Source organism: Helicoverpa zea, chromosome 27 (genome assembly GCF_022581195.2).
Source record: "Helicoverpa zea isolate HzStark_Cry1AcR chromosome 27, ilHelZeax1.1, whole genome shotgun sequence".
Lineage (NCBI taxonomy): Eukaryota > Metazoa > Arthropoda > Insecta > Lepidoptera > Noctuidae > Helicoverpa > Helicoverpa zea.
In genome coordinates, this window is record NC_061478.1 from 4,453,562 (window position 1) to 4,597,740 (window position 144,179).

Sequence of the window (144,179 nt, forward strand, 5' to 3'; positions counted from 1 at the left end):
TTGACGTAGAATGGTAACAACGACTGCTACAGCTACTGGGGACGCTGGCCGTACGTACCGTCCCAGGCACGGGGGTGTTACATTGCCAACTTCCAGACTCCGGGCTGTTTTATGTAAGTTTCTAAAACACACAGCGGTTTCCACCCGTTTCGGGAATTGAACCCGAGACCTCGTATTTACTGGTGTGCTACATGGAGCGACTGCCGATCAAACCTCTTCCTTCAACCCTGTTACTCGGTCAACCCGATATTGCTAGGTATGACTTGTTGTCAGAATTTTAACCAGTGATCATAGTCATTTCTTAATAAGTATGTGAATGAATCAATTGTAAAAAAATGCGCATAATCTTACATTAAGCACTCATTCGTTGTTACCCAAAAGTATTTAATTTATAAATAAATACGATAGCTAATGAAACAACCCTACTATTTTCCCTAATATTCTATCTAAAATGAAACAGGCATTTCAAAGTTTTCCCCTTTAAAACAAAGATATTACATAAAGAAACTTAAAATTCAAGTCGGTATTGTAACTGTCACCGTTGTCAACGTCAAAATGACATCATGACACTACATTTTGACAGCTCGACGATGTAAATGCCAATTAAAACTACGATAGGAAAGCAATTAACTGTTTTGTTAGTACTTGCGTCATTTTGTTTATTTATTGGTAGGATATTGATTTATGGCCGTTCCCTATATTCTGTCTATGTGTTATTTTGCGTAGTAGAGATAGGAATTTGAGCTTGTACGGGGATTGTGTCAAAATTTTATCTCTAGTAGGTACCTTCTTAAATCCACAGATACTTAAATTGAATAATGGGAACGGCCGTTAGTGGTATGTAAACTGTTTCCTTTTTGATAAGATTAAGACTGGTTGATTGATATGTATAGTTTCAGCGGATTTATTTTTAACCGGCCGTTTTCCCGCATTTACGCCCGCGCCCCTTGGAAACTACTGTTCGAACCGATATAAAACATAGCCTATGTTCCTCTGGAGGAGAACCAAGAAGAAATAATGTTAAAAAGTAGCTTTCCAAGAAGAAATAATGTTAAAAGTAATAAAATAAAAGTAAGTAGTTTCAGAGCCTTTATCCGGGGCTGCGGGATTGTTCGCGCGAGTTACCGCGGCCCTGGTATACAAAGGGCTCCAGAAGGAACATGGCGGGTTTCAGTCAGTAAGAGTCTCACGCTCCCTCACGCTGCACCCACAGCGAGAGGACTCATTTGATGATTTCCTTTAAATAGTATTTGAAGCCCGAGGTATAAGTAGCACTTGAGAACTAACATAAATTTTACTAGCCAAAGGCTACACCTCATCTACTTAAGTTTGTTCTAAGTTACCAAACAACGAATTAGAGTTTCGGAAGGCACATTGAATTGGTGGGTGCCGACTGTCATTTGAACGTCTTTGGCAGTCGTTACGGGTAGCTAGAAAGTCTGATAACCAGTGTTACTGAGAGGTATTGGGTTGCCCGGGAAACTGGGTGAGGATATCAGATATGCACTCGCTCCTTGTAAAACACTGGTACTCAGCTGCATCTGCTTAGACTGGAAGCCGACTCCAACATAGTTGGGAAAAGGCTAGGCAGATGATGAAAAAAACCTAAATAATTGCTACTAATTTAAAAGACGCATTAATTACAAGATTTCGTGACCACATTATAATTAAATGATTTTATTGGCATTTGATTTTAATGTTTCGTTTATAAGCGAGTGACTCATTAAGTCTTTATTAAATTATGGTTTAGGTATCAATAAAGTTATAGAATTAAACTTGTTTTATAGCACCTACTAAGTAAATGTTAGCTAATACCTATCTACCGAGTTGCCCTGGTAACTGGGTCGAGGAGGTCAGATAGGCAGTCGCTCCTTGTAAAACACTGGTACTCAGCTGCATCCCGCTAGACTGGAAGCCGTCCCCAACATCGTTGGAAAATGGCTAGTCAAATGATAACCAACAATTGCTATCTAAAGAATAGAATATGTTAAGAGTTCCGTACATAAACAAAAATAACATTAAAAAAAAATTACCCTGGGGGAGGGATAGACAAATTTTTCTTTAACATTTGTAAAAATATTGTTTGAGAATATTAGCTGTGCCTACAAAAAATAATAATATAAGAAAATTATTTAGAGTAGAGTAGAGAAGTATGCAAGTAGGTACAGCTAATTATAAAATTGGTCAACATTATCAAAGTAACATCAAGAACATTAGTTTTCCATTTGATTACTTTGAATAGAGATAATATGTTAGAACTTGCATGTCTACTTATATCAAAATTGAATTAATATTTTGATTACGTAGGTATGGGTTTGAGTTTGTAAAACTTTTCCTAATTCTTAATTATTATACCTACCTAATTCATTATATCACTGTAGGTACTGCATGACCTTATTTTTACCATTAGTAATAAATACTATTATGAAAACAAAATACATATATCTACACTATTCCTACCTAATACAGAAACTACAATAAACTGAACACATATAAACATACAGGATCATCTAAGTAAAAGAAAATCACTTGGTCCAAACCAGCATCACCTAAAACAAGAACTATAACGATATACAAAACACAACGACAAACAAACAGTCACACTGCACTAACTCAAAAACACTCACGAAAAATTACAAAAAAAAAAGAAAAAACAAAAATAATAATAAAAACCGCACTTAAAAAAACCCTACGGCTTGAATCTCGATTGATAGCCCGTGTGTCTCTGTCTGACCGTGGCCGACTAAGTGGGCGTGGCTTCCATAACAGGTTACCAAAGCACTGAACACCGCCAAAAAATACCCATAAAAAACATATAATAGTACCCTGGCGCCGACGATCGATCTTACTTTGCCAACCCGCGTTCCGTGCACGTACAGTCGAAAAAAATCGCGCCATAACCGCCAGCCAATCAGAACACAGCTCCTCCTTTGTCAAATACCGCCTCGGATTAGGCCACGCCTACATAGCAGAAGTGGCGCCACAATCCCTATACATGTGGCGGTTTGCGGAACTAATTAGAGCGAGATAGAGGTACGCTGGGCTGTTCGTTTCTCGCACAATTTCCCCCAACCGATCATTAAGTGCTTAAATCCAACAGGAGTTGGTTGTGTCGGGTTTCTTCGGAGGGGTACGCTATTAAAATATCCACAAACATTATCTTTAATTGGACAGAATTTTGTGCTTGTGTGCGTCTGCGAGCGTGTTTTTTTTTCGAAGCCAGTGACGATTCGGTTTTTTCGAAACTTGATGACTGTTATCATTTGTGTTTAGTGTGTGGTGATCGCCTGTGATTTTCTATAGTTTAACTCGAAGAATAATATGACTCGTTTAGACTCGATACAGGAACCAGTGTTGTGATTAAAAATGACATCGGTGACGTAATATTGGCGCGGCGAAAATCGAAATCGACTATCGACGAAGTAAAATTGGAAAATGATGCCACGTGCTTCGTAATTGCTGAATCGTAATGCATGGATCGTTAATTGATAGGCAATTATCTTTCTGTCCTGTTCTTTCTAATTGCTGGCAATAATAAATTTGATTGCTACGCCTTACTTCTCTAGTGCTGTACCCGATCTGTTACAAATAAAAAAAAACCTTTCGATTCCAAATTCGAATTCGACCAATCAACGATTTTTCAAAGATCTCGAAGGGAAGGACCAGTGTACGAAAAGACCAGTGTAAAATATAGAAACTAAATAAAATTTTGTGTGACAATATTGTGGTGTTAAAAAAATATTTGTGAAAAAGTGATGCTGTGTGATATCGCGTGATTTCAACAAAAACCGTAAGTCAATTTTCTTTTTACAATTTCTTACATTCTAAGAGCAAAATAAGTCAATAATATCAGTTGCAAGCCAACAAACTTATATTAAAATTTAAAAAAATACATAGGAGCCCAAATAATTTTGGGTGCCAAAAAGTTTCACTCAAAATCACGTCATGTTGAGCCAAAGTTTCAAAATTAAGCGTTATTGCGAAAATTTTCGCACAAGCGATCGTTTTATTGCAAAGTAATTTAGGCCTAATAAGACGCCAATAAGAATTAACTGGTTTTCTAATTATAAAAAATAGTTTTAAAATTCTACTTTTTATGGATTTTTCATATATTTGCTTTGAAGAATTCGGGAGGGTTAAAGCTATGTTCGAGGTCCGCTCCTAGAACCCGCTAGGGGTCCTCATTGCATTAAGCTATTTCGGAAACTTATTTTTTAACTAAAGTTTATTCAGAAATCAATTGCAATCAGTCGAAACACTGTTACAGCCATTTTGGAAAAAAATACTAGAAAAAATTTTGATGAATAATAATTTTATGAAAGAAACACAAATGCGTAGCTTAGGTATTAGGACCAAAAGTTGTATAAACGAAATGATCTTTGAAATATGAACCATAAATTGGTCCTATACTTACCTTAAAATTAATAATTGAGAAAATTCCCGCCATTTTCGGAAAACTCATGCAATGGCTACATTTTAATAAGTATGATAACTATTAATTTTCAATTATAACAATGTATTTGTTAAAAGATAAGCAATAACTCTTAATTATCAAAATCCTTTCTAAAGAGACTCCAGAAGGCGTGGCAGAAAGTTATGTTTCATCTGTACCTTCCTTTATTTTTTCTTCATTCTAAGATAAATCAATCGCATAATATATGTCAGCCTCATGTATCTCTGGCTTTTAACTACTTATTGTTCTTTTATCTTTTTAAAAGGCCATAAAAGTACTTGTCGCCATTAAAAAATTAACTTGACAATTTAAAGACCAATTATGTCAATATAAAGACCAATTTTTATTAAGTTAGATTTCACACGGAATAAGTAGTTGCTTTGGACAGTATAACGTTAACTTTCTATGTAAATACGTATGATAGTTATTTTCCGAAGTTCGAAACGTGTCCAGAGAAGAACTTCCAATAAAAATTGACAAATCAGTTGAACAACTTTGCTAGCTAACAAGCAAACTCTCTATCTCATTTATTTCATTAGTAAAAGTCTAGTGACAGAACAAATCCGATCCTAGTCATCATCATCATCTCAGCCATAGGACGTCCACTGCTGAACATAGGCCTCCCCCTTAAACCTCCACAGATACCTGTTCTGTTGGAGGCGACCTGCATCCAGCGATCCTAGTAAAAAGTATAATTTTCAATGTGGGAAAATAACCTAGAAATGTAAAAAAAGAATTAACAAGAATGTCGAAGGATTATTTCCCAAAGTCAAAGTTCGAAATCTCTCTGTCATAACGCTCACAGATGAATCACAAACTACATTGTTCTCAAACGAGATCCTTTTTTTCTTTTGGTTTTCGAGAAATGCGGCGTCGGCGAATCCCTTTCATCGTAAAGGAACTCCCATTTAACTTCATCCGGATTGATACACTGTTGGGATTGAGTTTTACGATGTTCTGTCGATTATAAATATATCTAACACATTCCTTTTTGTAAAAAAATATGAGGAATCCCGTTTATTCACAAGTTTCTACAACTAGATCTTGGTTTCGGATACTATCAGATACTTAGACATTGAAAATCTGTTATAAGTTTGATAGATTTTATCTGCATGTAACTTGCAAAATACGATCACCAACCTTATGTATGTCAATTTATTTTAATGTCTCATCATATTTTCAAACATAAACTAGTTCTAAAATAATTTTCTTAATTATTTTATATATTGACGACTTTCATAATCACCAAAAAGACTTGAACTAGTAACCTAAGATTCTAAATCGTGTATTCAAACTTTAGTTAGTGATTCTGTCAGTTTGTAAGCTTTCATGTCACCTTTCAAAACATCATGTCTAAGCTTCAGACCTCCCGTTGAGCTACCAGCAGGTATCGTTAACGGAACATATCTCTAACACCTTTTTTCATCATATATTTTTATTAATAGAAAGATTTAAAAAAGTGACATTTATAAAAAAAGCGGCACTTTCTTTAGGCATTTCTTTTGTGAGCTGTCAATGTCAGTTTGCAAAATGACAAAAGAGGATACGCAATTTTTTTTAAAATTTGAATTATTTAGTGCACCAGTCTAGATTTCATAATTGCATTAATAACTTTTAAAGAGCCGATTTGTAAATGTTTCAATGTTATAATTCGATCGAATAACTTCTGACAACTTTTAAGACGTAATCAAAGTTAAAAAACATTGTATCTAACACCTGAGTTACAATATTAACTACAACTTTATCCGCATGAATAACTTTAATAACATTAGCAGGTTAATTCATATCAGCCTGCAAATGTCAATTGTAAATAATTAATTTTGCATTATCTATCTTGAGACTAATATAATAATCTTAGTTTATATGAAACGGTAACAAACAAGGTTATTTATCAATCATCACAGTATGATCATTGTAATTATTTTCAGATTAATAACTCTGGTTTTATGATTTATTTTGCTATATTTTCCTTGTGGTGCATAAAAACTATAGATAAAACGCACGCTCAGTTTTGTAGCAAAAACTTTGAAATACTTTTGAATCGCTGCAGATAACTGGATTTATATCTGGAGTATTGTTCTCTAAAACATTATTTTCTTTCTTGGTGTTCAACTTATCAACCTCATTGGTGTAAATGTGCTTTACCTATGTACCTATGCAGGAGTCTTGTGACGCGGATGAAAGGACCGGGTAACGAACCCTTATTACATAGCTTAGTATTACTCGTCTTTCAAATCTATATGTATTTATTTATCTACCTATCTAGAGGTAGGTACATGATCTTTAATTTTTTTCTCCAAATACTACCTAGGTATCCCGTAAATATCTTTAAGCGTGCAAGTTGTGCGGATGGATGGATATGTTTTAATATTTGTTCCTCTTTCTCGCAAAAACTACCAAATAAATTTTGATGAAACTATGCAGTAACATAGCTTATATATCAGGCTAACATATAGAATACTTTTTATCCGTTTTCAGGAAGTATTTTCCTCAGAACATTGATAAACCGCTGGCAGAAATTATAGTTCGGCCATTCAGAGAATGCGTTCCTGACACGTCGCGATTGAACTGACGACGTAACTTTGCAATGGCGTTGCAGTTACGATAAAAATATTTTTGCTGGTTGTTTACCGTTTTAACAATTGAGGAGCATTAAAACAACATTATTATATCAATAATCAATGAATGTTATAATTCAGTCAGTTCAATCGCGACGTGTCAGGAACGCATTCTCTGAATGGCCGAACTATAGTCTCAACTTAAAGAGAACTTGGTTCAAAAGAGACTGTAGTTTCCACAGTTAACTGAAGCACTCAAACAGTTACATATTACACTGAACTTTGGTTTATAACACTGATTAAACGCGTGGGTGATCTTTAACTTTTAAGGCATTTATTTGATCCTCATAATATTTTATCGTCGCCATACAAGGTTTTAGTGTAATTTGAAACGGTAGGTTATAAATGCGTAGGTTTCTTTATTAGTTCACAATTAAGTAGTTCATTTTGACTATCTATTAGGTAACTACATTGTCTATAAGTAAGTAGATTTTGAAAAAAAATGACTTAAGAAAGTTCATTTTGGTCATATACAAAAATTACATCGCCATAAACAGACTTACGTGTCTAAGTACGCTATTTCTTTTGGGTGTCTTCTTCTTCTTAGCGTTTATCCCGTCTTGTGACGGGGTCCGCTTTCCGTATCTTCTTCTTCCATTTCGCTCTATCCTGGACATTTTCCTCTTCGAGTTCGCAATTTTCATGTCATTCATTACGACACTCAACCACCTCAGTTTTGGCCTGCCTCTGCGCCTTCGACCGGGTATATCGAGATTGAGTGTCGCATTGCTTATGTACTCAAGTGGTCTCCCTTTTACATGTCCGTAGCATCGCAGCCGCTTTTTTTATCTATTTTATTAATACGTTTTGCTCGTATTTCACTATCATATTTACATTGCACTAATCTAAAAATTTGCTTTAATGCCAAATCATCATCTTTAAAATTCTTTTCGTCATCATCAGCATCTATTTCCTCAAAATTTGTATCAATCAAGATGGATCCTTCAATCAATAAATATTAAAATACAGCCGATTTCACGAGTAATAACATGTAGTTTTTTATGACGGCAATTATTGTTAAAAATACCGGTTTTATTCATAAGATCGAGAGGTTCGTTTTAATTAACTATTCTCGGATTTTGACCTGTAGTTCAACTCGGCGTTGATACTCTTTCGTTGCGTACCTATTTGGGATCATACGATGGCTAGTTGTCTATTCTATGGAATTCGTGATTGTGTGATCTATCAAGACAAGGAGATTAAGGCTTATGCATAGGTTTCTTTGCTAGATATTATACTTATTAATATTATATACGAAAGTAACATGTCAAAGTAACTCGGTCTGTCGCGCTGTTACACCAATGCTAATGTATAGGTACGTACTAATTTAAAAGAAGTATCAAGTATGATAAACAAACAGACTAGAGCTAGACAAAGGACATAACCTTCTTTCTACCCGGTTGCAGGATGTGTTTCTCCCGGGACGTGGGTAAAAACGCAGAGATCAGTACACAATACTTCTGCGTCAACATTATATAACTTTATAGGGTGTTTGTCAGACTTTGACTGGATTTAACCCACCTATGTTCATTATGGAGCCCTTTGGGTACCAGAGCCGCGGTAAGGGCTGCCATAAGACTACCTCTATTCTATTATTCTCCTATTTCCTATTTCTATCACTTCGGTCTACGTTTACTTGTTAAACATTTAACAAGCGTGTAAGCTTAGGACCGTTCCCAATACACTACCTACGTATCTGTGGATTCGCCTACTAGTCCTTTACAAGTACTATCAAATTCTTACCTCTACTAAGCAAAACAACAGATAGGATATTCGATCGGGCCGTTAGTACGTAGCTTAGCGTGTCTATTTAGTGCCGACGGGTCGTGACGTCTTACAGCCTTTTATGGACTTCTAACTTCCATTCATTAAAACTAATACGCAAGAATTATAAAGATTTCGTTACAACAGGATTTATGGTAGAATAAAGTGAAGTAGAATAGTAGTCACAACCTTTTGCTAAAGACTGCTCTAGATTATTTTTCTGTAATTCAAAAGAGGGTATTGTGTTTATCAGCCTATTTTATGATGTCTCTATCAAATGGCGCCGCGAAATAGGTGGCAACTATATTTTTGAACCGTTTCGGTTTGAATCCGGGCCGTGGAGTCTGTATGCCCATACTCTACTTAAAGACTTATCTAGAAGTCTGGTTCATGATTCCCGTGACCAGAAGGCTTCTAAACCTTGGAAAAAGGATAAGCATTACCATCCAGCGTGCAAATGCTTACAGTCTTTTCGGCACGATCCCAATTGACAGCGAGAGAAAGCACTTTTTTGACGCTTTCTAGATCTAAGATTTAGGTTTTTTCGTAAATGATTATTTTATAATACTATTGTAAATAAAGTACTTATTAAACTCCTTTACTTATAAATAAATATCGTAACCCGCTTCATATAAAATTCTGTGTCTATCTCTTCGCGTTCACAGTCCAATCAATAATTTACAAGTGACCCTTTTCCTAGTCCCAGTTAATAGTTGTTTTACTATTCACACATTGATTATTATCGTTAATACACGTTTTGAGTTCGTCTATATTATTATTATTACGTACTGTGTGGTTTTCGACACCTGGTAAGTGGTTTTTGGGACTTAAAATCGGTGGTTGTGTGAGAAATTCAGTTTTGTATTTATTATTTAAGGGTTTACTGATAAGTTTGGGAGATAAGTTGTTATAGACACGACTGTGTTTTCATCCTCTGCCTAGCCTTTTCTAAGCTCAGTTGGGGTCGGCTTGCAGTCTTTTAGCTGTGTTTAATCGTATTTGCTAACCTAGGGTTCATATTCTTTTCATAACAACTTCCCAAAAAGTTATATCACTCAGAAAATATTACTGTATCTAAAGAGAATAGAAGAATAGAATAGAATAAACGTTTATTGTCTCCAATATTACAGCTAGGAGTAGTAATACACACAGAACTATAGTACTGGAAGCAAAAGGTTCAAGCGTCAGCTTTATGCTTAGGTCCCCCAAGAGGGTTGCTAAGCGCTGGTTTTCAGCTTGAACCTCTAAAGAGTTCTTCTTTTTATCTATACATGCCCTGTCGTAGGACAGCAAAAAGGCTGATGACAATCAACATTATCTTCTTCCTATCAGTAAACACAAGAACTATTTAGTAGATACTATATACGATACACGACACACAAAAACTCACACTTGAAATGCGATAAACATGGACAAAAAAATCAAGGCAGTCAAAATAAGCTGTAATAAAAAACAAAATTGACATACTTACTATCTGATTCCCATTGATAAACGTCAGTAGCTCCTAAATCAATAGTTTTAGTCGACTTAGTCGATTATTTTGTCGATTATTCGAGTTATCGCGACTAATCGATGTCACTTGATGTCTTATTCGATTGTTGACATGACATGTTGACATTTATGAATATGTTATGGTGACAGTTCTATCGTTTTGTGAGCTATTGTGCGTTTTGGGGGTTAAATTGATCTTTAGATACGTTGTTTTTTTCCTTGGTTGGGTATTGTTTTTGGGTTTTGTAAAATATAGATATTGAAACGCTGAAAAATAGCCCACCTTCTTTTTTTATTTTTAGAAAGCTAAAATATAACAATATACTTAGATATGTATAGTTACCTATATTAACAAACTAGAAAAAGTTAGGTATAAAATTCTTTTATAAATTGTTTTGTAGGATTAAAGGATAGATATCTGACTGAGAACAGTCAGTATTCTAACTCTAACGGTGGAGGTTCTTAGGTGATAAAAAAGTATTGATACACTTGATTATAAGATTAATGCACATAGATATAAACTTTTACTTCTATCTTCTTAGTTATCCAAAAACACATCTAGTTACCAACAAAACAAAAAACAATTCAACATCTAAAATCCTACATATTCCTCACAAAAAAAAACGAAAGAATTCCACCACATACCCGCTACATACACGTTCATAAATCCAAGTATACTCATTAAACCGATGGCGTAACTTCTCTAACACGCAAACATCAAAATCCATCTTGAAAGTCGGCCATTGTAACAAATGAACATGATTCTAACGCCCTGTCAATTCGGCTAGACGTATTACAAAAAAATCGCCATTATAGTACAATTAATGACCTGCCTAACGAATCGTATTAAATTAAAGAATTTAATTGACACACCACAGTAGCTCTTTATATTAGTTTGTAGACGTTTCAATCGATTTTAGTGATGCGCTCCCGTTGTCTATGCGATTGTTAGTCGATTTTTGAATCGATTTAATCAGCTTTTGTTAAAATGAAAGTCTTTTTGTTCGATTGATTGGTTATTTTTTGAATGTATTTGTAGTGAATACGTATTTGGAAGTGTAAGAGATGAGATAATAATTTCGCAGACAAAAGCCAAGCTTGAACAACTGCACATTAGCTTTATTTTAACCGAAATCCTATGTAACAATATCGCTAAATTCAAAACTAGCAGGGAAACAATTGTTCAAATCGAACCGACTCAGACCGACTGCTTCAATTTTATATATTGGTAATACTAATGTAAATATTTCACTAAGTAAACTAAACTTCACAATTCTATTTAATCGACTAACAACATCGACTAGTGTCCCATCCCTAGGTGCGCGGGAGCACCCTATGTAATTACCGCGCTTTCCTTTTAAGGTTAATAAGACAAAATGGCGCGTTTGACAAATGATTTATTAATGTCGTTCGAGCGAATGTTAACTCTTAGGGCTTTTTTAAAGGGAGCCAATGTGCCGGCTTTATTTATTAGTTCGCACCAATTTTCGGAGTTGATGTTTAGAAATTGAAATAGAGTCTATTGATGGGAATATGGTTATGATGGTAATACGTATAGTTGATAAAAGATGCCACATAGATTTCTATGGGCAACTACTCTTTGCTTAAAAATATACCTAATAGACACACATAATGTATTTTTGTAGCTCGACGCTATTATGTTTCTTGTAATTAAAGTTTCTTACAGTTTTAAAGTCACTAAAAAGTAATGAGCTTTGCTCTCGTAAAAATGATAGCAAAAAAAAACATGTATAAAAGTCGATTATAACTGAAAAACATTACCAGATGATGATTGGATTAGATAAAGTTACGCTAAGTTTTAAAACACTTTAAGATTCGGACTAGCGAACAACACTTCAATGTCTATGGTTATTCTGAAACGTTCAGGAAAGACTCTGCTTTGAAAATCTAAAAATACAATATCAAACAACAAATAAAACAGATTATGCAACTAAATTCGGCGATTAATTATTAATTTTCATTCAAAATATTCTGGACTAAATCAAATCTTAATTTGAAAAATTCATGGCAATTAAGCATTTTAAGATAATAAAAGATTTTTTTTTAAATAACGGAACAGGGAATTTATAGTTTGACATTTTCAAATTCGACCTCTAAATAATATGCTGCATTTTGAAAAGGAAATAATTTAGCTGTATCTAATTGGATGGCAGACAAAATTCATTTTTAATCGTGATGCGTTTGATGCATGCTTGAAAAAATTGTGTTTTTACATATATATTTTACAGTTACAAGGTTTATTTTTCCAACCCACTCAAAAGGATTAGAATATTTGTGTATGTTTTAATTTCAGGTTCTTTTAGTATTAAACTGTTGAGGTTCAGGGGCCTGATTCTCCTAAGTTAATAATGTCAAAATCGAATAGAAATTGAATCGCAATATGATCGCAATAGCAGTTTTAACCATATCGGGCATTCTGCTACTAATAAAAGACCAATCGTATTCGATTGACATTTGATTGGTGTGCGATTGGTCTGCTATTTTGGTAATTTTGGTCTATACGGTAGTTTGCTGTACAATAATTTTGCAATCGTAAATCATTTGCAGACAAAATTATTCATTATTGAATGACAGAAAAGGATAAAAACGTTTATTTCAAAGAAAAAATAGCGGAATGCCACATACGCTTCAATCGTAATCGAGTCGGGATCGGATCTCAGTCGAATCGAGTCGAACGTCAATCGTATGTCGCTTAAGTAAAATTAGGAGAATCGGGCCCCAGTAGTTTTGCACGCCAAAAAAGTACAAAAGACAGACAAAATATACTTTTGCATTTATTAGTTATATTAGTAACGATTACTTCTTTTGTCAGTTTCCTTCTGAAAAGTCTGACATCAAAACGAGTGAAGATAAATTTTTAATATTTGCGGTGAGATGTCCCAATGAATTACAACGATAACGAAAAAAAAATTGTTGTCAAATTACAAATGGGGGACAAGCATACGGCTAGTTATGTTTTGGTTATCGTTATAGGTAAATGGTGCAACTCACCCTTCGTATCAAGTACAAGACAGTAGGTACTTACACACTTAAAACTAAATCACCTATCACACAATCCACTGCAAGTGACTTCCCGGCTCACAAAAGCAATCAGGACAGACTAAAAGAAACGCCCGTGTATCTTGCAGTGCCATCTCACGCGAACGCACTCACGCCACCTAGCGGCTACTAGGAAAACGCTGATGTATATCTACCGTTTCTTTGTCATGTACTGATTAAAATCATAGCTGCGTTGCTTGAAAAATTAAGGGTTTTAGTTGTGAAAGGTGGCTCGTGGTTTAGTAGCAGGCATAGGTTGAAATATGAAAGGATGGGTAAGCGCTGTGTGGCTAGTTCTTCCGTGTTTCGGAAGGCACGTTGAATTGGTCATTTGATGATGGCAATCGTTGCTGGTAGTCAGAAGTTAAAAGTTCTTTCAACAGGTCATATCGGGTATCGTTGCTGCGCTGAGGAGGTCAGACAGACATTCGCTCCGTGTTAAACACTGGTACTCAGCAGCATCCAGTTAGATTGAAAGCTCCTAGATAAAAATAAGCCTATTTGCCCTTTCTCAGGCTCCAGTCTGAGTGAGTAACGAGCATTTAAATCAGTTTAGTAGTTTTGACGTGAAAGCGTGACAGATAGAGTTACTTTTCCATTTATAATAATTATTATTTAGCAGGATTTTTTCCTGAAAATCTACAGAAGGAAGGAACCAACGTTCCCAAATCTATTTTCAAGTCAAAACATGACTTTTATTAACTGAGACCTACAGTTAAACATTTCCAGCTTAAATAGAAAACAAAAAAAGGCCAATACAATACAATGTTATCCCTGGATTATGTTACTATGTTCAGACACCTGCGGTACAAAATGTCACTTAACTCGAACATATTACATATGATAAGTACCGATACTATTTAATCCGATTGGACAAATAACTATTACATACAGTTGTCTCTTTGAATTAACTGGTTTAGGGCTGTAGGTAAAAATATTTGAATTTATTTGACGAGCTAGCTTTCGACCAGCGAATTTTTTAACGTATTAAAATAAAGTGTACCTACCTCTACATTGTTTTGATTTATATGCCAAGTTTCACCAGAATCTGTTTAGCCGCTGGCGCAATGAAGTGACAAAAATTAATATATTAAACAGGAAATATGTTTTTTGAAAAAACTTTCATTGTACGAAAGCTACACTCTTCCCGAGTAACATAGGCTAGTATTAGTGCAATATAACGTTGTTATGAGTATGTATTTCTTTGAGAAGGTAGGTACGATAGAAATAAAGTCACGTAAAAGAAATTGGACAAAAAGTATTCTATTCTATTCAATAGTTAGAACAGCAGTAGAACAAAATGTTTGCTAGCTAACTTTACATCGCCGTAACAAAGTCTAAAACTATTATTCATGTTCGCAAATACAATTTCTCATTAATCATTCAATTTACTTACTTGAAAAAAAAGTGGCATAGTTTAAGTGCCTACATTTCAACTACAATGTTACTTGACAATAACAATTATCGACTACACATATCGATAAATTCATCATGGCACATCCCTACCAATACGTCAAACTATGTAAACCAGGTGGCAGAAAAATTTACCCACATCTAACGTCAAAAGACAGTTGACACTATTTAGTACCATGTCATGACAGTATCAAAAGGGTCGTTTTATTTGCAATGAAGTGTAATGTCAGAATGACATGCGCAGTTACATTGTTTAATGTGAATTCTCTTGTTTTACGACTTATATTTTACGTTTGGTTAATTTTATCGCATAATTATGAAGATTCGTAATTTTATTGCTGTAAAAAGCAAGTTCGTAAGTATAGATGAATAAAAAACATATAGTCTTACTCTTAAAATATTGGGCTGCCCGGGTAACTGGGTTGAGGAGGTCAGATAGACAGTCGCTCCTTGTAAAACACTGATACTCAACTGCATGCATCCGGTTAGACTGGAAGCCGACCCCAACATAGTTGGGGAAAGGCTAGGTAGATGATGATGCTGATGAAAAGAATAAAAAATATAAACATAAAGATAACTGGTGTATAAAAATCGTTATGAAACTTCAATGTACCTATCTGTAAATATTTGTTCCTCTTTTACGCAAAAATTACTGGACAATCAAATTATTGAACTCGACAGTAAAATAGCTTTTAAATCAGAATTGCAATATAACATGTTGGTATGTTGTCCTTTATAATGCTTCAAAAAACAGTTCTTTCAGGAAGCAGGCAAAACCGTTACTGAAAATGAATTGTCGTTGTAATAATCGTTAAAAACCGGCCAAGTGCGAGTCGGAATCGCACACGAAGGGTTCCGTACCATTATTTAGAAACTGCGCAAAAAAATTACGTTTGTTGTATAGGAGCCCCCCAAAATATTTATTGTATTCTGGTTTTCAGTATTTGTTGTTATAGCGGCAACAGAAATACATCATCTGTGAAAATTTCAGCTCTCTAACTATCACGGTTCATGAGATACAGCTTGGTGACAGACGGACGGACGGACGAACAGAGGAGCGAAAACAATAGGGTCCCGTTGTACCCTTTGGGTACGGAACCCTAAAAACAACATTTCTATGGCTGTCTTTCAGTACAAAATACGAATCAACAAGGAATTTATTGTCCATTTTGAAAAGGCAAAGAAACATCAGCTTTGCTAATTGTTAAAACTCAATGAACAATAGAAAATAAATCTAAGTTTATTTCAATGAACGCAAAAATAAACGTTATTTTCATAGACAACGCGTAAATGACACTCTGTAATGAATTGACACCATAGACGCTACAGGATATCTTATCTGTGGTTAAGGATCTATTGTTTTTTAATTTTGATTTTATTTATTGTTGTTGCCTCAATTACAAGATTCCTTTTATAACGCATACAAAAGAACGAAGATGGAAAATATCATATTTTTTTTAGAAACTACACCTACTTTTATGTTTAAATATTTTATTTTTATTCATACTATGTTAAACATTTAATTGCTTAAAGGCTAGATTTGTATCTAATCGAGATAACTTTATTAATTCAAATCTTTATTGCCACCAATTACATTCAAAATCACGACAATATCAAAAAACACAATTAATACTTTTCAGTTTTTCCTTTACAAATCCAAGTAAACTATTTTTCTTGTAACAAAAAGTGTCATAGAATTGTAATGACGCTATTTTTTGCTTTAAAAGATTAATTATTATACAACAATGACTTCGCGCCCTTTCTATTGTGGCGGCCATTACGGCTAGCTGTCAATGAGGTTAAGTCCAAAATGGCGGACGCGACACGCGACTCTGTTTACTGATTTGCCGCGCAAATTAACATTATATTATTTATCGTTGGGGTTGGATTTTTATTGGGATTATAAGGGTAGATTTTTTGGAATTCGACCCTAATGTAGTTGGGAAAAGTCTAGGCAGATGATGAGGGGTAGTTTTTGGGGTTCATATTTCATAGAGCAGGATTTCTTATCCTTTTTTATGTAAAGGTGAATGAAGGAGATGAATAGTTAGTGGAAATAGTTTCTTATTCATAATATCCCCGTGTCTTTTTGGTTTTGACAACAATAGTATATTATTGTGGTTTTTAACTTAACCCTCTTCAAGAAGGGTAACAGAGATATCTTTTTAGAGGGCTGTTAACAAAAATACAGTTCGCCTGTCATTTTGTGTAGAGTCTACACTATTTTCTCTTTTCTCGAAGATATCTTTATCTAATCCTCAATCTATTGTAACAACATCAGTATGCAGATATATGCATAGACAGACAGAGTCAAATGATCTAACATGGCTAGCTATGTTTAAATTATATCTAGATTTATGCTAGTTGACATCTCATCCGGGAGGCGTCTGAGACCAGCTTGATAGGCGTTAGAACTAGTTTCGCTGGTATCCTTTCTAATATTCAATCTTAGTATTATCGCTTGAATATAGAAATAGGGAAATAGATACAACTTTTTACGTTGATAATAATTCAGAACTAGATGTTAGAAGTTGTCAAAGTCTTGGTAAGTCGAGTTGATCATAAGGTTTTTACGAAACAACAGAAGATAGATGTACAACGTAAAATCGAAGTTACTTTAGTCGGAAAAAAGACAGCAACGGGACAGATACACACAAATAGTTTTCACGGCCAAAGAGCTATATCTACTGAACTCACGATAAATGTAAAAAATATCATTTAGCATTTAGTTCGTAAGTTTATGAGTTCATAGATAGTATTCGGAATAAATCTTTAGTACGGTAATATTAATAACATCAGCACTTTTCTTTGATTACTTTGTAATATTTCCAATCCAAGCCAGATCTTACCTAATTCTGACGTTATTAAGTCATTTCCCAGTAAACCGTGCATCAAAGTCTGCATTAATAGTTTTTACAAAAGCAATTACAATCGTTTTACCTCAATTGTCTTCTAAAACTATGTTTTTTTCGTTTCCAACTCCGTCATCATCATCGGGTTTGTTTCTGACACTTTTTTGAACAACGTCCGTTCGTGTTCAGTCAAAGTTTTAAAGGTAAAATCTTTGTAATAAAAAGTTAAATGTCGTGTTTCATTTGTCTTCTAGTGATTTGCCTTGAACTGATTGCTATAGCGGATAATGGCCAGCTTTACGTCATACTAGTAAAATATTGCATATCATTTACAAGGAATTGCGATTTGGTCAAAAGTATTAGATTTAGGAGCGAGATAAGTTTGGTTTTAGTCTGATTTATGTATGAATTGGAGTCCTATGACATTAATTTTAACGTCTATTTTTACATGAAGTACGTGTACTGCTTGAAGGCGCCATATTGCTTATGTATTTTAAAGTTATTACCATCTACGTAGCCTAAACCTACTCATAATTCATTGGCCTGATCTACAAACTTGATTCTTAGTACCAGTCCTTCATCATCAGCATAATATCATCCTATTACTGACCACTGCTGAACTTACGCCCCCCCAGTAAGCGTCAACCATCAAGGTCTTGGTCAAGCCTGTATCTGAGCTTGATACAATGAAGTCTGTTCTACGCATATTTATTCTGAATTCATCATTATCCTGCGCGATTTCAAAAGGTGGTATATCTTGACAACTTCTTTCATCATAACTGCGTCAAACAAACGTATCTATTCCAAAATTTTATGTATCCATGTCATAGATATTTTATACTATCCGTCTATCTATACTAATAGGTATATAAAATATTTCTTTTTGTTTCTTTGTTAGTTTGCACCCAAAATTCTCCGAAACTACCGAACCGATTTAAACAATTCATTCACTGTTGGAAAACTACACTCTTCCCCAATAACCTAGGCTATATTTTATCCCAGTACAGGCAGTAGTTCCCACGGGAGGCGAGTGAAACCGCGGGAAGTCAGCTAGTTTCGTACAAAAACAGCATCGCGTGCTATGCACGGTTTACGTTATACGATCAATAATATTAGATTCGTCATGGTTTTTGAAATACCGTTGCAAGAATAAAATTCTTTTTAACTTGTTTTTTTTTCTTATGTGGGTTTGGCTGTAATAGTATGATGGTAAGAGGTCTGTGTCCTAGTTTTTTAATGATGCTGGGTTTAATTGTCGAGGGATAGGTATGTAACGATCTTTGGAAGTTCATCTATAGAATATATGATCTATAGATGGATAGACATCAGTTTACCAGGGCTGTAGTATGACAAGAAGGTAAATAAATCTGCGTAGTTGAGGAAGGATTAGCAAAAAGGGACAAAAAACTGACAGTGGCTGCAAAAACTAACATTAATTAAGCAATCAAACTAATTAATTTGGTAGGTCTTTATTAGCGTATTCTTAAGTGGGATATTAATATCCTTTTCTCGGAGATGGGCAGCAGCATCTTCGAAGCTAATATCTCACACTGCGCTCACCAACACGCATGCCTAGCGCGGTGAGTATGGGCAAAACCCAGAAGTGGACGTTTTTCGGCTGTGACAAATTACTGTATATAGCTATCTACTAGATTAACAGAAGACAATACAAGGTTAAAAAACCACCAGTAATAACCAAGGGGTATTAAGTTGCCCGGGTAACTGGGTTGAGGAGGTCAGATAGGGCAGTTGCTCCTTGTAAAGCATTGTACTCAGCTGCATCCGGTTAGACTGGAAGCCGACCCCAACATAGTTGGGAAAAGGCTCAGAAGAGGGGAAGACAAGGTTAAAAGATTACAATATATTCCCAATCATCTTCAATCGCATTTGATTATTAAAAGAAGAAATGGCCATTTGAAAAAAACTGGACGCATTTCTTCGAATCACAAAGCATATTGATGAATAGCAAAGAAGAATAATAAATCATTACTTACAAAGGAATATCGGAAAACGTACATTTATATACATGGCACACTTTGTATTGTTGTAAACGTGGTATTTGTTTTACGCGTATCAGGAGTGATCGAGCGTATGTTCGCGGAACTAAGGAATGGTTTATACTCATATAATGTGATTAAGAGACGGGAAATGTAAAGGCTGAGCCACTTGAGATTGAGATTTAGAGTAACTACTGTATAAAGTAAAGGTTTTTATTAGTTTGTGTCAAAATCTCTATCCACTATCGAATGATTTTGGTGCGATGCGCTGTGGCAACGTAGAAACCCTTTCAAAAACTCTAATAATTAATCAGTTTAAGAACTGTTCTTAACAACTACAAAACATTGAGGAATTAATTCATGGATCATCATCATACTCCGAGCCTTTTTCCCAACTATGTTGGGGTCGGCTTCCAGTCTAACCGGATTCAGCTGAGTACCAGTGCTTTACAAGAAGCGATTGCCTATCTGACCTCCTCAACCCAGTTACCCGGGCAACCCGATACCCCTTGGTTAGACTGGTGTCAGACTTACTGGCTACTGACTACCCGTAACGACTGCCAAGGATGTTCAATGACAGCCGGGACCTACAGTTTAACGTGCCATCCGAAACACAATCGTTGGTGTCTAAGATATACATGAAGAATTACTTCATGGACAAAAAAAGGAAAAAATCTCGAGGGAAACCTGGACTTTAAAGTCTTGGAATAGCGCGATGATTGACGCTCATTACTTCTCTGTGCGAGAAGAGGCCTGTGTCCAGCAGTGGGACAATAAAAAACTTCTTTAAAAGGCTGATGATATCGAACAACTCAAACTGAATGAAATAAAACACAACAATCAAAGAATGCAAAGCCACCAGCGTAAAACAACCACAATCTTAACATAGAAAAGTCTAGAAAAAGCTTATGATTAATAAAAAAGCCTTAGACTCCCTAGTCTAACCCATCCTTACATAATTACCAGTCTAGGTCAGAGCTGGCGCCAATTTTTTGCAAAGAAACGTATTTCATAAAACCGACGACATTGTTACAAAGGGAATATATTCATTGGTTATTCAATCAATCGTTTCACTTGATTGATAATTTTACAGTACATTGTACGTTCTGCTGTTTTTTTAATGTTCTATTGTTTTATTTTGATACTAGCTGTTTTCTGCGGTTTTGATCGCGTCTTGAGGAAGTTATTTTTGTATTTGCGTGAAAGGACTATATTTTTTTGGTATGTAAGGTATACAAGTGTCAAGTTTAGTGAAAATACATTCGGTCGTTTTTGTGTGAAAGAGAAAAAACATCCGTACATTACAAACTTTAGCGTTAAGCATAAGTATATATTGAAAGAAAGATAGTACTAAGATATGGGAAATCATCAGTGAATAGGCTCTTGTTTTACTACCTCGGGCTGTCTAGAAAATATTAATATCAACGATTTTTTCTTCAAACGCTTTTACTTTTTGCATATATGAAGAGGCAGAGATGACCAAGGAAAAGACGGATGGATTGCCTGAAAGAGGAGATGAATAAGAAGGCAGTGAATGTTAGTATGACGACAGAGAGGAATGGAAGCGTAAAATATATAGCGCCCACACCAAATAACTTGCGAACAGGGCAGGAGGAAGAAGACTTTTATTGACGGTCCTTTTTTGACTTTTGCAATAGCGCATCAAAGGACCAAAATAAATAATTACAAAAAGAGCCTTGTTTCCAAGAACCAATAACAACCAGTTTCCCTCATTTTAATTTTATAAGATACGCTAGAAGTTCGCAGCTGTGTTGCTCTGCGTTGTTTTTTGATTGCCATCCTAGATCTGAAGTATTTTCGACCATGAATATGCATTGACTTGTAAATTTTTATCATGCTTGACAGCTGTTTAAGGATAGAGCAAAATAAAGTTGTCTTTAAAAGTAGCTTGGAAAGTGTTCTGAGGTTTTTTCGAGAATTCCTGACAGTAAATTTATTAATTTTATGAAATGGTACGATATTAATTGTTATGGAATAATTAGGGATTCTTCTTCGTATCCTCCGATATCTGCAAAAATAATTTACTTTACCTTCTAATCCTGTAAAGTACTGTTAATTTGTTGCCAGAGATACAGAAAGTTTATTTGTCTGTACACCCGTTGTATGTCGGAGCTCAGATAAACGCGAGACACAATTGATTTTCTATTGTTTTATAATTAGCGACATACAAACAGTTAAAACAATAACTGAAAGATGGCAAGAATAGGAAGGGAGTGAGTGTCAGTATGACGAGTGACAGGGGAAAATGAAAGAGGATGACATATTGCGCCGAACCCAAATAAAATTTTGAACAGGGAGTTAGTTTTAGTAGGAAGAAGAAGAAGCAGTTAAATGTTAGCCACAAATATTTTATATTTTGATATTATTGATCACATATTTACGAATAACCGATCTTGAAGTTGACAATAATAAAGTTGAACAAACATTGTCAGCCAATAAACTTTGGAATGAAGTAGTTAAAATAAGGCATGTTAATACTGACGATAAACTCTAAGATAGGTTTCATAATTTTAAGGTTATCGCAAAATCATGTGTTTGCGACGAAGCATTAATGAATTATAATTATTTATCCTACGAACAAACAACAATAGGGCACTTAGACAGATATTATCATCTATGATGAAGAATATGATTAGGTATTTTATAAATGTTTGCGTTTTTGCATCTCTCAATTTTGCGTTTGGAGTAAGTCTGATTTAAGATGGATTATCTATTATTGTTGTGATTAAACGCTCCAGGTGGTGTTAAGGTGTCAAAATCACCACCAACTTATAGACTCCAGAATTTTTTGGTGTGGTTGTAACAAATGCACTCTCTCGCTGTGAGTGCATCGTGAGGGAGTGTCAGACTCTTACTGACTAAAACCCACCATGTTCCTTCTGGAGCCCTTTGTGTACCAGGGCCGCAGTATTTCTTCCGAAAAATCTCATAACTTACCTACCTTACCTAATAAATACCTTAAAAATCAAGGAACAAACAAAAGACTATCGCACTTAAAATTTCATTCACAAAAATTCGTACATCGCATTCAAAAAACTATTGGACCGTGAGCGATCCTCTAATGAATACTTAATACACTTTATGGGGACCCATTATTTATGTAGTTTTTCCATGGGTTCCCATGAACTTTTGTGTCGCGGATCAGTGGTTTTACGTGCCCTGTGTAGTTAGTAAGAAAATAATGGCTAGATATATCTGGAACTTGATCGGACAAGGATAAATTGATGAAACGTGTTCAAATTTAATGCAACTTATCTTTTAATGTGGGTTTGAAATCTACGGTTTTTGTGATGGTCTAGATATTTTGTGGTAAAAAAGGAAGAAATAGTCTTTATTTACGGACTAAACTGTCAGCCGATATATCTTCTACTAACTATAAATAGTTGATCCTATAGCTGCCTGATAGTTTCTGTAAAAAGTTCGTGAATCCAGTGAAACTAACTAAGTCTGATGCCTGATCGTTGTAATGTGCGTACTACCATTCATCTCCATACTGATTTATGAGCCCCAACAAACTATCGGCCGACTAAAATTTTGCAGTGTGTGACTCTTGGTGTCCAGATCAAAATCTTCAATTATCAATCATCCGTGACTTTTAGTTACGCTATTGTTATAAATTAATTAATATTCTTATGTATCTAAGAAATCCTTATGTTATCTTTTTAACACGCTTCTAATCTAGGTATATTTATTTTATCATCATATATACAATCTTCAGCCTGTATTTTATATCTATATTCTATGTCATCAGGTCCTAGATTTTATTCATCATATTCCATCTTGTATCCTTTCGATTTATCATTGAAATCATTTTCATCACTTTTAACACAATTTTAATCAATTCAAATGACTTCAAACTTATTCAATCACCACCCTCCGCTCCGTCTCAATATCACCAAAAAATCTTAACAAATTGAATTCTCCAATTCGGCGTGATAAAAATATTTTTCAATAAAACTCTACACCAATTAGTGATGGTTAAACATTGTTATTATTAACTTGAGCAATCAACACAACGGACAAACGAACAAACAAACAAAAAAAAAAAAACAAAACGATTTGACCCGACCTTTGGCGGCGCCGGCGCAGTCACTCGGAAGAAAAGAGATGGACTTATGAAGAATGTTAAGGGTGTGAAAGGGAGAGATGATTAGTGTGTAGGGTTGGTACTAAAGGTGAAATTTAATTTGGAATTTTTGTTTCATGAAGTTGTTTTGTAGTTAGAAGAACTGAGGAAAAGTATGGCATAATGACATTCATGGTTTTTTTTCGAAAGAAAATTGGTTAGAGGGATGTACAAGTAACTATGTTTTTTCTTAAAACATAATGTGCTAGTTCTCATTCATGTGCTAGAGATAGTTTCATAACTGTCATAAAAATTGGTTTGACAGCTTCTTCATCTTTCATAAAAGAGAGCAAAAATACCTGCATAGTTTAAAAAAAATACCAATGAGATTATTTATCATCGTGTTTTTACAATTCGCGGTTATAATTTTGACAATTTGATTTTGATGTATCATGAGATCATTTATGTATTTGAGTTTCTTATTTACTTACTATTTTTTTCTTAAGTATGTTTTTGCCTGTCTCTATCAATATTTCCCTTTTAACTCACAAAACTGACGTTCAAAAACACATTCATTGAATGCCCCCGTCGCAAACTGGTGCACCGCTGCACTTAGCGTCAATCAAATAGAATGCAACGCGGTTAGTTATAATTCTTGCACTTCAAGCCTTTGTGGGTATTACGGCTCATAGTTTTTTTGATGATCTAATGCTGGTTTTTTTTCTTTGGAATACTTTAGAGGTGCGATTTTTTTATTTAGTGGTACACAAATGACAATGGGATTATTAAGTTAGGTATTAAGAGTATGACAGTATTTATATAATAGTTCAAGAGTTCGTTTGAACGCGCTTACCTCAGGAACCACTGGGCCTCCGCTATAGAAACAATCCTTCAGTATCAGATAGATATAGTCCACATAGGTATTTTTACCTTGTCCGCGAAGTAGTTCCCATTAGTAGCGGAAACTAAGTATTTGGACATAAAACTATCACAGAACATAACTATGACATGCTACCAGCTTCAAAACAATACTTTAATAAATTAGAAAACTACTTAATCGAAATTAAATATTGATCAACAAACATACACTACATCTTACATTCAATAAATATACTACAAAACGGAAAAGTCTAGGCAAATTATGAACCAACGAAAACAATTAATATTGAACCCAGCATCGCTGTGGCAACCCTATTAGTAATTAATACGAGTATCTGCCGAAAATGGTTTTTTTCTTCTAACATGGTACCATTTGTTTTAACTAAGCCCGTTGCCAGTTACTCTGGTGAGAAACCTTCATGATACTATGGTCTTTTAGTTTTTTTACGATATCTTTGATGAAATACTCCGTTCTTATTAGGACCACACAATTTGTGTGATAGATAGCGCTATGTTTGACAGATTTAGTATTTTGACGTTTGTGAAATGTCAACTGTCAAACAGTAAGATTGGAATTGAGAAGATCCTCCTTTTTAGGATGTTAGTTAAATTAATTAAGCCGTTCTAATTTTTATTTTTTGTTTTGAATTTTCTATGAAAAATTAGTGACATTTTCATAACAAAAATATTGTTATATAAAAACCTTCCTGTCTCTCTGTCTGTACGAGATTAAACTTAAAAACAGCTGTACGAATTTTATGGAGTTTCCACCCGTAGATAGATACATAGAGAAAAGAGAAAGGTTCGAGTACAGGACAATCTATAAGAAGTTCCTGCAGGTGCAATTGCAACCTTCAGACTTTCGATCAAAGATGCACAAAATCTTCACCAATCAATACAAATACAACGAATACAAATAAAACCTTAGTAAATGAGAACGAATGGTGTTTGTCCCCCACACAATGTCCACTTACTGGTTCAATTGACCGTATCGACTAAATTGTTTTAAAGAAAACCCACAACGTGTTGACCTTACGTGACCCCGTGGGAGAGGGCGGGCTTTTTCGTATATTTTTATTTTTATTATATTTTTTAAGTAAGTATAGAAGTTAGAAGTAGTTTTGGAAGGTAAAGGTTCAGTATTGAAAAGTATTAAAGATGTTTTGGGATATGTTGTTTTTCGGTGCGAAAAAAATAGACTGTAGGTACGGGTAATTACAAAAAAAAAAAAAATTGATACCTATAAGAAAAATCTGCATCCAAAGAAGTATTTGGAGTCATAGTTAAGTTACTTAAGATAAAAAATAAGATTTATTTTTATAATAGTAACAAAATTAAACTTAATAGCGACTTTTCTCAACCTAACCTCACAACTAAATATATTTTCGGTGGTTCATGTTTAGCATATAAAAAGGTATATTTTTGATATTTCATTTTCTCCATAATTCTCTTGTTTTTGTGTACAAGGTTTAGAGTAAAAGTCACATTTACTCAAAGAACCCTAAAACTCACAAACCGTTACGGCTGATCGCTCGCTTCGAAATATGCGCAAGAGGCGATTTGTTGATTGTTTTCATCATGACTGGGTTTTATTACTTTATTTTTAGATTCTACATACATTGCAGTTTGTTTGGGAATGTCCAAAAAGATAATTGAATTAAATGTGTCGCTTTCATTTTGTGGAGAAAGAAAGAAACATGAATTGTATTGTATTATATTTTTCTGGGATCTTCTTCTCGCTACCGAATAAAATGTAGGCTATGATTATATTCTGATGTATAAGCTAAATTACTGCCGAGTCTCATCAAAATCCGTTCAACCGATCGTCCGTGAAGAAGCAACAAATATCCTCTTCTATAATCTTTCGTCTTTTTTATACTAGTGTGATTGTATATTAACTATTTATTTCTTTGTTCCAGGCTAACCCAGCGGCCCCCTACACAAAAAGACCATAAAATCCCTCAAAATTACTCGAATTCAATCCCCCAACAGCAAACCAACCACCCTGAGTTTCACAGATCCGTTTGGGCCTCCCCAGTCTTCGGACGGGGGGGGCCCATCCACTCCCCAGCCGGCCCTGACCACCCAAGACTCCATAGACCACCAACACCATCATTTAGGGGGCTCCCAAACCCCCCATGATATCTCAAACTCGAATAACTCAACGCCAACAAATGTATCTTCGAAGTCTGCTTTCATAGAGTTGCAACAACATGGGTACGGTCCTTTTAAGGGGGGGTATCAGCACCCCCACCATTTTGGGAGCCCAGGGGGTCAGCAGAATCCTCACGAGGCCTCAGGGTTCCCCAGTCCTAGGTCGTTAGGGTATCCTTTTCCTCCGATGCACCAAAATACTTATGGTTATCACTTAGGGTCCTATGCGCCGCAGTGTGCCAGTCCGCCTAAAGATGGTAAGTTATTTTTTGGACCTTTTGTATTTAATTTACATAGAAAACTTTAATTACTTTATCAACGTTTAATTTGTGTCTTAATTTTGAACTAAACGTGTGTATATTACAAAAAATACTGAAGCTCTAATTAGGTTTTTAATTTTAATTACCGACGCACGTAAAAAGGCTTCGGATTAACGGTTTGTAAATGCCAGTGTTAATAAGCCCTTTCTATATTTCTAACAAAATACTCTATCTAAGATTAGTTAAATTACCAAGGAAAAATATAATGACTTTATTAGCTACCAGCTTATCTTACTCCCCCAAAAAATGTGTAAAACCTGAAATTATGGCATCACAAATTCAATTGAGTTGTACCTTCACACCTCTGTCACAAAAGAAAGTATCTTTAACTGAAAATTACCGTAATTTAGTGACATTACAAATTGTGTTATGAAATACCCCTATTTTTACAAGTTCACCCCTATATTAACCACACTAAAAATGTTCTTGATCGTCACATTAGAACAATATAATGTGACATTTCGACGTGTCAAATAAGTTTGGTAAAACTCCTTGGTTGGATGGTAAAAAAAAGAATAAAGAAAATGTCTCTTTGGCTGAATTATTTATGGACACTTCGGTGAACTTCTGAATTTTTTATACGATACGATACGACTACGATTTTGAATAAACTTTTAGTCGGCTGATAGTTTGTTTGGGCTCATAAATCAATATGAAGCTGAATGATAGTAGGTACGTACATTATGAAGATCTGGTATGTAGCCGGTATCATACCGACTGAAAACTTCGATTGGAATCAAGATGTTTTAAAAAAATATATTTTTGCCAACCATGGGGTCAACTGTCGGTCGACTGTTTATTTTAACTGTTACAAATCTATGAAAGAAAGGACAGTTGTGTATTTTTTGCATTTTTATTTCATTCGCAAAACTCAATAAAAGTAATATTCTACATTTTTAAAAATTACTTACTCGATACATACGAGTAGTTTATCGATAAATTCTCCTTCAACCTAACATGTCAATCAAATCGCATAAATTCTAGAATTCGTTATAAAAATCGTGACATTTAAACTGTCATATATTGAACGTCAAAACACTGGTAATTGTAGTACGGAACCGTCTAGTTAATATTTAATAAAGTCCCCTATACCACAGTTTACGTATAGTGATGAACCGCTTGTCATGAGAAATTATATCGATTCTTTTGTTAAACTGTCCGACTTTTTATCGATATCGATAAAATATTTGACTTTGAATTTGCAAAAAAGATTCGTCTTGATCTGTGAACAGAAATAAAGTAATTACTATGCTTGCTTGTATAACCTAATTTAGTCCTTATAGGTAATGTAAATTGGTTTTGTTTTATTCTTTACATTTTTCACTGTGTTTTTCCTTCCCAGATCAACACGGAAATGTCTCTTTTTCACATCTAAACCACTACCTTGGTAAGAGAAACTATCATCACAATCATATTAACATTAAAAACCAGCTATAATATGACACTAGATATGCTATCGATAGTTTGCGAAGTTCCCTGTCATCGCACAGGAATACATTGTACACTGAAACCTCCTTTATCATGAATCAACATATTGCTGAAATTCGAATGACAAATTTATTGTCATTTATTGTCATTGTGTCGCGAAAAACTCAAAAACTACTGCATTTAGTAGTAGTTTTTGAGTTTTTCGCGAACAACGGTATAAACTGATTCAAAGCTAGTATTTTTTTCTATCACTCCTAATTTTGTTTTCTTAATTTAAAGGGTGTAAATAATGTATCGATATGTCACACACATCACTAACTTGAAATAAAATTTTCCGAACGCCACCTAACGGTATAGCGCATAGAACTTTTATGTGTCACTAAGCTCGTGCCCAATAGCAAAGTCAAATTTGAATTTGGAATACGAAAGAATCGATTTTTAAAATGCCTTTTTTCTGCTTTTGACATCTTTTATATAGACGTGAATCAAAAAAAGGTTTTACTGAAAAATGGTTATAAATTATATTCCTATAGTTTTTGCAAATTTTTACCCACAAAGTATATAATTTAAATGGCTGGAATTCAGCAAAACGTTTCGCGGTAAAATATAATTCGATTTTCCATGTCACATGGCATAGATTTAAATCGGTCACACGCAAATTATTTATTAGATATTTCTCAGTAATGTAACAAGTTTCATTTTCATATTAAACCTACCTATTTAGGTATATACCTGAATTTTGTAATATCACGAAATATGTATCGTTTTCTATGGAGATATCAGACACAGGTGCACTTACTATTCCTTCAGTCTCATAGCCCGATGGGACAGACACAGGTGCACTCACTATTCCTTCACTCTCATAGCGCGATGAGACGACAATCCGACACCACCGGAAAGAGGACAATAGAAAGAGAAGTGAGATAACAGTAGTTGTTTACATCATTCTCACCTTGGCTTTTATCATCTATTTACATTGGGGTCGGCTTCCAGTCTAACCGTATGTAGCTGAGTACCAGGTTTTTTAGAGTTGTTGTTGTTTTCAACACTAGTTTTTTAGCTATTTAACTAACTAAGCGTTGCTAATAGTTTTGAAAGACTTTTGTCATAACGCATATTTTGTCAATTTTGTTCGCGAGCGTTAAATAAATTTTAATTAAATAAATACGGTGTTATGTATGCCTAAATAATACACGCTTTCAGCCAAAAGCCATCGGGTTTATCCAAAATCAAGTTTTCAAAAAAATTGTGTCCTGGTCATTTAAATAAAACTACTTTTACGGATTTTATCGCGTTATATTAATATTATTTAATCCGCGATAAAATCCGTAAAAGTAGTTTTATTTAAATGTCTAATATTCGCGTAAGTGTCAGAAATCAATTGTGTCCTGGGTCTGCGCAAATGTATAATGTGCACTATAATGCTTAAAACTCAAAATCATTTATTCAAACTTGGCTGAAAATCAGCACTCTTTGAACGACAAAATTTACAAAAGACAGCCCCCAAAACGTCCGCCCTTCACCACTTCCTATAGGTTTTTGCTGGGAAACTTACACATAGATGAAAATCGGTCTAGACGACATTATTGTTATTGTTTGTCAGACTTTCTGACTTCAGATAGTCGTACTAATTGTAAATGATTTTCATTTTCAGTACGACTTTATAGCGTCAAGCACCTTTGATGTATTGACCCTTGTGGCTATTACTTAGCCACGAGCCCTTTTAGCATTAAATATTAAAATATAATTGCCTACATAATTACTAACACACATGTAATAATTTTAGTTAATCCATTTGATAAGTACAGTTAACTTGACCAGTTATCCTATACCCTAACTGTACTAACCTCCATTTGCAGTTAAAGTTTTATTATTAAAAGGTTAATTCATTTAATCCCTAGAAATGGTAATAAAATCATGATCCCTGTTAAAGACGATGTTATAGCGAAAATATTGTGTTTCGGAAAGCACGATAAACTGTAGGTCCCGGCTGCCATTTGAACATCTTTGGCAGTCGTTACGGGTAGTCAGAAGCCAGTACCTGAGTATGACACCAGTCTAACCAAGGGGTATTGGGTAGCTCGGGTAACTGGGATGAGGAGGTCAGATAGGCAGTCGCTCCTTGTAAAGCACTGGTACTCAGCTGCATCCGGTTAGACTGGAAGCCGACCCCAACATAGTTGGGAAAAGGGCTAGGTAGATGAACATAGATTGATCATCTATGTTCTATCTATATAAGGATACTAGCTTCCGCCAGCGGCTTCGCCCGCGTGGTGTGTTGATAAAAAGTTGCCTATGTGTTAATCCAGGGTATCACCTATCTACATACCAAAGGACAATGCCGGATTTTGTATGGACCCTGTCCCCACCCACCAACAGACTTGAAACTAGTGTCATCGGAAGCGCATCCTTCGATAGATCATGATTATCAAAACGATTTACTCCAAATGTATGGGGTTTTGGAAATACACGACATTTAAGTGTCCTTAATAATCAATTAACTTCAAGTTTGTTAACCAATTACTCGGAGTTGCGTGGACCGATTTTGATTATTTCTGTTTTAATGCAAAGAACGTGTCTCAACGTTAGTCCGATATCATTTTCAACGGGATCTTTTTAGCAACTTTTGAGTTATCACCGGTTACAATGACAATTGGTTTAATGATTTTGTATGGACCTTTACTGACTCCAACAGAGTTGAACCTAGTGTCATCAGAAGCGCCTTTTCTGATACATATTTTTTTACTATTACGGATTTTATCGCGTTATATTAATATTATTTAATCCGCGATAAAATCCGTAAAAGTAGTTTTATTTAAATGTCTAATATTCGCGTAAGTGTGAGAAATCAATTGTGTCCTGGGTCTGCGCAAATGTATAATGTGCACTATAATGCTTAAAACTCAAAATCATTTATTCAAACTTGGCTGAAAATCAGCACTCTTTGAACGACAAAATTTACAAAAGACAGCCCCCAAAACGTCCGCCCTTCACCACTTCCTATAGGTTTTTGCTGGGAAACTTACACATAGATGAAAATCGGTCTAGACGACATTATTGTTATTGTTTGTCAGACTTTCTGACTTCAGATAGTCGTACTAATTGTAAATGATTTTCATTTTCAGTACGACTTTATAGCGTCAAGCACCTTTGATGTATTGACCCTTGTGGCTATTACTTAGCCACGAGCCCTTTTAGCATTAAATATTAAAATATAATTGCCTACATAATTACTAACACACATAAAATGTAATAATTTTAGTTAATCCATTTGATAAGTACAGTTAACTTGACCAGTTATCCTATACCCTAACTGTACTAACCTCCATTTGCAGTTAAAGTTTTATTATTAAAAGGTTAATTCATTTAATCCCTAGAAATGGTAATAAAATCATGATCCCTGTTAAAGACGATGTTATAGCGAAAATATTGTGTTTCGGAAAGCACGATAAACTGTAGGTCCCGGCTGCCATTTGAACATCTTTGGCAGTCGTTACGGGTAGTCAGAAGCCAGTACCTGAGTATGACACCAGTCTAACCAAGGGGTATTGGGTAGCTCGGGTAACTGGGATGAGGAGGTCAGATAGGCAGTCGCTCCTTGTAAAGCACTGGTACTCAGCTGCATCCGGTTAGACTGGAAGCCGACCCCAACATAGTTGGGAAAAGGGCTAGGTAGATGAACATAGATTGATCATCTATGTTCTATCTATATAAGGATACTAGCTTCCGCCAGCGGCTTCGCCCGCGTGGTGTGTTGATAAAAAGTTGCCTATGTGTTAATCCAGGGTATCACCTATCTACATACCAAATTTCAACCAAATTGGTCCCGCCGTTTTTGCGTGATTGAATAACAAACATACATTCTCACAAACTTTCACATTTATAATATAAGTAGGAAAGTAGGATTTGTTATACTATGTGACAGAGCTAACCTTTATAAAATGAGTTCCAATGGCAGCTATCTAAGTGTCTATGGTATTTCACGATATCTTTGTCCTTACAAGGAAATAACTCGGAAATGGCACGCTTTGAAAAAATATCATCCTTTAGTATTGCTATTGAGATTTTTAAAGCTAAAGAGTTTGCTTGTTTTAACGAGCTGATCTCAAAAATACTGGACTGATTTGAAAAATTATTATATTATGCCGAAAATATTTCTATTCTACCTAATGATTTTTCAAAGCCCAAACTTATATACGGAAATTTCAAATTATACAAAACAAAATTACATTGTTAAGATGAAGATATACAAAAAAAAATAGTTTCAAATACCAAAAAAAATACTAAGTATCAGTTTCGCTTTCAAGAATGCCATCCGCGAAAAAAACGGCACGCGATCCATAGACAATGTAGAAAAACGCTTGATAACTTTTTTAGGCGTCAAAAATTTCGTGCAAAGGAAACTATGATTAAATCGATGAGTTCCGACATGCCTTTTCCTTGCGATTTTAATGCCTTATAAGGATGCCACTTTGCTTAAAATTGTATTTTAATTGTCTTTACTATGTTACTCAATAATTTGAGCTGTAATTTGTTATGATAGGATATATTTTTTTCGGTATGATGCGGCTGTTTTTAGTCTGTGACGTCATTGGAAATGCAAACCGTTATGAACCATGAAATGATATAACAGTAAGATTTATTACAACAAGTGGTTTCTTGCGGCTTCCCTCATGTTAAAGTAGAAATACTTCCAGTAACAGAATAAATACCTATGTCCTATTATGACTCGCAAATTATGTGGCTTTCAGTTGGAGCAGAATTTTCTTACTCTTTTATGCAGATCCTGGGATTTCTTCCCTACTTTGGCGTGAAATCATCAAATGACTCCTCCCGCTGTGGGTTGGTAGCGTAAGGAAGTGTCAGACTCTTACTGATTAAAACCCACCATGTTCCTTCTGGAGCCCACAGTGTACCAGGGCTGCGGTAACTCGCGCGAACAACCCCTCAGCCCCAGAGCATACCTAAGAGGCCGCTGGGTAGAAATAACCTTACAAACTTTTCTTTATAAGATTAATAATATCTATTGCTAGATAATTGCAGATTAGTAAGATCTCTGCCAACCCTATGCAAGGTTGATTTTTACACACAACCGCTTCCCAAATACACTAGGAGTTTCTAAACCCTTCCTCGTTCCAAGGTTGCGGCTAGGTTTTCAAAATGGCCTCGAAACGACGGAAACAACTCTACCTGCTCTTTAAATAATGTTATAGATTTGGGCTTGGGCTAATCGATTTTTGATAGACAAGGCTTTATTTGTTTCTCGTGGTTTCACCCGCGTTCCGTGGAAACTACCTCTATTAGGTACCTGTGTAAAATATAGCACATATCACCCTTGTACCCGTGTTAAATATAACCTATGCCACTCGGGGATAGTGTAGCTTGTTAACGGTGAAAAAAAATCACATCGGTACAGTATATTCTGTATCTTGCACCTGATGAATATCAACCTAGTTACCCAGGCAACCCAATACCCGTAGGTAAGACTGATGTCACACTTACTGGCTTCTGACTACCCGTAACGACTGCCAAGGATGTTCAAACTATAGCCGGGATCTTACAAAACACGAAAGAACTCGTCATGACAAAATGGTCACCCATCCACAGATCGACCGCACGATGCGACAAGCGTTGCTTAACTTTATGATATCTCATGATATACGTTATACGTATCACATACCATGACAACTCAAATATATTTGAATAAGTGTTATGACCCGCGTTTCAATTAATCTCCATGTAATAGTAACCTGTAATTAAAAATTGTAACAAACAAACAATGTTACACTATGATTAATAAATTGACACAAATCTACTGGGACCATAAATTTTCATTTTGACCCTCTATTACTCTTTCTATTTATTGAAATAGATGGCACTGTATTTAAATTATCATATTTCTAGCTTCCGATTTCACCCTGTCCCGAAGGAATTAATTCGCGCAACTGAATAAAAAGTAGCCTATAGACTTTCTCGATAAAAGGACTATCTAACAGTGAAATATTTTTCCAAATTGACCGATAAGTTCCTGAGATTGGCATAACACTTATTCTGCTTTATAATATTCGTAATTTAATTTTCATACCAAGGGGTATCATGTTACCCAGTAACTGGGTTGGGGAGGTCAGATAGGCAGTCGCTCCTTGTAAAACACTGGTACTCAGCGAAACAGTTCATAATTGTAAACAGTCGCATATAACGCTGAGGCACATTTAAAGTTAAACCTTATAGCAAGGAGGTAGAGTAGGAATTCTTATGCCTGTGTAGACGGCGATAAATCTTTTTAGCTTGTAACAAGGGGTGATATTATTTAATAGAAGTATGTTTCTGAAGAGGAGAGGAGAGGCCTATGTCCAGCAGTGGACTGCTATAGGCTGATGATGATGATGATGATGTTTCTGAATTATTAATGTGATTGTACACAATAACAGTTAGTAGATTTAAACTAAGAAAATAAAACAGGACTCATTTTTTATTTGTACCCTAAAGGCTCCGAAACTACAGAACTGATATGAAAAATTCTTTCACTGTTGGGGCGCTACACTCTTCCCGAGTAACATAGGCTATATTTGATCCCGGTACGAGCAGTAGTTCCCACGGGACGCGAGTGAAATCACGGAAAAGCGACAAGTCATAAATGGGTCATCATTTATGACTTGTCGCCGTATGCCGACCCCAACATAGTTGGGAAAAAGGCTCGGGAGATGATAAGAATAAGAATAATTTATTTGCCATAAACATGTGTATATAAATCATTCTTATTCTTATCATCTCCCGAACCTTTTTCCCAACTATGTTGGGGTCGGCTTCCAGTCTAACTGGATTCAGCTGAGTACCAGTGTTTTACAAGGAGCGACTGCCTATCTGACCTCCTCAACCCAGTTACCCGGGCAACCCGATTTGCCTTGGTAAGTCATAAATAGGTATGGAAGAAATAGTTTGAATAAAACTGTGTATTTTTTAGTGTTTTTACACAAAAATTATCATAGCTCCAAAATCTCTGAACATACCTCTACATAATTAAAGTACCTATGTTTAATTACATTGTTTAGCTAAATGAAACAATTTGTATGTAGTTACAATTGTTTATAATTAATTGGTGTCGTAAATTTAATTGGGCCTGTAATTGTTTAAGATTCATATCTAACTAGTTGCCCGCGGTTTTGTTTATGTAAAAGAAGAACTATTTCCTGCAGCTGGGTAAAAATTGACCTGTCTTTTATAGGAATTAGACAATATGTGTAAAAATAATCATTTAAATTGGTTCGGTAGTTTAGGCGTGAAAACGCGAAAGATAAGTAGATTTGATTTTGATGCTAAGAATTATTTTGGTCCGTTAATCTAACCTCCAAAATCACACTTCAAATTTCGAATCTTATAAAATATTCGAAATTCAAAATCCAAAAAAAGAATAAAAAGGTACAGTCATGTTAAAAAGCGCTTAACGTAACGTTCGTTCGGTCACTCCCACTGGTACGGCACGAAAGGTGCTCTATTTCATCCTACTAATAATATTTTAAATGTGAAAGTTTGTGAGAATGTATGGATGTATGTTTGTTATTCTTTCACGCAAAAACGGCTGGATCGATTTGGTTGAAATTTGGTATGTAGATAGGTGATACCCTGCATTAACGCATAGGCTACTTTTTATCAACACACCACGCGGGCAAAACCGCGTGCGGAAGCTAGTTAATTTTATTTTATTAAGTGTTAGTTTTCTCGAGCGTTTTTACAACAAAATTAATTTATGGGATAATTGTGCTAATCCGTCACATGAGTAACGTTTAATGTCGATTTAGCGGCCATTTTGTGATTTATTGCATTACTAGCTGGTGCCCGCGACTTCGTCTGCGCAAGTTTAGTACATATTTCGAACAATATGTTTACAAATTGTAGCCTATGTGTTATTCTGATGTATAAGCTATATTATTGTAAAGTTTCATTAAAATCCATTCAGTAGTTTTTGCGTGAAAGAGTAACAAACATCCATGCATCCATATTTGAAGAACAGACAAATTATTACGCTCATTAAATGCGTGTAAGTAGTCTACTACGATTATACTTATGATCATTTACATCTAGTTAGTGAAATAAATATACGAATTGTAGGTAAATACTACAAATGTGCAGGTCTAGTAACTAGTCTACATAAAGGCATATTAAAGAGGATTTTTTTTTATCTGAAACTAGTGAACCGATTTTTAAAATTCTTTCACTGTTCGAAAGCTAAACTATCCCCGAGTAACAGGCTAGATTCTATACGGTTAGATAAATCTTCAATTACTATTACTTAAGTAAAATGTTTTCTTCTTTTCATATTCTTACTCAAAGTCGTTACGGGTAGTCAGAAGCCAGTAAGTCTGACACCAGTCTAACCAAGGGGTATCGGGTTGCCCGGGTAACTGGGTTGAGGAGGTCAGATAGGCAGTCGCTTCTTGTAAAGCACTGGTACTCAGCTGAATCCGGTTAGACTGGAAGCCGACCCCAACATGATTGGGAAAAAGGCTCGGAGGATGATGATATTCTTACTCAAACAATAAAAAATACATTATACATTAATAAAAAGGGTCCAACCCCAGAAAAAAATTCAAAAAGGTGTGTCCCCAAGCCAGCCCATCCCTCGGGGTCTCATCGTGACATCGAACCCGGAACCTTCCTATCAAACAACTGGCCCCAAGACATATACACATAATTGCATACTGACTAGCTTTTAATTATGGCCTTAAAACATCATTTTTATCAACTTTTTGAAAAATTCTTTCGCCTTAAGCGCAGCACGTGTAGTATAATCGCGTGCTCAAGTTATTTCTAATATTATTTATTTAAAGCTATTTTTTTCTTTTTTTTTAAATTTTTTAATTATATTAGTTGTAGTACTCCGGTTGTGTAATATTTAACTGTGTGATGGTGAAAAAATACTACTTATTTTAACTTAGTGGTTTTCCGCGGTTTCACCAGTGTCCTGAGAGAACTACTGCCCGTACCGGGATAAAATATAGAAATGTTATTTGGGAAGAGTGTAGCTTTCCAATGATTCAGTACTTTCGGAGCCTTTGAGTACTTAACAAACAAAAATATGTTTCTTCTTTATTATATTTATTTTAACAACATATTGTTCGATAATTTGACTACTTTATCATTTTAAAAGCTCGTAAAAATAAAGTTAATAATCGTTAATACTGTTCATTAAAACTTATCGCTGAAATCTCAATTACGATTATATTTTAAGAAATATTCTCGATAAATAAGCACATAATTATACCTAAAAATAATGGCCGAACAGAGTATTAAGTCTTAAGTATGTGTTAATTAAGCATTTAAATAATAAAACCTTGTCATGTTCACACTTTAATAAAATATGGATTCTGTGTTAAAATGAGTTTGTTTTGTATTTATTTTATTACTGAAACATATCTATAAATAAGATAACTAGGTATTTCACTTAAATTAACTCATTTATTCATATTTTTATCTTTGTTTAAATACCCAGTTTTCTACAGGTAAAATATGACTTATACATAATAATATTTTTGTATAGGTACTTACGAATTAAAATATATTTTTGTAGGTAGAAAACACTTCGGTTCACAACAGTTCCGAAAACTGTAGATCTAAATAAGATTACTCAGGAAAGAGATCCTAAGCCCAAAGCGTTGGACACACCCCTTGCTCTAACTTTGTAACAAAAATAATACAAAAAAAACTTTCGGTTCTAGTTTGAGCTCGTATTTTGTCCAAAAAACAAGCATTTTGAGACGTTTTTTTGAAAAGTATAAATAGGGCACGTTAAACTGTAGGTCCCGGCTATCATTGAACATCCTGGGCAGTCGTTACAGGGAGTCAGAAGCCAGTAAGTCTGTCAACCGGTCTTGCTGCGGGGTATTGGGTTGGCCGGGTAACTAGGTTGAGGAGGTCACATAGGCAGTCGCTCCTTGTAAAACACTGGTACCTAGGCACTTCGCTGCATCTAGTTAGACTGGAAGCCGACCCCAACATAGTTGGGAAAAGGCTAAACAGATGATGATGATGAGTTTTGTTACTGCCGTTTCGTGTGAATTTTAAGTGTTAATTGAGTTTATATTAACGTAATTTCTCAACAAAAAAAAATAACAACTGAAACAAGTTTATCGAAAACTTGTTCTCGATAATTTTATTTAATAAGTTAATAGGGTACGGTTAAAGTAATTAAAAGTTAATAATTTGATTCCCACAAGACTTCGGTAAAATCAAAATGGAATATCGTATGAAAGGGAAAGGTTAAAGTTTTTTTACTTTTTTACTCAATTCAAACGGCGCGATTTTGTTTTCTCGTTATGGGCGGGACGAAGGTGACGTGATTTTTCTATGAGAAAAACGCCTTATTTGTGTGTTTTAATTTTCCGCACGAATTTTTTTCGATTTTTTTTGTATCATTTAGTCGAAGTTAAGTTGAAGAACTTGGGATATTTAACATTTAAGATCTCCCTTGTTCAATTTGTCTTAATAAATTACTTAGACAGACCTAAACAGTGGATTCACTTAATTTACCCGTAAAATATGGTATTTTAGTACTAAATGACATCTCAGTTACCTACATAAAGAATTTCGCATTAGTTAACTTAAAACCATTAGGTACTAACAAAGAAAGCATTTCACTCCAACAAATCATAATAAACAAAAACCACAACGAAAGTACACTTAAACACAAAATTTTCAAAACGTTTTACAACTGCTATCACAAGCTCGTCTGTTCATACATTTTTTTTCAATTTTTTTCTTATTTTTTTTCTTTTTTTTTCGAATCTGGCAAAGGGTTTTATTGTTTTTTAGCTGGTACGTTTTACGTTGAGTTTTTCGGTAGGCGGGCAATGGGCGGGGTACGAGTGATACGGCGTGCGTGTGGCTCTGGTTTATTTAATTTTTATAAGATACGAGTTAGAATAATGTTATTGCGTGGGTGACATTCGTTTAGTGGGTGAAATTTTGTTCATGGTGAAGATAAAACAGATGTCAAAAGCTAAAAATTACTCCTTTCTTTGCAATAATTAGATAAATATGAGTTAATGACTAACACCTTCAAAGATTGGCTATCAACATACATTATACTCTTCATACCTATGAGAAGAAAAATAAGGACGAACTCTCCAATCCTATCAGCGTGTAACACAGATACATTGTACTTTCAACTCCAAAAATCCACATAATTATAAAAAAAAAACTCAGTAACCACATCACTATTTATCGACACGACATCAGCACATCACTAGTGGCTGGAGGGTGTGTCGCAGCCCGGGGCATCGCATTGTTTCGCCGTTTCGTATGACGGACGCCGACGTACACAGACATACATACATACAACCCGACCATGGGAAGCGAGTTGTAGTTTTTTGATGTACATGTGAAATGTTCATAAATCATTTAATTTATAAGTTAGATTTGGTTGGCGGTTTTGCTTGGGTTTTGGTGGTAATTTTCCTGTACTTGCTAAGTAAACTTATAGTTTTGAATTCATAGATTTAAAGACAAATCAAGTATACACATAATAAAAATTATATAGATTAGTTTTACATAGATTAAACATATATATTTTTTTCAAAATCTTTAATCAATTGATCTATAAAAACCAAGTCCACCAAGTTTTATTTAAGTTAAAAGTAACTGTTTAAAAAAATTGATATTTAAATTAATAGAGTTTTAACTTGTCCATCAATAGTACACTTTTCTATTTTCATACATGGGAAAGTAGCTCTACTTCATTTGTAACGTTTACAAAGCAAGGGCCTGATTTTGATGATCCGATTAAATAAAAAGTATCCTCCATTATAAGGTTTTTTTTCATTTAACATCTTTAGATGTTACATGAAAAAAACTTCAAGTTATGTACTTTAGTACATAACTTGAAGTCCTTTTAATATTAGTCAAAGATCACTCAAAAATTACCTAATTTCACAAAGACAAGTTAGCTTACATCTTTGACAGTAAGCAAACACAAAAGATACGTTATTGAAACACGTTCCTTTTTCAAACTAGTGCATTAAAGTGGAAGTATTAATATCGCTGTTGATTTACGGGTCTCGGCTGCGCAAACAGTTTTGCATATCTAACGTTGATCGCGACTGTACCGAGAGCGTTGCGATTTGTAACTGAATTCTGAATTTGAATGGTTTAGAACTTTCTTTTTTATTTTTAATGTTTGAATTTGGAATCTTTGAAGGACATGGCGGACTAATAAATAAATATTTAGTCAAATTCAATGCTCAATTGAACTGTTAAAACGGTTAATTTCTCTGCAATTTGTATGAAAATGTGAACTATGATGTCACAGATTTTTCACATCGAGCTGTATACTTATTTTGCCGATAATAACAATAAAATACCTAATGAAAATATTTTTTCCATCAAAACGATAAACGAAAGTGTTATTACTTTAAGATGTTCTACCAAATTTATATTATGATAAAGGATTAATTTTTGACCTAGTCTAATACCTAATTGAGGGTTTTTCTGAATAATTGTACTGTATTTAAAATATCAAGTAGCGGTTTTATTACATCTGACAATCCGTCATCTCAAAATTAAAATATTCATTCATTTTGAAGGCTGAAACCAAAATTCCATTACACTTATAATCACAAGCACATCTAAACAAGAAAAAAAAAACGGTCTCGCGTTCGATTTTTAAAAAGCGCACCAAAAGAGCCGCGGACAATTCCAAATTCAAAAATTTTCCACGGCGCGCGTTCGGGTATCGAGTAAAAAAGTTTAAAGTGCGTTCGATATTAATATGCAGTGCTGAGAATCGAGAGTTCTCGTTAGTGTTGCGAGAGGGACGGTTTTAATCGATTTTAATGTTAAAGTTTGATGCGAATACTAAACATTGGGGGATGTAGAGTGAAATAGTGTTGTTTTTCGCGTTGGCTGAGCCTGTGTTAGATAATTAGGTGATGAAAAAAGCCCAAAATATCAAGTGCTAGCCGTTTTCCCCGCAGTTTCACCCGCGTCCCGTATAAACTGCTGCCCGTACCAGTATAAAAATCTTATAGCCTATCTTACGCGGGAAGAGTGTAGCTTTCCAATAGTGAAAGAATTTTTAAAATCGGTCCAGGATTTGAGTTGAACCATTAAAAAAAAATAGAAGATAATCGATACAAAAAGAAATCGATACCTACATAATAATCGATACCTAACTCCCAACCAACTCGATTACAACACTATATTCACCAAAAAGCCGGGGTGTTACTTGCGGCGATGCGATGTAGATACGGACTCAGTAATTACAACTTACCACTGACTATTATCAAGTAGCGAATGCCTTTCATATATTTGACAATTCTAGATCTTTAGGTCACGAAAAATTACAAAACGATTTTTTAAAACAGCATACAATTAATTAGTGTCTAGTACAAGAACCATTATAATCTACATTACTATCAGTAAAACTTAAAACATCAATACAAAAACAATCGATACAAAAATAATCGATACCTAACTTCCAACCAACTCGATTACTACACGACTCGATTACGACATTTCCCAGCACTATATTCACCAAAAAGCCGGGGTGTTACTCGCGGCGATCCGATGTAGATACGGACTCAGTAATTACAACTTACCACTGACTATTATCAAGTAGCGCATGCCTTTCATATATTTTACAAAATGGATGGCCATGTTTCACAGCCTGTCTTGTGTTGAATATTTATATTGTAGATTTATTACCGAGGTATGTGTGCTGATTTATATGAGAGGCCGTATGCTGTTTGAATTTGGAAGTTCTGTGTTCGGTGTTTGAAGTTTTGAACTTATTTTGTTTATAATTTATTTATTGTACTTTAGTGGCCGGTCTCAATATTCTATCTATTGTTGTTTTGCTTACTGAAGATAGGAATTTGACAATTGACTTTTGACACGGGGCTAATGTCAACATTCTATCCTATTATATCTAGCAGAAATCAATAGATAGATAGGATATTGGGAACGTGGTTAGATGGATAGATAGATAAATATGCTTTATTATATAGGTCCATACATTTTTTCATTTTTTATTTTAGTACTAATTGCAGTAGGTACTTTGTTTTGGATGGCACGTTAAACTATAGGTCCCGGCTGTCATTGAACATCATTGGCAGTCGTTACGGCTTGTCAGAAGCCAGAAATTCTGTCTTCCAGTCTAACCAAGAGGTATTGGGATGCCTGGGTAACTGGGTTGAGGATGTCAGATAGGCAATTGCTTGTAAAACACTGGTACTCAGCTACATCCGGTTAGACTGGAAGCGGACCCCAACATAGTTGGGAAAAAGCTAGGCAGACGATGTTTGAGACCAAAGAAATAATTACATCATAGCTGTCGTATGAAACTATCTCCAGTCTTTAGGTATTCGACATTGGCACTCCCTAAATCTTTTTTATCTCCACAAGATTTCATTAATTTAATCAATTTCAACTTACCACTCAATTTCAATTCTTTATGAAATCAACAACACAAACTAACAAGCGTAAATAAATAAGATTTATTAAAATCTTTGTAACAAACGCATGAATTTAATTATATACATATCGGCGCCATTGATTTTAGAGTCTTGATTGAATTTTATTGCCTTCTTCAATAGTTTTCAATTGATGAAGGTATATTAAAATGTTGTAGAGTTTATGAATGCGTTCTATGGTAAGAAAAATAGATAGATATACTTCATTAGGTACACCAATTTTTACATTTTTGATCTTATTCTAGTTAAAGTAGGTGACATAATGGGCGGTCTTATCGCTAAAATAGTTTATAATAAGAAAATGCGTTGTATTTTTTTGTCTATAAGTACTTTTGGTTAGGTAATAACAGAAGACAATCTAGATATGACTTTTATTTAAAAAATCATCAAAAATCAATGAAAATATAAATTTCACAGATACTTAATCAATTGAAACATTATTTTGAGAAGAAGTTCAATTGTTTAATATGTATTATGATCCGAGATGCCATAATATACTTACCGAAAATTGACGGATTCTATCGAAATACAATGGTAAATTTCCGAGATGCAATATACTTACCGAAAATTGACGGATTCTATCGATATACAATGGTAAATTTAGACACTAACCGTCGTACCACAAAAACATTTAAACGCTGTTGAACACTTGTCTAAAAATATGACAGATTATGACGTTGAAATAAGGTCCTTTTTGCAGCCATTTTTTTTGACAAGTATTCAACAGATGTTTAAGTTTTTGCAGTCATAAAATTGTCAACAGTTACATCTCTACAACCACGAATTTCAACCACCATTTCTAACCAAACCATCTTCCCCACAGAAAAATGCGGCCTCTCCGATGACCCAGGGCTCCGCGTGAACGGCAAAGGCAAGAAGATGCGGAAGCCACGCACGATATACTCCAGTCTTCAACTGCAGCAGCTGAACAGAAGGTTCCAGAGGACACAGTACCTTGCACTGCCTGAGAGGGCGGAACTAGCTGCGAGCTTGGGATTGACGCAGACGCAGGTTGGTGGCCATTTTGGATTTAGTTCACCATATTGGATTGCTGTTAGGTTAGGTTACGATAGACTTAAGTCTACAGCTGCAGCAGCTGAACCGAAGGTTCCAGGGAACCTTGCAGTGGTTATAAGGGCGGAAGTAGCTGCGAGTTTGGGATTGACGCAAACGCAGGTTGGTGGCCATTTTGGATTTGGTTACGTCATGTTATAGATGTTAAATGACATACTCTAGATCTGAAATCTAGACATTAAGACCTACAATTTCTAGGTTTTTCTTTTGCTGTACAATCGTTTTCTACGAACATACAGTTTCTTGAAAGCCACTAAAGAAAATCAACCGTGAAAAAATATCCTTTTATTTAAAAAATAGGCAATAAAGCCTCCTTAAAACCCAGTAGCATAGACTTAAATTTTAATCATTGGGATTATCTCGCCACTTCAAAAACCGCGAAAAAAAAAACGTTCTCGATGGTTAAAGAATACTCTAATACACTATTGTTTCGTAAAAAAAAAACACACAATATGTAGACTATTCACAATGAAATTACTACTTAGAAGCAGCAGTGCGTTATCTGTGACAGAAATTAAAAAAAAAACCTCCTTGTCTTTTAATTACATGTTTCGAACATAGTAGATATACTGCTGAGTTAAAATGAATCTTATTTTTAATGTGTTAAGGTTTATTTTTAGATGAAATCAGATTAAGAGATAAAAAAATATAGTGAATGTACACAGTACGTATAATTATAGGTTTGTGACATAATTACTATGGAGTCGACGTGTGGGGATTTTTTTTTCACTTTTATTTTTTTTTTTTTGAGAAAATAAAAATGTTTTTGTTTAAGTATTAGTTAGTTGTTGCAGCCGACTGTTAAAAGTATCGGTTTTGATGGATTTTAATATGAGAAATTTATGAGTGGTGGATAATGTACTTCGGAGAAAAAAGTTGACTTTGACAAACTATACGTACATATGCGTAAACTTGTTTCAAAAAATAACTTGCACGGTTGTATGTCTTTGAATTATGTGTTTTTAATGTTTGTCTACCCCTTCTGATCTGTCCTTTAAGATCAGAAGTGGGATAGATTGAATTTTTTGAAACAAGTTTACGCAAATGTACGTATAGTTTGTCAAAGTCAAAAAAAAAATTATTTTTTGAAACAAGTTTACGCATATATAATTTTCTATGATTCTCACCACTTATACTTAAATAAAAATTGCTATAACACTTTATTCATTGCTTCATTCAAGGCTACAATTTTTCGAAACCTATGTAATGCTTTTAACTAAAGGTAGTATCTGTTTTATAAGAGAAAAGTCTTGAACTGTAACTCTAGAAAAATTTAACAGGTTAGATCAGACTTACAAAAAAAATACAGTAAGTAATTTAATTTATCATTCATTACATCGCAATAAAAAAATAACTACATTACAACCAAACTCTATAGTCTATAGCAATCAAATCCCATCATTATTATAAAAAATATCTCCACCATAGACAAACGCATGCGTTCGGAAACCATATTCCGATTGGTTTCGTTCGGAAATTGATTCGTCATGTGTCACCGTAAGGAATGAGTAATCGCGGTCGGAACTGACTGCGTAGAGTAAGGAATGGGTAGACTCGGCGAGATGACAAGTGAAGGGTTAAAAATAAAACTGTATGGCGGTGGTATATGAAATATGGGTTTTATTAAGTTCACTTATGTCAATCATGTCATTTCATTTCAAAAAGTTGATTTGGTAAATGTGATTTCGATAATTTCGATTTCCATGCAGGGTTACTTTTAGGTTCAATTACTATTATATACTGGTTTATTTAGTATCTAAAAAATCAAGTAACAAGGTTCAAAGGCCAGAACAGACAAATATGCGACAAAACATTCAATCATTCACCACCTAACCGTAATGCATTAGTGAAATAAATAAAATAATGCTTATTTTTTAAATCATCCTAATACATACATAGTATGGTTCGTCAAACCATTATTTTATCTTCTTTAAAAAACATGGATAACCATTACTGACGCATTGAATTCTAAAACAAAATAGTACCTACATATATACAATTCTGTACACTCTATTCGTTCTGTAGTTAACTTGAACGTTATAAAAAGTAAGAGCCAAGTTAATTTTATTATAATTTAATATTTCTCAGTTATTGTCTGTGCACCGCACTTTGATGAACCCCGCGTCAATAGGGTTGCGCTGTTATCGAAACGTATGACTGTCGATAGTTTTTGAGTTGGCTGTCAACAGAACCCTATAAGTTTTCTTGATAGGTAATCTTAACAATCCCGAAAATTTATGTTTTATTTATTTATTTAAACTTTACGCAACATGAGACATGCACAGAGGGGGACCTAATGGGTATAGGCATACAAAGATTGTATAAAATAAAATATTTTCTGTGGTAGCATTCTTCCAAGCTAAAATCAGATGCTTTTTAAGAATGATAGGTACTAATAGTTTAAAATAAAACAGCTTCGATCGTATCATCGAAACTTATGTGCAAGTCTAAAAATCAGCAAAATGAACAACATACTTAATTTCTCTAACATGATATAATATACCTTTTTAACATCAAAAACATAGCTAGTTTTTCAACATGAAAAACCCTTTTTCAACATCGACACTACCGATAGCTCGATACACTTCCAACACCCAACCCTACAACCTATTCGATTCGATTCCACATTAAAACAAAAAAGACGGAATTAAACTCCGTACTATTCCGGTCTTTACAACAAAAACTGTACAATCTAATCTCGGATTGCATTGCTTAGAACATAATTAAGTTTACACCACCCATCTTCAACCTATTTCAAACCTTAAAGCTCACAGTATAAGGTTATATTTCCCACAACTTTACTACTGTGAGTTACGTTTTTGTTCTCCATAATAAATCATAGCATTTGTCTATAGGTGCTGCTGATTTGCTATTGTTTCATAAGCTGAACATTTTTCTTATTAACTGGCAAGATGTTTCTATACAAACTTTGATGATAATTAGTACTGAATTAATTTTTGTGATATGGCAGCACGATATGTGAAGGGAAGTGGTGTGTTGTCATTTTGATGAGAGTATCGATACTTTTGCTAGAGTGTGAGTAAAAAATGCGAGTATTGGTAAACAGATTTAGATGAAATTTTGCCTACATATGCATAGTTCATAAATATTAGTAAGTATAGTTATCGGCACGAATCTTGAGCTCTGACCTACATCTGCGCAGAAGTGATTTATTAGCAAAGAACCAATCCCGAGTGACGGCTATGACGCGATGCACTGCCGGCCAATCACCGCTTTAGCCCGCCCGCGCCTCACTTCATACCACAAAAGGGACCCAATAAATCACTTCTGCGCAGTTGAAGGTCAGAGCTCAAGATTCGTGCCGATAACTATATCTGTAGTTTAGGGTACGAGAGAAGTCCGTTCTAAAGGTTTAGTATGTCGACTACATCTTTTCAGTAGATCTACTAGGTTTTACAACTGCTTCAAAAAAAATATTGCATAACTTTTAACAAGAACTCAAAACCAGTACTATTGAAAAAAAAAACGCGAAGTTTTTAATTGCTCTTATGCAATGGGATTAAGCTTATAAGGTCAGCCTTTTTTATCGATTACATTGTGTTGCCATGTAATGAATGAAAAAAAGGAAAAAAAAAAACTTAATGATTGATTGGTCTTGAGTGCAAGACGTATTTTTTTATGTTTAAATAACGAACAGCTTTAAAGGGTAGATAGAATAGGAGTCTTGTTTTTAATAACTATGTAGTTTTAAAACAAAACTTTATTGCAAGTAGGAACTGAGTTTATTAAGTGGGATTAGGCGTATGTGTACAGTTATTTTCGTAAGAAATCTATAGGTAACTAATGAAAAATTCGCTTTATATTCTATTTGATAAATAGTTACCAATTTAATTTCTCTATCGTGAGCTCCTGTCATGTAAGGACTGTTTATAATATTTCTTGTAGGAACAGTTTTCTAAATTCGTTACCTGTTTGTGGCTATAGGTCATCCTCGAGCAAACAGGCCTAAACATAATGACCAAAATATAGTGCTCAGACGAAGTGTCTTTGCATATGCCTCTACTTTTCTGTTTATTATGAAATAAAACTAAGAGATGACAGTGTCAACATGCAACACAATAATTTGGCTGCAAAAATACAAAAAAAATCCAAGTACATAGAACTCACCGCAAACTATTACCAAACGCAAGTAATATGGGACAGCTTGATTAAAACTTACTCAATACTATGTTTTACTCAATAAACTTACATGCGTACAATATTCTTTGATGAGCGTAACATCGATTCTCATGTCTGAACAGAATCCGATACGGTTACGCTTTATCGTAATTAGACGCATTTATCGACAATTTCGATTTCGATGGCGCTGTACTATACAAGCTGTTGATTTGCATGCGTGCCATAGTCAAGGACGTAATTATACTTATGATTCTCAACCCAAATCAACAAAAAAATTGGTACGAAAATTTTTGATTTTAATTTTTTTTCGGAAATTCGTCAATGTCACTTACCCGTTTTCAAACTCGGCGCGTATGTTACTGGCCTCAAAACCGTGCTGCTCCCTCACACAAACGCGAACACAAAGCATACGCAACGATTATTCATTAATTTCATTCATAAAATTGGATTACTTCTGAAATACTACGACATTACAATGACAAAAATAACAGTGCATATTAGCTATTTCCCGTCTACTGTATTTCCAATCGATTATTTACGTATTTTATGTCCTCCTCCTGAAGTATGGCACAAATGCAAATCAACACCTTGTATAGTGTTTTGATCTGAAAAAAAAAATTGAGGAAGACTTATTTTCTGTTGCTTCAGGTTAGATACTTATTTAATATTCTAATGAAAAATTAAATGAAACTGATTGGAAATTGAATGGTGTTAGGCATATCCAACGAATTTCAAGTAGATATTCAAAACTCAAAATATTTATTTGCATGTTGACTCATATTGACTCATAACTTCCCCCTTAATTCAATTACTGTCCAGAATTTTATTTCATTTAAATAAAACTACTTTTACGGATTTTATCGCGTTATATTAATATTATTTAATCCCGACGTTTCGGATCCTTTACAGCATCCATGGTCACGGGCAGACTAAGGTGTTGGTCGTCTTGATATATTAGTTACAAACAGCTACCCTACATTTTGTTGATTATTATTGACAATCCGATTCACGCAAAACGAGCTCACTGTATCCTTAGGTCGAGCAGTTGTAGGCTTGGATTTTGATTTAATAGTTTCTATGATGGGATTCCAAGCAGGTGGTATGCACCAGCCATCTTCTCTATTGAAATTTGGATGTTTTTTTAATTTCAATATCCTCGCGAATCATCCTAGGTAGGAATCGGTTTTCTCTTGCAAGGACTTGTGGTTTATCAAATCTGATGTAATGCTGGGCCTTGTCTAGTGTGTGTTCACAAACTGCTGACTGTCTGGAACGGCGGTGTTTGACATCGGCGATGTGTTCTTTTACGCGATAAAATCCGTAAAAGTGGTTTTATTTAAATGTCTAATATTCGCGTAAGTGTCAGAAATCAATATTTATTTCATTTCTTCGTTTTGGGATTTAAAACATATTTTTCTAGTTTTTTGTTTACTCTTAGGAATTTTCAACATTTCCCCTAAAACATGGTGAAATGTCGATAGACCTAGCTTAGAGTCCAAGTACGACCCCTTGAGTAATTATTTCTCTTATCGTAAGTACATAAATATAAACTCTACCAACACCATATAGCCACAAATACCAACCACCTTCCACAACACTATTAGATTTCTCCCACACCAGAAAAACCAACAACACAAGGAAATTAAAGAAAATCATTCGCTGTACCGCACCGCACTGACAGTTGAAAAAAAAAACCGATTTGATCATAGCCTGTCAAACGAAATGATGATTGATGTACCTTAATCCAGTGCCGGGTAACTGTGACGAATTCACAAACTGTGTTCCATTGCTGTTATTTCTTGTCTCTGGTTTGTTTGTTGGTTGTTGGTCGGTATGTGCCTAGTGTTCTTTTTTTGAATCTGATGTACTTAATGAAAATGGGAATAATTATTTGAGTGTGTGTGTGTGTGTGTGTGTGTGTGTGTTTGCCGTGTCTATTTGTTTGTAAGTCTGTTGAGTTATGCGTTGGGATTATGGGTTTGGTGAAAAATAAGGAAATTCAAAATCTGAATATCAGTTTGTATTAGGTTTTTGTCAGTCAGCAATAAATGAGAGCAGTGTTTTAAAGATGAAGTTAATCTGCAATAGAGGGTGACATTGAAGACCATTTTCTTCTTTCATGACTTCACAAGTAGCCAGAAATAAGAACTTATATACCTACCACATACATATACAAAAAAGTATTCCTGTATACCTTGGTCACGTCATCGTGCTCGAATGGATGGACCGATTAAACTGAAAATTATATGAGAAGTAGGTTAGACCCAGGAGAAGGACATAGGCTTTTTTGACACCATTCGGATACGGGAGGCAGTTATCTTGAGCTGCGACTAAAACCACGGGAAACCGACTAGCAAAGTATGTCTACATAAGCGAAATGTGTAGTTTTTTCTAAGTATAGAAATGAGTGTGTTTTTCTAATAATGGAACATAATATAATAAATAATTGGCATGACATTTCAGCTAACGGGACTGCCAATCACTAGAGTCCGTTTAAAGTTATTATTTCAAAGGTGTCATCATTATTTAGATATTAGCTATTACGAGATAAAAACATTTCGTTTATAATGTTCTTTTTCAATAAATAATTTTCATCCTGACAAGTCTGAAAACCAGTCTTACCAAGGGGTATTGGGTTGCCCGGGTAACTGGGTTGAGGAGGTCAGATAGGGCAGTCGCTCCTTGTAAAGCACTGGTACTCAGCTGCATCCGGTTAGACTGGAAGCTGACCCCAACCATTTACATCTTCCTAGCCTTTTTCCCAACTATGTGATGTGTGTAATATATTTTTTCTGTTTTTTGTTGCGGGTAAATAAAGTGGATTCTTGAGTTAAAACTTGCCTCCTGTTTTCCTCCTCCAATTTTATTTGGAAACAGGGCAGGAGGCAAGAGGAAGAAGAAGAAGTTGAGTTAAAACTAGGAAATTCAAAAGGTATTTATTTTTAATGCAGATATTTGCCAGTTCGTAGAACAGTCGGATAGATATTTTTTGCACTGGCAATAATTAAAATTTTTATTCTTATGTACTTACCTAATAATACATTAAAAAAATGTTTTATAATCTTCGGCGATTTTGAAAAGGGAATCCCTTGCGTAGGTACGAATTGCAAATTCGAATTTCGAGCGCTCTTTTTCCGCAACATCACTATAGGTACAGCCAGATATCGTAGAACACCGCAGCATTTCAAAAGAATTCTATTTACAAAAATACATAACGTATCTTAGAACCCGCCAAGTCACTATCTCAAACGTTAAGAACGATGACTTACATATTCCGAGTACAACCTCTGATTGGCTGTCAAAGTCCTACCGACGACCAATGGCAGCTCGTCAAATTTCATGACTGTGCGGTTTAAGAACAATTGTTCGAAAAAAGAACGTGCTTCCGTTAAAGTGGCGGGCTTCTGTTTTTTTTTTGTTGTCTATGGAGCCTTTTGTCTGTGGCCGATAGTTTCTTTTGTCTGTGCCGTAATAAATGTGAAGGAGTTTGATTGGTATTGTTTTAAAGTGCAAACGGTATTATTTTTTGTGGAAGCCTTAAAAGTAAATGTTGTACCTACTTTTCATGGGGGTCATAAAAAATGGGCTATAACGTTTTTGAAAAGAGCAAAGTTCTATTTTAAAAATCTTTAGTCTCTCACGGTTTCAAGCTTATTCAAAGCAAATTAATATCTAACACTGAAATAATGATAAATGGGACCTTGTCTTCCTGAAATTGCAAACAAGATCTTCAGCTTTTTAATCTATATTGTAAAGAGTAAACATTTTTTTTGTTTGTTTATACCCTTATGGCCCCAAAACTATTGATCTGAATGAAAAAATCATTCACTGTTGGAAAACTACGCCATTTCCGAGTAACATTCGGCTATTTTATGCGGGTACGGGCAGTAGTTCCTACGAGACGCGGGTAAAACCGCAGGCGGAAGCTAGTATTAGTATAGATTCTCAATGACCATGGCCCGCGTTTTCAAAATGGCGGTTTCCAATGTCCAAGCATCGTATCTTTATTTATAACAATTAAAACAGCATTGGCTTCATTGTGAACAATTGGAGACAATTGGTTAACGATTTTCCAATTAATTTAATTGTTTGTCGTTCTTTTTAAAAAGTTTTACTGCCCTATATTTTAGCTGGGTAATCTACTTTTGACATTTTTCAATGGTCTTAATAGATGAAGATGTTTAGTAGTTTATTTAAGGCAATATAGGTTACTAGCTACATCCGGTTAGACTGGAAGCCGACCCCAACATAGTTGGGAAAAAGGCTCGGAGGATGCAATAGGTTACTAGCTGTACCCTTTGACCTGTAAGAACGCATCCGGATAAAAACCCTATAGCCTTCCTCGACAAATGGGCTATTTATCACTGAAATTGTTTTTCAAATAGGGCCACTGAGATTAATGCTATCAAACCCATCTTTAACCTCTGATTTTGCAGTCGTCAAACCTAGTCACTTTTATCTATATAAAATGACATAAAGATCCCATTTATACTTACGGCTCATCAAAAATCACTTTACCACTTTCTTATAAATCTATAAGAAATAGCAGTGAATCATTTTCACGGTTATAGTATTACGTTAATGTATAACGTCAAAATCTTTGCGTATATATACTGAATATTCGCACCGAGAGCGCAGCCGTGAAATACTAAGGGTAGTATCATACTTGGCAAATGGCTTAGTCCAATGTCCATTTGATTGTGTTATAACTTCAACAAATGTAGGGGGTAGTAGAATTTGATAAAAAAAATATGACAAATTATTTACTTATACCTAAGTGTTGGCTCGTATGTTAAGTAGTTACGTAGAACTACTGATGATTAGAATAGGTCTTTATTTACGTTTGACATACGAGGCAACACTGGGATTCGGTTTCATTCGCGGTAAATAACTTCACAAAGCAGCCCTGAGTTTGGAAGTTGGGGACTGATCATACACCCATGCACAGGAGATCCCGTAAATGTCAGTCCTGCGCCTTATCTCTCTTCAGTCTTGTCGGATTGCCGTCCCATTGGGTTATGAGAATGAAGGAATAGTGAGTGCACCTGTGTGTATGCAAATGCTTGTGTCTAAAAATAAGTATCTAAATATTTGAATGTCTGCAAGCCATAACATCGTGAACAATTCCAATGACTAAACATGAAACAAATTCTTATGTACCTGTACCATTTGTACCACTTGTACCAAGACAAGTGTGTTAGCACCTTAAGAAAACTCGCTATCTATGAGTTTTATCTCTCAGTTTGCATGTCCGTTATCAGAGGAATGTGTATCTGTGGCCGCGAGTTAACTTTCGTTTTTACTTGGAGCTTTATTTCCTGATGTTGGTAGCTCACTTTTGATCTACACATTTTGTTGTTAATATTTTTTGAGTATTGTTATTTTTTTAATGTCCTGTACCTGAAGGGAAAACGGGAAGACACTACTGTCTGTCTATTACCAGGCTGTATCTTACGAACTGTGTTAGATAGACATCCGAAACCCAGGCCCTTGGCCGTTTGTTTTGTGCTGTCAATACTTCAGCACATTTTTCTGAAAAACTATGAATTCAAAATCAAAGTATTAATGTTGCCTACGTCTTAAGATTACGTGTGACGTATTATACCTTGGTAAACTTAAAACAAAACGTATTGCCTCAAGCACTTCTTGTGTAAACATGTTGTAGGTACAGGTGAGCACAGTCTAGTTAGTTTCAAGTTATTTAGTTACAAGTTAATATTAATGTACATAGCTTATTAGCGTATCAGCAGTTCACCCGCTTCCCGCGGGAACCAGTCTGCGCACACGGATAAAAGTAGCCAATAGCCTTTGTCAGTAAATGTATTGTTCAATAGGCTATAAAACACAACGCAACAAAATATTTCAAATCAGTCTAGTAGTTTTTGAGAACGCGCTACATTCAAATAAACAAACCTTAGCCAGACAATGATTACAAAAGGTCTTTATTTACTTAGAATTAGTACCTACCTACCCTAAATACATACATAGGTAGGCCTTATTACTTTATAAGTTTTCAAAATCCATATTTACGTACTTAGATTTGAACCAAACTCTACTTATGATGATGTCCTCCTAGCCGATTATCGGCTACGGCGGCTGTTCTCATGTAAGGAGATTAGCCAACTACGCAGGACATATTATAGTGCACGAGCATTTGCGCAGACACAGGTGCACTCACTATTCCTTAACTCTCATAGCCCGATGGGACGGCAATCCGACACGACCGGAGAGAGATCAGGCGCAGGACCGACATTTACGTGCTCTCCGATGCACGGGTGTATCAATCACCAGCTTCCAGGCTCCGGGCTGCTTTGTGAAAGTCTTCTAAAACCCACAAAGCGATTTCGGCCCGACTCGGGAATCGAACCCGAGACCTCGTGCTCAGCAGCCACACTTGCGACAGCTAGACCAACGAGACAAACTCTACTAAAAACTCTACTTATAACGAGCAGTTAAAACCATCAGTTACCGGTAGTACTAGATCCAGTTAGTCGCCGGTAAATGTTAACGAGTTAGGCAGGTGGCGCCAGTGTATAATAATATATCATAGTCCACTATACTTGTTGAGCTCCCGGTTTTACTTGATGTAAAATCTTTTATTTATAAGTACTACTTCATCCTCCGAGCCTTTTTCCCAACCATGTTGGGGTCGGCTTCCAATCTAACCGGATTCAGCTGAGTACCAGTGCTTTACAAGAAGCGACTGCCTATCTGACCACCTCAACCCAGTTACCCGGGCAACCCGATACCCCTTGGTTAGACTGGTGTCAGACTTACTGGCTTCTGACTACCCGTAACGACCGCCAAGGATGTTCAATGACAGCCGGGACCTACAGTTTAACGTGCCATCCGAAACACAGTCAATGGTGTCTAAGATATACTTAGAAAGTACATACAAACTTAGAAAAGTTGCATTGGTACTTGCCTGACCTAGGATCGAACCCGCGCCCTCATACTTGAGAGGTTGATCCTTTACCCACTAGGCCACCACGACTTTCATTTATAAGTGCTACTATAGGTACTAATGTTATGAGAGGAAACTTTCATTGTAAAGGCTTCGAAATTACTGAATCGATTTGGATTTTTTTTCTCTTGTGAAGCTACACTATACCCGGGTAGGGCTGCCATCCGTCCGGATTGCCCCGGATTTGTCCTCGTTTGGAGGCCGTCCGGGGGCCGTCCGGGCGGGGTTTCAAGAAGTGTCCGGGGAAAACCCGGACACTTTTCATGTAAGGAAGCACCTCATTGAATTTAAGTAAATGTTAATATTAAATGGATTACAAATTAGGTATTATTTTGTTTAAAAAAAATCGTACTCGTTCGGGAAAAAATGCGATTTACGCCAAATGTCCGGGTATTTTTAATATTTGTCCGGGTTTGGCGAAATTCGAGATGGCAGCCCTATACCCGGGTAGCATTAGGCTCTATATTTTATCCACGTATGGGAAGTAATTTCCACGGGATATGGGTGAAACGGTGGAAAACAGCTAGCGTAGCAAATGGAGGCTGCTAATAATGAATTTTTGTAGGATCTTAAAAAATATGGCACATGATTGCAAATAATTTTCTGATTTTCTGTCTCGCTTTCACACCAAAACTACTGAATCGATTTACATCAGAGGTACACAGACAGTCTAAAGCTTCAGAAAGCTTTAACCGAGTGCTGGAAGTAGCTCCCTAATAATCATGAGGAACAGAACTTATTAAATATACTTATTATTCAAGCCACACTTACTGGAATCCTCAGATATCTTCAAAATCCTGAAATACTAGTATTTTAATAATAAATTCTAAGCTCGCTTTCATAATTTCTCGAGATATTAAAACTACCTTTTCTATCTTGTTTATGTTCATAAATTAGTCAAGGTATGTTTTATTCATTTATCACATTAATGGTTGGAAGAAACATGATATCTGAAATTATCTTATATTTTAGTTATCCCGTCAGTTTGTTAATATTTTAAATTTGTGACGAGTTAAATTTAATCTTTGGAAAGGAGAGATAACGTATGAAACACCACACCAAGAAGTTATTCTACTGCTACTCTTTAGGTACTGTTTCACGCAAAAATACTACGATTTTGATTGAACTTGGTCTAATATAGCTAATTGTCATAGTAATAGATTTATTCGGGTTCAAGAATAGTTAAGTATTGCATTGATAATATACCTTCCACATACCTATATTATTAGATACATTGTCCACCAGTCTAACCAAGGGGTATTGGGTTGCCCGGGTAACTGGGTTGAGGAGCTCAGATAGGCAGTCGCTCCTTGTAAAGCACTGTTACTCAGCTAGGTACATCCGGTTAGACTGGAAGCCGACCCCAACATAGTTGGGAAAAAGGCTCGGAGGAGGATGTGTCCATTTTTTACGATTACATACTTTTTTTAGTAAATTTATATTTCAACAGTAGTGGTAAGAAACAGACAAACAGTTATTATAGATTTTGTACTTATAAGTATTATTATTGCGTCAGTCGTCGGCAGCCTCTGATCTCGTAATTACTATCGACGCGAGTTACGTCACATCCTATACTCTATTGAGTGTCTTTTTATTTTGTAAAAGTATATTTTTTTGGTTTGTTTGTGCGGGTACATAGTAAAGAGAAATAATTTGATTTTAAATTGTATTAATTTTGAAATTAAGAAATAAAATTACTTTTATTAGGTCAGAGAATAAAGGCTATTTTTATTTTATTTTTATTTTGAAATAATTTAATTCTTAATATTTTAGTTTTCTACTGTTCTACTTCTACGAATTCTTATTATATAGTTTGTGTAATTCTCATTCGTTTCACCCGCGTGTCAAGGTTACAACTGCATGTACTCAGTTTAAAAGCCCGTAGCCTTGATAAATGGGCTATCTAATACTGAAAAAAATCTTCTAAATCGGTCCAGTAGTTAATAAGATTAGCGCTTGTAGGTAAGTAAAGATTTTGCAAATTACATTACAATCCTAAAGTCATAATTTATCATAAATGTCCAATATTTTTGCAACATCATTTTTATTTCATCGCACTTAAGTCACATATCTTACCAAAGATCAAGAAAAAATGACAGACAGGATCTCTCAACATCCTTTGCTACCTAGTAGGGTCATGGTGGCAGATAAAATGTTACACTGTAGTTTATACAGGCTGTTTTTAGAAGTATACATCAAATTATAGAGGGACATGGATAGTGCCCTTCGGCTATGTTTTCACCAAGGAGTATCTGGGAAAAATATTTTACATAAAGATAATTATCAGGGCTATCAGAGTATCTTTTTTTAATATTTTGTGTAAGCCTTTGTGCATTAAATTTCGGGACATAATGTCGGGACACCTTTTCACATACGGTTGGTTAGCCCCATGGTAAATTATTAATTAACTTGTGTTATGGGTGCTAACACAACTGATAAACTACATATAGCTACATATATACATATTTAAAAATACATATCGCATTAAGCGATAATTACCTCGTTTCAGAAAAAAATATGATAACTACACTAAATAATGAGGAAAGAATAACCATAGATTTTCATCGGTTTAATCTATTTCCTCGGAAAGTCAATCCATATCCCCCATGCTTATTAATATGAGGGATAGAGTTAATTTTGAGGTATAAATAATAACTATTTTCTCGATACTTAAAAAAGAAAACTATTTGTTGTTCATTAGCTTTCGAAGGACAGCCTGTATAATATAGGTATAGCCCAAAACTGTCGCCTGCAAGTTATAGCGGTTATTATCTCAGGGATATTACTTGTCTATCGCTGCTTGATCTGTGATCTGCTCCTATTGGGGCCCAGTGATTTGCACTACTTTAGTATTTTATTTATTAATGGTGGGTACATAACATTCACTAACTGCATTATCCACATATGAGATACAAAGTATATAATAATATTTCTGGTATTTAAATATGTACGCGTATTCCAGGATCTTTGTGGTAGGATTATGAACATGTTGATATAGAGAGTTAATAGAAAAATCTTATTCTCTTTTCTCAGTTTTATTTCCAAGTTTTCTTGTAGTTACTTATCCTTATGATATTTCAAGTTCAAAATAACTAATCAAAGCATACAGAGTTTACTGAACTCCTCAACATAATCATTATACAACCTAAAGGGATAGGCAAAACCACAAAAAAAACAATTCATAAAAAAACAACATTTCGCAGAAATATGAAGCAAGCAAATTGATTACAAAAATAATTAATAAAAACCAAATACCTATCCAAAGAAACGATTTCAAACCATATTCTAGAAGTAGGTATGTACATTAAAAAAACCGATCAAGTGCGAAGGGTTCCGTACTACTACATTATTTATTAAACGGACAAAAAAAACACGTTTGTTGTATGCGAGCCCCCCAAAACATTTCTTAAATTCTAGTTTTCAGTTATAGCGGCAACAAAAATACGTCATCTGTGAAAATTTCAGCTCTCTTACTATCACGGTTCATGAGATACAGCCTGGTTACAGACGGACGGACGGACAGATGAGCGAAAACAATAGGGTCCCGTTTTACTCTTTGGGTAGGCAACCCTAAAAAACTGAGCACTGATTGGTAAAACTTTCAAATTTAGAATAAAAAATATAACGGAAAAGTACCGTCACTGATCAGGAGTGACCTCAAATAAAGAAAAAAAAAAACATGTTCTACCCGCAATTAAAACTTTTTCACGCTAGAGGTATGGAATAATTGATTTTATGACCAATCCTTCGTGTTCCATAGATAATGTTTTACTATGGCTAGTAGGTAAGTTGTGGGTAAAAATACCATACTTTTTTTATTAATCACTAAAATTAAAAACTTTGAAAGCTATATCTGTGTTAGTTCAGTGATTTCCTTTAATCTGCTAGTCGTTTTCCCGCGATTTCACCGTCGTCCCGTGGGAACTACTGCTCGTACCGGGATAAAATATATCCTATGTTACTCGGGAAGAGTGTAGCGCCCCAACAGTGAAAGAATTTTTGAAATCTGTCCAGTAGTGTAGGAACCTTTAGGGTACAAACAAACGTTTCCTCTTTATTTTATTAGTATAGCCTCGTTGGTCGTTGCCTCGTTGGTCTAGCTGTCGCTAGTGCGGCTGCTAAGCACGAGGTCTCGGGTTCGATTCCCGAGTCGGGCCGAAATCGCTTTGTGGGTTTTAGAAGACTTTCACAAAGCAGCCCGGAGCCTGGAAGCTGGTGATTGATACACCCGTGCATCGGAGAGCACGTAAATGTCGGTCCTGCGCCTGATCTCACTCCGGTCGTGTCGGATTGCCGTCCCATCGGGCTATGAGAGTTAAGGAATAGTGAGTGCACCTGTGTCTGCGCAAATGCTTGTGCACTATAATATGTCCTGCGTAGTTGGCTAATCTCCTTACATGAGAACAGCCGCCGTAGCCGATAATCGGCTAGGAGGACATCAGTATAGAAGTATAAATAATCAAATTACATATAGAAAAATAAAGGAAATTATGTGACAAAAACATTTCGTCGATGTTATAAAGTTAATTCTTAGAATTCTTTCAAATAAAATCCCTCGTAAAAAGCCTTGAAAGTCTAATATACTGGTCACAGAAAGAACACACCTTCCTTACATCCCGTCCGACCCGTTCCTATGACTCATTTTCAACATTTATTTTGCATTAACTACCGTAGATACATACTGTTATATGTCTATATAGTGCTATTTCTATTACGATATAGAGGTAAAGGTTTCAAATATGATTTAAATAAAGTTAACTTTACTTGCCTGATAATATGTATCAGAAGCCAGTAAGTTTGACAATCAGTCTTACCAAGGGTATTGGGTTGCCCAGGTAACTGGGTTGAGGGGGTCAGATAGGGCAGTCGCTCCTTGTAAAACACTGGTATTCAGCTACATCCAGTTAGACTGGAAGCCGGCCCCAACATACTTAGTTGGGAAAAGGCTCGGAAGATGATGTTATCTTTAATCGGAAAACAACGGATAGGTTACTGAAATCCTCAGTTAATCATTGACGACAACCGACTAAAAACTTACATTTTCATTTATTCAGTACAAAAATAAACTATTTCAACTTTGTAAAACTAAGAAACTTTGCGTTTTAATTGCTTCGCCTTAATTAGAACTTTGGAACTTTCTAGAACTTTTTAATTACACACGAAAGTAAGGAACTATATTTCTGTGAATTGAAGGAATGTATTTAATTAGTTTTCTTAGTTTTTGGAACTTTGTATAAAATTACACCCTGTAGGACTGTTGAGGCATACGTCTCATGCGCTTATTTTCATACACTGAGTACTTTTCTTATCAAATGTCCTAATCAAATCCTGTTTAAACTACTTGACTAGTATAAAAATTGAGAAACTAACTTTGTCTATCTGTCGGGCTTTAGCGCCAAAACTACTGAACCGATTTAAATTCAACTTAGTAAACAGATAGGTAGGTAGTGCAGCATATCTCAGGCTGTAGAGTAACTACCAGAAACTATGTGGCTATTTTTTTGGGGACCCCGAGATGTGGTTCAAATCGCAGGAAGCAGCTAGCATATTTTTAAAACAGCATTCAAACTAAATGCATCTATTTTACAAGTCGTGTGAAAAGTATACTTACAGACAAAAAACAGCAACAATCTCAAGTGATTCATATCTAAAAGAACAATGTATTAAGCGCCACAGAACCTAAGCTTAATTACTTATTAACTTTTGACCTTTTAAAAGCGTGTGTCCTAATTCATTCATTGTAAACTTGAGGCTTAGTCAAAGCCATACAAATCAGTCAAGGTTAAGCAACGCTTAGCGCGGTCGGTCTGTGGATGGGTGACCATCTTGTCATGATGAGTTCTTCCGTGTAAATTGGTAGATCCCGGCTGTCATTTGAACATCTTTGGCAGTCGTTACGGGTAGTCAGAAACTAGTAAGTGTGACAACCAGTCTTTCCAAGGGGTTGCAAGGGTAACTGGGTTGAGGAGATCAGGTAGGCAGTCGCTCCTTGTAAAACACTGGTACTCAGCTGTATTTGGTCAGATTGGGAGCTTGTTAACATAGTTGGGAAAAGGCTAGGCAGATGATGATTAATTCATTATTTTGTACTAAGTTTCGTGATGAGTTGACCTCAAGTAATTCATAAAAAAGTTGTTCTATTCGTAATTACAAATAGGAAGGTAGTAAGACTAGAAGATAACGTTCAAGGTCGTGTGAGGTGTCTCCCATTGTATGGTAATCTACGGACAGAGGGTGTAGGGTGACCATTTTTGGGTAGTTTGTGGGATAAGTCCTGTTTTGGTCGTTTTAAGCTACAGTGAAATCGACATTTTTGGTGTTAAATGGAAGTAATGAACCTACAAATTAATGCCTTGGTTTCGAAATTTACTTGTAGGCGGTGGTACTTATGCTAAGTATTTTTATTTACCTTTCGTTTGAAGTTTAGTTTACCCAAATTATTTGAAAATATAAAAATAACTATGTAAAGCTCATTGAGTATCTATCTTACCTTTGCATAAAATCTAGGTAGGTATATTAACTTGCTATTTAACTTTGAACTTTGTGTGAACCTCATAAATATCCTAAAAAAAATATTTTTCCTCTTAATTGCCTTAAAAATTGTCCTAAGATTTAAAAATCCATGGTCACTATATTCGTTTCGCCGGCTGGTTTAGTAGGTAGCGGTAGGTAAGACAGATAAAAACAAGCCGCGGCCGTGCCAAGGGAAAACATTGAATACTTGATGCTTTCACGACTTTTATACTTACGCGGGGTGAGCAGAATAACAACCTTTCGTACTTTTTAAGTAAAATAACTACAGCAGTACCTCATCATCATGTTCCGAGCCTTTTTTCCCAACTATGTTGGTGTCGGCTTCCAGTCTAACCGGATTCAGCTGAGTACCAGTGTTTTACAAGAAGCGACTGCCCTATCTGATCCCCTCAACCCAGTTACCCGGGCAACCCAATACCCCTTAAACTATAGCAGTACCTACTTATGACAAAATTTTTAAGTAAACTGGCTATTTCAGTGAACTGTGTTTAGGAAACTATTTCTTGTATCCGGATGTAAAATAGCCTGTGTTACTCGGGGATAGTGTAGCATTTTTATGCGTTCAGTAATTTCGGAGTAAGTATGCAAAAGTAATAATGTTCTCCTTTATAATATTAATATATATAGAATATCCTATTCGAATGGTTCCATCTGCGTTCCCAGAAAACTACTTCCAGTACAAGGATTAAATATAGCCTAGCCACACACTTAAGTGGCTTTCTATTGTTAAAATAATTTTCAAAAATCAGTTCAGTAGACTCATAGATTACTACAAAGTAACAAACTCATAAAACCTCTTTTTAACCGACTTTCAATAAACATGATTCAGAAGCTGCCAAAGTACACAAAACAAGTGAACTCAGGTAAAATGCCACACATGCCACACATCCCGTTAAGGCTATAATAAAATAAAGGTGATATAATCACACAAAATACAACTCAATTGCAACTCTATTTACATAAGATTAAAGCACAATTTTAATTGAGAAAATCGAGATATAGTGAACTTTTTGCGAGTACGGCGAGCGTAGCAAGTTTTCCAATAAAAATGTTAATAAAGTAGTATTTTTTGTTTGCGAAACTTGAAGGTGGTGTTGTACTAAAGGAAATTTATTTATTGGCAACATTCTTAATTGCCAGGTGTGATTCTTCTTGTTAGTTTTAAATGTAAAATTAATTTGCTGTCGGTGTTTTTTTGAAAAATATCGCAGGTGCCATATTAAGTATGTTTATGGGTTACTGTGACTAACTTTATTATTGTTATTTTTTGTACCCAATGTTGACAATTTATTAAGTGTCAGATTGTAAGTTTAAATCATCATTTTATCATCTGCCTAGCCTTTTCCCAACTATGTTGGGGTCGGCTTCCAGTCTAACTAGTTGCAGCTGAGTACCAGTGCTTTACAAGGAGCGATTGCCTATCTGACCTCCTCAACCCAGTTACCCAGGCAACCCAATATCCCTTGGTAAAACTGGTTGTCAGACTTACTGGCTTCTGACTACCCGTAATGACTGCCAAAGATGTCAATGGTCAAATGTTTACCTTTATATTTTAACCTGTCATCTTGTAAACGTAAAAAAAACTTGGAAAAGTCTTATCGTTATAAAAGGCTGATGACATTTCTATAGATAAAAATATATAAATTATAATAGAGAGGCTTCCTTTAGTTAATTTATCAAAGTACCATGTTTTTGTCATGTTTCTACTATCGTGAGTCTAAAGAATTCTTTTAGTAGAGATAATGGAAAAACTTACACATTTATACGGTTTTTAATTGGCTGTCTAAGATTGTAGATATCGGCTTACTAAATAATTTAGACTTGTTGAGTAGTTTAGATAACTATTAGGCCTCTGCCTCGAATTTTGCGGGCAGCGGGGCGGCAGCGGCGGCGCGCGGCGCGGGCGGTCACCGTTTGACTGGAGCTCACCGCTCGTTGCCCGCTCCCGTGCCGCTGTATTCGAGGGCCGATCCATTTGATTATACACGTAAGATCCTGCCGCTCCCGCGCCGCTGCCGCTGCCGCCCCGCTGCCCGTAAAATTCGAGGCCGAAGCCTTATATAGATTAAAACTTGAGGAGTGTGTACTAATGTTATAAATGGGAGAATTTGTATTGTATGTGTATGACTGGATGTTTGTTCATCTTTCACGCAAAAACTACTAGAGGGATTTTGATGAAACTTGACATACATGTAGTTTACAAATTAGAATAAAATAAGGGGCTATTTATCCAGTTGTGGGAAGTAATAATTTCGACGACATTCTTACTTTAGTGAAAAAATGTCGAGATCCATGTTTTGTACCTATAAAAGAAAAATCTGACACTAGATTTTGTTAAGTTACAGCAATTTACGATGTTCAAAAGAAAACTATACTTACTTACATACAACAATAAACGTCAAAAACACCGTACACATTTTGTCCTATATAATTACATTTTCAAATTAAAGAGATGTACTAATTTGCATTTTTACGATTACATCATTTTTACCGACTATAAGGGCATGTCCCACGGAGAGCTGAGCTAAGCGAGGCTAAGCTAAGCAAAGCGATATGCTTCTAATCATCAAAAGTTAAAGCCAAAGTAAAAGTCAAAGTAATGTCTAAAGTAAAAGTAACGGTCACTTTAGCCTTGAAAAAACGAATTTGACCGTTACTTTTACTTTAGACATTACTTTAACTTTAACTTTTGATGAAGAAACTGGCCGTAAGAGGCACACTGCAAACTTTTAGTCGGCCGATAGTTTGCTTGGACTCTTAAATCAGTATGAAGATGAATGGTAGTACGCACATTACAAAGATCAGGTATTTAGCCGGTATCAGACCGACTGAGAACTTTGATAGGAAGCAAGATTTTCCTAAAAAAAAAAAAACAATTGCCGACCATTTTTTATGGGAAATCATCAAATCACCTCCCGCTGTGGGTTAGCAGCGTAAGGGAGTGTCAGACTCTTACTGACTAACACCCACCATGTTCCTTCTGAAGCCCTCTATGTACCAGGACCGCGGTAACTCGCGCGAACAATCCCTCAGCCCCGGCAGGGTTTTGCCACTGTCGGCAACTGTGGGTCAACTGTTTAGTCGGTAGTCTGCGGGTAGTTTAAGTACAAGATTGTGCAATAGTTAAGTACTGTAGGGCCCGTTACTAGCGTATTCAAGGTCAATTTAGAAATCTGTTTATGATGTTATGATCTTGAGAGTAACTTTGGTTTTAATGAGTACTTATGGTAGGTGCTGTAACTTTATGAACGGTATTTAATAAATTGTTAAAATACGCTCTTTTTATGCAGCATAAAAACTTTTTACAAAAAAAATTAACTGACTCCAATAACGTCGACATAATGTCTGCCAATAATATGCTGAAAACTGCATCACAATTGGTTCAGTCAAACTTGAGATAATCACGCACAAACATACATAAATATATGCACACATATACAGGTCAAACTGAGAACCTCCTTTTTCAAAGTCGGGTAAAAAACATTTTTTTTATACATATATTTTCCTCAACTATTTGTTAATGATATTCAAAGATTTGCAATTTCTTTTACCCTAACGTTATATCATTCATCGCCTACTTTTACTTTACCCAACTTAAAATAAGAATGATTTGCATTTAGATACAAAAATAACTTAGTTCACAATCAGACCATTTCCTCAAATTGTTTCTTATCCTCCATCAGACAAACTTATTGACACATCTGTCATAACACTTATTACAACGACTTAAAGTGCTAATTTGCTTAAACGATTACAATTAAATTTTGGTAATTATGCTTTTTAAGTCATACACGAAGTTAAGTATCCCAAGATATATTTAATGGATGTAAATTAATATTAAAGTTAATGTACACGTTTTATAGTTAGACAGCTAAATTAATTGCTAGGGTTAATTAATTTGTTGGTGGAAAAATTAAAGTCTTTATTAACATTTAAATTAAAGAAAATATCTATAAATCAAGATGTAGTTAAAACGAACCATGTTGGGGTCGGCTTCCAGTCTAACCTGATTCAGCTGAGTACCAGTGTTTTACATGGAGCGACTGCCTATCTGACCTCCTCAACCCAGTTACCCGGGCAACTACATACCCCTACGTATAACTGGTGTCAGATTTACTGGCTTCTGACTACCCGTAACGACTGCTAAAGATGTTCAATGACAGCCGGGATCTACAGTTAAACGTACCATCCCAAACACAGTCATTGGTGTTCAAGATATACTCAGAAAGTACATACGAACGACCTGGGATCGAAGCCACACACTCATGCTTGAGAGGTTGGTTCTTTACCCATTAGGCCACCACGACTTTTCCACGTCCATTCCAGTGAAAATAAACCTTTGGTGAAAAATACCCATATTTATCAACATTTCTTCCATTTAAAAATATCTTATAACCTATCCCCGTTCTCTTAACATCTGGTATAACATACCAGGCATATCTTTTAGGACAAACGGATGTCGGCTGGCACAAAAACCGTTTCGCTCTGATGGCTGCCAGTCAAAACATTGTGCCAAAAGTACCAGGGCTTCATAATGGGTGAAGAAGTTTGTTTTCTCCCTTTGTTCGGGGAATATAGGTCGGGTATTAGGGTTATAGGTTTTAGAAGAGATTGGTTTTTGAATTGGCTTATGGTGAATTGTCTACGGCAGTGGGAACTATCAGGTTCACTTGTGTTTTGAAACTATCGAGGAACTCTTTGGAATATACATAAAATTTCAACCATATTGGTGCAGGCGTTAAGGAAGAGTTAAGTGACATACACATGTACAGAATAGGTAGATTTAACACGCATACAAGTAATATTTATGAATGATGTACCTAGTAAGACACAATGTCTTGTACATACTAGGCTCACAGAAAGTGTAAGGAGTTCTACTCTAAATGAATAGACTTCATTTTCGCTCGCAACTCCTTCTGACAGCATTCGCGCAGACACAGGTGCACTCACTATTCCTTCACTCTCATAGCGCGATGGGACGGCAATCCGACACCACCGGAGAGAGATCACAAGCAGGACCGACATTTACGTGCTCTCCGATGCACGGGTGTATCACCAACTTCCAGGCTCCGGGCTGCTTTGTGAAAATTTCTAAAACCTACAAACGATTTAATCAACCCGGGAATCGAACCCGACACCTCATGCTCAGCACCAGCACTTGCTACAGCTAGACAGCTACTAGTTCTATAGTTCAAGGCCTAATAATACAGTTGTCATATAATAATTACGTGAGGTAACTGAGTGTAATATTTTATAGGTTTATCACGGCTGTGAGTCAATCTGCATCGCGTCGCTGGTGGATCTAGATGCATTCATTATACATGGAAAATATCTCGTAGCGTTAGTAAAGAAAATCTTACTGTTACTGTTATAGCCTTTATATCGTCCCACTGCTGGGCTGCGGCCTCCTCTCACACGGAGAAGGATTGAGCGGTAATCACAACGCTTGCTCAATGCGGGTTGGTGATTTCAGACTATATAGTTCAGGTTAAAGAATTCTTAAACTATAGAAACTGAAATAACTTTAATAATAACTAGCCGATTTCCCGCGGTTTCATCCGCGTCGAGTGGGAACTACGGCCTGTACTGGGATAAAATATAGTTTATTTTACTTGGGAAGAGTGTAGCTTTCAAACGTTGGAAGAGTTTATTTTTCAAATCGTACCAGTAGTTTCGGAGCCCTTAAGGCCCTGTAGGTACCCCTACAAACAAACAAATACGAAGAAACAACCCCTAGAACCTTACAAATTTTTCCCAGTAATATTTTTTTACTATAATTATTCTAGCTAGATCCATTTGTAAAAAATATGTGTAAAAATCAAGTAAATATTTGCTAACCCTACAACCTGCCAGTGACTTATCACGTCTATCAATGTGTGTGTGCATATTGAAGCTAAACTGTCACTGTGTGCGTGCTTCCTGTAATTACGCGACTTATAATATACAAGTTTACTTGCCGCATAAATATTTTACATACATATAAATATACATAATATTAAACTAGCTAGAAAGACCTGATCAAACATATGAGAAGTTAAGCTGGTTCTAGTCTTTTGGATGGGTAACCGGGTAACTGGGTTGAGGAGGTCAGATATGCAGCCGCTTCTTGTAAAGCACTGGTACTCAGCTGAATCCCGTTAGACTGGAAGCCGACTCCAACATAGTTGGGAAAAAAGGCTCGGAAGATGATGACAATGATGGATGGTAGCCATATTTCCATCTTCATCCTCAAATTCTTCGTGGCTTTGTAACTAAAACCCACCATGTTTTTTCAAGAGTCGTGGTGGCCTAGTGAGTAGAGAATCTACCTCTCAAGTATGAGTGTCTGGGTTTGATTTTAGGTCAGGCAAGTAGCAATGCAACTTTTCTAAGTTTGTATGTACTTTCTAAGTATATTTTAGACACCAATGACTGTGTTTCGGATGTGACGTAAAACTGTAGGTCCCGGCTGTTTTGATTGAACATCTTTGGCAGTCGTTACGGGTAGTCAGACGTCTGTCAACCAGCCTTACCAAGGGGTATTGGGTTGCCCGGGTAACTGGGTTGAGGAGGTCAGTAGGCAGTCGCTCCTTGTAAAACACTGGTACTCAGCTGCATCTGGTTAGACTGGAAGCCTAGACTCTTATGGCCTTACTACAAAAACTTAAACGTCTGTTGAACAGTTGTCTAAAAAAATGTGGCTCCAAAACGGACCTTACTTCAACGACATAGGTAATGTGTAATTTTTTTAGACAAGTGTTCAACAGATGTTTAAAATTTTACGTGGTACGACGGTTAGTGCCTAGACAGCTAAGTACTAGATATAAAGTTACTTGAATATTTTATGAGTATAAAACCTACTAAGGTATACGTTTGTATGACGTCACTTCCTGCGGTTTTTCCCGCGTTTTACACCTGTATGTTATCTACGGTATATAGTTGATTACTATGTAAGTATCAAAACATAGTAATACTAAGCGTATATTTACATAAAACAAAGCCTGATATATGGAAAGTGAAAAACACAGAAAAAAAAATATTTTTAGAAAAGATCTAGTAGTTTCAGAGATTGTACGTTTTTAAATATCTATTTTTCCAAAAATATTCAACCAACTTCAATAATATACTTTAAAATTTCTCCTAAGTCTGACAAGTACTATGCTGAAAACCGCATCGAAGTCGGTTCAGCCAAACGCCAGATAACGGCGCTCAAATATACATACATACAAACATACGTTCATGTCAAACTGAGAACCTCCTTTTTTCGAAGTCGGCTAAAAAAAAAATCAAAATCGAAAGATTTCCGTTGGACTGATATTTAGAACAAAATGAGCACTCAAAAGAAGGTATGTACTGACAAAAATATGCTCCAAAAAGATTGATAGCCAACAAAGAAACTTAAAATAATTTATAATCAGATTACAAATTCGCAATTAGAAAACCAACCATCAACACACGGTCCAACATTCTTTTAAAACGCCTTTTGCGTAACGTGGTTAAAAAGAGAAAGCAATACATACTAACACAAGTTAGAACGAGACAGAACACGCCGACAACTCAAGGCAATCAACGTTTACTTTATAATCCGTTTTCCAACTACGGCACAGAGACGATTTCGGTGTTCCAATCATAAAAGAACTTCTACACTGTGTCTCGACACGGTAGCTCTGTGTCGACACACCGTACGCCGCCGTTTTCTTGATTTCCAAGTATTTGTTAGTAACTTCTTTTCTTTTATGAACGCCTGGTAGCTGATATGTAGAAATATCCTTTTGTTGAGAAAATTCATTGTCCTTTTTTGATCTACTGACTCAAGTTTAACTTGAAAATATATTTGGATTCTTAATATTTGCCGTTCTTTGTGTAATTTTCTCAGTAAATTGCTCTATTATTTTAAAGAAACTTTTGACTTTGCATAATCAGGACCTCATAATGTCACCAACTTGTCAACTTAGTAAAACCAATATGGCCGACTTGGAATTATTTCAATTTTCTTGTCATAACCAGTATTTTATTTAAATCTGTTTGTAGAGGAAAAATATTAGTCATAGTATGTTACAAACAGTTTAAAAACTATCGAAATTCTTCTTTCAATAATTATTAAGTAATTTTATTTTGACAATTTCATTTCTTTGGCACAGAACATACAAACACAATATAATGTTACCAACTAAAGTTTTCGTAACTAATCCTAGTAATTTAGGTCATATAGCAAGCCTTAAATTCTTGAATATATTAATGTTTAGTTAAATTATTAACAGCTATTAATTCATACGGAAAATCCAGTTAGATTTTACTGTGTAATTGTTAATTAATAAGTCATTATGCAAGGGCGACTAGGTTATGCGTTTATCATTTTAGAAGAACTGGAAACTCGAATAAACCATAAGCTATATTCATAAATTAATAACATTTTAAAGAAGAGGTAGAGTTGCCCGGGTAACTGGGTTGAGGAGGTCAGATAGGCAGTCGCTCCTTGTAAAGCACTGGTACTCAGCTGCATGCGGTTAGACTGGAAGCCGACCCCAACATAGTTGGGAAAAGGCTCGGGAGATGATGAGGAAAGATGAGGTAGATTCAAATTATTATTATTTCCAATACAAAGCTACATTAGTTATGGAGTCATCATCATCCTCCTGCCCCTATTCCAATTTTATTAGCAGTCGGCGCAGCATGTTTTCTCCTTCCATACTCTTCTATCAGCCGTCATCTCTCAAGTAACACTTCTTCCGTCTTATCCAGGTACGGGAAGTCGCAAAACCCTAGTGCAAATTAAAGCCATATATTATTCATAAAAGTCAACAGAAGATAAGCAATCTATCAATTTTCTATAATAGACATAAAAAGACACAGCTGCAATGTTCTCGTAAAAGCTATGCTATTAAAAATATTTTCGCATACGCTCTCGGTACAGGGGCGGTCGTCTTATTATTTATTAATTTTCGCGTCCCATCGAGATACTTACAAACGCGTTCACACCCATAATGGGCGCTTGTCACACCGTAGCGAGCTCCCGAACGGATTAAGAATGCTCGTCGCAACTGTCATTTCAGTTTTTGCAAATTTTTATTATGGACTTGTCATGTTTTTGTTTAATTGATTATTTTTTGTGTTTATGTGATAATATATTAAAGACTAATAAAAGGTCTTTTGGTGAGCAAATTATCAGAGTGTATCTTCTGATAAATCTTCTTCATTAAATAATAAGTAGTAACTAGTAATAGTAATTTCTAAATAATATATTTCTCTTCAGTGACATATTACACTGTGATGTAAAACTTAACTATGAATTTTTAGCGATCAAGTTACAAAGTAAACAGTTGTTTTAAGAAAAACGGACGTCTATGTTGGCAGTAAACATGGGCCTTTGTCTTTTGTTGTTAAGTATAGATACGCTTCGATGTAACAGCAACTCTTAAGATACAACCGTGGGGTGTGGTCACAATATTTATTAAAATCTCTTCATTGCAGAGAAAAAAATACTTTATCGCGACGCCAATGCTTGTTTTATTAACTATTTCTTTGAAATTAAAGTCCTTTGGTATGCTGTTAATTACATAAAAAATATTTATGATTTTTTTGATGAACGAAAATATCTTTCAAAAATCGACTGACTAATCTTACCTTCAAAGAATTTCATATTCATTGTTCCTATTAAGGAGCTTAACCTGAGGTTTTCTGAGGAGTCTGGGGTTTTACCCTCGTCTTAAGGGACCTACTTCCCGCACCTGGATAAAGTAGTCTAGGTACTTGAAATTATGATTCAATTCAGACTTTTCCGTTTTTCATATGTTAAATTAAGTTCTTTAAATAAGTTTTCTTACATGTTATTAGCCATCTCTGCCTACACTCCGCGGTAAACGCGAAAGTGTTACAATATTGCGCGAGCGACCTTTGCTGCACTGGTTGATATTTTGTGCATTCTATATTATGCAGTGGGTTTAACTGCTGTTTAACTTGCTCAGATATCATTCTTTTATTACCTACCTACATCTTTAACAGTCGTTATGGATAGCCAGAAAGTCAGACAACCAGTCTTACCTATAGGTATTGGGGTGTCCTAGTAATTGGGCTGAGGAGGCCAGATAGGCAGTCGCTCCTTGTAAAACACTGGTACTCAGCTGCATCCGGTAAGACTGGAAGCCGACCCCAACATAGTTGGGAAAAGGCTAGGCAGATGAGGAATTTTGCACCTATTTTCAACTTAATTCCCAAAAACGAGATTCTCAATTCGGGAGATTTTTTTGATACACATATCTATATATTTACAAAGATTTAGGTAAGACAAGATATACATTCAGTATTGAACGTAAAAATATACATACATACACTACATAACAGTGTTCAACTGTTGATTTTTTCCTTATATATCAGTTTGATCGAGCAGTTTTTGCTCATATGCGCGTACGCAACAAATGTGCGCGAAGCGTGCAACCAAAGATTTTTTTTTTATTAAAGTTACTCAGCGAAATTTTATTTAATCACTTCATTTTTCGATTTTAATTTTTACGTACCGTTAATTAGTTTTTATGTAATGGCGGTATTTGAATTTTGGGTGTAGGAAAGTAGGTTGAAATTAAAGCAGGTAAAATTGAGATTAGAAAATAGAAATGAGAAAAAAAAAATTTGATAATCGAATGAGTTCGGATTGAAATATGGCTGCATTTTACTATGAAGATTCACGTATCTCTGAATATAATTTGTGTCACCTAAGTTACTGATCAATTAAGACGAGATTTAGCATGGAAATAATTATAAAAAACAGGGAAAGACAGGGTATGTAGTCCTTCTAGTTAAATGTAGGTATAAAGCTAAAAGTAAAACCCACGTCAATAAAAGCCAAAATAATGCTTCCTCATACCAAACACAGCTAAAAAACAAACAAAAATAAAAACATTTTTTATATTTGCAACGAAAAGAGAAAGTGGTACATTTTTGTAGTAACCTACATGTAGGGTAAACATACCTGTTGTCGGCACTGACTCGTTTAATTTGACATTGATCAAAAGTTCGTAAATACGGAAAGGTTTGGCCGGGTAAAGGTAAAAGGTAGAACTTGTTGAGCCTGGTACGTTGGAATTTTTGTTACAAGTACTTGTGATAACAAAATTGTAAATAAATATATTTGGGTAATATTTTTGGCTAAACAAAAAAATATTGTTGAGCTACTGATAATGTTTCTTTCATATGGAATAGATCGTTAGTACTGTGAGTGATTTTTGACGAAAGATAAAATATTTTTCATTTATCTAGAAGCAATTTAGACCCAACAAATATTTTTTTCTTCAGTGAATTTTGCTTCTTCTATTATTTTCCATGTTTTATAACTTTGAGAGCTATTTTTAGATTTATTTACGTCAATGCATCGACTACCTATAATGTTTACTTGAGTTTATTATGAAGGTATTTATTAAGGAAAATCAATCAGGAAAATTCTATAAGATCATATTTTATCTGGTTTATTGCATTTTTATATTAGCCATGTGTAGGAAGATATTGATTTGTGGTTAGTTTATGTATTTCAACAGGCCCCAGTTATTTGTATGATTATGTCGTTTTTTTTTTTAAATGTAGGTACAGTCGTATTTATATTTCACAAAACTTATAAAACTAAATCACTATTGGTATTTTTCTTCATAACTTTTAAAGCTCTTGTTATAATAATTTCTCTAAGTTTTTAGAACTTTCCTACAAGTTTATTTTTTCTCAAATAAACTCCAAAACACCGCTACGCCCGACTATACCCGTCGTATTGAGGGCACAGAGCCCGCCTCCTTCATTCATACCTGACGCAGATATGAACCTTTGCATACAATATGCATGTGCGAGCACAATCTATTTCAAGTCTTGTTGCTAGCATACACTTCTAGGTACGTAAGTATAGCTAGGTTGAACGTGTCATCATCGATGGGTTAGGATTAACGGATTTTGTGGGTGTAATTCCTTCTAGGAATGTAGTTTAGTTCTCAGGCTGGAAAGGTAGAGGCAATTCGGAGAAGATTGGGGAAGAAGGTATGAATTTTATGAAGGAGTAGGTTTAGTCACAGGAGACAGCGAGCCCATAAGTTTCTTTATATATTTGCTAATACAGGGAAGCTGAAGAGCTTGTTTGAACATGCAAATCTCAGGAATATCTAGACTGATTTGAAAAATCATTTTAAAAAGGATATAGTTATACTTTTTGCCTTGGTGCGTGGAGTAGTTCCCACGGGATGTAAGTGGCGGAAGCTAATTCGAAAGTAGGTTAATCTTATGTCAGTAGAATTTGTTATGGTGATTGATAGAAATTGCAATATACTGGCTAGTTCACGTCGAGATGCATGAAAAAGCACGTATAGGATGCGAGTGAAACCACAGGAAACAGCTAGTTAACCCCATGCACCTGACTACATTTGTAATGCAAAAATATTCAGACAAGTCTTGTTTTTGATTGAGCTATTAAAACTAGTGTGTCCGAGTTGACAACTTTAATAGTTTTAATTATTATTCATGTGATAATTATAAGAAATAATACATTGCTTCTTAATATAAAAATATCTACGGAACTTGACGAATACAAAAAAGAGAGTTAAAAATGATATCTCTTTAATGATCATCAATAACCAAATTCCTAAAAAGGAAGAGGTTCTCAATACAGTTGTTTGTGTAATTTCTCATAAACACTACTAATTAAACAAAATAAAAAATACAAGCTATTACAACCTATTTTTAGATTACTTACGGCCAGTTTCTTCATCAAAAGTTAAAGTTAAAGTTATGGCTAAAGTAATGTCTAAAGTAAAAGTAACGGTTAAATTCAATTTTTCTATTAGTTTTGCTGTCACTTTAGCCTTGAAAAAACGAATTTGACCGTTACTTTTACTTTAGCCATAACTTTAACTTTAACTTTTGATGAAGAAACTGGCCGTTAGTTACTTAAATATAGGTACCCATTTGATCACTTTTCATTGCATTAGTTACGTAAACGCAAAAGCAATAAAAAATAACCTTGACTGTGCATTTTACAAGCGAGGTTGTAATTGCAAAAAGTGAAAACATAACTTCATACGAATACAGTTTGAAATCGATTAAGATTTATGTATTTATGTAGGTACTTACATAAAAAAGTTTGGTAGATTAATCATTCTTTGTGGCGAGAAGTTGTTTGAAAACCGATCATTCTTTATTCGATTACTCATATTAAAAGAGGAGGTTTTAGTTACTGGTAATTTGTATTTAAACAATCATTATGAAAAGGAAAGTACTTCCAAGCCATAACCTACATATTTTTCATGTGCATACAACATGGATAAATAGTTATTATGTAAGAGTAATATCTCTCTATAGTTATATCATAATTATTCACTCCTTTAATCACGTTTACCTATAATAATATAAATAAAAATCAGGACCTTATTTGTTCCACGACCAAAGAAAACTAAAGCCTCCGAGTTCCAAGCCATACAAATCTAACTAACTAAACAAAAACAAGAAACGAACTAAAACTACGCCATTCGCGCCCACAAGAAAAACTACGCATTCAAACAACTCTATTCATTCATATTTTCCTCATTTCCTGTCCGTTTGTAATAATTTACGACAGTTCTATTAACCAAGCAAAAACTAGATAGAAAACCTTATAAGAAAACAATGGACAACCATTTTTTCTACAAAAGTATATAAAAATGTGCAGAACCAGTTTTGTAGGGAAAAAAATATAATACATATATCGTTACTAGGAAACCCGCATCGAACACGTGTTCTGTGGTGTGCCGACAACTGTCCCCGTTACCCTACGATACAGTAACGCTAGTCACGTCCGATAATCGGTGACCGATTTTTTGTAGGAGGAAAATAGAACACTGATATAGTTATTGGCACGAATCTTGAGCTCTGACCTTCACCTGCGCAGGAGATTTATTGGGTCCCTTTTGTGGTATGAAGTGAGGCGCGGGGGCGGGCTAAAGCGGTGATTGGCCCGCAGTGCATCGCGTCATAGCCGTTACGGAGGATTGGTTCTTTGCTAATAAATCACTTCTGCGCAGATGTAGGGCAGAGCTCAAGATTCGTGCCGATAACTTTAGCTATAATGCAACGCACATATCTTATAAAATCAGCCAGAAAATCATAGTTAGAATTTTTGTAGGACAGATAAATCGGACCAATTCTTTTAGGACGTTCCGACCAGGACTTTCTGACCGACTCTACAAGATATGTGCGTTGTACGAATGCTATCAGTGTCTTCTATTTTCCTCCTACAAGTAATCGGTCACCGATTTATCGGACGTGAGCGTTCAGCCTAAGGAGGTAGGTAACTATAATTATTTTGATCTTTAACCTATCGTGTTATTGGATACTTTGCGTTATGTATGGGATTAGATTTGACTTGTTTAGCTTCTATCTACTATCCTGGTACTTACATGGTTATGTAATCCGTTACTTTGAGTTTTGATACGGAAAAAATCTTGATTTTTTTATATATTTTTTTTACTGTTACTTGCAGTATTTTTTATAATAACTATTATAACTTTACCTGATGATAAAATCAGTTCAATACTTGCACGGAAAACCTCAAACATTGGGACTGATACTTCAAACAAAAGAAAAAATAAACGAACAATAAAGACGTAAAAAATCATGTGTCAACAAAATGTCAAAGTCACATCTCATCAAAAAACAAAGATAAATTCAAGTCTCAGTCCGAGGCGCGAAACCAAAACATAAATTGTCACATCGAAGAAAAACGTCATTTTTTTGCGAAAAAAAAACTTACATAAAGTCATAAATCGTCGATCAATGGAGACATGCGCGGCTTACAATAATAATATAAGCCAAAGACGCATGTTAAACGACCGATTCAAGTTGACCTCTCATTATTGCTCAGTTTTCTTTAAAAAAAGCGTCTTTTGTTCGCGGCGTGCGGGCTTTAAGAGGTCTTTTTAAATTGGTCGTGTAGTATGTTGGTAGTTTTTTCTACTATAGCTAATAAGGCAGTTATTTTATTACGTAATAAAGTGCACTAAGTCTTGGCAATTGATGTTAAAGGTCTGGCTTATGTAGCGTAAGTTTAATATCATAATTAACTGTGACGCGTATTGTGACCTTCACCCTATTGATTTTTAAAATGTTCGTTATTTTTTCGAACTTGTTCATTTGAAAATGGCGACGTGTCTTTTTAACAATATTTTATAAAAGTTTTACTTTAAAATGACAATTTCAGATACCTTAACTGCTATATTTTAATCGACTTAAAATAATTTAGGTTTTCAGTTCGAACGCGTAATCATAAATGTTTTTATCCACGTAGGCACTTACTTGACCCTTCGTCGTCTTTGAAATGTTATGTACCAAAACTACTGTACTTTAATCGACTTCAGAAAATAAGATTCTTACTTAATTCTATTTTTTAAATCTTAAAAGTCCCTTTATTAAATATTACCGTACAAAACTTTAGCTTACAACATTATGAGCGAACGGTACAAGTTATCGCATAAACCTGGTTCTAGATTCACTTTCCTATAAATAGATGTAGCTTCATACAACGTCATAATAACTATGCACTTTTATACTTACGTAGTAATGGGTTTTTTACGCGGCTAGTAATGACATTATTGCCTTTTAATCAAGTCTGTGTGAGGCCCTGTGCTTTCTCTCTTGTTTTATCGTGAATCAAGATGGTTTTTTTTTAAAGTACTTAACCTACGTAAGATAAGGTCATCCAGGCATAAATTTTGGTTAATTAGTACTTAAATAGTGATAACAAAATCATAAGAAAAGACGTCATGACAGTTCAGAAATGACAGCTGTCAAAACATCATTCAGCCAAACGTCAAATCTGACATCCAACCTAACCTAGCTCCGACGAAACAGGCGCGCAACTCCACATTCGAAATCCGAACGTGCCCGTTCCAAAAATCAAAAGTTCAAATTCGAAACTGGAACAAATCACGGTGACTGTCCGTTGACCGTAAGTAGGAAGTCCCCATTATCGTATAATTCGCTCAAGTGACGTTTGCCTGTTAAAATCAGCCAGTATAACTTGGCCCTCCCCTCTTCTTCATGTAGCTACGAAGTTGGGTGTGCAAGGGGGAAGGTTGGGAGAGGCCAGAGGTCAGGTTAAGATGGTCAGTATATTGGCTCTATTGGTTTACCGGATGCTTGCTCAAGACGTAGCTTATCTACGAGTTGTTGCTTTGTACTATATTTTTGTTGGTAAGTACCTAGTTGCGTGTGTTGCAAGGAGACATGATCGTCACGAGATCGGGTCTGCTAGAAACTCTTCATACTTATTTCATCATCATAATGTCTAGCCTTAGGACAGTGCGTCAATGTCGCGGGATCAGAAAAATAATACCTACTAGATATCTCTTTGTCATATTTTAATCTGAGTGTGCCAAGCAAGGAATATAATGCGTTCAGGTGTTCAATCATAACATAAAGTCTTACTGGAGGGAAAAAGTGAAGGTCGATTCGAAGGAGAGGAAAAAAAACAGTCGTGGTGGCCTAGTGGGCAAAGAACTAACCTCTCGAGTATGAGGGCGCGGGTTCGATTCCAGGTCAGGCAAGTACCAATGCAACTTTTCTAAGTTTGTATGTACTTTCTAAGTATATCTTAGACACCAATGACTGTGTCCAAGATGGCACGTTAAACTGTAGGTCCCGGCTTTCATTGAATATCCTTGGCAGTCGTTACGGGTAGTCAGAAGCCAGTAAGTCTGACACCAGTCTAACCAAGGGGTATCGGGTTGCCCGGGTAACTGGGTTGAGGAGGTCAGATAGGCAGTCGCTTCTTGTAAAGCACTGGTACTCAGCTGAATCCGGTTAGACTGGAAGCCGACCCCAACATAGTTTGGGAAAAGGCTTGGAGGATGATGATTCGAAGGAGTTATCGCGGTCCTGGTATCTACATAAACGGCTTAAGAAGGAACATAATGTTTTTAGTCAGTAAGAGTCTGACACTCCTTCTCGCTGCATCCACAGCGGGAGGGGTCATTTGATGACTTTCTATACAAAAAAACGGTATTTAGAAATAAATAAACAATTATTTTGCCAGCATTCAAACAAAATTCTATATTTCAAAAAAGGAACACAATTCAAACTTCACACGTTCCATTCGAATTCAAAAAGGTTCGAATTACAAACATTACGCCACCATCGACTTCGATAACATAAACCCTTAACTTTTTAATTTGTTTTTTTTTTTTTTTTCTTAATACCTTTGGCTCAAGTCGCGAACAATTATAAGGTCAAATGAACTGGCCTTTAAGACTGACATTTATTTTATAGGGCCCAATAAAAATAATGAAAGTCCTGTTTTAAACCATTTCATGCTTATTTGTTATGATTTTAATATTTTATGAAGTGTTATCACGAACGCAAGATGTGCTAGACTTACTTATTTTTCATTGTCTTTGGCATTAAGGTAATTTAAAGTACATTGTATTTTTAGGACTTTCTATTTGTTTAATGCCAGATTAATGGCAAAAACTATGTCTGCCTCGGTAGTCTAGCCGTCGCAAGCTCGGCCGCTGTGCACAAGGTCTCAGGCTCGATTCCCGGGTCGGACCGAAATAGTTTTGTCGGTTTTAGAAACTTTCATAAAGCAGCCTGGAGCCTGAAATCAGGAGCCACATAAATGTCGGTCGTGCACCTGATCTCTCTCCGGTCGTGTCGGATTCTCGTCCCATCGAGCTGAGAGTGAAGGAATAGTAAGTGCACCTGTGTCTGCGCAAATGCTTGTGCACTATAATATGTTCTGCGCAATAGTTTCTTCACCTTATATGTAGGTTACCTTGACCAATATCCTGTTGTGACCTACCTATAAATCTATTTTATTTTTTCGCGCAAAAGTAACTTTGTTTGTCACTCTTTATCGCTAAAACTACTGCACTTATCTGAATTAAATTTAGTACCTAGATACTCTAAGATCTGAGAAAGGATATAGACTATTTTTTATCTCTGTGCACGAAAGACCTATTCTATTCTATTCGAAGTAGTTTCCTCGTTACGCGGGTAGAACCGCGGTAAAAGGTAGTATCTTAGATATAGAATCTGATTGAATCGTCTCAATAATAATTTTCAATTACGATTGAAACGTTCCCACATAATATTTAAACTACAGCTTTTACTTACAACTTAAAACAAGCCGATTTTCACATTAAAACATTAATTAACCGACGCCGTCAAAGAGGTACCCATTTTTATGAATGTCTTAATCAATTTTCGTAGTAATAAAAGTTATTAGTTAGCTAGTGTTGTGCAATACTCGATTATAAGTATCGATCCAATTAGTAAGTCGATTTGTTTTGGTGTTGCCATAAATCATAATTCTTACTAGCCACCTGCTAGAGTTTGGACTAGGATGTTTGTTTTTGTGGATGCGGCAAGCTTAGTTTTTTTCTGTCGTATCTTTTTATACATAAAATTGTTAATAAACAAATAGTATAGATATATTTATTGCGTTTTTTAACATTTGTGTTGGAGAGCAGGATAAGCTGTAGGTCCTGGCTGTTGTTGAACATCTTTGGCAATCGTTACGGGTGGTCAGAAGCCAGTAAGTCTGACGTACCTTCTTATCTAGTGATATTGGATTGCCCGAGTAACTGGGTTAAGGTGGTCAGATAGGCAGTCGCTGCTTGTAGAACTCTGGTATTCAGCTCCATTCGGCTGGACTGTAAGCCGACCCCAACTTAGTTGGGAAAAAGATGATGTTTTCGTAGACCTCTTGAGTGGTTAATTCTACAGTTACTTACTAAAAATGGTTTGTTTGTGACTAACGGTCAGTTTCTTCATCAAAAATAAAAGTCAATGTAATGTCTAAAGTAAAAGTAACGGTTAAATTAGTTTTTTCAAGGCTAAAGTGACAGCAAAACTAATAGAAAAAAGCGAATTTGGCCGTTACTTTTACTTTAGACATTACTTTGATTTTTACTTTGGATTTTACTTTTGATGAAGAAATTGGCTGTAAGAAGTTTATGAAAGAAAACATACAGTTTTATTCACCTTATAAATACTTATAGTGATGATTCAACACCAATCGCCTGATACTGATGATATCACTATCCTTAACAATTCTATACGCTTGTTTTTTATCTAACTTTATTAAAGAATCGATCTGTGGTTTACCTTGTCGAAAATTCTTAATTATTTTTTAGAAATTTTACTTTGTAATAACCAATTATAATTGTATTTTGGAAGAAGTAAGAATCTCCGTCAATATTGAAGGATAGCATTTTGAAATAATTTGAATGCCAAATTAATTATTGTAAGGTAGAGCTTTTCAGAGTTTAATAGGTAAGTTAGAAAGAATGAAAACAACCGAGAGATACTAGGTTGTCAGGGTTATTGGGTTGATGAAGTCAAATAGGCAGTCGCTCCATGTGGCACACTGATAATCAGCAGCATTCGCTTAGACTGAAAGTTGACCCCAACATAGTTTTGTGAAAAGGCTAGGCAGATGATGGTTACTTTACATAGGTTTTTGCATCGTTTTTATTTTATGCCCAACCTTGATAAAAGATTTTATCTCTCACCACACAGGATTAAAATCTTTATAAGTATGTATGTAGGTATAATATTCGAAAGCAAAAGTAAATGTTTGCTCAATGTTGTGATATTTCGCGGTAAAAGAGTACGGAAACGCAGTGGGAAGTGAAACCTTAATAAAAACGTTGAAAAGGTGACGGCCGAGACCTTGAGCTGTATCGGTAACACTAATTAGATTTGAAAACTGGTGTTTTTATCACTTTTTAACCGACTTTAGAAAAAGGAGGAGGTTCTCAAATTGTCGGTATCTTATAGCACATCTGTCAATAGAGTTTATTAAAAGGATACTTTTATAGAATCTACTAGCCGTTGTCCCGCGGTTTCATACGCGTCCCGTGGGAACTACTGCCCGTACCGGGATAAAATGTAGCCTAGGTTACTCGGGAAGGGTGTGGCTTTCCATATGTGAACGAATTTTTCAAGTCGTTTCAGTAGTTTCGGAGCCTTTAGTGTAGAAACAAACAAATGTTTCCTCTTTATTATATTAGCTTTACACTAAATAAAATTGAATGAAATATTTTGATTAAGTGGTGTCATTTGTTGATGTTTATTTTTACTTTTTCACTTCGATTGGAAAGTTAAAGCCGCGAATAAAAAATCAGTCTTTAAGGAAATTAATATAGTTAATTAATTTCGCTTATCTTGCAGTTAAGTAGTAAAACTGGATTGAGAGAAAAGGTCAGGCTTGATGCAATCTGTGAACTTTTTCTCGAAACTTATTGAGTCAACTTGAACCCTAAGTGAGGACATGTTTATAACTTTATCGTTAACAACTTTTTTTATAGTTTGTTTTTGCGAAATAAACTCATTTTTTACGCGCATATAATACGCACATTCTAGGTATTAAGTATTTTATATATACATTTTCTTTCTATAGGTGAAATCGAATTCTTTTAATTTGCTTCTCAAATAATTTCAAAATAAATCCGTTCCTATGTTTTTTTTAATGTCGTATAAAATTTTATCGTTCCAAAAAAGTATTTTCCTATTTATTTTCAAAATAAGGCTCAATAGAAAACTAAGTAAATACGACCCATTTCCAAAAAAAACAACAACTTCAAATAATTCTGAAAAAAAAAACAAAAAAATAAATACCACATCCATTTCTTCAAACATCCACTTCCAAACATGGCGTTCAAAAGAACAAGTTCACAACTAATTAAGTAACTAATGACGTAACAACAAAAAATATATCATCTATCAATCATTCCAGTTCAAAAATATATGAGGAACGAATGGAACGAATGATAGACAGTTACCGAATAGCGGGCCTTGGGGAAGGGAAGTTTGAATGAGTATAGTTCGGCCATTCAGAGAATGCGTTCCTGACACGTCGCGATTGAACTGACGACGTAACTTTGCAATGGCGTTGCAGTTACGATAAAAATATTTTTGCTGGTTGTTTACCGTTTTAACAATTGAGGAGCATTAAAACAACATTATTATATCAATAATCAATGAATGTTATAATTTTGTGCCAAACTGAGTGTCAAATAACTTGGTAAACAATATTTTTCTAAATCTATACTGCGCTATTACAAGGTTATGTCAGCGGTTTATATTTTGTAGTGCTGTGCTAAAAATAACAGGCAAGTATCGTAATCTGTTCTTATACAGTTATAATATAAAATAATACGTTTTGATTTTCTTTTTAAGAATTGGAAAATAATGGACTATAAGACTTAATTATAACGTTTATGAAATATAAAAATAAAACTATGACCAAACCGCATTTTTATACTTAGATTAAAAATGGTAACCCCAAATGGCGTTATGGGCCGCCATTTTGTGACGCTAAAACAGTCGTCCGTTGTCGTTTCGTGCGCATAGACCACGTTTTTCAAGTGTTTTCGATCTGTTTTTATTTGATTACCCGGCTTTTGTTAGACCGAGATATCAGGATTGATTCTGTTATTGATAATAATATAATTATACATGTAGGCGAAGATGATGATGAAGACACCACCTCCTCAAGCAAATCGGAGTCTGATTAATATTCTGTTCGCACATTCAATTCAATGTACTTGTAACAAAGAATAAATAAAACAATTTTATTATATGAATATTACCTTTTTTTGGTTTCCACTTAAATAACTAAAATATAAAACAAATGATTCCGCCAATTTAAAACGAAAATAATCTTAAAATAATGCGGCGGTTCATTTTGAAGGAACGGTAACGAACTCAGTGTTATGTTGTGCCCATCACTAGTCGTGACTAACTGATAGGTGTCAGGAACGCATTCTCTGAACGGCCGAAGTATAACAACAAATTGTGGATTTTGAAAAGTTTTGGTATTGTTGTGTGTAGTGAAATGGGTAAATAGCATAATAGGTATGCTAAAAAAGCAAGATCAATTTTTTTTTTAAAGACCTTTTGTTTCCGCGTAGCTTGCACAGCCTACACTGCTGATAATATCTCAAACAAAGAAGGAAATTATACCAAAAATGAAACAATAAAAAACAAAAATTTTAAGCCAAAAATCTTTCCTAACGAGGTTTTCATCGCTCAAGAGCCCTAATAACTGAACGAGCTCAAGCGAAACCATTCATTCAAAATTTTGAATAACCTGGGGTCAGCCTTTTGTTATTTTTTTCTTGTAAAAAGTACTGTTTCGCGCTCTTACTATCATCATCTGTTTTGCCTTTTCCCAACTATGTTGGGGTCGGCTTCCAGTGTAACTGGATGCAGCTGAGTACCAGTGTTTTACAAGGAGCGACTGCCTGTCTGACCTCCTCAGCCTAGCTACCCGGGTAATCCAGTACCCCTTGGTAGAACTGGTTGTCAGATTTACTGGCTCATGACTTCCCATAACGTCGGCCAAGGATGTTCAATGACAGCCGGGACCTACAGTTCATCGTGGCTCTCCGAAACATAGTCATTGGTGTCCAAGATATACTTAAAATTACATACAAACTTAGAAACGTCTCATTGGTACTTGCCTAAACTGGAATCGAACACACTCATACTTGAGAGGTTGGTTCTTTACCCACTAGGCTACAATTCACGACGAGCTCAAGCGAGACCATTCATAATTCCAAATTTGAATACCGTGGGGTCAGTCTTTTGTTTTTTTTTAATACCATAGACAGAAAGTACGGTTTCGCGCTTACTAGTGCTGTGGTCATTAACGTTACTAATCGGTTTTTTGTTTAATCATCTTGTCTTTGGTTTAATTAAGACGCGTCCGTTTGATTTATATTGTATGTTTTATAGTTTTGTTATAATTCACTGGTTAATGTGTTATAAAAAATGCTCTACTTAAAAATGTGGGTAACGTTGTTCTTTTGCGAGTATAGGATAACGTTAGAATTCTAAAAGTATTTTCTGAAATACCTAGTCTTAGTACAAGATACTAACGAGATAAAAATGATAAAGAATTTTACAATATCACATACCTAATATTTATATGAGTAAACTTTATTTTCCTCATTACTTAACCATTTCTTTGCACACAAAGTAACCTCTAACCAAATGTTACACAAACAGACAAAAGAAACAATTTTTATTCATACTTTTTCCTTCTGCCGGTAAAATAACAGAACCCAAATCAAAAGATACTTATATGACGAAATTTTACCACTAACAACATTTTCTCAAGTCCTGTATCAATCGATTTTAGACTCTATTGCTATTGAAATAAGGGAGCGCACTCACTTTTTGAAGTGCCAAAATTAAATTGGTATTACGTCAGGAGAAGTTTTTTAAGTAACCGGAAACGTCAAAACGTTAGTTTTTGAATGTTCGCGTGATCCACAGTTCTTAGTTAACTGTAGTGTGTATTTTTTTAGCTTTTTTGTAGCACCAAAAAATAATATTAATCATATAGGTTGTTCTATAAAAAGTTCAGCAAAAAGTTTCTTTGTAACTAGATTGTACTTATTTTAGACGGAATTAAAGATTTCAAAGATAGTAAAGTCAGCTATAAATAACATATTTGACTGGTTTATCTTTAGTTTTATTTAGAAAGAAAATTGACACAACTTAATTAACATTACCACCAAAGAATTTTAACTACTCAAAAGCATAATTAAAAAGCCTATCTTTTAAACTTATCACATTTTTTTCAAAACTGTCAATAAAAAATGTATTTTACGTGCAAAAGGTAACAGTACTAGTGATAATCTCACGATGGTTGTTATATCGCTGTGCAACCAGCGTGGTTACCGAACACTGACGTCATGGTCGCGTGCGTAACCACGGGAAACAACCAAAATAACCAGATCCTCAACGTCCCCATCGACTAAAGCAAATTTAGTCGATTATTTAGTAACTTACGGACCTTACTAGTCCGGATAGCGCGTTCTCTTTTCAAATTTGAATGTATTTTAAATTGCTTTTTTATTGGACTTGAATTTATGGCTGCGAGTCGGTTTCGGCGCCAAAATTTATATTATTTTATCTATGATGTGTGTAATATATTTTGTTGTAATTTGAACATCTTTAGCAGTCGTTACGGGTAGTCAGAAGCCAGTAAGTCTGACAACCAGTCTTACCTAGGGTATTGAATTGCCCATGTAACTGGGTTGAGGAGGTCGGATAGGCAGTCGCTCCTTCTAAAACACTAGTACTCAGCCGCACCCGGTTAGACTGGAAGCCGACCCCAACATAGTTGGGAAAAGGCTAGGAAAATGATGATCTATGATGTATGTAATAATTTTTTTTCTTTCTTGTTACAGGTAAATAATGTGGATTGTTCAGTTAATAGGAGGAAATTCGAAAGGTATTTATGTTGCATGCAGATATTTGCGAGTTCGTAGAAGTTAGTGAGATTTTTTGCACTGGCAATAATTACCATTTTCATTGTTATGTAATAAAACATTATTGCCATACCACAAAAATAAGTATTGCATTCATTATAAGTGCTTAATTATTTCATGAGCGATTTAAATTGAATTTGACAATACAGACTTATAAAGAATTAGATAAGAATGTTAAACCAATAATTTCTAAATTTTACTTTAAACGAAACATTAGTTATAAGTAACTAGGTACGTATTTAGCCTATGTCAGCGGTTTCCAAGGAAACAACTCTCCGCATAAGGATAAAAACACCTTCCATGATAAATGGACTATTTTACACTGACGTAACATTTCTAATAGGTTACAAGTAAGTACTTGCAGAAATAAAAATTATCAAACAAAGCTAAAGCCATAAAATCAAAACACACAGCGAAGCTATTAAAAAATAATACTTAAAACAATTTTCAAAGCACGGATGTCTGTAAGGTCGATTTGAAGATACCGCCATTACTGTATTTGTCGCCCGTGACGGCGGCCATATTGAAAAAGTCACGCTGGGAAAATGTTGGAGAACAATTAAAGTCGTCTTGCATTGAATATTATGGTCTTTCTCTTGAGTGTTTCTTGCAAAACATAATGTATTGAATGTAGTTTTTCTCTACATTATCGCAAAAGTATTAAATACACAGATTTAGATAAATATAAAGTTAATAACTTTGTCATGCACAATCTTCGAAACTACCTACTGAACGGATTGTAGGATAAGCGTGTTAAAAATAATCCCAGAAAATTTGTTTTTGATTAGTGCCATATTTTTAGCAATCAAAAACTATCAAATTATGTATATTGCAAAATATACCAGTCTTACTTAGTTTTGAGCGCTATAGGTACTTAGTAGGTATCTATCTACCTATTGGAAATAGCAAAATCTTCATCTGCCTAGCCTTTTCCCATCTATGTAGAGATCAACTTCCAGTCTAACCGAGTTCATCAGAGTACAAGAGTATTACATAGAGCGACTGCCTATCTGACCCCCTCAACCCATTTACCCGATACACCGGACAACTATTGGAAATTGCAACACGAAGCCTACATTACTTGTACTAGTTAATCTAGATTTTGGTACTCGCGTCAGTAACCGACCTTTTACGTCATACGTCATTCTTGCTTAATATATTAAGATGAATGGATACGTCATGCGCAGGACTTGACATTTTCCACGGAGGAAGGAAAGATGAGCAGAGATGCAATAAGGTAGGTAGGTCAAGCGCCTTCTTTTAGGTCAAATACGTTATGTGTGCGTGATCACTACGAAGTTACTGGTGAATTAACGTGTCGTTAAGGTTTTTTGATACATATGGAACCCACTGTGCGCAAGCCTGACTCGCAATTGGCCGTTTTTTTTTTAAAGTAACGTGTTTTCTGAATTGCAGCGTTCTTTTTTCCTTTTTATGTTCACTGTATTGTTTGTTTTGTGCCATATTTACTTATTTGTTTCTTGCGTCATTCGTGTGTTCGAAATAAATGGATTTTCTTTCTTTCTTTCTTTCTTTGAACAATCAGCTTTTCGCTGTTACTTTGTATATCTTACTAGACCGTGACAGTAACAAAAAAATGTACTGACTATGTAGATTTTGCAAAAGTATCGCACCAAGAAATTTTTAATCTATACTAACACTATGCAGAGTAAAAAATTGAATTTTTGTTTGTTGATAAACTCAAAACTACTGGACCGATTTAAAAAATTATTTCACTGTTAGAAAACTACACTCTTCCCCAACAATATAGGCTATATTTTATCCCAGTACGGGCAGTAGTTTTCACGAGACGCGGGTGAAACCGTATCAAGTTGGAACGAGTATCGAGTCTATGGAGTGAGTTGTTGAACGAAAGTTTTTGCGCTTTCAAATTAACGTTTTATTTTTGTTATTTTTTACAAATACGGACAAGGGCGAGTGTTGTATTTTGCCATTCGTTTGTAGGTCGGTTCACACCTTGCGAACTAATAACATACACTATTAACGCGGTATGGTGACTTAGGAATGTGTTAGAGGCGGCATTTTGATGGTTAGTATTAGTACTTATAATTTATGCTTAAATAAATATAAAAAAGTGATTAAAATGATTCCTAAGTTTGTGATAGTCCAAATAAACGCCACACTAGTTGCGCGGCTCCAAAAAGTTGGTCTCATAGAGAAGATACCTAAATAACATGTGAAAATTAAAACATTACAATATCAATTTAACTTATTTATACTAAACACGAACCCCATTAACATGACAATAAAACAATTTAAAATACCACAAACATCAATAAAGATTTTTTAAACAAAAATATTTGCCAACTGTCGCGCGACCCAAAGCATAATGTAACCAGTTTATTTTTTTATTGGACCATGAACAATTCATAGAGCAATAATTATGTAGATTCAGTAATGTTACAATGGGCTATTTATTCACACTTGTCATTTGCTAAACTAGAACAAACTCGTATATAAGAGGCTGGCACCTTTTTCATCGATATATGTAAATCTATTTAACTGTTTTCATGATTGCAAGCAAAAAATATATTGTTCGAATTCACACTATTTTGTTGTGAACGTTTAGCGTTGCGAATTTATAGATAATAATATTATTTTTAAGCTGGTTCGTGGAAAGGCTAAAAATAATGAAAAGGCTAAAAATAATGGAAAATAATGTTTTGGTTAGAAAAACCAAATAAATCAAGATTCGATTTCTCGGTAAAGATTGCATGGTATTTTCCCAAATAGCGAAGAGCACCAGAAGTAAATTATTAAAATCACTATTTATGTTGACAGTGAAATTAAAATAAACTTTTGCCTTTATTTAAGGTCTTGAGAGATATTTTAAATACTTAATACTTTATGTTACAATGATAAAAACAAATAATTTCCCTAATATCTTAATTCAACTCAATTGAACAAGTTTATACTGCCAAATATACATAAATAAAGCCTTATTAAATGTAAAAAAACATATAAATTTTAGCATTATTATTTAAAATTATACTTGTACAGTTCACAATTAATAATCACAAGTATAATTAGCAAATAATAATGATGTTTTAATAACGAATCGTTTTGATTTACTAACGGTTTACCCGACAAAAACGATCATTGATTACAATAATTATATCATTATGTTTACACGGTAAAGTAAATAAGTTATTTATTATATTATTTATTTCTGCTAATGTTCTTCATTGGGAACCATCTTAATTGAAGTACGTTTTGAACCTTCTGCGTAGGAGTTAATGGGTCATTTTTGCATTGCAGAAATTTTACAAAAAATATACTTTTTTTCATATTTTTTTGAATTATTTATAATGAAAGTATTTTTTAATATATAACATCGTTGGATATTGCAAATTAATAGAGAACTTTATTGAGCGAAAAAAATCGAAAATGCTAAATGTCGAGTCATTCCTAGCTCTATAGCATTTATTTTTACAAGAGCAGGCTGTCGATGCCGCAACATATGTCGATCGGGACTCGAACCGGGGACTCTTCGCTTTATTTATGGCATTTTAATGACTGCCCCATCAACGGTAGCCCTAGTCCTGTTGTCACGGAAGTAACGCTTGACCAATCGTTTGGTTGATTATTTATTTATTTATTGTTGAAGAATCAATAAGAAAATATCTATAGTTAAAGTTTCTAGAACAAAAGATTTGGTCTACCTACCTTTTGCTCTACCTTGTCATAATTAAGGTTCTAACCCCCGCACTGAGAGATATTTAATAATTACTTAAGTCACTCCTTAGTGACAGATTCTCATAGAAATTCTGCACTAAGGAACGGCTTAAGTAACCATTAAATGTCTCTGAGTGTGTCCATAAGACATAGGATAAAAACTATAACTTATGACTCATGTGAACTTGACGCATCCGTATAAAAGGAGCCTAAAGCCTTCTTCGATAAATGGGCTATCCACTGACAAAGTTAGGTCCAGCTTTGCCAGTTTGAGCTTTCAGTGCTGATAATACAAAAATTTTTTGATGTCTAATGGGCCCTTTTTGAAGAATTATAATGAAAACTGTTTTAATCGTGGGAATATTTAGTTTTATCGGGCAGTGGTATCGTAAAATCTAAATACCTAAATGCTACGGTATTCACTATTAAACATAGTGTGACATGCAATTCAGCAGTAATTTAATCATTATATTAACAAAACTTCAGAATAACAACTAGGCACATGGTAGCATCTAAAAATAGTAGCTTTTTACAACAATTTATGGCAACACTTTAACTCCAGTTAAAGATTGCATAATCCACGAGGAATGGCAACACATCGCTAGTTTCTTAAAAAAATAACAGTCGACATTTTAATTCTTTATGTCATGTTCGTTTAATTTTATTTGAAATGTTCTCGAAATAACAATAAAATAGATTTGAACCCACTTTAAGAATAATGGTATCGTGTCCACTCGAAGTTTCGAAAAGCAATGTTTTTTTCTCACTGTACTCGATCAAACTCGTTACAGAACCTTATAAATTGGAATTAAACCATAAAGTTTAAATAGTTGTAAAAATACAGTGTATATTTTATTCGACTTCAATGTTTTTTTGGTCTGGCAACAATTTGTTACTGTCAAACTTTAAGAATTTCACATCTGCGTTTTAATCGGCGAAATTAAAATTGGGTTAAAAAGATTGGCATGCATGAGTTGAGAGTTTAAGATGGCCTGATATTCTTTGTTTTTGTGACATCATTTCAAAATTGTTCTTATTATGTGACACAAATCTTTATAATAAGCAACATTCATCAGTTGCCTATCTCTATATTTGCACTTAAAGATGTCTATCCCGACTCCTTGCTAACACTATAAATGCGAAAGTTAACTATGTCGCCAAAACTACTTTAAGATTAAATAACATTAGGTACACAGATAGTCTATGTAAATCCTTTAAAGGACATGGGCTACTTTTTATCCATGTGCGGGAAATTGGCAAACAGCGTCTCTTCAACGATTTTACCTACAAATAACACACTACTTCTTCAAACACAAATCAAAAGGTTTACCAACGTCAAACCCACCATTTTGAAAAACACAACTGAGGTTCAACAAACAGACATACGTAGCAATTCTATTATAAACCAAAGCTGAACCAAACAATGATTAGACCAACCTTGGTTGCCGGCGGAAAAATAACCTATCCCCTATATTTATAATTCTAGGTAAATTTTTAATGACATACCCACTACAAAAGAAGTAAAAAAAAAATATACATCGTCCATTGACAATTGCGACAGACTATGTGAGCATCAATTATTATTTAAAAATAACAGTTTTGTTCCTACAAAATTTATTTACGCGCCGATGCGCACGAGTCGGTGTTTGTATGTGTGTGTGCTCGTGTTGTTAGTTGTGTGTGTGTGTGTGCGTGCAGATATAGGATGTTCGTGAAGCCGTTGATGATTGATTAATTACTTGTTTTTGTGTGCTTTCTAAAAAATTAGTTTTTTTTTTTTGGTTAGAGGTTGTATTTTGTTGCTTTTTAGAGTTAGGTTACTTAAAGTTAGGTTAGGTAATCGTTGTGACCTGAATGTCAGTTAAAGTCAAGTAGCTATTAGGATTAAGAACATTGAAACATTTCTTAGGCAAAAAATTGAGACTAGTTTTGGTCATTAATGGGATTAAACAGAATAGTCTATCCTATCGCTTGAGCCAAACTTAAGTTTTTTTCCAATACATATGTATAAGCTTTTGCTATTCCTTACTAGCATCAACCAGCGGTTTCACCCGCGTCCCATAGAAACTACTTCATATAAAATAGCCTATAATCTTCCTAAATAAATGAACTATCTAATAATGAAATAATTTTACAAATCCGACCACGGCTGCTAAGCTTCGAACGTTCCCAGAACAGTCCCAGTATTTCGCAAGATTACCGAGCTCACGTTAACAAGTCTCTTCAGCTTTTCAATACCTTTTAGTCTTAATTTATATCAAATACCTTATAATGTTTTAACTTTTTAACCAATATAACTCAAAAATATCGTGATTAAGTCATAAAACGTAAAAACAGCACGCTGTACACGCCGTGTTTATTCACATCAATTACAGAGTCAGCGCGCGGAACGCACGGGGAGAACATTCGGAGGTCAGCCCGACGTCACGTACTAACGTATTAAACAACTATTATTTTATGATAGATTAAGTTTTTACAAATAGATAAATAAAATTTGTCCAGTGCAAAAATATTTTTGTCTATAGGGCCTATTACTAGGGCCAAAGCCTGCAGGGGCTGCGGGATTGTTCGAAAGAGTTACCGCGGCCCTGGTACACAAAGGGCTTAAGGAGGAATGACGGGGGATGACGATGGGGGATCCTGTGTGAAAATTCCAAAACTGACTGTAAAAGTTACAGCTGATATGTCTAACCTTATGCCTTTTGATTAACACATTGTAAGCTGCAGCTATTCCTGAATTTAAAATCCAGGTTTTCCAATATAAAAAAATAATATATTTCATGCACACCTTACAAAAAAATTAAGAACTCAAAAATATATCCAGATCATCATCATTGTTCATAAACAATAAAAAAGTAAATACAATTTTAATTATGTAAAATGCAATTACTATTTTTAATATCGCCTTTAAGCTCATAGCATTAGTACTACTAAAGATTAAGTCAATATTTAGTACGACTAAAAATTCTACAATAATAATTCCGCAGATTTAATTAAAACTTAGCTGTAATATGATTTTACTAACCAATAACCAATAAGCGCCAGAAACTGTAAGTCTGCCAACCATTCCTACCAATGGTTGCCCTGGTAACTGGGTTGAGGAGGTCAGATAGGCAGTCGCTCCTTGTTCTCAACTGCAACCAGTTAGACTGGAAGCCGACCCCAACATAGTTGGGAAAAGGCTCGGGCATGACCAGCACTTTATTATATTCTATGGTAACCAAGTTCGAATTAAGTTCGATTTTGTTGTAATGATGTTAGGTCAGGTTCCCAGTTTTTTTAAGAAATACCCAGGGTAAAAAGCACTCTATAATCGTCTAAAAATCTGACCCATCTCTACCTTTACGCCAAACATCATTTCAACCAATGCAGCAGTTTAGTGAAGAAGCGTACATTAAGCAAGTTACGAAAACTGAACCGAAAAAGTGTCCAGTAATTTTGATTGTTACACAAAATCGGTTAAAAAATTACACGCTTGGTTAATTATGCAAAAATTTGCACTAAATACATTATTTTGACACTATACACAATTATCCGTTTACCAGTTAAAATGGAGATATGAATCTCTTTAAGGTAATAATAGCAATTATATTAAACTTAAACACGCAGTTTGTGATAATTAATTATTTTTATCTAACTTTACTATTGTTTTTTAAATGTGGTATTAAATGGTTGGTGGTAAAATGATTTATGTTTTTAACCATCCTCCGAGCCTTTTCCCAACTATTTTGGGGCCAACTTCCAGTCTAACCGGATGCAGCTGAGTACCAGTGCTTTACAAGGAGCGACTGACTATCTGTTCTCTTCAACCCAGTTACCCGGGCAACCCAATACTCCTTGTTAAGACTGGTGTCAGACTTACTGGCTTCCGACTACTCGTAACGATTGCCAAGCATGTTCAATGACAGCCGGGACCTACAGTTTAACGTGCCATCCGAAACACAGTCATTGGTGTCTAAGATATACTTTAGAAAGTACATACAAACTTAGATAAGTTGCATTGGTACTTTTGATCATGTTAAAAAATGGGTATCTACAAATTGATTCATAGTCCTTTCTTTAATTTAACCTCCAAAAAGTTCACATACATTTGTAATTTTGCAAACATTGCAAAAGTTTATAAATGACACAACGTTTTATAATTCATAATATTGCAATTTAGAATAGCACGCGATGTAACAGACGGTAATTTTAAACTAATTTTGTACTGTTTAATATAAAAACATGAGATTAAATATAAATATAGCAACTTGTGTTAGAGTTTGTATTAAAAATAGTTATTTGGTTTTTCTTGTGATTCATACATGACTAACTTAGCAGTTTTTCGACCACTCGAGTCTTGAGAGATGGAACTACTTCCCGCATATGGATAAATATTATAAATGCTAAAGTTACTATTTCTGTATGTCGCACTTCCACGTCAAAACTACAGAACCGATTTAAATGTAATTTGGTAAACAGTTAGTCCAGAGCCGTAAAAAGTATATAAAATAAATAAATAATAAAAAAATGCATTTTTTCTTTGACCTCATAAAAGTAACATATTTTTCTTAACAAAACTTATAACTAAATACTATATTTACTGTTGACATAATATTGTATTTATCAGAGAAAGGATATCTAGGCTAAATTTTATCCAAGTGTGAGAAGTAGCTACCACAATTAGAATAGCTACTTGTACAATAGATTTAAAACCACTTAGAACTGATATTAGCAAAAATTTACGACCTTACAAAAAAATCTAAACAATAAATAAATTAATTTTACTTAATCAGACGACTGTGTGGTCTTACTCCCAATCACTCATAGTCACAAACTAGTTTACTCACACATACACACACTGTGTACATAAACACACTACTACAGACGTCAGTAAGGTTGCCAACATTTCATCTGCGAAATATAGTCATTTCCAAAGAAAATATATAGGTAGTATTTTATGAAAATAAGTTAATATTAATATTTTCTTCATGAAAGATTCGTTTGTTACATTTCTTTGTGAAAAATATAGTATTTTTGCATACTAATTAATTAATTTTTATTCTTTATTGTACACAAAACATTTAAAAAACACACACAACACAGAGAAGACATGTACAAAGGCGAGCTTAACCCAGAAATGGGTTCTCTAACAGCAAGCCTTAGAGCGATAGAGAGATGCATACTATACCTATATTTTTATATACTTTATAATTATGTATAGTACGCAGATATAGAACAAGTACTATATATTATAGTACGGTTGGCAACCCTACGCGAGTCACGCACACAGCTTCACCTGATATGCATCGACCTACCAAGTAATTATATGTTTATAAACAAGTAGTATGTATGTGTGTGTGCTAGTGATGGGACATAGTATCGACGTTACGGTGGTTTCATTTGTAGGGTGAGGTAAAAAGGACACTTGTAATGATAACGGCTGTCTTGTTTTGTGATAGTTTTTATGGATGATGTTCTTTTTTGCCACAAAGTTGACAAGAGTTGGAGAAAAATTGGTGATAGGAAAATACTACTTTATGAGGATATACATTTTGGCATCATTCAAAAATGAAAGAATCAATATTGAAGTAATGTTTGAATATCTTGTTGAAATTGCAGTAAGTTCTAAATTACTATTATTTACTGCACATTTAACGGACAAAACAATAGGAAACATTATGCACAATGCCTAACTTAGGCCAGTCTACTTTCAATTCAAGATTTCCGAAAAATAAACTTAAAATCCATCTAGGATTCATTTAGATACTAATAAGTCTCTTTAAAAAATCAAGACATCGCTCTTATATTTTGTCCCACATTCAATTCAATTCATCGATATCGATCACCGTTATCGACTGGACCCCATCACTATCCGACGGACAGTTCCCCTCACGTAGACAGACAGTGTTATCACAATAATGACAGATCTCAAGACCGAGCTACGTGAGGCAAAAATACCGCAACTCCTACCCAGTACTTTTCAGTGACAATTATGTTTCAACAAACTAATTTAGACTCTAAATTCAACGCTGTAAGATCCATTTTGGTTTGACACAAGTTTTAGGTTGTAGCGTGACGAAATGACAGATGGAAATCGATTTTTGAATTTCGAATTTTCGGAATGTTATATTTTTTTTGTATTAAAAGGTCTGTTCTATATTTGAAATACTGTTCTTTTAAAACTTTTCTTTATTGTTACCTTGCCATAACCAGCCGAACCTATACTTGCCGCCCATTGGTCAAATCGACCTGTAGAAAAGTCTATATATAAGATCGAATTTCGCGTTTTTTCTCCTCTCATGGGATTACAACAAAAAAAAATACTTTGATAGTATCATAGCTCTATATTCCCTACAATGTCTAATAAAATTAAGTGAATTAATTACAGAAACGTGTTCAATTAAGAAACAGTTAGTTTTCTAACATGTAAATGCAAGAAAACTGATATTTATCTGCATCCTGCACTTTGAACGAACAAGTTCTTATGCCAGACACAATCCGTTCTTATAAGTATCATAAATACTAAGATTACTTTGTTAGTTTGTCTGTTTACGCTTTCACTGCTAAACTATTAAATTTTCAACTTTATGGGTAGTTCGAAATCTAGGGAAGACATAATATAGAGCATCGGAGAGCACGTAAATGTCAGTCCTGCGCCTGGTCTCTCTCCGGTCGTGTCGGATTGCCGTCCCATCGCGCTATGAGAGTGAAGGAATAGTGAGTGCACCTGTGTCTGCGCAAATGCTTGTGCACTATAATATGTCCTGCGCAGCTGGCTGATCTCAGCCGCCGTGGTGGACTATCGGCCTTAGACGACATTATTAGAGTACCTACAGGATTATTCCACAATTTAGTATTTTCCTTAGAAACCTAGATGGTTGCGTGATGCTATCAATTCTTGAAAGGATACAGCAAATGATCTTATTTAATCTTAGGTTATTTATAGTTCAAGATATTTTTTTATCTGAGAAAACCTTAGTTTTTTGTGAAGACATTTTTACGCTAAAAGCTTTAACCTGGACATTAATTTCCACTAATTATGATTAAAAAAAAATTCCGCTTTTTTTAATCTAACTCTTAAATCTGAAAAACTTTTTCTATCGGTGAATTCCCAAATCCTATCGATCCGTTGATTTTGCGATCAGAGATTGAATTTCGACATAAGCTCCATACGTCTTTGAAATCTAATAGGTCGGATAGGTTAAAGAAAGCGCAGTATACATAAACCTCATACCTCTGTTTTTCAAAGTCGGTTAAAACAGTAGACCACATACCTAAAATAAATACAAAAACAACAAACAAACAAAAACACATATTTTCTTAGCATTAGCCACGGTTTTCCGTCGGACAATCTTGCGAGCATCAATCAAAAGTACTAGGCAGACATAATGAGAGGGAGGTGCAATCACAATCATTTTCCACGGCCTTGCATGTGTGTGTGATGTTCGTGTCTGTGAATTCGTTTTTTTAAATAATAGTCGTGTGTTTTTTCTATGTGTGGGTGTTCTAAGTTTGAAATTATTTTTGAATTCTTTAATAAATAGGTTTGTTGTAAAAAAATCTTGTCTATGACGCGCTTTTGTTAGGTCAACCTGTATGTAACTATGTAATGGAATCTAAGGTAACTAAAACCATCTTCCAAGGATCGTAGCGTCATGAAAATTGGTAGCTGTATGTATATAGTTCTGATGACAATACAATAATATGGTACTGTCGAACTGATCTGATGATGGAGTCGGAAGATATGAACTGGAACTTCATGATGGAACATCGTATCATAGCTGTGTTTGGACTTGTTAGAAAAGTCTTGTAAAGATTTTTACGTGCATTTATCAAAGCGTGTTTTTCTAGCGTTTTAATTTATTCTTAATCTGTGTTTAGTAATGTTTCGAACCTAAGGATATTCTATATGACCTTACCTTCACTTGAACCCTTTATAAAATGCATAAATTAATTGAAAATCCAATTAAGTTATAATTGAATAAATCTCACTTATACCGGTGCCAGCTAGAAATAACTGATTCATTAATTAAGGAATTGCATTTACTGATGAACTTTTGCTCTCAGATTAATTATAAAATAACTATTTAAATATTATTTTAATGTTATTACTGAAAGTTTTAAGTTTATATGAAATTACTTTAATAGGTCCTTGGATGGGTGGCGGTATATAAAATTCTAGCTGTCCCGCGGTTTCACCCGCGTCCCGAGGGAACTACTGCCCGTACCAGGATAAAATATAGCCTATGTTACTCAGGAAGAGTGTAGCTTTCAAACAATGAAAGAGTTTTTCATATCTGTTCAGTAGTTTCGAACCTATTAGGGTACAATCAAACAGACAAAAAAAGGTTTCGTCTTTACTATTATTATATACTAGCGACCCGCCCCGGCTTCGCACGGGATAACAGTTTTTCCCCATTATTTAATATATGTTATTATACATATAAACCTTCCTCTTTAATCACTCTATCTACTGAAGAAAACCGCTTCAAAATCTGTTGCGTAATTTTGAAGGTTTAAGCGTACAAATGGACATAGTGACAGAAAAAGCGACTTTGTTTTGTACTATGTAGTGATAAGTATAGAAAAGTCTGGAAGCCATAGGAACAACACAAGTATAGTTGTAGCTGTAGGTACAGTTTTGCACTGTCACTAAAGACAACGAAAATCTATAACATTAAGAGACATAAAATATAACATTACAAACTGACAATTTTCTTCCATAACATAGAAAGTTTCCACTTTCATCGTTCACCACCTAGTTGCTGAGACACACACTGCAAACTTTTAGTCGGCCGATAGTTTGTTGGGGCTCATAAATCAGTATGAAGATGAATGGTAGTACGCATATTACAAAGATCAGGTATTTAGCCTGTATCAGACCAACTGAAAACTTTGATTGGAATCAAGATTTCGGAAACTATATTTTCAAACCGTTTGGGGTTGAAACCCTTGGGTCGTGGGGTGCAAATGCACACATTCTATTTAAAGATCTATCTAGGTGGCTAGTTGACGTGACCAAAAGGCTGGCTACGAGGTAATGCTGCCAGCCTCTTGGGCACGCTCCCAGTCGACAGCGATGGGAACCATTTTTTTATGCTTTTTAACACGCTTATATTAGCTTCACTTATAACTATGTATGTAAGAAAATCTTGGAATCTCAATTTGACCCACTTCCCGGTCGTGTCAGAGCGTGTGCAAAATTTCATCCTAATCGAATTATCAATGAGTTCTGATGACAATACATGACTAGCTAATAAAACGTTACAAAAAGCGTGTTTTTAGTTTTTGTAACTATTTTTATTAGCTTTAGTTTCAGCTTTTTTTACTAGAATAGTTGTAATTAAAATGTAAATAATATTGAATAAATAAAAATGACTTTCTTTTGTTTTTCAACCATCGGGACAACTATCGACCAACTGTTTAGTCTCCAGTTTGCGGGTAGTCTTAGTATACGCCCGTATGACGAAAGTCAGTCAGGCATAACCATTGATTTAGATCTAGATCCAGACCGTTATATAGTCAAAGCTGTCAATTGAAATTATTTATAGGAAAATTTAATACAGGCTTTGGTGTAGGGTTGACAGAATACTGTTGTCGAGAAATTATATTGTCAATCTGAACTTTAGGAGGATACGTGGTAATCACCATGCTTGCTGTAAGTTGGCGATTTCAGACTTTACGTTCCAGGTTTTTTATGGTGTTTTTCTTCATCTTTAAGTCATTGGGGTCCAAGGTAAACTAAAAAAAATACATGAACCTAGTTATGAAAATTCACATTGGTATTTGGCTGTGAATTGAATCTCTCCCGTATTTTAATTTATTTATTTATTTATTTATTCTTAGAGAAGGCTTACGGACTAATCACAATATTATAAGTAACATATTATATAACTAAATTGCCGACAACAAGCCTCCACAGATAATTTCAATCTATCGATATTTACAACAATATGTTACAGTCTTTATAACATAATTTAACATATTAACAATTTAACATAATGTTACCGTCTTTATACCCTAGATACCTTCAGTTTGATTACAATTGCTATATAGCCAGTTACATTATTTAGAATTTTATTTAAAATCATTCGCAAAAGAACAGTTTTGCCAAACGTCGCCTTACTACGTTAGACTTTGTGCAAAAAAGGTCTATGTCGAGATCCCGGGGTAGTGAATTAAAACTACGTGCACTACGTGAGAAGAACGCGTTACGTCTATACTTCGTGGAAGCAAAAGGCATGGCAGATCCTTTAGCCACAAAGTCAAATCTTTTGCCTGTGTGGCTAAAGATATATCTTTACTCCATACTTATTTAAAGTAGCCTCAGTTTTCCCGAGAAAATACATAGCTGCCAGCAGTTTTAATAAAAAGTAGTCAATAACCTTTTTCAATAAATGGGCTAAGTATCTAAAACACTGGTACTCAGCTGTATACGTAAGTAAGCTACGTACGTAAGACTGGAAGCCGACCCCAACATAGTTGGGCAAAGGCTCGGCAAATGATGAAAGTGTCTGTGTAACTCTTTAGCTTTATAATGTATGGATTTCCTTTTGTCTGTCTGTCAGCCCTGGATTATGGTTATTCAACCATCCAGCTAGACTTGTCAAGGATCAGAGCATAGATTTTATCTCTGCTTTGTATAACTCCGCGATTTTATTTATGGTTTTAATGCATAATAAGACTGTTATTTTCCTTGTGAGGTAAAATAACTATTTTTCTACGTGAAGGATAACGTGAGTTTTAAAATAATCCCTGACTAGAAGTTTTTCCGGTGTCCCGTGGAAATTACTTCTCGTACCGGGATAAAATATAGCCTGTTACTCGGGGATAGTGTTGCTTCCTAACAGTGAAAAGATTTTTCAAATCGGTATAGTAGTTTTGGAGTTTTAACAGCACAAACAGACGAATTCGTTTTTTTAGTTCTATAATATTATTTTAGAGAGATTAGCATAGATCATTAGGACATGGGTAAAACCGCGAAAAACGTTTTGGTAGGTACGTACAAAATTGCAATCGTCAATTTTTCAAAAAATCCTCTCTCCTCATCTATTGCAACACAAAACTCAATCACAATTGTTTTAATCTTCACACGAACCCACTTAAAATCAAATCACACACATTTTGACTTTTTGACGTAACAAAAAAAAATGTCACTGTCTTTCTCACGGCCTAGACAACCGAAAATCTTACAATTGTGACTAATTTCAAAATAATTATACCTATGCCAACTTCCGTCTTGAGGAAAAACTGACATTATTGTTGGCTCGCGTGTTTTAGAGACAATACAAAGAAAAAATACATACAACAAAAAAAAACTACGAGAGAAAAAACCACTTCAAGTTTTCATTTGTTTTTTTGCGTCATTTGTGTTCATGCATCTTATGTCGTTCGAATAGAGTTGGTTTTGGCTTGTTCATTTGTTTTTGAGGTGTGTTAATAAGTTGGTATGTCAGTAGGTATCTAATAAGAGGGAGTTGGTCATATTTCTGAGAAAATTCAGTATGTTTTCGTTTTAACTGATGGGAATTTTTAAGCTGGTTGCTTAACAGTTTTTGGAAGCATTGTATTCTGTTGTTCTTTTGTTGGTTATTACTTTCGTTATTTTCAGCTTCCTTACTTAGTTTGAGTTTTTTCATGATCTTTTACGTTGGTTAGAATCATCTATCTTAAGATACCTACTAATAGATATTGTAAAGTTCAGAGCTGAATAATTTGTTAGTTTTAACGCACTAATTGCAAGAATTGCTGAATCAATTTAAGAAATGATTTCAGTGTTGGATAACCCATTAATCGAGGAAGCCTTTAAGTAACTTTTTACTCGGGTGCAAAAACCTAGCAGAAGCTATTTTTTAAATAAATAAGTCACATAGAAAATCAGATAAGACTTTGTTTACATTCACACTATCGTTTATTGCATTTCCTAATGGATATAAGGTGGAAATACTTTTATCTGCTTCGCTCCATTAATTAATAAGACAAAACCAAGATTCACATAAATCCTTTACCACCAATACAACCACCACAGTCTTCAAAAAAACAACACACCGCCAAACGCCATTTGAACCAACTTTCAAAATAACCCTAAATTAAGCAAGCGACGTTGATTGAGCTTCAAATAACAACAGATATCGGGTTAAAAGTTCATTATTCCGTAACGCGAGCACTGTAGGGTTAAACTGAGCTTATTGCTGGCCCATTAATGATGTGTGTATGGAGAAATGGTACTGAAGAGTTATGGGGTTCAGTTAATTGTGGGCCGTGTTTGTTGGGTTAAAGTTTGGTGTTTGGTGGATCAAATTCATATAAATCATCAGTTAAAATATTAGTTGGTGATTTTTAGTTCTCAAGATGTCAATTTGCTCGCAAATTCTAACTCTCAAACACTAGGTATGCGGCACTGTAAAGCTCACACATATATCTTCTGGTCTACTCGTTCTCGCAAACAGTAACACATTACGTGCAAACATTTATAAAATGTCCCCAAAATTGCAACCTTCGTGCGCGAACATAAGATAACAGTGGGCACCCATAAGATTTAATCCGAAGATCTTCCTATTCCTCTATATCCTTGCCTTGCTCATCACCTTCCTCGCAACATGATTCTCATTCCTCCGCATCACATGCCTATACCGTGACAGCCGGTTTCCACATAGCTTTTCAGCTACAACAACCAAAAAATCAAAAACTCCTTCTATACTTAAAATAATAAAGAAGAAGTATTTGTTTGTTGTAAAGGCTCCGAAATTACTGTAATGTTGGAAAACTACATTATTCCCGAGTAACATAGGCTATATTTTACCCCCCGGCATAAGTTCTCCCGGGACGCGGGTGAAGCCGCGGGAAAACAGCTCTATTTATGGTAAACTAATAAAATACAATAAGAATCTGATTAATCTACTCACATAGGTTAATAACAAGGGTTGTCACAATATAATACTAATTGTAATTGGCTTGTTAGCCTCGATTTCGACAACCCTTAGGGCGTTGCCATGGTAACGGGGGATCAAATAATTCTGAGCATAAGGCTGTAATTTGGACGGATTGAGCAACTTATAGACATTTTATACTTTTGTGAGATAAGGGTTGAATTTTTAATAGGTATTTTGTTTAAATTCATTTTTGTGTTTTCACATGAAAAGTTCGCAATTTAATATATAGAAACGCAATTATTATTATAAGTAATTTAAAGTGAGTTTCTAAAACAAATATATAGGAACGCGGTCTTATTTAGAACCTCCTTCTCTTTTGAAGACGGTTAAAAAGGAAGATTTTACCTGTTTTTAATGTAGAAAAGGATACAATTAACTTATACATAATATATTTCATTTAGTTTCACTAAAACAACAATATAAAAGTCCTTGCTACTTACTTAAATAGAATCGCATCATTATAATTACATTGAAGAAGCACTCTCATCAAAAACATTAGTGACAGCCGCACACCTTCCAAAAATATATCGATAAAAAAACATCGATACATTTCGCGCACCGGTCGTTCCGTGTATTGTCCGCAGTTATAAAATCCAGTCGGCGCCGATAAAGACATTTCGCGGCTACCCAACAGCCTTTCACTAGTTCGCAAAAACCGTACTGCGATTTTTTTCACCGAAACTCGTTCGCGTTCAGTTTTTAAGCAAGTTAATTTTTTAAATACCGACCGCTGTTATTTAGCCAGAGTGGAAGAAATACCGTGATTTTATGTGTGACTTGAAAAATGGGTTACTGTTTTAAAGAATACTCTTAAAGATAAAAACTATATAAAGAATCAATTATAATATCTGGGTGCGAAAAACAGTAAGATTTCGGAATCGCGTTTTTATTAATGTGTTTGTTTATTCCAATGCAATTAGCAATAAATCATTTTAACTATTACTTAGGCACACTCCCGTTCACCCAATAAGAGAAAATGCTCGTAAAAATAAGTGCATAAATCTTAAAACAGCAAAAAAGAGTTACAACAATATTAAAAGAGTTAATTCTCTCACGCAAGCGCGCAGTAAGTAAACTCACTATAAAAATCTCATAAATTCATTATTACGTAATTCTAGTGACGTGCTGGTGTCGATAAAAAACATATCGACATGGATACTCTGTAAAAGCGATTAGCAATGAATAGGTGTATCACTGAGCCGCAAGATGAAGTACTTATTTATGGTAATTTGAGTCAATGGTCAACGCACATTGTAATGAATGCCTTAAATGGTAGATGTCCGTGATTTTTACGCGCGTTTGTGCAGTAGATGGAACTATAAACGTAGGATTTGATTATAGACGTATTCATTGATGTGGCTAAACGATTTTCTACGTTTTAGAATTGCTTTATACTTCTTATATCAAATCGATTTTGACGTTAACGCCAAAAAGATTAACAAGGTTACTTTAGCTTTTTAAATATAAAAGTATAACACCAATCTCTCTCAATTTATTCACTAATAGCTATAAACCACATTCACATTAACAATATAAAAATAAAGCAATAATAATTTACACTTAAAACAATTTAAGATTAAAACTCAAAAAACTGAACCCGTTCTCGAATTGAGTGACAAAGGAACTCCACAAAATTTATTACGAACGCGGTATTTTTTCCTTTAAAAGGGGGAATTTTGTAGTTTTTCTGCGCGTAAAACACGAAATCCATGTGACCGAAACGAGGTACGGGGTTTTGTGAAGATGCTGTGGAAACAATGGAGTGGACTGGGATTTATATTTATACACAATCAGGACTTAACTGTGATATCTAAACTTAAACTCATATTATAAAGAGGAAGAAAATTGTACAATAGGGGGCCAAGAAAACCGATTTGACAAATTATATTGTCACTTTTGTAAAGCTTCACTATCCCCGGGTGACAAAGGCTATGTTTTATCCAGCTACGGGAAAAGTTCCCCCGGGATGCGAGTGATACTGTAAGAAATAGCTAGTTCTAATATTAAGCTACGATACCTTATTCTTTACTCTACGTTGTGATACATATATTATGTAGTTTGAATAGGTTTGTAGTTTTTCGTAAAAGCTGAAACAAAGAAAATGTTGTCACTAAATATAGACTAGTTTCTGTTACAAACTATTAAAAGACAAATACTTTTACTTCAATGCCACCATTAGTGTACCAATTACATGACACACTCATTAATTTAATTAAACATTTTATTGTATCAACCCTTTTTGTATCATTACGACTCTATCTCAAATGTTAAGCTGAAAACAGGACACTTACAAGGGAATAAGTAATTTATGTGCAAATCATTATGTAAAAATGCATTATTGCAACATGCAATACGATTTTTACTTGCACTTACACCATTCTATCGATATCTCGTAGAAAATATTCGCTCATAAAAGTAAAAACATCGAGAAACTAATTTTATATGTCTGTTGCTTTATAAAATACCCATATAGAGTAATAAAATTAATGCAAAACAATTAAATGGTACAAAAAAGTTGCATTGCAATCATTAAATATTCCGTGCCGAGTTTTTTTTTTATTGCCAATGGACCGCCTAATGTGCTTGTCACAACACTAATGTATCGATATGTAAAACGCGTTTGTGCATCACTAATTTATTGGATTATGATAAGGGTGTCGACAGTTAGCACCTGTTGGATTTTATTAAACTAATTTGACTTTTATTGCTAGTGTTATAAAGTTGTTTTTCGATTGTTATTTACGGTGGATGTTACTGTGTTCTTAAGCACAGTTTTAATGAGTTTTATTTTACTGTCCGGATTAACATGTCTTTATGATAATTTGCGTTTAAAATCAATGCTATAAAACTCGTAACAAACTCCGTGTTTTTTACATGAACGCATCGACAAATACATAGCTATAATATAATTAATTTTATTCCGAACACCGCGTATTTTACGTAAAACAGAAAACATTCAACTGCAATTGCAAAAATAAAAAATAAATGCGAAAAAAAAAACATGGCCGTCTCCACATCATTCATTGTCCAACTCAAACGCGGAGCTACTGTCGTTTTTTCAAGTTGGGACCGCTTTATGCACCACCGAGTACGCATTAACATTAATATATTGTCGATTAATTATTTATATTTCTCATTTGCTGATTGCTACAACGATTGAGTCGTCCAAATGATTGATACTGCATTTGATTGGTACTGGCGTTTTTGAATTATGAACTTTTTCGTCGGTTTTTTGTTTTCGTTTGTGTTTTTATTTTGGGGTTTGACATTTTTGATTTGATAGGTTTTGTTGACAATGTTTTGATTTATTGAATGATTTATTAAACTGACTTTTGTTATGTTGTTTAGAGTAAGTAAAGATAAAAAAAATGTAATGTAACTTTGATGTAGTAAAAAAAAAACGTGTAAAAAGAGTGATGAATTTTGATTTCAAATATCGATTTTTTTATTTTTTCTAAAGATTGAAATTGAGCATAAAAATTAATACTACATATATAAAAAATAAATAAACCAAAGCATACCTTACTAAAAAAAATTAAACATAAACCATACATTGTATTGATAGAAAAGAAAAAAAAAAAGTAAAAAAAAACATCTTTTCTACATAACCGCCGCATCCGACGGCCAGTTAATTAAACGCAATCCGATTTAAATACTCCAATAATGGTTTCCTCTGGCGCTAGATCAAAGAGCTGGCTAGCGCACCCATTTCCGTAATAGATGCCTGGTTTCGCAGCATCCCGAGAGATAATTCTATACTAAGTAGTATAGGTTAGGTTAAGTCTAAATAAAACTAGTGGGTTTTGTAGTTTTAAGGCCGAAATATGTGACATTTAAGCTAAAAAATTATTTTTGCTATTTTATGATCTGTTAAAATCTGTCTGTCTGTGAAAATTTTAATTAAAATATATTAAAAAATGTGCTAATAAAAACAAGACTATCGTTACCCATTTTTACACTTATGTTATTGACAAAACAAATTGAAATTTACCGATTTTTTAACACCATAATCATAAATATGTGCTTAGTAAAGAAATTAGGTGCTATAGGTGGCTTATGAAAAACGTGTTTATATCATTATCAGATCTGTAAAATAGCTTAGTTCAAACAAGTAGATGAATCGATCTTTCTCCGCAATCATATTTACTGGCAGCCATTCCCAATACTCTATCTTTTGTGGTTTTACATACTAGAGATAGAAAGACATTCAAATCAAAATTCAATCTCTAGATAAGAAGATCAACTAAAAAATATCAAGTTTGCGTCGAGGTACTACAACATAAAGCTATCCATGGAAGTGCTGGAATAGTTGTATGCCAGAAGTCACCAGTTTCTCAAAGCTATGCCACGAATGTTCGCCATCTCTTTGAGAGCACCGCCGACGTACGTGCAACGACATTGGTGCATACCGCCGTCCGTTGGTCAGACCAATGGGAAAGAGATACTTTTTTGCAAAATGCCCAAGCGTTGGGTAGGCAGAAATAGAAGTCATTCTAGGTACCGGCTAGTTGGAAATGCGGTCATCGATTAAGTTAAACTTAACTAGAAATATACTTGTGATTGTGCCGCGGGAATATTTATTCTTTATACCGCGTGTAGTTAAATCGCGTTTTTTTTTTGTTTTTGAAGTTTTGATCAAGGCTGTGTGGTCTAATTTTTGGGATAGTTATGTCAGAATTTGAGTTATTGGTGGCTCTATTTCTGTGATTAGTATACGCTGTAAAAATAGTTGGTTGTTTGATGAGCCGAAGATGTATGATTTATGTACCGACGGAGAAATTATTTCGCATATAGAGAGAGGTTTATTGTGTCAAATATTTGAGGACGATACTTCTTGAGATTATTTTAATAATGACCTATTATTGTATGTAGAAGATACTAATTTTTAAAGTACTTGCCGCGATTTTTTCCCATATGTTAATAAAATTAACTGCAAAACGTCAGAGTTCTTAAGAATGCACCTACGTGAATATTTCCCAGGAATAATAGGAAGCTTGCAACGGATGGGTTGGGTTTAAATAATCTGCATATTATAAATAATATGGATGTTAAGGTCTAGTGACCTTTGACATGAAAAGGTAAAGACAGTTTAGAGACTTAGTATTAACTCCCGCCGCAAAAAGAGGGGTGTTGTAAGTTTGGCCACTGTTTATGTAGAACACCATATCTATTAAACGGATGAATCGATTTGGATGTGGTTTTCTGAAGATAAAAGCTGACATTCCAGCGGTAGTTTTATCAAAATCGATTCAGCAGTTTTAAAGTTATTACCTATTTTGTCATAGACTTTTTAAATAACAACTTTGGCCATGGGAGTCTTGTAGCCTTTCAAAGTCTAGCATCTAATCCTAGGTTTTCTTTAATCCTATGTTAATAAATGTATCTAGAAATAATCAACATTATAGATTTTATCTTTGAATTTATTAACATCGGAAATTGCAACCTGTATTACGAATGTGTGAATCATGAAATGACTTAAGATTGCTTATAAAAACGTTGTCACTTATAAAGTGCTCTGCTGATGTAAATATAAATAAATAATGTATTATTATATTAATAAATTAATCTTTAAATATATTTATGTTTTTATTGGTTAATAAAACTGCAATTATTTGAATAAAATATTTATTGTTGCATCACGCTTGATCCTCTTAGGTAGGCAAACCTGTATTTTTTATAGGTGTAGTTACCCAGGTTACATTAAAAAAAAACACTGTCATTTGACACCTTACGCATGTGCAGTATTTTGTTTATACATATTTACTATCTTACCGTAGCTGCAACATATTTAACTTCAACGATAACCGAACCATTTTCAGTTGTCAAATCGCCGATGTGACCAATGGGCGGCAAGTATACGGCTGGTTATGGCTTGGTTATCGTTATAGTTAAATAGAGCAACTACTAAAGTCACTAGAAGCTATTTTCGAAGTACCAAAGTTATTTGTCAAAAACTTTAGACAGATGTTACATATGAAACATCAAAAATACTCAAAATACAGGGTGCTAAAGTACCCATAATATTATTATATTTCGGTATGTTTTCCCCGAAACTTGCTCCCCACAATTCTAGCAACAATAGCAGTGCGTGCGCAAGTAAATATATATTGCATTGTGGTCACAAATGCGACGGCCATATTGTGTTTTCTTTTTTTTAACAATGACAATTTCACGTGACAGATGACGGACTCTAGAGGTGGGCATCCGTCGCATTTCATATCGATATTTCATTTTTATTTATCGACATATAATTTCGCTGCATTTTTTTTTGTTTTGATGTAAATGGTATACTGTATTTCCATTATTTTTATGTTCAAAATTATCTTATCATAGCCTATGCTTGCCTTTTGATGTTTTGCGATGAAATGTCGTCCAGGTTTTTATAGCATTCATATTTTACGACTTGCATGAAATTAAAGGCAGCTGATGATTTTTTTTTTGCTTTAAGTTAGTGGATGTTGGAAGTATTTTTATTGAGTTTTACGTCATTTTAGTGTAGGTTGTGTTGTGGAAGATTGCTCACATAATATCCTGCGAAAACCACAATAATGTGTTTCCGCCGGCCGTTCTTACAACGGCTGGTACATACTGTTTTTTCCGACGCTTTATTTATACGGTATACCTAAGAAGTTTTTGTACTTTGGATCTGTCGTATTATATTCTGCTGGCAAAATATCGTCTGATTTATTGGTATTACACATCTTTAGTTTTAAAAATATTTATGTAAAATTCATTCTTTAAAAATTACATTAGTTGTCTTAAGCCTTTCAATTAAAACTGACTTACACAAAGAAAAAATGCATTAAAAATTTAAATATAGATTCAAGAACCCCTTCAACAATGATGACAAAAATTTCATAATACATACATACACAAAACTACAGAGCGTTACGAAAAAATCTTCGGCAATTAAACTGTTTCCCAACTTCCCAGTCGTAATAAACATTTATTTGACAAAAATTGTATACAACGGTCCTTTGTCACGAACACAATGTAGCACGCTTCGGCGATCGAAATGATTCGGTACATGCATATAAACCATTGTCGATAGTTTTTTTTTCGATAGAAACCTTGAGTATTTCATCATTTTTCTGTTATTTCAATGCGTTATTTTTTTTCTCTCTCATAATTTTGTAATATTCCGACTTTGAGTTGGATTTTTTTGGTAATTTTGTATGTTTAGGTAGATATGTGGTATTGTGTGAAATAGTTTATTTTGTAAGCCTTTTTGTTGATTTCATAGTCAAGAACAAATAATATGTTATGTAGCATGAATTATTTATAACAAAAGTAAAGGTAAATAAGCCAAAATAGACAAAAAGCTATCAAATCATGTTTAAATAAATAATTCTACACGACACAACCTTGTAAAAGCGACGTAAGTGAATTGAAAGCCGAATACCAATACAATAAGTTGGGCGCGACGCGGGGTTAAGTTATATCGTGCACTGCGACCTAGCTAATCGAAGGGTGGGTGGTGAGGGATGGGACATCTTACAATTTATCGATATCGATACACAAATTAATTATCAAACATAGAAACGCCCACACTTTTTCCATAAGAGAATAAAGTAGGCGTTGAATTATTAGTTTTATATTTAATGTGTTGCGTATTGTTTCTAAAATCGATCCGATATTTTCCGATGAGATTTCAATCGATTTCTAGCTAGCTAAACCGAATCGGTTTTTTGCTTAACAGTCAGCGTATACGTAACTAACTGATTAGCAATTCCTCGCTGTCTTAGATAAAAGATAAACCCGAGTTATGCATCGTAAATAAGAACTGACTTCAGTTGTAATACTTTCTACCGCGTAAATATAACTCTTATAATAATGTTCACATAAATAATAATGCATGCGTCAGTTTTTGCCGCTTGACATACCCGTTATGCATTGATTACACGAATTGGCGATATAAGTTGATCACTGTGAGGCGTTTGTGACAGCGAGAGTCAAGTTCAAAACTAGTATTTTTCTTGTAATTGAAGACTGCACTTATGTATGATGAATAGGTTAAAACAACAGTGCCATATAATATAAAACTAGTATTTTTAATTACCAATACTCTGCAAAATATTGTTTTAATCAATAACTATACCAATGTAATATTATGTCAAATATGTCAAGTGGGAACCATATTGTCATTTTTTTACTTTACCATCAACCACCATATCACAAATAAAATCTTTATAACACAACAAACTCTATTAAAACTCTTAATAATCAATAAAAGTCATCAAAAACATTTTTAATAACACTTTTTTATTACACACCCGCTCTCCGCGGCTGCTGAGGACCTACATTTATCAATAATGCGACTTGTCACTCAGGTCCGGCAAGTTGCATGCCTATAACGTGTATTAACGCTATAATGAACTATAACATATTGCAATCATAATTCTTATGTAACTCATATTATAGCTCTATCTGAGGAAAATATAGCGACCTTGATTGTCATTTCTTTGTTTGTTTTTTAATTAAGGAAGTTATTATTGTGTGGTTGATTATTTTTTCATTTTAAAACTAATTCAAATATGTCTTGCATATTCTATTCTTAAGAATGAAGAAAATCTAATTTTTAATAGTATAAAAATAAAACTACCACTTCAAATATATCTAACCCATTCTATTCTTTTGTTATTCTTACGTAAGAAAAAATAAAACATAAAATATTGTGGAATTTTTAAAAGTGAAACTAATGCATAAGCTGACATAACATTGCAAAATGAATTCAGTTTAAATAAACACTGTTAAGGAACCAAGAACATAATCCGACATGCGTGTGGATTAACGAACAAACATACGTCAAAGAATACAGTTTAAATATCGATAAAAATCTTAACATACGATTTGCAAAAACATTTACAACACTTACTATATTTTATAAGAAAAAAATATTTGAAAAAATTAAAAAGTATCGATAAAAAAACTATCGACAATTCCCATCCCTTAGCTTTAACGGTACACTAACGGCTGGCAACCCCGATGCCCCGCCCCTATCCGTGCTCCCCTAGCTGTATGTGTGTATATGTCAGTTTAGGTATTTGCGTGAAATCCGATATCAGTATTGAGTTATGCCAATTGTAATACTAAAATGCATTTGGTTATATGGATAAAGGTATTTCGAAAGTTGACAGGGTTAATCCTTCTCACTTATTATGAATGCAAAAGTATGTATGAATGTTGGTTCCTCTTTCACGCAAAAACTACAGGATGGATCTTAACGCAATTTGGAAATAATATTGCTTATTTGTCAGCATAACATGTGTGCTACTTTTTATCCTAGTACGGGTAGTGGTCTCCTCGGTTTGCAGGTGAAAAGTGGGCAGAAGCTAGTATGCTTACATCTCTGTAAAATTATTTTTTTAGAAAGGCAGCAAATCCATGTAAAACACTGGTACTTACTTGTATCTGTTTAAACTGGGAGCCTTCTCTAATATAGTTGGGAAAAGGCTAGGCAGATGATTAGACTATCTGTTCCAAATGTCATTTAAATCTCTTCAGTAGTTTTGGCGTAAAAGCACGACAGACAGACATACTTACTTTCGCATTTATTAGTAAAGGATTAAGCACTGTGTCTCACAAGTGTTTCTTTCACTAAATCCATGTGTAGTAATAAATATTTATTTATGTAAACACACATACATTATATATGCATATTTGTACATAGGAACATATAAATGGTTATAGCATATATTATCATTCATGAATGATCAATTAAATAATTTACATATAAAAAAAACGATTGTAGAACTTTGTAAAATGGCTGTCGGCACATTTCAAATTTTATTATGTTCAATATGTTTTAGAATGTTTTGCCGATAATTATTGAACCATGAAATTGATCATTTGAATATTTTATCGTTTTAACTTTATCATGATGTCATAATTTGTTGGCCATAGACTATCTATGTTACTTATAGCGAGACTTCTTGGGGAAGAGACTCAAAAACATCTGACAATCACTCTAATAAATATGTTAGGAGTCAAACGAGGGTCAAAGAGGTCAGTAAGGAAATTGCTTCCTGTAGAACATTGATACACAGTAACAGCATTTACCTAGCCTTTTTCCAAATAATTTAGGTCATTACAAATACAGCTGAAAATCAGTGGTTAACAACTAGCGACAACCTATCTGACCTCCTATACCCAGATACCCGAACCCCAACCAACATCCTTTCATAAGACTGGTTGCCACACTTTCTGGCTTCTAACTACCCGTAAAGACTGCCAAAGATATTCAATTCCAATTTTGAATCCTGTAAAAATAAGTTCTACCTCCACTCTTCGTTTAGCTACCAACTTCTTTCATATGCCCTTGATTCATTTATTTTTATTCCCATATTCTAACCCTACCCCCTTCTGTCAACAGGTGAAGATCTGGTTCCAGAACCGGCGCAGCAAATACAAGAAGATGATGAAAGCGGCTCAGGTGGGCGCCCCGCCGCCCAGCCTCGGCCTCCCGCCCAGCAGTCCGCCCAACAACAACCAGTTACTACATGGTGAGTTTTTGAGTCTGTGTTTAAGGTTTTTGGGGAAAAATCTAGATTAGACAATAAAGCTGAGTTTGTGATGGGCAAAATTCTACTTGTGTTTTATGGTGCACACATAATGTAGGTATCTCCTGGTCTACTCGCTCTAGTTAACAGTAACTAATTGTCTTTCTCATCATTTCTAAAATGTGCGTGAAATTGCAACATTTGTGTACGAACACATGCTAGCAGTGGATTTGAACCGTCCCAACTCTTCATTTTGATCGAATCGTGCAAAAACTCAACAAAAAAAAATAACTAGCTGTTTCTCTAGCTTTATTCACATTCCCGGATAAAATCAAAGTTTTTCTGTCTTTATTCATCAAAAAATTAATCAGGGATACCTAGTGTAGGTGCAAATGGACAAACATTTGAATAAATGTGTCCACTATTTTTGACTTCAAGCGTTACATACAAGTCTTTCCTTTCTGTCACTGTATAGAAAGGGCTACCTTTTAAAAATCTTAATTACTAACTCATTTCTCTCTATCCCAGGTGGAGGCGGCAGCTCAAGCGGTTCCCAGCACTCCCCCTCAGCGTACCAGAGTGGGGGCCCGGCGCAGGCTCACTCTCCCACTCCGAGTTCCACCCCGGTGTCGGAGCTCTCCCCCGGCCTGTCACCCACCGGGACTCCGTGGGATGTGAAGCAGCCGCCGCAGCAGTCTTGGGATGTCAAGGTCGGATATGTAAGACGAATTGATTTTGTGTGGGAGTTCTTTTGTTTGATTAAAAATAAACTTAGTTACATTTTTAAATTAAATAACTATACAAATAGTTTTATAAAATGATTATTCAATTAAAACATTTTTTATTGAAATGTACCTTTAAATCCTTAATTTAAATGAATAATAAAAAAATATTATAGTCTTTAACAGTGATTTTGAAATAACTGAATATTTAATTCAGTTATTTTGTGAACAAGTCTATCTCTAAATCAGAAATTGAACCTTTGTTCCCCATTTTGTAAGAAAAACTATCTCTAATTTTATTTAAGAAAATATATGTATAATATATGTATTTCTGTAAAACTAACCTTATTTCCTTTCTTTCATCTAGCCGACGGCAGGCCGATCACCGGACGGCAGCTCGTGTGATGTGAAACCGCCTCATCAACAATCTTGGGACCCGAGGGTCGGATATGTAAGTCAATACACTATATACTTTGATATTATTTAATTATTGCACTTTTAGTTTTCAATAAAACGCCTTTTTATTTAAAGAAAAAGAAACTAAAACTCAAATAAAGAAATTCGGAATTCAATTTATATTTTTATTCGAAAAGAATGTTCTTATTTTGAAATTGGAAGTTGAAAAGGGTGTTTAAATGTCAAGAAATTAAAATTGCAATAATTTTAGTTTCTCAATTTTTAGTTTAAGTTTAGGTATTACCTAAAGATATACATATTTTTGAGGGTAGATTTTCTTATCGTAGGAGGGTTATTTCGCGCCTCAAACGGATGACATAGAAGGATCGCCAGGCGCCGATGGCATGAGGGGCCGACCTATGCCTTGGATGTTGAAGGTAAGGGTTCGATTCCGTGTCGTGTTTTGTCAAATGCACGTAGTGGACGATTTTTTTTTAGTTTTATTTTTATATTTGTCTTTGAGATTCATCATTGATGTTTTAAATTAATTTTTTTGATCGGTATAGAATAAAAACGTGAGATTTAATTTCTACAATAATCGCGATTTTTTTGTTGATATTATAATTTTATTTTGAGTGGTAAAGACATCATATTTAATATTTTCAGTAACCGCGAACACATCGATATCTTATATCAGAAATTAAATACAATTAAAGAAAACAGTAATTATAAAATTCCAACAAAATCTTTCGACTTTTTTTATTTTAATTACCTTTATCATCTTCAAATACTTGCGTATTTCCATAGAAAGCTATAGAAAAACAAGTTTTTTGTGGTTGCGTGTGTAAAAATTATATAAAAAAAAAACCTATACATATAAAAGTTATTAGTTAATGGGTCGTAGGTGTGCCGGCCGCGCCTTGCGTTTCGACGATTAGTTTTCGACTATCTTTTACCGTGGCTCCGGCTGTAGTACGTGCTATATTGTTAATTAATTAGTTGGGTTATCATTGGTATATGGAAGTTTCATGTATTGTTTTTCTTATCTTTTCATTTACGAAAGAGTTTCATAGTAATCATATGTGCTTCAAGACTGTTCATTACGTTTTTCGAGCTTATTTTAAAAAATGTCCCGAACCACACTTCTAGACAGAGCAATCTTCTGCGTAAAACCACACACTACATGATCAGCATCATCATCTGCCTAGCCTTTTCCCAACTATGTTGGGGTTCGCCAGTCTACCCAGACACATTTACGTACGTTTTACATGGAGCGACTGCCTATCTGACTTCCTCAACCCAGTTACCCAGACAAATTTATTCGTGCCATATATTTTACTAGCCGATTCAACGCTGTTTCATCCACGTCCCGTGGAAACTATTGTCCGTACCAGGACAAATTAGAGCCTATGTTACGGAAAGAGTGAAGTTTTTCAACACTGAAAGAATTTTTCAAATCGTATCATTAATTTTGGAGCTCCAAAATTTATGCACAAAGAGAAAAACGTATTATGTTAGTGTAGATGAGCCAATCACACCAATCTCTAAATGTTGCCCCTTTATAATATTACTATATGTAGATGACCTACCACACCGTCCTAAAGTTCTCCTCTCTTTGTCGTAGGGCGCGCCGCCCGGCCCCTGGGACATGAAGGGCGCGCACGCCGCCCACGCGCTGCATCACCAGGGAGCCCCGCAGCCGCATCCGCCCTATGTGCCCCAGTACTCCTGGTACCAGACCGACGCCAACCCTGGCTTACTTACGTAAGTATAAGTATGAAAATCTTTTGGTCAGTTGGTACTTTTGCGGTGGAAAAAGTAGATGGGAGAAATGTGGTCGTCTGGATAAAGAATGGTTTTAAAGCTCACTTGCAAAAAGAAAACTTAGTAAAGCTTGTTTTTGGGGTCCTAAAAGCATCATCTACTTCTCCTACCGTTTGTGCCAAAGTCATGCTTTCAAATGAGATGAAATGTCAACCATGTGTCTCCATTCCAAAGAAACCTGACCACAAGAAAAAACGTCTCCTGGAACACGTAAGTTAACAACCTATATAACAATGCACGAAAACCAGCCATTTATAAAGGCAAGACTGGCTCAATACTAGGAGATCCCGGTCCTTTTTACGCAGACCAAAGTCTGCATTAGACCTAGCAGATGCACTCCCGGTACCAGACTCACGTAAGTTCAATAAAACATGTATTTCAACAAGAGGTCATCTTCAACAGCCTTTCGCAGTCCACTGCTGGACATAGGCCCCTACAGAAATGGGGAATGAATCACCACGCTTGGCAAGCGGGCTGGTGACTGCCGTCTTCTTGTGACACTTGGTGTCCGTGTCACAATGTTCCTGGTAGCAGCCCGATGTTCCTGGGTCAGTCAGTAAGTTTTTCTTCTATGGTTCATTTATGAGTATGTTAAGTTTAGAATAGGTCTATTGGAAAGACGTAAAAATGTTTCCAAGTCTTTTGAAACTTATGTCATCAAAATGCAAAAGTAGTCTTGATTCTTTTTATTGAACATCTCTAGTGCACCATTTTAGTCATTACTTTTCCAAAAAACTAAAACAAACTCTAAATTTTTTGCTGAGTCATAGGTTCGATTCATCAGAATCAGTAGTAGTGTTAACAATTGACTAAATATTTTTTTCCATTGTCCACAGGGTATGGCCCGCAGTTTAACAGCCCTCGCACAAACACAAAACTAACTAAATTGTAAGTGTATGTATATTCACAACAAAATGGCGGACAGACATGACAGCCATCACAAAATGGCGTCGTATTAATGGCGCGAAAGCATCGGCACAACCAACTTTTATTTTTAAGCAGAATTATTTAATAGTAATAATGAAATCATTGTAAATTTTTATAATTAATTATAAATAGGGAATAAATTGTTCATAATGGTTACTGTAAATGTAATAAATATGTTAATAAAACAGATATTGGTGGGTCAGATGATTAATGGAAACCTAAACATATTTAAATATTTTTTGCCAATAAATAAACTTTCTGTCTCAATAAATCAGTTTTTAGCAACCAAAAATAAATTTTATATTTATTGCACATTCCATTAATTTTAAAATATTTATTATATTTTCTTCTAAGAAATAATTCGTTGACCCATCAATAAACTATTCCTAACAATAACGTAACGTTTTGGAAACCCGAATAAAAGATATCAGCCAATCAAATATCGTGGATCCTAAAACGCACGTTTATGATTGGCTGATGATCACGCGGCACTCTAAAATGGACGAATCACGTTATTTGTCAAATTTGACAATGACAGATGTGAATGTGTTGGCTCTTTTAGTTTACCTTTTAGTTTCCCGGAAGAATGAATCTTTTAAAGTTATATCTCAAGATTTTAATATCTTTTGTTGAATTTTGCCATAATTTCTGATCTTACAAATGGTTGCAATTGTTACTATAATTTTCAGAAGTCAACGGCAAAATATAAAATTAGTTTTTTTGGAAATTCGTGATTTTCCAACTAAAAATGTTTGCAATATTCGCTAGATACAATTTTTTCATATATTCTTTGAAAAACTTATTTAAAAATTGAAACTATATTGGTCAGCTGTAAGTAATATTATTATTTGAAAAATTGTATTCGTAAATTAAGCTTTAATCATTTTTATTTATTTAGAATTTTGGAAAAATAAACTATCAAACGGGAACACAAAACCAGTCTGTTGTGATAAATAATTTTAAGTTTTTTTTTTTATGTAGAACAATAATTTTGATTTAAAAAAAATGTATTTATTACATTTTTGTGCAAAAATAATGTGTTCTGAATGCAAAAAAGAGTTTTGTTTTAAGCTATAAGTATATTTTTATTTTTAATTTCAACTGCAATTTCTTTATTACCTGTAAAACAATACAGTCTATTCATTTTTCTTACATTTTTCAAAAAAATATACTTTATTTTTTTTTCATTATTTTATTTTGCAATAATAACTAAAGTTATATGGATAGACTGTATTTCGATATATCTTTATTTCTAGAATGGGTCTTTACGGGATGAAAAATTTTGTAAATATTTTTTGTAATATATAGAAAAATAAACTATACATATAAACATAGGTAGCATAATTACTTTATAACTACAATGTATTATAAGGAAAGCGGAAATAAGAAAAAAAAGTGAATTAATTTCTTTTGTCAAATAAAAAGAGAAAAATATTATTATTTTGTGTTTTTATTTTGGTTTTTGGTAAACCTCAAGTGAACCCAAATTACACATATGTGTGACAGTTGTTAGGTATCCTTTGTTTCGTAAAAAATACAAAAAAAGGAAGTGGTTTTGACAAAAATATTACCAGTTTTTCAAGTAACAGTGTACCTTTTTAGATAAAGAAAGACATAAAACAGTAGTCCTCACAGAAAGTATGTACCTAGTTATTTTTTGAATGACACAGCACCTTTTTGCAAAAAAACTTGAAAAACAAGAAAATAGAGCCAAATTGTAGTTAAAAATTAGTTTAAAAGCACTTTTCCAAGGCTTTTCACTAGTCAAGTCTATTTCGTTGGTCACACACTATAATAAAGGATGACTGCCACTGAACCCTTTTAACTGTATCTAATACTGCCCATAGCTTATCCAAAACCACTGAAAAAAATAGTATGGCTGCATTATGAAACTTTCACTAAAAACACATAAAGGATCGAAACTCTGTTTCGAAAGGCACATTACATTGTGAGTCATAGAAATAATTCATTCAATTTAGTCAATGGTCTCACATCCAGTCTTGTGAAGGGGTATCGTATTGCCCGGTTACCTGGGCAGAAGAGGTCAGATAGACAGTTGCTCCGTGTGGCACCCTGGTACTTAGCAGCAATCCGTTGGCAAAAGGCTACGCAAATGTGCCCTGTCTTTTAAAATGAATAATCCTAAATACTATCCTACAAAAACGAAAGCTTTTAGAAAAGTTTGTCACACAAAAACTATAGAATGGATTTTCATAATTGGTAGTAATATTGCTTAAATCGTCTTTTCATACTAGACTGTTTCAATAGTTTTTGTGTGACAAACTTTAGTCTTTTCATACTGGAAAAAAAAGTCGTGGTGGCCTAGTGGGCAAAGAACCAACTTCTCGAATATGAGGGCGAGGGTTCGATTCCAGGTCAGGCAAAAGTACCAATGCAACTATTCTGTTTGTATGTACTTTCTAAGTATATCTTAGACATCAGTGAATGTGTTTCGGATGGCACGTTAAACTGTTGGTCCCGGCTGTCATTGTACATCCTTGACAGTCGTTACGGGTAGTCATAAGCCAGGAAGTCTGACATCAGTCTAACCAAGGGGTTGCCCGGGTAACTGGGTTTAGGAGGTTAGATAGGTAGTTGCTTCTTAAAAAGCACTGGTACTCGGCTGAATCCGGTTAGACAGGAAGCCGACTCCAACATAGTTGGTAAAAAGGCTCGGAGGATAATAATTATTTAAAGACTGTTTGAAACATTTTAACGATAATTTTTAATCGAATTTTAAAAACTTGTTAATTTATAAAAACGCAGTTTTGAGCTCGAAAATCATTGCGAATGCAATTAAAATGGCATTTGGTAACTCCATTAAAAATTCTTGAAGAAAAAAAAAACATTTTTGAAAATTTTATTAAGTTTAAAACTTGGTCTTCAAAGAATTATGTCATTGAAGAAGAAACAGGTGTTGCAGTCGGAAATAAGACTGCTTTTGCGGTTATGATACACATTTAAGAAGTTCAAGTTTATGTATCATAATAACATACCATGTTCATAGATTACACATTTCCATTTGTTATATTTACGGTATAAAAATTAATAGTTTTAAAAACTAAAAAACACGCTAGTCATATATTGTCATCAGAAGTCAGAGTGTGTGCAAAATTTCATCCTAATCGATGACCGGGAAGTGGGTCAAATTAAGATTTCAAGATTTTCTTACATACATAGTTGCAAGTGAAGCTAATATAAGCATGTTAAAAACGGGAGTAAAAAACGCTTGCAATCATTACAAGACTTTTCTAACAAGTCCAATCAGATCTATGATATGATGTGCCATCATGAAGTTCCAGTTCATATCTTCCGACTCCATCATCAGATCAGTTCGACAGTACCATACTATTGTATTGTTATCAGAACTACATACAGCTGCCAATTTCTATGACGCTACGATCCTTGGAATATGTTGAATGCCTTAGTTAGATATTTTTTTTTTATTTATTTTTTTAGATTTTTTTTTTATTTATTTACATACAGGTCGACCTAATAAAAGCGTGTTAAAAAGTAACAAAGCGAGACTTTTTTTGTGGTAGGTAAATCATCAAATGACCCCTCCCGCTGTGGGTGCAGCGTGAGGGAGTGTCAGACTCTTACTGAATAAAGCCCACCATTTTCCTTCTGAAGCCCTTTATGTACTAGGGCAGTGGTAAGTCTTTCGAACAATTCCGCAGAAAACGTGATTCAAATGACTGTATTTCAGGTGCAATGATCCCTCATGCTTAGGTACCTAAACTTTCTTAAAACTCAGAAACCCAATTCAAAAACGACCCAAAAACTAAGTAGGTAAATACAATTAAGGAAAAAATCGGAGACTCATTAAAAGCGAACAACAAAAGTGTCACCAATCCAAGCGAACTAAGAGTTTTTGAGAATATCGGTGAAAAACATCAAGTGTAATTAAAATGACGATCGTCAGCCAATTATATGTGCCTTTATTGAAATGTCCAGCTGACGGTCCCATAGTTGGGACGTTTTTGTACCAGCGGCGTTGGTACAAAGGGATGTTTGTTTTTGTCTCAACTTGGTACCAAAGCATTTGTCGTATGGACGTGTCGACTGCGGAGTTAAGAACAAAAATGGCGCGCTTAGAAATGTCTGTGCGTATGACAATGTGAATTATAAGACTACTTATCAATGTGTTGGATATCTTGCAGTGTAATTACGGAAATATATAAATAAAGAAACGATCCACACGTGTTTTAAAAGTTCGAAAATAAAATATTATAATAACATGTTTTATTTCACTAAGGGTGGTTCACTCTAGTGAACCATTCTTTAGAAAATACCAATGTCCTTTGTTAAGTTTAAGAATATCAGTGACAAACGACTTTCAGTAAAATCAGTCCAGTTGTTTTAGCGTGAAAGCGGTTCAGACTTGTGCATTACATATAATAAGTATTCCTAAGAAAGTAGGGATTATTTATTTTTGTTTTAAATAGAATTTCGTCGTCTAACTTAATGCAGATATAACCTAGGTATAACACAGATATTCTATGATAATGCAAAATATATTTCCCAACTCCAAACTCTAAGTAGTGTCTATGCCAGATAAAATAGAGTCCCAATTAATAAGGTCTACTAGTATTCGTGTTAAAGGTTGACAATTACTGCGCAGGAGTGGAACAACATTCTTTGTAAAAACTCCCCAAAGATGACGTCAAAATTAACTCTAAACATGACAGTTAAAATTAGTGTAGTATTTGCCTCTTGAAGTACATAGAAACGGTAATTTTTATTTGAAGTTTAATATTGAAGAAACATTGAAAGAAGTATAATTGAAATCACAATGTATTCAATTATTATTTGCTGGCACTCTCGTCCTATTAGACATATATTTAAAAAAGAAAATGTTAATTGTAATCACAATTTATTAAATATTATTTGCTGGCACCCACGTCCTAAGGGTACTATTTTCTCCATATCTATAAAACGTTTCCTATATCTTCTAATATATATAATATATAATTTTATATAAGTTTCATCAAAATCCATTCAAACGTTCTGGCGAGAAAGAGAAACGAATAAACCAATAACTATATATCAAACAAAACTTAAAATATTAGTAGGATTTTGTTGTTGCTATAAGTAATTATTCTTACTTATATAAATCATATTTTACAAGATGTTGGCCTCAAAAATCTTCAGAAAGGAGAGCATACCATCACACGCTTAAGAAAAGTTATAATGTAAGTAAGTATGTAACTTAAATGAAACTGAAAAACTGGGCCGATTTCCAAAAAGCTTTCATCATTAGACTTTATCCTTGATTAAAATAGACTACCTATATATTTTACCAGGTTAAACAGTTCACCCAAAACGCGAGAAAAACCAGTACAAATACGTAGTATGTCATAAAATTTCGCAACGAAATATAACGACTGACTTACACCAGGTTTCATAACCAGATGCGATCCAAAAAAGCAGCTCTTTAAAAAAAATACCTTTTGTATCAAAACCTTTATACGGAACCCAACAAAGGAGGGTTTTATTATTTTTTAAAAGGGTTCCGTAGGCGTGGCGCTTCCGTCCGTATTCTCTAATAGTTTTTGGGGCTGGTAACACGCTTTTTATTATTTTTTTGCTGAATATAACACTTATAGCAGAGGCGGGTTTTTGCATTTTTTGATACGTTAAAATGAATTTGATTGTGAATATGATATCTTGAGATGTGCTTAGAAAATGGCAGATGCAGTGTCAAATAGCTTGCCTTAGAGTTCACGCAAACTATAGACTAACCGCCATTCGAAATATTCTGACTATATGTTGATTTACTTCTGAAAGATAGAATTTTGACATTAGCTCATCATTTCCCGAGCTTTTTCCCAACTATGTTGGGGTCTGCTTGCAGTCTAACTGGATGCAGCTGAGTACCAGTGCTTTACAAGGAGCGGCTGCCTATCTGTCCTCCTCAACCCAGTTACCTGGGCAACCCAGTACCTCTTGGCTAGACTGGTGGCAGACTTACTGGCTTCTGACTACCCGTAAAGACTGCCAAGGATGTTACGGCCGTATAATGTCGGCTGAAAGTTTGTTATGATCATAAATCAGTATGGAGATTAAGTAGTGCGCACGTTAAAACGATCAGGCATCCAGCTGGCATCGGACCGATTAAAAACTTTGACTGGATTCATAATTTCCTCCTAAATAGACTATCGGTCAAGTATCGGCCGATAGTTTAGGAATTGTCTTACACATGATTATTTTCGAAAATCATAACATTGCAATACGGTAACGTCATGATGGCTCAGTGGTTAAAGCACTAGCTTCTCTCAAGCACGCGTGAGCGGATTCGGTTCCAGGCCAGGCAAGTACTAAGTTACTTAATGTAACTTTTCAATGTTATATGAAGTTCCAAGTATGGGGGCTATCATTAAGTGATAGTGTGGTAGACAAGTCTTGGGGCACTATGGAATGCAAAGAAGTCATGATTTTTTAAATAACTTTTTAGGACTTGTAAATCTTCCGATTTTTTTGGATCTTAGCATCAATTAAGGTCCTGAAAATCATGGTTCTAGGACTGTCATTTGTCAGATATGAGTTATAAATAATTTAACCCCCGACGGAAAAAGAGAGATGTTATACCTAAGTTAATATGTCTCTCTGTTTGTCTGCAGCATCATAGTTCCCGAACGGCTGAAGCGATTTCAATTAAGTTAATACACTGAAGGGAATTTAGATTTCTGTCATGGGTGTTTTTTTTTTAATTTTAATCGTTTATATATGATTTTGTACTTTCATCCGAGTACGATTGTTATGCTTTAGAGAACTGCGGGCAACACCAAGTATTATATTTATATAACTACTTAGTATTATATTAATTAAGTATACAGAACCACAATCCCCCGGCTATGCGCTACGGAACCCCGTTCGGCGAGTACGAAGGGACCACGCGTCAAAGTTCTGGTACGTCAAAAACAATAGCACAGAAGGAATTCTTAAGTGCAGGGCTGTCGCCGACAGGAGACTGAGTTTAGTGAGGAATTTTTTTCTGTACGAGTTAAATTAATCTGTAATGAGTTATTTTAAAATAGACAGTGATACTAAAATTACAACTAAATGCCAAAGTTTTATGCATGATGTATTTATATTTATTCTGCTTTCAACGAAGCAATAGTATATCTCATAACCAGTAACATTCAGAATCAAAATAACATATTGGCCACTTCTAATATCCATGAATGTGAAATTGCGAAAGTTTGTAAGTGTGCATTTGTGTGACTGTATGTTTACTTTGTTACCTCTTCATATGCAAACAGCTGAATGAATTCGGAAGAGTCCAGACAATGATACAGAACAGAAAAAAATATGCTGGTCCAGGAAGTAATCCCTTCAGGAATTAAGTGGAACCGTCGGCCGAAGCTCGTCAGTTTTATAGTATTAATCTATAATTTTTAGAACGCACCCTTCTTACTGTATGTCCTATTTACGTTCATTCTCGTGTATTGAATTAATACATATCACAAATCATTATTAATATGAAATATCTATTTATAAGTACTATATCGAATTAGAGTAAGTTAATCTGTAAGGGCAAAGTATCTTTGTGATAAATAAATCCTACTTATATTATAAATGTGAAAGTTTGTGAATGAGAATGTATGGATGTATGTTTGTTATTCAATCACGCAAAAACGGCTGGACTGATTTGATTGAAATTTGGTATGTAGATAGGTGATACCCTGGATTAACACATGGGCTACTTTTTATCAACACACCACGCGGGCGAAGCCGCTGGCGGAAGCTAGTAAATTATAAAATCGAAGCAAAGCAAAGCAAAGCTGCAAGTAAAACACTTACAATCCGATTTTATTCAAGTTACCACCAGCCCTACTAACAAGGTAAAAACTAAAGACATATTTGTCCCTCTCTCTTGGCCAACAAGAAAGAAGATATTTTTGTTTAAAAAAAAACTCCAGGAGTTATACTGAGCAAGCGGCAACATCAAAGCGTTCCCAGCGCGTCACCAGATCAAGAGAATGTTTAGGACTTTGTGTGAAAATGTGGAAAATATTGCCTCGGCCAGTCTGCAGATACCAACGAGTGTATTTTTAATTGAAAAAGGATTATATGTTACATCTTGTTGTTCATTTTATGGATGTTAGATCTTTGGTGTAGGTATAATCATCGGCAGGTATATTGAGCCCTGACATCCACCTGCGCAGAAGCGATTTATTGGTTTATTGCCTTATGTGTACAGTGAGCAAAGCGATCCCCACTCTTCTGCCGAGAGCTCAGTATCCGTGCCGATAACTATAGTTCATGTTAATATTGAAAAGAGAGTATTGTGAGATTTATTCGATACATAGTTTTAATTTTGCCATTCGTAAAATGTAGATTTAATTTGTTATGTAAAAGTGTGTATTTGTGTAAATAGGAATTTGTATATATCTATAATGTTAATCAATAATACAATGCTTAACATAAATTGTGGGATTATACTAAAATTTAGAGTCGGGTTATGGATAAACTAGTTGACGGATTTTGATGAAACTTGAGAATAATATAGTTAACAAAACAACAGATACGTAGGCTACTTAATATTTTGCATATCTACAGAAAATGTTACATTTTTTAACGTATTTGTCACCTCTACAGTTTCTTTTTGGGTCCCACACTAAAATCTGTATCTTAACTTCAAACGTGTATTACAAAAGGGTTTGAAACGCGGCTTTTTATTAAAAATGCCCATTTTGTTTTACTACTCAGTCTTTTGATATTTACACCACTGTAAACATAATTCCTACTATGGGACGTATCACACACAGCCACGTTATAGAGAGTGGTCCTGCGCCTGATCTCTCTCCGGTCGTGTCGGATTGTAAATTTAAAGCTAAGGACTTCTCATCAATATACATAGATCATCTACCTAGCCTTTTCCAAACTCTGTTAGGATTGGCTTCCAGTCTATCCGGATTCAGCTAAGTACCAGTGTTTTATACAGAGCGATTGCCAATCTGACCCTCTCAACCCAGTTGCCCAGGCAACCCAATACCTCAGTAAGACTGGTTGTCATACATTCTCTATCAATATTCCTAGATAAATAAGGAAAAAATCTGTATCCGTGTTAAATAAAGCATCACATAGCCATAGCAAGTTGTTGAAAATATTATAATATTTTCTGTTTTTTTTTTTCATATTTTTTCTGGGTTATTTCTGTTGCTAGTGTGAGATACACCCACAGTCGGCACTTCTCAATTTTACTGCAAACTTGAACCATACATTTGACCAGCGGTTAAAATCCAATAACAAAATTAACTATCAGCGAGTAAAAAGCAAAAGGGCCGCTTTTGAAATTGTGAAATAAATATCGTATTGTCTTGCGGATCATTCAAAATATTTTTATTGTTGTAGGTAGGTAAGTTACTTTTGGCCGCGACTTCGTCCGTGTGAAATACTTACTTATAGTTCTATATAAAACTTTCTTTAGATGCAGATAATATAAGGGAACTACGTCTAATATCTAGGTAAAAACTAGTTCTTCTCCTTTTGCTAAGATACGAACTATTTCTATGGAAAATATCCAAATCGGTTCAGCCGTTTTTACGTGAAAATGAAACTAACATTATTTCATATTTACTTATAAGTTTGATAAGGTTTTACTGCACTGAATAAAATGTGGTATTCAACTGAAGAAAAGTAAAAACACGTCATCCGAACCAATAATATACTACATGCATGTCCAGTTACAACGATCATTGACCAAGTCTCTAATAGCATATCAAGAACTTATCTCGCACATAAACTTTTGGTCTTTTATAGCAATATCTGGCAGATTTAAGCTGCCTTTATCTCACTGATGGCATTAACTATCGGATAGCTATAATCATCGGCACGAATCTTGAGCGTTGACCTTCACCTGCGCAGAAGTAATTTATTGGGTCCCTTTTGTGGCATGAAGTGAGACGCGGGGGCGGGCTAAAGCGGTGATTGGCCCGCAGCGCATCGCGTCATAGCCGTCACTCGGGATTGGTTGTTTGCTAATAAATCACTTCTGCGCAGGTGAAGATCAGCGCTCAAGATTCGTGCCGATGATTCTAACTGACACTTGATCAGTAACCTGTGAACCGGGTCTTACAAGTCAAACCCCCTAGGAATTTCATGATTGATGATTTTTCAACATTAAGTGTCCCTTTAAAATGGTTTATTAAATCATAATAATCCTATTTGCTATCAGCAGGGTGGGTAGAAATAACTGTGAGTTAACAATACTTGCACAGCGGGTGAACTGTGTGGCGCGTGTTAGTTTAACTGGGAAATTAACTGATTGTTAAAGAGTATTGTTAGTTAATATGTTTGTTTGATAATAGTTAATTAAGTTTTGTTGTTTGGGGATAAGAGTTTTGTAATGGGGTGTGTGAGTGAAATAATTTTATTAAATTTTATGAGAATGTACTTATGCACTTACTTTAAAATCAAAAGAAATTTGAGGTTAAAAGAATAAGCGAAACCAATATTATTTTCTCTCAGAGTATCAATAAGACATAATTTTATCAGTAGGTACTGAAAAATTTCGTCAAACGTTTTAGTGGTCATGGAAAATTGGTAAAATGTGTGAAAAAGTGGTTCCGATATCTCTCTATTGCTGCTTACATTTTATAACATTCCTATATAAATAAAAAAATACCCTTACATAACTCATTTTAAATATAGCAATTAACTCTTTCAAAATAAACAATTATAATCAAATAGCTTATAATCTTGTTATCGACTAGACGCGTGCCAAACTCCATAGAGCATGGGGAAGCTAAAGTTTCACCATGTAATGCTATGGTGTTAACTTACATATAATGGTAACTTTGAAAATCGTAGGTCTAAGGCTGTTGGCACATGACACCACGACACCGGAGGGTGGTGGCGGTAAAACGTATTTGGACGACGTACTCATGAACAAAACGATCAGTTACGAGTGAACTAACGAGGCGTTCTGGTTCCTTGAGATATAAAAAAAATATCTGTGATATCTGTCAACGATTCTTGTTATTATAAGAAATGGTCGGATCCAAAGAAGGCGTATATGGGCGAGGGCAGTAACGTTACTCGTCCCCCGAAAATCCGCATTTTGACGCGCTACTTTCTTAGGCGATTTTCCGTTATGGCACTTCCTCTTTATAAAGATCTACCTGGTTACACTATTAAATAAAACTGATAAAATCACTGACGCTTCCGTACCATGCATACACAAATTATTGAAGAATGAGATGCAAGCACTTGAAGGAAAACTAATCTCTGAAATTGTATGGGAAATATGAAAAGGCCTTTACTTAAAATAATGTAGACTTAAAAGAATAATTTCTTCAGAGCTTAAAGGGGAATAAATAAGCCCTACCAATTACTAGGCATTTACTCCACTCATAGGTACTTGAGAAAAAGGTCTTATACAGAAGAGTCAACAAAGCGATCCTATAATAGTTCCGGAACCATAAAAATCACATTAAAAACACATCCTTGAAACTTTTGTTAACAAAACCACACCCATTTTGGACACAATGAGTCTTGAGATCATTTTATATCGGAAGCATGGTGTCAGATATTGTGTCTTCGTAAAAAAATGGCGACAAACTATGGATTGAAAAAGGGGACTCTTATTTTTTATCGTAGAAAAGCAACAATGTCATTGGTTTATCAAACGTTAAGTATTCTTGATATACACAGGTACGGTTCATCATTTTTGGAATTAGCTAAGGGGCATTTTTTTAGTTTTAGTTGTGTTTTATTTTCACAAAATATTCATTAATTCTAACTACAATTCAATAAAAAATGCACATAGTTGTAAATATGCAGGTAAGTATTTATTTCTCTATGCATAGGATCTTTGCATAGTGTATAATCTATGCATAGGAATATTTGCACACATAGGTACCTACCTAATTCATTCCCATAAATACGAATCTTTTCGAATTTTTAAAGTTACTTTTCCTAATCCTTGCTTTTATGAATCAAAATTTCTCACTCTATGACCAAGACCATTCATAAAGTCAGTTTACATATTGCCGAATTTCTGTTTGCAAAATACCAAAATACAAGACAAAAATCATACTTAAAAAAAAAAACTGTCAAACTCAATGCAAATCCGAACCGGGATTTGGACCCCTAGTAAAAGGTTCGATGAAACATTTTTTTGTGTTAACCACACCCCTTACATACAATGGTAAGGAAGAAGGGTGTTATGTTACCTTTATCAATTTCTATAGTATGTTTACTAGTACACACACAATGGTCCGAAAGCCATTGAATTCGGGTCAGTTACAAATATGTTGGATGTTAGCGAAATTGTGAATTTTAGATTAGGTTAGAATATAACTTTGCTCGTGGTGAATAGCTTTTCCCAATATTCTTACTATCTGTTTATTTGTTTAGGTATTAAAGTTAGAAGTTTGACATTAGCCAAATACAAATAATGTCGAATTCCTTTTCTTAGTAAGCAGCATAGACATAATATTAGGAACTGGGCCGCATGGACAGGCCATCATAGGCATAAGCAATGTCCGTGGATGGATGACCACGGATGTCACGACGTTTCAGAAGTTACGTTAAATTGAGCTGTCATTTAAACATCTTTGGTAGTCAGAGGTCAGAAAATCTTACAGCCAGTCTTACTAAGGATTATCGGGTCTTCCGAATAACTGGTTTGTAGAGGTCAGATAGGCAGTCACTCCAAGTGACACACTGGTACACAGCTGCATCTAGTTAGACTGGAAGCCGACCCCAACATAGTTGGAAAAAGGCTTGGCATATTATTTTTTGTTGTCTATGTATTCCCTTAAACAAATCTATCTTCTTTCTTTCCTTCACCCACTACCACGGCGAGTATGTCAACCACCAAATCGCTATTCAACATTAAAAATCACCTTTTCACAAATCCCTTCACACTGGGCTCACAGCGAGAGCGCTTCACAACAATGAATGAAAACTTATTAAAACTCAGTCGTATCTAATTCTTTCTTTATAAATTAAGTTGATATCACACAATGCTATAGAACGCCGCGCGGGGCCACTCGACTAACATTAGTGCCACTGCATTATAATGTAAAAAAGATCAACTCGTCCTTTTGTTAGGGGGTAAGTTGTAAGCGGTGGCGGAGCGGTTTGCAGTGCCTTTTGTAAGTATTTTTGAAGACAAGTATTCATTTTGTAATAGCTTTCAGAGTTCTCATATCGCAAACTTTTAGTCTGATGGTTTGATCTGGCACATATAGGTGAAGATAATAATTAATGCCAGTGCAGTCACTATTTGGGCAGATAACGATCAGGTATGCGGCTGGTATCAGACCAACACTATTTTTTTTATTAAATTGACGAGTGCCTACAAAATAAACTGTCTTAAAACCATCGAAAAACAGATTAGTAAGGAGTTTGCCATTTGCAGTGAAGATTGAGTGAATAGCGAAGATTTGAAAACCTGGTTAGTGTATCACTTTTGTAGTAAGATAATTCATCATTTATCCGTCTGCGGTGGCCGTCTTGAAGTATCCACTAGGTCACAATATTGACCCACCTCTCTGGACACATTCGGCTGTTGATACGAAAACATAATTAAGAAGTTAACAGTAATTAAGAACCTCATAACTCTCTCCGCTTAAAACTTAGGCCACACCCTAAAGCGATGTTCACACGTCACCCGCTGAGCACATTAGCATTGTGCCAGATAAGCCGGCGCCCTGCTGTCTCACAATGTGCCACTGGCCTAATCGCGACAACCCGAAATGTGATGTGTGACCCGGCCTTTATGGTATATGGTTCTGTAGGTACTTGTAAAATAGAGAGGAAACATTTTGTGATGAGAGGGAAGTTCATAAGCCGAGCCTATTTCGAAATGTGTTGGGGTCGGCTTCCAGTCTAACTGGATGCAGCTGTGTACCAGTGTGCCACATGGAGCGACTGCCTATCTGATCTCCTCAACTCAGTTATCCGGGTAACACGGTAGTTCTTGGTAAGACTGGTTGTCAGACTTTCTTGCTTCTGACTACCCTCAACTACTGCCAAAGATTATTACTCTTGATTGCACACATAGATACATTTTGGCACACTTAAAACAGAGAGATTATGCACAACGGCGAGCTTAACCCAGGATTGGGTTCTCTTACAGCCAACCTTAGAGTGAAAGAGTGATTTGATGGTCCTGCCAAACATGTTCAAATGACAGCCGGTATCCACCAATTAAACACGGCTTCTGAAACACAAGTTGGTCATGCTCTTATCGCTCGACCAGTACGACTGTTACTTAGAGCTACGAACTAATTTGATAATGAACTACTTACAGCTATAAACAAAAGGACATAGTTTCCCCCTAACCTGTTCAACGGAACCCAAAACTTTTTGAAACAAAAAATCAGAAACCTTTCCGCCTCGGTAGCATCAATTTGTTTTTGATGAACCCGCGATACCTATACAGAAATGTCTTTTTTGTTTGCGCCCGCGCAGAATGAATCGCTTTTCGGAAACCCAAGGAAGCTGGAGTGGTTTGTGCCACTTTGTAACTGATAGAGGGTGAAATATAGTAAGGTACTTCGCGAACTAAGGTTAGATTTATCTGGTAGATTCTTTTTAAATAAGATTTCAACTTCTGCCGAGCCTTTTCCCAACTGTGTTGGAGTCGGCTTTCAGTTCAACTGGATATAACTTAAGTACCAGGGTTTTACATGCGATTGACTATTTGACCAGGGCAACACAATACCCCCAGGTAAAAATGGTAATAGACTTTCTGGCATCTGTCTACTCGTTACGACTGCTAAATATGTTTCAAAGACCGACCGTCGGGACCCAACAATTTAACATGCCTTCCAAAACACGGAAGAAATTGTCATGTCAAAATGGTCATCCACTTACGGACTGACCTTAATCTTATAACTGTTATGTATTATTGAATATATAATTTACCCATATTTCATTTTCCTTTTATCTTCAACAAATCCTATCCAAAGATCATTTATTTCATTTCAAAGCTTACAAACGTTGGAATCACCAAGTTACAATAGGACCACACCAATCCAAGGTCGGCTTTTTGTCCAAATTCAATATTAATAAATTCTCAAGTTTGTTGAGTGCAAAACAAAATAAAAACAATTCTTTGTCGAATCGAACAGAATGTGTGATTCCGGTCCGGGATTCGATTCCGTGTCATTGCATTTTTTTGTTGTTATTCTTATTTTTATTTTGTGATACATCAGTTTTGGAGTACACTGCAAACTTTTAGTCGACCGATACCTACTTAGATTAGGCTGAGAAGCCAGTAAGTTTGATAACCATTCTTACCTAGGGGTATTGGGTTACCCAGGTAACTGGGTTGAGGAGGTCAGATAGGCAGTCGCTCCCTGTAAAACACTGGTACTCAGCTGCGTCCGGTTAAACTGGAAGCCGACCCTAACATAGTTGGGAAAAGACTAGGCAAGCAGAGTTTGTTTTGGCTCCATAAATCAGTATGAAGATGAAAGGTAGTACACACATTACAAAGATCAGGTATTTAGCCGGTATCAGACCGACTGAAAACTTTGACTGTCTTCAAGATGTTAAGGCCTATTCAGACCTGAGCAGTATTCGCTACCGTTTGCGGCAGAGATAACCCTGTGGGTATGCGGTAATATTACTGTTCAGACCTAAGCGGTATTCGCTACCACCTGTGGCAGAGAAAACCCAGTGTATGCGATAATATTTCTGTTCATCCCGCGCGGTATGTACTTCTACCCACAGCGGCAGTGAATATCGCTCAGGTCGCTCTAGCCGCGGTACTTGATATTAAATACCTGAGCGAAACCCGCGCGGTATGTGCCTCTACCCACAGCGGCAGCGAATATCGCTCAGTTTTGAATAGGCCTTTAAAAGAAAATGTTTGTCAACTGTTGACCGACTGTTTAGTTTGCAGTTTGCAATTTTCTTAGAAGGAAAGGTCACCAGTGTTTTGTTTTTAAGTTATTATTTTTATTTGAAAAGGATATGAGTTGGTTTTTGTCGCGCCAATGGTGGCGTTTCTAATTTGTCATTTTGAAGTTAGGTGCTAAATAAATTAAAATGTTGATGTGGAAGTCGTCTTCATTATCACATTATTTTTAAATTTCTAGAGATAATAATTAATTATCTCTCAAAAAGCTAACTTAACTCAAGAAAATGTGTTTTTGATCTGGAGTCAATGACAGCGTGGAATCGAGTATCTTTGCCGGGAATAAAATAATATTAGCTGCGGGTTTCTAAAACGTATCTATCTATTATTTTGCGATTAGAAATCAAAATACATGATATATTATTTAGAATTTATATTACATAGAAATCAAAGAAAACTTTGCACCAACACTGCAATTTTTGCACCACCATAAGGCGTTAAGTCCGCCGTCGTACAAAGTTTGCAAAAAGCACTTATATAAATAAATAAATAAATATGGAGCTTGTGTCAACTCTAAACGCAAATCAACAAATTGATACGCTGTAGAAATCCATCAATAACCAATAAGTATGCCAAATCGGCTAAACGGCTATTTGGACTCAGCATCAAAAATTTTGGACATCAAATAGTCCGCTATTATCATCTCCCAACGCACAATACATTTCAAAAATCTATTTTTCAAAATAAACCAAGCAGAATTATGTCAAAATCCTGATCATACCATAAACTGAAGGGCGTGATAATAGAAAGGGTTATTCTATACACAATGGTATCAAAAGCATTATTGTATTATTTTTTTTGAAAACCCGTCATAAGCCGGACAAATAATATTTATTACTGAGTATAAATAGTGTATTGAACATATGGCTTATTTTGTGGTAGGTAAGTAGGTAAAATCTTCTTTGGATAAATTCTTTTTGGTAGTATTTTGGAGAATGAGTTGTGCCCAAGTTCACTGATATACAATGTTAACGTCAGTTTTATTAAAGCAGATTGTTAATTAGGAATTTTCACGTTGCATTTTTAAAGGAAACAGTGGTATTAACAAAAACAACTTGTTGGTAAACTTGGCTTAGACTAAGATACACAGATGTGACCCCATGTAGCAAGAGGTAAAACATGTTGATGTCTTTATTTGGGACTGGCCAGCTCATCTGCCTAGCTTATTCTCAGTATCTTTCAGTACCATTAATTTTACATGTAACAACTACCTATCTGACCCCCTCAGTTATCCGGGCAATCCGATACCCATTTGTAAGACTGATTGTCAGATATCTTAGCTTCTAACTACCCCTAACGACTGCCAAAGATGTTCAGATAACAGCCGGAACCCACCAATTTATCACACCTTCCGAAACACACAGGAACTCGTCATGACATACTTAGATGGACCTCCATCCCCAGACCTTACTAAACTCAAAAGTACCTACAAACACATACAAGCATAGGCTGACAAATACATCACCCTCCTAACACCACACAGTCGGGTAAAAATTGACAAAACCAACATTGACAGCACTTCAATATAAGTAGATCAGTTGGTCTACTTTCAATACAAGTAAGTATTGGTCACATAAACCTATTGAATGCACTTGAGCATTGCAGCAATGCAGTTCAGTGCGTTGCAATTGCTAGCTTTTGTTGCTCATCCGATGAGGTAGCTACCTGTGTTGGTTTTGCACACGGGGCGATTTTGTTATTTTAAGTTTTGGGGATATTATAAATAATTTTGGTCTCATGAAAAGTAATGTGGATTGTCAATATCACAACAAAATATATCGTTTATGTAAATCAATGTTTAATAAACAAGGGAAAACAGAGTTATGTTAATGCCTATATCTAAGTATTGCTTGAAGACGCAATTCTCAGAGACGACTGGTCTGATTATATTTTTCATTCATTCATCTTATACAAGGGCACGAAGTAGTTGCTAAGGGACGCAGATGAAGCCGCTGGCGGGAGCTTCAATAAATAAGCTCTACAATAGCAAATTTTCATAAATCTTAGTAAAAAAATAACACTCTGGATATCCCACTAGGCCACCACGACTTGTATAAGTGAAGGCTTATTTCCATAAAAAAAAACTATTCACGAAAGACTGATAAACATACAAGTTTACATCACAATTCATTTTAGAATAGCAATACAAAACTTATTAATTTTTAGCTCCACTATTCCACAAAGCGCCCAGTGTGCACTGTTCTTCACCCACAAAAGTGCAACACTCCCCGCTGTGTAGAATAAGCCTTATAACAAATATTTTACAAATAATACCTGGTGTGGCCCCGGCTTAACATTGAATATACTCACGCCCTAATGTTTAGAATTTTTTTCAATAGATTACTGCACAAAATATATCTTAAATATTGTATTATCGAGGTGAGTAAATTCGCTTCTCATAATAAAACTCAGGACTAAAAGAATGCCCTTTCTTAGGCTCCGGGTTATCTGTGTACTAAGTGCCATTTAAAATGGCCCAGTAGTTTTGCCGTCAAAGCCCGACAGACAAACAACCTCCATCTACTAATACTATAAGTTCCAAAGTTTGTATGCAAAATTATTGGATGAATTTAAATGTAACATTCAGTATTATAGCTTACCTTTTCATCAAAATAACACACCTTGTATATAAGCTGCATTTTATCGGGTAGCGCAAAGTAGTTCTTTCAGGAAGCGGGTAAGACCACTGGCAGGAGCAACCTTAAAATATTACTAAGGATATTTTGATTTAATCTAGCAACAAACCCCTCAAAATACTTGAAATTAACCACACACACGTGTCACTTAGAACTCTGCCTACCCCTATAATTGAGCTGACACACAAAACAGTACTTAATACATTCATTTAATACTTTTTTAATACATTAAGTACCCTTAACTCATTTGAAGTACCTATACGAAATACTTGTGACAAAACCACTTTATACCATTACCCTTGCTAAAGGACTATGAACCTTATTTGTAGGGTTCTAAGGTGGTGTGTAACTGTGTAGTTAAGTTGGTACAGCAGTTAAATTCTGGAGTATGCTTTAGAAGAATTGAAACCAATATAATAGGTATTATCGCATCTGTTCTGAATTTCTGTTGGTGTTTGATGTGGATCGATTTCGGGGTTTGGGGTTTGATTCTCGGTTAGTGCGTTTTGTTATTTTCTGTTTTTAGTTTTTTAGTGCAGCATAGGTATTCACTTATAATACCACAAGAGCTTCAAAAAGGAAAAATCACTCGCGCTTCGCGCTCGTTATTTTTTAACCTGAAAAACTTGACTCCTTCATTTGTTTGCAACGAACCTATCGGAAAATACCCGATAATTATGAAGCTCGTGTGGTATTCGGGAGATTATTTTTCCGTCCCAAATGTCGGCCACAACCTGTCAGTTTGACGTAGCAACGACCAGAGAAAATATTCAAAAAATTTTCAGTATAATACCATGTAGGTTGTACCACGTGACGTCGAATGGTGCAATTCTATTGGTCGATATTTGGGTCGGAAAAATAATCATTTATATTTATATGATCGACTTAATGTTTAGCTGCGAATCTAGTACCCAAGTGTCATTTTTTAACCACATTTTATAAGAGAGTTTTTTTCTTATTTTATTGAGCGACTGCCTATCTGACCTCCTCAACTCAGTTACCCGGGTAACCACGGGTAAACCCCTTGGTAAAATGGTTGTCAGATTCTACATGTTACGACCAAAGTTAAAAGTTACCAAAGGTGTTCAAAATGACAGCCAGGATCAACAAATTAACGTGACTTCTGAAAAACGAAGGAACCGTCCATGATAGGATTAACCTTATGATCAATCGATACGTACATTTATTAGGCCTTAAAGCTCCTTTAATTCTAAGAGCTTTCTGCCTACCCTTGAGAACAGAATGGTCGTGAGGATACGACCTTCCATGACCGCCGAAATCCCACCAACCTGCTTGTCTAATACATCCAAATTGGACCTAATTGGACCTTCCTTTCAAATTGAGCGCACTTGAATTTTTACCCAAAACCCACACTCGAAAACCAACCTTCACCCCTGCACACAAAGCTGAAATTGGCTCAGCAAATCTGTTGTAACTTACGTCTTTATCCTTCAGAAAATTTGGGCAAATTGTCAAGGGAAATTGAGTCTTAGCTTTTAAGCTTTTAGAGCTATTTTCGTTTGTGTGTATAGTATGACCTTAGAAACAGGAAAAGGGGTGCAAATGTACCAATTGTAATTGATTCATATAAGAACTGATTGAAGATGTTTGTGTTAGAGCTATCATCGCTCAGTTATTTGATTGGTGTTTATTAATTAGTGTCATTGACCTTTGTACTGACGGGTTTAAGTGAAATTAAGTTATCTTTCAAGTTCATTCTTGTGAAGTATGAATAAGTATATACTACGATATCCGACCGATTGTCCCATAGAATCCACGGGGTTATTTACTCTAAGGAGATGAGCCAATGGCGCAATAGGTATGTATTATAGCACACAAGCATTTGCTTGGACACAGGTGCACTCACTATTCCTTCACTCTCATAGCGTGATGGGACGACAATCCGAAACGATAGGAGAGAGACCAGGAACATGGGCGACTACTTTCGTGCTCTCTGATGTATATTAAATTCCTGAACCTTTCAGCATGCAATGTAAAAAATCCCCAATCCCAATCATCAATCCGTCGATTTTATTATAAGAGGTAGAATTTTGAGATGAGCCTCATACAGGTACCTACATACCTAATGTCAAATTCCTGTCTCTATTAAGCAAAACAAAAGATACTTACATAAAATATTAGGGTAATGGACGCATAATTAAATTTAATGTTAAAATTATCGATTTAAAGGCTTTTGATAAGATTAATGTAAGTGTTGCCTTGGTTTGGACTTCAGAAGTCATTTTAAACTACTGAACATTTTAGTCTAAGATGATTTGAAAATTTCAAATAAGGCTGCTTGTCAGATAGGATTATTTTCATATTCCAGTTAGAACCAAACTCGTCTGTAACTTAAAAGGGAATTCCTTTTGTGATAACTTCTCAATCCTCTCTTTTAAGTTAAAAATATTTTTATGCGTGGGTAGTTTGGTACATTAATTTTCGAATATTATCTTACATCGGAATATCTTATAGCGTATCGTAATCTTATATCGCAGGTATATTATTTTACATCTGATTTTCTGCAGAGTTAAATAAATAAGGCATAACTTCTTAGGTAAGTAGGTATGCTATTTGTTATATTATTATAAGGTAGGTACCTATATTATTTTCAAAAAAATACTTAGTTGGGAAAAGGCTAAGCAGATGATGATCGCATCTCTCATTTAGGTACAATGTATTAAAAAAACTCAGTGCCTTATATCGAAATCATTAGAAAAACATAGTGGCGAAATTATAACCATATGCAACAAAGAACTTCTCATCACAAAAATAATAACAGTAATAAACTAAAACACTTTATTTGTACGTATATTTAAAATATCTCAACATCTTTGAATAGTAACAAAAAGTTTTGTATATCAAGCATGACTTCACCGCGTTGTGGACTACTAACGCCATCTAGTTAGTTCGAACGTAAACACGCCAGAGGTTCATGAACCATATTTTTTCTTGTTGAATGTTGGTTTCATTTAGGTACGTGAAATCTTTACGTTAAATTTTCAATTAAGAATGTTTTTATTAAGAAAGGATTTATAAGCATATTTTAGCAGATATTTTGAGTATTTTTGTCTTAATATTGTCATTAAACAAGACTACGTTTTGCCTCCTATGTTAAATTGTTCTACCTACATTGTACCTACAACATAGGTAATCCGCAATCCGCTTGCAGATGTCAATGAAATGTTAAATGGTCATGCCTACATCTATTTTATAGGTTCTTTTAACCATTAGGCACTGTCGGTACAGGACCTTAAAGAAAAAGCCATGCAAATTCTTCTAGTAGGAAGCCTATCCTATCCTAATACAATAAATGCAATAGTAACGTGCTCTATCTGTCTGTCAGTAAGTACCTATATTTGTGTGAGTTACGCTTGCATTGTCGAATGCTGAATTGGTTTAGATGAAAGCCTGGAAACAGGAGCATTTGTAGTTTGTGTAGTTGTATTTGAAATTAAAAAATGTTTGGTTGTTGAAGACTTCACACTAAAACTCGTAATTGTAAGCAATTAGCTGTTCCCCGCGGTTCTACTACTACTTCCCTCACCCGGATAAAAGTAGCTTATGACCCTCTCAAGCTAGACTAGACTTATTTCATTTAAATCGGCTCAGTTGTTTTGGCATAAAAGTCCGAGACCGAGGAGTAAAAGACCGAGTTACTTTCGCAATTTATAATAACATTAACGATTTATTGAACCTTATAGATGCTTCACTAAGGCGACAAGACAAGAGGCGAGTGATCCCACAGGATAAAACAAGTCGGTACCTTTATAGACAGTATTCCATGAAACAACGTCTTCGAATTTAAACAAAAAATACTGATTAAGTGTGTACAATTTGCATATCTATCTGTTAAGGCAGAAATGGGACTATTAATGTGGTGGTATGCTAATTTTATAGGCAGGGGTTCTTAACTGTGACATCTTAAGGGCCGATAGGGACTGGTCATTCAGATTGTCTTCCTTGATATGTTTCTTTCTATTCCCATTTCTGCTCAACTGTTTAATAATAGGCAAGCTAAATAAACCATTTTTATAGCTTAAGACTATCTGTGTAAAAATGACATTTAAATCGGTTCAGTAGTTTTACAGTTACTTCCACACACACACACACACACAATTATAATAAGAATATTTTATACTATATTCAATCTTGATTTAACAGGAGCTGTAATAGAAAATTGAAGAAAATAATCACCTATCCCTGGACCGACCGCTTCAAGCATTGCTTAACTTTTGATCATGAAAAATTCAGTTTTTAATTTCTTTAGTCAGTTAGGCACATTAAAAATAAATAAGGAATCAAATCCATGCGAACCTAAGCTTGATAGCATCTGTATTTCTGTACTGTATCAGACTCGCATATTTGCATCGGCTGCTTGTACTATCAATATCAATTACTGTTTTACAACTATTATTCCTTATGTATGGGTAACCTAACCATCTTGTCATGACGAGATCCTCCGTATTTCTGAAGACAAGATTGGTGGGCCCCAGCTGTCATTTGAACATCTTTGACATTCGTTACATGTGAAGCCAGAAAGTCTGGCAACCATTCTAACTAAGGGATATCGGTTGGCCCTAGTATCTCGATTGAGAAGGTCAGATATGCAGTCGCTCCATTTAAAACACTGGTACTCAGCTGCTCCGGTTAGACTTAATATCAGGAAATACTACACAACAAAATCGAAAACTTTGAATTAATCATTTCCTGGTTTTAAAATCTATATACTTATATAAAAATTACTAGGGTAAATACGCCAAATGTCGGCCTCCCCCCAAACTTCGGCCGTCTGTACATTTTCAGCTTGCATTCATTCAAAAGGTAATTAAGTGTTAGTTTTGCTCCTCGAATTGCAACCTTGGTTTATACTCTATACGTACAAATCGTTACTATCCGATTCTGTCACTTACTCTTCTCATACTGAGCGTCAGTAGCGATTGCGCCGTTGAAACATCAAATTCGCACGTAAAGTAGCTTACTCGAAGTGAATACTCACATTTTGGGGATTGATATTAGAACGATAAAACATTTATTTATTTTTGTTTTAAGCTTGATTATCACTAATGGGTTATTTTTACTATATTTTAAGATAGTTTTTTCAGCGTTTTGCGTATATTTTTCAAGGAAAAATAGGAGGCCGCCATTAGGACAACAGTTTTGACTTAAAACCGGAGTCTCGGCCGTGGCCGACTTAAAGCAAATGCAGTCTATTTTATAAATTCCTATTGTACTAATTCCGTTGGCTTAACAAGAGAATTTGCAAAGCTTATAGGCAAATAGATCTATTTTACGTTTAATAGCCAAATAACGGCCGGGGTGATATTAGTTGAATCTCGAGAAATAAGGTACAAGAAATAGGGGCCGACATTAGAATCGTAAATAATCGTAATGTCGACCAGCCTCGAACTCAAGCGCCACTATACAGGCTGATGAAAAAATACTTTTATATTTTTTCATTTTCTCAAAATGAAATAATTTATATATTATAATTCATTATATCGTTTAGGAGTTAAGTTTAAATGTAGGAGTTGACAGTATTGTAGGCATGTTTATCGTAGCTTTATAGTTTGATACTTGCTATCTATTAAACCGTTCTTATTAGCTTAAAAAATGTAAATGGTTGGTCGTGAATACGACTTTTTTTGTTTAGGGGAAACAAAAAAATATTTTACTATAAATTAAACAAATACAATTACAAATGTATACTTAGTATTATATTATAATTCTGCTAAAATAAATCATGTTAATAATATTTGTCACTGCCTTAATTTAAAACAGCCTATACCCGGCCGACATTTGGAAAAAACGCGACCGACCTTGGGCCGTGAATGGCCGACTTTAGGGTTTTTCTGTTCTCGACGCATCTAAGCCTTATTACTTTTTTCTTTTCGTAGAAATATCAATCTTATGCCTATAAACATGACATAGATTAATCAAACTATCCAAAACCGCATCAGAAACTATCTTTCGTTGGAAACTGACGGTGCTATAGCGAACCGCAATCAGAAAATCGCTAAGGGGGCCGACATTTGGCGTATTTACCCTACCACTTTTTGTTGTAATTTTATAACTCAAGAACGGGCTCACATCTCCGAAATGTTTAGGCTTTTGCTCGGATTATTTAGTAGATGGTTTGTGTGAAGTTTGCACACAGTTGAAAGAGCGGGTCTTCATTTGTCTATCTCATTTTTTGTAACAAAATGGTGTACTTTATACCACTAGCAGGAAATGAAAAAATATATCACAAAATTACTTACATACTCTGCCCACCCCAGTACTTAAGCAACCGTGATTGCCTACAGACATGCTGTGCTGTCTAGCTGTTGCTGCTGTGTGCCCATAGCTACAAAAACTAGTTAACACACATACACATACATAGTTTCTGAACTGAATACCATAATGAAAGAATGGACGGAAGGAAATAACCTCTCTATATGGTTCCATAGACACATAGTTTAATTTCTTATTCACTATTTCTATATCTCTTGACCATTTAAACATACACCGTCTTACCACAAAAACTTTTTAACGTCAGTTTAAGACTTGTCTAAAAAAATGTCAAATTATGACGTTGACATATGGTTCATTTTGGAGCCACATTTTTTTTAGACAAGTGTAAAACAGTGGTTAAAGTTTTTGTAGTAAGGCCATAAATGTCTATCTAGGAATATGTTTCGACATCATCTGCCTAGCCTTTTCCAACTTAGGACGCAGCTGAGTACCAGTGCTTTACAAGAAGCGACTGTCTATCTGACCTCCTCAACCCAGTTACTCGGACAAACCGATACCCCTTGATAAGACTGGTTGTCAGACTTTCTGGCTTCTGACTGCCCTTAACGACGGACAAAGATGTTTAAATGACAGACGGGACCCACCAATTTAATGCGCCTTCCAAAACTAGGTAAAACCTTAGCTTCCACAATCGTTTTGTCCCGTCGAAAGTTCATCATATAGTGTAGATTCCTTACGGACGTAGAATTTTTCAAATCATTTTACTCTGTAGGGTACAAAATACAAATAAAAAAACCGAAACACTACACCGCCGCGGCGCCGATCGAGTGCAATAGTTTTAGTTTTTCATTTTGTATGCATTTATAGTATCTTAAAGTTAAAATATTATAGTATCGTATTGATTGTGATTATCTTTAAATATTATTTTATAAGTATTTTTATATTTTTGTATTGTATTTTTATGGGCCTTAGTTGCTAAGGCTACGTGGGTACCATCAGAATTCCTATCGTATAGGTACTTTTAAATACCATTTACAAGCGGGCGATTTTACCTATAAATAACATGCTGATTAGAACCACTCAATTACTAAGTAGTTAATATTGATGTTAACAAGTTATAAATATTCGTTACTAAGGTATAAAAAGTAACTAAGTATTGACCAGCAATACATTTTTGATTGCACTGATTTTTGTAGTAAGAAAGTGATATAATATTCATCTTTCGAAACTTTTTGCAACTATGCTGAGGCCGGCTTCCTGTCTAATCAGATTCAGCTAAGTAATAAACTTTCAGACTTTCTGGCTTCTGAGTACCCGGAGCGACAGATTTTTAAATGACAGCCACTAATTTAACGTGCCCTTCGAAACAGCAGGAACTTGTTATCACATAGGTAGATGTGCACCCATCTAAGGACCGACCGCAACAAGCGTTGCTTAACCTTATGATCGCCACGTAGCCATGTGTGGCTGTTACTAGCCATGAGCTCCTCAGAAATAAGTAGGATTGGCAAACCATATTTATTTAGATTCCGACATTATTTGGCCGCCGCGCCGTCGGCCGATAGTTTTGTTAGACCATAAGGTAACTTACATACTTAGATCATATTTAAAAACATTTTTTTTAGATATGTGTTTTTATTTACAATATTTGCAGAGCATTCTTTATTAACCCTTAACAACCCACAAGTGTCTCGCGGACACATTTTTGCGTTTATGTTTTCATAAAAACGAAAGTATTTATTTTTACGAATCGGCCTTTTATCTAATTTATCTCCAATGTTTTACGAATCTAGATGTGTAATGAAAATATTTGTTTCATGAATAGTTTATTATTTTTGGTTAATAAACGAAAATAGTACTTCATCAACCCACAAGTGTCCAACAGACACAGTAATATTTTGTTTGATTCGAGTGTGAAGGTAGATTGTTTTTTATTTACATTTACTTATAATAATCTTATGGTGTCGAGTGCCATGCAAGATGTGGCAGGGTAAAATCGGGAGGCTACTCAATCATCTGAACCTGCTGCGAAAAGAAAGAAGCGTTGTGTTATTTGCCCTTCGAAATTATCAAGGGCTTCTAAACAGTGTTGTGACAAATGCAATCAAAATGTATGCTCTGAAAATTCTGAAAAAAAAAAACTAATTGAAATAGCTGTAAATGAATAAGTGTAACAAAACATTACTGAAATACATTATACTGTTTTTTTAATTCAAAATAACTTTCTTTTGCTTTGTCATACCTTACCTACATTTATAAAGTGTCTGTTGGACACTACTGGTCAGTTACGTCACAAAAGCATTCTGGATGGTTAAGGGTAAGTATATATATGTTGGTAGTATTATAGAAAAAGGAAAACAATTTTTTTTTTTACTATTGAGTTTTCAAACTTTGATTTTACTTAGTTTTTATTAAAGGTTCCGACGGCGAAAGACAATATATTATAAATACACTAGATTACAAATAAACAAAAGACCAATAGAAAACGCTAA

General features: G+C 34.9%; 1 protein-coding gene across 4 annotated transcripts; it reads left to right on the forward strand.

Moving 5' to 3' along the window:
• Positions 1-3,087: 3,087 nt before the first annotated feature.
• LOC124643379 (homeotic protein distal-less-like) lies at positions 3,088-118,374 on the forward strand. Of its 4 annotated transcripts, XR_006985930.1 has the most exons (10): positions 3,088-3,790; positions 26,534-27,025; positions 43,805-43,992; positions 112,939-113,068; positions 113,594-113,784; positions 114,155-114,238; positions 114,531-114,620; positions 115,808-115,947; positions 116,410-116,563; positions 116,844-118,374. XR_006985930.1 is itself a non-coding variant. In XM_047182354.1 (9 exons), exons 1-9 carry the CDS (start codon positions 26,956-26,958, stop codon positions 116,860-116,862), a joined length of 957 nt encoding a protein of 318 aa, XP_047038310.1. In that variant the 5' UTR covers positions 26,809-26,955; the 3' UTR covers positions 116,863-118,374. The 4 variants fall into 4 exon arrangements, 2 of the variants coding, with proteins under 2 accessions (XP_047038311.1, XP_047038310.1); XR_006985931.1 differs by lacking the exon at positions 114,531-114,620; XM_047182354.1 differs by lacking the exons at positions 3,088-3,790; positions 116,410-116,563 and adding an exon at positions 28,431-28,475 and having other exon boundaries at positions 26,809-27,025.
• The last annotated feature ends 25,805 nt before the right edge of the window (positions 118,375-144,179 follow it).

Coding starts and splice junctions, on each gene's coding strand:
- LOC124643379 (XM_047182354.1), top strand. CDS start 26,956: ATGCACCAAAATACTTATGGTTATCACTTAGGGTCCTATGCGCCGCAG. Junction 43,993..112,938: donor TGGGATTGACGCAGACGCAG/GTTGGTGGCCAT, acceptor TTCTGTCAACAG/GTGAAGATCTGGTTCCAGAA. Junction 113,069..113,593: donor CAACAACCAGTTACTACATG/GTGAGTTTTTGA, acceptor TCTCTATCCCAG/GTGGAGGCGGCAGCTCAAGC.